The 144,179-nt window shown below is 39.3% G+C and overlaps 2 protein-coding genes and 1 pseudogene across 2 annotated transcripts in view; 1 reads left to right on the plus strand and 2 right to left on the minus strand.

Annotated features, from left to right (window-relative positions):
- Window positions 1–32,647: 32,647 nt before the first annotated feature.
- Window positions 32,648–94,402, minus strand: nxph1 (neurexophilin 1). Its single transcript, XM_077549417.1, has 2 exons — window positions 94,003–94,402; window positions 32,648–34,951 (listed from the first exon to the last, which is right to left on the minus strand). Exons 1-2 carry the CDS (start codon window positions 94,051–94,053, stop codon window positions 34,196–34,198), a joined length of 807 nt encoding a protein of 268 aa, XP_077405543.1. The 5' UTR covers window positions 94,054–94,402; the 3' UTR covers window positions 32,648–34,195.
- Window positions 94,403–101,970: 7,568 nt separating this feature from the next.
- LOC144037526 (semaphorin-4E-like) lies at window positions 101,971–131,198 on the plus strand (annotated as a pseudogene).
- Window positions 131,199–134,895: 3,697 nt separating this feature from the next.
- Window positions 134,896–144,179, minus strand: part of thsd7aa (thrombospondin, type I, domain containing 7Aa) — a 148,578-nt gene continuing 139,294 nt past the window's right edge. Inside the window, exons 27-28 of the mRNA XM_077548205.1 lie at window positions 143,453–143,540; window positions 134,896–135,871 (exon numbers count right to left, since the gene is read on the minus strand). Coding sequence (XP_077404331.1) covers window positions 135,784–135,871; window positions 143,453–143,540 — 176 coding nt within the window. The 3' untranslated portion in view covers window positions 134,896–135,783. The remainder of the gene's footprint in view (window positions 135,872–143,452; window positions 143,541–144,179) is intronic.

A 144,179-nucleotide genomic window follows, 5' to 3' on the forward strand; every position in this document is an offset into this window, starting at 1 on the left:
GCCTTGTGGGATTGCTAGGTGAAATGTTTCTAGGGAGTTGCCTGATTGAGGTCCCAAAAGGGCTCTTGAGCACAGTGAAAAGCTTCCAGTGAATTAATTATTCAAATTCTTTGTCATGTCTAATCATTAAATGCACATTTTATTTGGAAGTTTGTCACTTACTTTGTCCTGTTGTTAATTTGTTGTTCAGTAAGAAAGCCAGCAAAAGAATACCTGAAACCACAGCCCACTGCACGGCGTCCAAATGACCAATAATAAATACAAAATTACCTCTGAATGAATGGTTGTTGTTGCATTCAAGGATCACATTGGACACCATTAACTGATCACTGTTCGCTTCGCAAAATACTAAATGCCTGCATCTGAACTGCGCGGCTTGCAAATCCTGCTCATGCACAAGAATACACCAAAAAATAATAATAATAATTGTGCGTGCAAGTACCATGAAAATAACTATCCGTCCATTTTATTGTACGTTGCTTTCAATAAAACTGCACACTACGCAAAACTACTCTGTCATTAAGTAATGAACAAAACAGTTTATTACATTAAAATCTGTTAACAGTGTATTTTAAACTGATACAATTGAACTTCCAGTTTTGGTTCCTAAAGTAGTTCCAGTGGATAATATTAAGACTTTTGTTTTATTTATCGTCGCAGGAACCTCGTGGACTCAAAATTAATGACTAACAGATTTTTTTTCTAACCGGCATCTTCTCAGATTACGGACATCATGGAATACGATTAAATGGTACTGTGTTGTCATTTCCTTCAGCCAGTGTATTGGTAACAACTCTTTTTTAAAGCTGATACAAATTATTGGTGTAAAGGGTTGGTTGCTGGTTTATTTTATCTCTGCATTTTGCAATATTAAAAATCTGCTGATTGATTTTACAGAGAAAAAAAATATTGTCTCTACAACTCAGTCACCGACCACCTTTTCTGAGAACAACCTTAATTAGCACATTCAGGATGGATAAAGTGTATTCCTCCAGGACAGTATATACTGGTGTGCACTGAACTTGAAGCACAGAGGCAGCGTCACTGGTCCCCATCGTGATGCTCTTGACCAAAGCTGGCCTCTTCCATCAACCATCAATTCCCTTTAATGATAATGTCCACCTTTCTGCAAATGCACAATGACGCGAAGCCTCGAAAAAATATACCGACTGAGCACCGATTGAAGCATGAGTATTGACGGTCCTTCTCATTTTGTGTATTTTTGCCAGGCTTCGTGTGACAAAGCATTTGCCAAAAATGTGGAAGCACTTATGTTTGTGTAAACACAGTCCAGTTTGTTTTTCCCCTGCGTTGGTACGGTGACATCCTGCCGTCAACTATCCATCAGTTCTACGTGGTTAACTCATTCACTGCCCAAATTCATTTTAAGTATTTCTATTAGTTTAACATCCCCCCCCCCCACTTTTGTTAACAAGAGTAAGAAAAACTAGATTTTTTAAAAATTGTATTAGAACAGATATAAAATTTGAGATTAGTTAGTAGAACAGAGTTAACTGGTGAAGTCATTCGATTACAAATTTTAATTGCCTGATGCTCTTAATTTTTAATAATATTTTCTTTTTTTGGAAAAGATAAAAAAATTAGGGGCGTCAGGCGATTTTTTTTATTTATCGTAATTAATCGAATGACTTCACTAGTTAACTCTGTTCTACGTGTAATAATTTTTTTCTAGGTTTTCATACTCTTGTTAACAAAAGCGGAAAAATGTTAAACTAATAGAAATAGTTAAAATACATTTTTGATTTGACATACCTATTAGGTATAATGTGCCAATTTAGCTAATAATAATTAGGCTACTCGGCGCAGTAGCACGCATGCATTGAGGGATAGCAATGCAACATTACTGGCTTGTTTTTATTTGACTAACTGATGAATATCAGGTACTGGTGGGGTTGAGGACCCAATCACAGAAAAGCAAGGCGTCGGAGCAGGTGTGAACTCCAAAAGGCAATTTAATTAAACATAAACAAAAAGGCAAACAAGCCTAAGCCTAACCCAAAAGTCGAAATCAAGATCCAAAGTAACAAACACAAAAGGAACAAGACGTGGCAAGGACATGACATACACAATGAACTGACAAGGACTGAAAAACAAAATAAAAGTACCAAAAATTTACATTCAGTACCGTTATCGATTCTCAGGTACTGAGAATTAAAAGCAAACTGGTTCTAATGTGAAAGACTACCATCCCTAGTGTCCCAAATGACAGGTGAGGGCAGCCGCAGTAGAGCTTGCGTTGCCAAAGCAGGAGCAGGAAGCGGTCACAGTGCTTGTGCCACCGGAGAAGGATCAGAAATCAACCGCAAGGCTTGCGCCGCCGGAGGAAGAGCAGAAGGCAGCCGCAACTTGTGCACCGCCAGAATAGGATTAGAGGGAGGCCAAAACTCATGCGCCGCTAGAACAGGAACAGAGGGCGGCCACAGCACGTGTCGCCTGAACAGGTATAAAAGGCGGCTGCAGAATGCGTGCAGCCGTAAAAAGGTCAGTCAGGAGCTTAAAAGTACAGCTGCCGAGGCACAATGACAGGTGCCTGCAGCTGGTGAGGCACAGAGAAGGGAGCCTGCAGTTGCCAAGGCGCAGGAACGGGAGCCTGGACCTCATCAGCTTGCCACCTAAGGTTTTGGAGGTGGACGTATTCGAGTGATCAAAAGATGTGACAAAAACTGTATTGAGATTGGAAAATGACCAGTAAAAGTGACATCTGTATCCAAATCAGAATCTGAGTCAGTAAGAAGATTAAACCCGACTAAGAAGGAATTTACCTTCTTTTTCGCGGTGCACTGATCTTTTTCTAGAATTAAATTTTTGCCTTACAAATAATTCTATTGCTGATAAAATTGGTATAAAAATCTATCCTATTATTATTAGGGACCATGCACCATGTCTTCCTCACCCTAAAAGTTGATTATGCCTTTAAACCACCCCCGACATGGTGTTTTAACATCTCACTGCTAAATGATGCATAGTTTGACAACATTATAAGAGTGGGCAGACTTCCTGGAAATAAATGACTCTCTAAACGTATCTCCATTTCTTCTCTGGGAAGCTGGGAAAGCGGTAATTAGAGTTAAAATTATATCATATTCATCTTATAAAAAGAAACAGGATCAAAAATTAGAAAAAGACCTGGAAGATAAAATTAAACAACTGACGGATGAGTACGCAATAAACCCATATAACCAAATATGGACTGACTTACAAAATACAAAAATACAGTTAGACGATATGTTATCCAAAAAGACAGAGTTTATAATACAACAATTGAGATACAACTTTGAATATAATAACAAATCAGGTACATTTCTTTCAAACCAACTTCAATGTAATCGGGAAAAATCTCTTATAACGGCTATTAAAGGGACATTCAATATATATACAATCACCAGAAGAAATTAATAATATTTTTTATAACTATTATCGCAACCTATTCTCAGAAACTAACAAGCCTAACCTTGATCATTTTGGGGCATTCCTCAGTATCTTAAATATGCCTCAGTTATCTACTGAATATAAAGACATCATAGATGCGCCACTGACTATTAACAAGCTGTATAGTGGTCTAGATAGTATGCCTAATGGCAGAGCACCTGGCCCGGATGGTTATCCGGCCATATTTTTTTTTGCACTTTTGGTTAATGCTTGCTCCATTATTCTTAAGAGTAGTAACAGAAATTAAAACTAATGGTTACATACGTCCACACATGAATAGCAGCAAGTAAACTTTTTTTAAAGCCAGAAAAAGAGCCCACCTTTCCGTTACCGTCTGATATCACTAATTAATACTGATATTAAAATTATCACTAAGCCCTTCGCATCTAGACTAGAAACAGTAATCTCGACAATCATTCATAGCAAACAAACAGGCTTTATTAAAGGTTGTTATTCTACTAATAATATTATGAGACTATTTAACCTTATTAGTATGTCAAAGCGACATGATTAAAAAGGCAGTTATTATATCATTGGATGCAGAAAAAGCCTTCGACAAAATTAACTTTGCTGTTCTAAAAAAAATTGCTTTGGGAAGTCATTTATTCACTGGGTGTCAGTATTATATGATGATATTCATGCATGCCAGATCCACCAGACCAGCATCTACCGAAATTCAAACACAATTTGCTTCTTCCTTAAGGACAGCAACAGCATAAAATGTTTTCAGTAGGTATTTGTTATTCTTATTAAAATTTCAGTAACAATATGGAAAACAATTAATTTGAACTAATTATGTCTGAAAAAGCCCTTGCCCTAGGGCGTTCTGAAAAAGTCTATAGAATGATCTAGCATTTCAAAATTAGGAAAGTTAACTACTATCTGATGTACATAACCCTAATTTTAGCTTCTCCCAAGACATCATCTTTCTGACACTTTCCTGCTCCTCTGATTGACTGAAGGAAGAAGAAAAAAAACACTCTCTATAAACTTTGTGACTTAAATAGAAAAAGTTTGCAACTCTACTGACTTGAGGGCTAAATGGGAGTCAAATACAGGGCATGTCACTTTCTTCACACTTCCGTTTGTATTTAATATGTTTTGGTATTAAGGGGGATTATACACTAAACACTGCATGGGTTTAAAAATTGAAGGATATGTATTTCTTCATACAGAGTCAAATGTTATCAAAAGTTGAACAGCAAAAATCTGCTTTAAAACCCTAAAAGATCATTTACCCCACAAACCACGTGCAGAAATACAAAACAACCAATGGTAATTCTAAATTAGATACAAAACCGTTATAAGCCAGGTTTACATGGAGCCATGTATTCCGATTAAAATGAATCAGCACGGCCAAACGGAATGAAAATGCTTCAAATAATGAAAAGGTTGAATCCGAACGGAATTTCATTAGGAATCACATGGGTGGTGTATTCCTTTTTGTCAATCTGAACGAGCGTCATGTAAACACTTCAATCGGAATGGTGAGGCTACGTGCGGCATGGCATGCATATACTCTGTCTTGACGTAAATGCATCATGGTGTTGTTGTTTCCACCCACTAAAATGGCAATGTCTCCCTAAGAGCTCATCTGCGAGGAGAGAACTTGTTTTAAAGTACTTGAAACTTGTTTTTATCAAGACATTGCAAACATTGCAGTGTTATAACTATCACAACTACTGTGCTAAATGACAAATTACTTCATCAAATAACTCCATCTTAATGAATCACGCGATCGATGTCCGTGCGTCCCGCGGCTGTCTCAGGGATGATCTGATTAAAGAAGGGGAGCATATAAAGGGCAGATCAGAATGGGTCACGTCACATGTAAACAGGTGACCAGTGACCACAGATTTTCATTTGGAATGATTTAAATCAAAATGACTAAAAAGTCTCCAAGTAAACCTGGCTAATGATATTGCAGGTTCACTGACCTGACTTACATGGGGGCAGCATGGCATCAGTACACATTAATTGAGTGAGACATGATGGGTGTATCGATTCTCTGGTATTGATATATTGACACTCTTACAAGTATCGATTGGGTATCTACTACGCTATAATAAAGTATCAACACTAACACTGAACTAAAGTTGAGTATTTCTCGAAATGTGATATAAGTCAATACAATTTGGGCGCATAGGCGAGAATGCATTTGCATGCTGTACTGAGTAGTTGTTCAATTAGTATTAGTATTCGTTTGTCAATTTCCCCCCCCCCCCAATTTCCATACATTCGCTCAGTTTTTGTTAGTTTTTTAAATTACATATCTGTACTAAAGTCATCTTACTTACTCTCACTTAACATTTAATAGTCACGGCAGCCAGTCTCCACTCGCCCGGTCCAGTCATGGCAGCCAGTCTCCACTCGCCTGGTCCAGTCACGGCAGCCAGTCTCCACTCGCCAGGTCCAGTCACTGCAGCCAGTCTCCACTCGCCCGGGTCCAGTCACGGCAGCCAGTCTCCACTCGCCCGGGTCCAGTCACGGCAGCCAGTCTCCACTCGCCCGGTCCAGTCACGGCAGCCAGTCTCCACTCGCCAGGTCCAGTCACTGCAGCCAGTCTCCACTCACCAGGTCTAGTCACTGCAGCCAGTCTCCACTCACCCAGTACAGTTGTCATGTTTGGGTTCTGTTTTTCCTTGTGCGTCTCCCTTGGTCTTGTTAAGTGTAATCCTGCCCTTCCTCGTGTCAACCAATCAGTGCCTCAGCCACTTGTGTCTTGCCCCAGGTGTGCCTTGTTGTGTCGTTAGTGTGTGTATTTAGTCTTCTGTCTCCCCTCTGTCTGCGTCGATTCATTGTCATTTTCCTCCCGTCATGCTGCCAGTTTTTTTTGCCTTGTAGTCCTCCCCATGGTTTATTTTGCTTGCCATTTGTAGTTCGCTTTTGTTTTGAATAATTGAATTCCTTTTTTGTGCATCGCCTTTGCCCTGCTTCCCAGCGTTTGGGTCCTCCACCAAACTTTAACCCCTGACACCAGTCATGTCTTCTCCTGTCTTTGCACCCCTTATCATGACAGTTATATTGTGCTAATTGATTCATGATTACTGCATCATTAATAATAATAATAATTGTTATTATTATAATAATTAATTACTCAGCAGAAGAAGTACAAAAAACTAATCTTTGCAACTGAGTGGAGTCCCTTTTGTTCACTGTTACTGTTTTCATTGCATTGTTAATTAATTAGAGACAATAATTGGAAAAGCAGTGGGTGGGGTGGTTGGGTGACAAGGGTAAAAGAGGTTTTTGGATTTCTAGAGCCACACTTCAGGCTTTCAATAACAGGATTAATGTGGCCCCCGGTGCTACTGTTCCAGCTGGAATGGGATCAATCGAAAAAAAGGCAAAAGCGTTTTAAAAGGATTATAGATTAGCAATTAGATGTCTTTTTGACTGCGGGTTAAAAACAGCCCTCACACAGCATTGTTAGTAGTTTCAGGTGAGTTGAGTGAGTCGTTGGCACTGTGGTCCACAGTTTATCTTCTTAGTTTGACATCTAAAAGTTTATCTCAGCCGACAGACTCCTAGCAGTTCAGTAGCAAGTAGCGTCTGCTAATCTTTTTGCTACATACAGTACATACATGTTACTGTATACATACTGTACTAGCTTTTCTTTAAAATAATAAAAAATAGAAAACTTGAAAAGTTTGGTAATTGTCAGATTTTATTGTAGTCCACTGCTGCTGTAGCATGTGACTTGTTCATGTTTTCAAATTGAACATGCAATCATAATTTACAGTATTACAAAACATGCAGTATTTATTTAATTTATCAATATCCTTATCCACAGAATCCATCTAAAATGTCTTCCCATTAATATCAGTTAACAGTTCCACTCACCTTGTAATGATCCGAAGCATTTTTAACTCTATTTATTTTAATAAACAACAAGAGCTAATGTACAGTAGGTATTGTTTACCCTAGATCACATTCCTCGTGTAAATGTTTTGAATATATATCTTGATCTGTTTATATGACAAAAACTACATTATAAAATAACTAATATAAGAGATGAACTGGCGGAACAAGGGCTTGCTCTCACTCTCCAGGGAAAACAGTTATATTAGCATTTCTCCCTGTGTCACTCTTCTACCTTAGATGGTGTCTTCTTGCTAGAGTGCAACTATCAAGAGCAAACCCATATGGCCATAAAATTGGTAGTATTCGGGCAATCGTTCTAGATTTTCATACAGAGATGTCATCATAAATTTTGTTGATGATTGAGTACAGTTTTTTAAATTACATGTTTAGACTATCACTGGCACAATCCCAGTATGCAAGCGAGGAGGGACAACTAAAGAGCCATTTGGACCCATTTTGTGAAACAAAAGTTAAACAAGTTACACATTAATGAGTTTTAACAAAAATTTACAACTAAAATGAAGATTGATTTTCTTTGCGTTTCTTTCAAGAAGTGTGTGTGCGTTTTTTCACACACACACACTTCCCCAGCAATTAATCAGAAATGATAGATAAATATGCAGAATACTGACCTTCATCCAGTAATAGTAAAGCTTCCTGCCAGTTGATACTGGTTAATTCATTCAGTACGTGTACCAGATTCACATCAAAATTAAAAGTTCCAATGCTTTGTGGGTCTCTTGCAGCTCTTAAGAAATGTTCTCCTTCTTAAAGAAATGCAATAAGACAAAATGTGACAAATACGGAGACATGATAGTCGCTAATTGGCCGCCCCTGGTTACTCAAATAGTTTACTTATATACAATGCCATTTACAAGCTTAAATTATTGCGAGATACAAAGTAATTATCATACATTTCACAGTAACTGCTGATGATCACTCATGCTTGTAAGGCTTGAGTATTAAACCATGAATTTTCTGCTCCATTAGGTGTCTTCCATTGCGTTCCATCCATACAACAAAAAAAAGGCATATCTATCAAGAAGTGACCTGTAAAAGGCTTCACATGGCATAACCTGCATCTCTGCCATCATTTTAAGCTGACTGTATGTATGTATATATATTTGTTATGTCCAAGGTGACTCTGCAGGGTCATTTAAGGATTTGGGTGCAAGAGATGAGACATTTCGGAAGCTTCACTTGAATCAAAAATATGTTTTTTGTACATATATATGTCCAAAATTTGTCTAAAACCTTATTTGCTCAAAAGAAGAAACCCCAAACTTATGAAAATAGATACATCTCGGGTCCAAAAAGAATCTTGGATTACACATTCTTACTAGGCCTATTCAAACAATTTAAAATTTACTTAGGTGCATTGTTGTTAGTGACAGTGCAGAGATGTGTTTTTAAAACCATGCGCTCTATAGCCGTTATTTACTGAGACTTAGGTTTCGGTAAATATCAGCGGACTTTTGATAGCAGGCTGTTTTAAGTCCCAGCTTAGCCCATTACATTCACCAAAGCTTTGTTCGCCTAGACAAATATTATTGCTTGTTTTAAAACACTCCTTGATATAATTTACCCACAGAACTAAGGCTTGGGAGCATGGTCCCACACGAGTGTTGTTGTGGACAGGACCATATGCTCCTCTTTTCTCTGATGATCAGCAAAGTGTTTTAGAATGCTCCTCCCCTTGTGAACTATGAACTAAGTTCCATGGCCCTGAAATGGCAAGTAAATACTGGCTGCTACAGGACAAATTTGCACCCAAAAAACAACAACCATAAAACGCTTTGTGCCCACAACAGTGGTGCACGGAAAGTGGGCTTAAAAATAAATAAAAACAAAATCAATACGTCCTTGACTCTGTACAAGAGCAAAGGATCTGATATTTAGAACACAAGCTAATGAGCATCATTACAAAGTAAATTATGTAGAGTAAATTTGACTCTATTTAGAGTGGGACCAAATAGACTTTTAGTTTTAGAGTAATATTTACCTTTGGAAGAGAGTAAAATAAAGAATTGAAAGAAACGACCTTCAGCTTGGGAGACCACCAATTTACTTGCTGAGCCGCGCAGCTCCTGATTTGTTGTTAGTGTATTGCTTGTGTCAGCTGGAATCTTCCTAACTCCAAGACCAAAAATGATGTTTTCGGTCTCCTCTTGTAGATAAGCAAACAGGAGGAGCGGCATAGCTCAGGCGGTAGTGTGGCAGTCTCCCAAGCTGAAGGTCGGGACTTCATTCCTCAACCCTTGAGTGACTTTTATTTGTATTTTTTTTTTTTCAATTCTTTATTTTACTCTCTTCTAAGTGTAAATATTAGCCTACTCTTAACCCCTGGGCGTTATTTTGACCATTTTTTGGCTTTTTGTTGGTTCTGACCAAGCCATTTCAAAATAAAATAACGCCCAGGGGTTAAACTGAGTCTATTTGGTCCCACTATAAATAGTCAAATTTACTCTAAATAGAGTAAAATTTACTGTGTAGAACAAGTAACGACTTGATACAAACAACTTTAATAAATACAAATTTTATGAAAACAAATTCTGAACATATATGACATAAATCAACATTGGAAATTATGCATGTAGAACACCATCACGGAAATTTGGGGGTACAACCTCCTTTTTAGCTCATTTGCTTCCAAATGTATAAATATAAATATGTTCTAATTTAAATATTACCATGGTACCAAAAATTTATTTATACTTAAAAAAAAAAAAAAAATTTATGCTAGAACATACAGAACATCAGGCTTTGATGCAGCCTCTGGACTGAAGAAAAAGCTGAAAGCAATTAAAGCAAAAAAGGCCAGCAGGTGGCAGCAGAGTATAAGAGATCAACCAGGGCCATGTTGAAAAAAGCCAAACAACCCCCCACCCCCCCCCCCCACAGTGTTTTAAACAGATTTGTGAATAATGATGAAACTTAGCTATATTCTAATGCTAATTGCTGCAAAACGGAAACAAATAGAAATAGAAATATACTTTTTTCCTGATCTGAGTCTGCTTAGGTCTCTCCACTCACCTCAAATATATCCACTGTTTAATTCCTAATGTGGACAGGAACATGCATTGGTACACTGAAATTCTTCTGGAAACTTCCTTCCACCTGTTCACACTCCTCACTTTTACCAATGACTTGACAAACATTTCCCAATCTTTCCAATGAATTTTCTCCCAGAAATATTTGGAAATCTCCCCTCTCCTTTATTCATGAAGTTGACTACACTTGAGTTCTGAGTAGGGATGGGCGAGTACCGATACCAGGTATCGTATTGGGTCGATACCAGACATATTTCATGGTTTCGGTACTCGCTATGGATATCGATACTGGTATCGGTCCCGCTCTTGTGGCCGTTTTTCGGTTAAGAACTAACGGTTTAAATGGTTATTTTGCATTTATTGTCAATTATCTGAGGGATTTTGGATTCTGGGAGCGTAGCGGACTCACGGCTACTAGAAGCGGATGTTACTTATTTAATTTAAGCAGCGGGAACGAAGGAATTAAAGACAAATCGTAGGGGCGCACGGAATGCGGAAATAGCGGCGACGACGAACAAGGTTTCCGTAGGTGAACCTGCGGAAGGATCATTACCGGAGAGAGTGAGCGCCCGCGGCGAACAAGGCCCCTCGGCGGCCGACTTGCGGGAGCCCAGCCGGCCCGAAGCTGTGGGACGACAGACAGTGGCACTTGCGGCGAGCAGGTGGTGGCAACTCGGCCAAGAGGCCGACCATCCGCCCAGCGGGGCTGCCGCCGTGGTCCACTTCTGCCCCACATCCACTCAACCTGGTCCAGGCCGGGCCGCGGCTGGCGTGGGGTAAGTTGCCGCATTTGCGCCCAAGGCGCCATGAATGAAGCAAACTATACGATACATGAATATGTGTATATGGTAATCAAAGGAGAAGTGTTTATGCAAAGCCTCCCCCGCACACTGACAGAACTTCATTCAATGAGTTTATTTGAGAACATTTGAGGTGAACCTGATGACGCTCAACGCGATGTTTCCCTCAAATAAACTCATTGTGTGAAGTTTTGTCAGTGTGCAGGGGATTCTTATTTCTGGTTGTCATGAGTATATGTTATTTTAGCGTGATGTGAAGGCTGCCACGTTACGTTTAAACTTTCTCCCAATTTAAGATGTGGCCTGTAGGGCAGTACTCCAGTAGCTACTGTGTTTCATGTCTGCAGACATCACTAACTACATTCATCCCAATCTTCTTCTTCTTCTTTTTATTTTTTAAACTTGTAACTTAAAAATACCCTTTTTAATTTGCCTTATTAGGCCTACTGGTCAACTGCTCCAAATTCATAAATTCAGAATATTTATTGTCATTGTCACAAAAGAACAACAAAACTTCGTTTGGAGCATCCATACAGTGGACAGAGTTGGTAATGTGTAAAGTCCCACAAAATAAATAAATGCACAATCACTACCCTGGTGTATAATGTAAGTGTACAATTTGAAAAAATAAACTGTTGATTAATTTTTTTTAATTTTAAGTGTTTTAATTACTCTTTGTCCAAGCAAAAATATATTTAGTCCGAGTACTTGAGTGCTCAAAAAAATTTCCGGTCAAGTATTCAAATACTAAAATACTCTATAGTTGTAGTATACTGTATTCCTGAAAAGGAACCACATATTTTGATTGGGACTTTTTTCCTGGCCTGGGGGGGGCAGACTAATATGGCATACTAGGGATGCCCCAATCACACTTGGACTCGAGTCCGAGTCACCTTATTTTTAGATTGGCCGATTCTGAGTCCCAATCCGATACCTCGGCAATTTATTAAGGAGATTTTTGTTTTTGTTAAAACAAAACACCTCCAACATCTTTTATATGGTGAGTGGACAGTGGTTAAACTAAGTAAACCATTTAAATGAAAAAATGAGTGACATGGGACTGGCAGGATATGAATTGTTTGCAACAAATGGGGAAAATAGAAGGGGGGGGGGGGTCGCAATATATGTAGGCCAAGCTCTAAGAAGCAGTAAAATTAAACATTTGACTACCACCGTTGACAACATAATGGAATGGTCATCAAAGTACATATTTAAAATGCACCAAATGTCATTATAAGTTGTATGTATAGGACACCAGCGTCATGTCATGACATATTTAATGAAAAACTAACGGACATTCTCAGATAGACAAATGATAAAAAAAACGCAAATAATGTGTGGTGATTTTAACATTGATTTGTTAAATCCGAATGGGCATCAGAAAACTGATTTTATAAATACAATGTATAGTAATAATATTCCATGTAATTATGAAACCTAGCAGAATAGCAAGTGATGCAGCTACACTAATAGATAACATATTTATAAATAAAATTGACATTGAGAATTGAACAAAGATTGAACTCTCATCTTTCATCAGAAAAAGTTTGTTTCTACCTTATTCCGTTTTTCAGTAATCAACAATAGAAAATGGTTAGTTTCACCGAAATGCTCTGTTTTGAAACAAAAAACGGAGAAAACAAGCTTTTTGTGAAACGATGTTATTTCATGCACTCTAGTGAATTGTACACTTCTTTTTGTCCATGAATGATGCCACAAACACCTAAATAGTGCTTTACTTCTGTAAAACACTAACACCAACAATGAAAAAGTGTTTTTTCATAGCAAAATACGTTTATTTCCATTCAACAGTGTAACAATTTGACAAAACAATTTCGCAAACTATTTACAAATGTGTGCAACTGTGGTACTATTTACAATTATGTGGATGTTTCAAATACAGTTTTTCTTTTTGTAACACTCCCCTGCGTGCAAGGAGACGGAGCAGGATTTGCACTACAGATTCCTTTCACTGCGATTGCCCCTTTCATGTGCAGACGTTACACTTTCTTGACGCCTTTTTTTCCGGGGAATAGCAAGTAGCAGACTGTACCCACTCCTCTGATGAATATGCATTGGACTCGGGGCACTCTTCGTCGTCCGATTGAACGTCCGCCTGAGCGTGCTCGGTTGTGCTTCGCGTTTTCCGGTGTTAGCATCGCTAGCCCGTGAACCTTTATGACATCGTCATAGCGTCAGCGCTTCCAACTTCGGCGTCAACCTCGGAGTCACCATCATCATCATCGATGATGATCATCGTCGTCATCAATGTGCTCTTTAGCGTTGGTCGATGGCTTTCGTCTTTGAAAAAAATTCCCAAGTGTGAGCTGCTTGCAACCGGTCGCCATTGTTCGCTTCCTCAGCCATCCAGCTCCACCTCACGTCTTCTGCTGCCGCGTTAACGCTTCCAACCTCGGAGTCACCATCATCATCATCGATGATGATCATCGTCGTCATCAATGTGCTCTTTAGCACTGGTCGATGCTTTTCGTCTTTGAAAAAAATGCTCAAGGTGAGCTGCTTGCAACCGGTCGCCGTTTTCGCTTCCCATCCCCAGCCATTGTCCCCTCTAGCTCCGCCTCACGTCTTCTACTGACGCCTACCCAATCTTGTCAAAAGAGAGTCATCGCTGCCATCTAGGGGCCAAAAAATAGTCATTAGGCTAACTAGATCTGCTTGAAACTTCCACCACGGCTGGCCAAGGCTTTCCTCCACCCGTTTCCAAAAGAATAATTAAAAAAATTGGAGAACGTCTTTTAACGTCCTTGGCGGCCCTCCGTAGGTTTTTACTCAACTTCATTTAACGTTTTTGGCAGTAAAAGAGTTAATGAGTATTTTTTTATTAATGATGGCAGAAATTTGGCAAAAGAAATCCTTGAGCCAAGAAACAAACATGAAATAGATAAGCACACCCCCCCCCCGATAAAAAAAAAAATCCATCCACTATGTGGCTTAATGCTGTTAATGATACAGAAGTACTAAATGTTGTTAAAATATATTTTTTTAAAAGTCGACTAACTGCTTCAACATTGATATGACATTAATAAAAAGTATTATAGAATGTGTTGTGCAATCGTTATATATACAGTATATATATATATATATATGTATATATATATATATATGTATATATATGTATATGTAATTTGTCTTTTAAAGTCGGTATATTTCCATCAAAAATGAAAATAGCAAAAGTTATTTATATTCATAAAAATGAAGAAAGACATATATTCACTAATTGTATACCAATATCAATGCAGCCACAGTTCTCAAAAATTGTAGAATTTTTTTTTTTCATATAGACTGGACAATATGGGTTTAGAGAAAAACGGACCACCTCAATGGCAGTCATGGAACTCGTAGAAACAATATCTACTAACATAGATATATTATTTTTAAATCACTGTTGGAATTTTTGTAGATTTAAAAAAAGCATTTGATACTATAAATCATTTTACACTAATGAATAAATCAGAAAGATGTGGCATGAGAGGTTTGGCATACAAATGGATGAAAAGTTATTTGGATAATAGATATAAGTATTTCGAGTTTAACAATATACAATCAAAACACTTGAAGATTACTTATGGAGTCCCCCAAGGGTCTGTGCTAGGCCCCAAATTATTTATATTGTATATAAATGATATCTGTTGTGTCTCAAAAATATTCAAAAGTGTCTTATTCGCAGATGACACAACTCTCTACTGTTCATGAAAGAACCTGAAGCAGCTTCTGACTTGTGTGGAGAATGAACTAAACACATTAAAAAACTGGTTTGATATGAACAAATTATCACTAAACTTAAATAAAACAAAGTTGATCGTTTTTGGTACTGGACAAACCATACAACAGGTCAAAATTGTGGTAAATTCAATTGAAATAGAAAGAGTGTATGAAAATTAATTTCTTGGAGTAGTTATTGAGGAAAAATTATGTTGGAAGTCACACATAACGTCAAAAGGAAAACGTCAAAAATTATAGAGATAATTTCTAAAACTAAGGATGTCCTGAATAAGAAATCATTATACTGTCATGTTTGGGTTCTGTTTTTCCTTGTGTGTCTTCCTTGGTCTTGTTAAGTGTAATCCTGCCCTTCCTCGAGTCAACCAATCAGTGCCCTCAGCCACTTGTGTCTTGCCCCAGTTGTGTCTTGTTGCGTCATTAGTGTGTTTGTGTAATTAGTCTCCTGTCTCCCCTCTGTCTGCGTCGATTCATTGTCGTTTTCCTCCTGTCATGCTGCCAGTTTTTTGCTTTGTTGTCCCACCCACATTTTGTTTCACTTGCCATTTGGAGTTTGCTTTTTGTTTTGTATAATTCAATTCCTTCACCTCTGCCTCCTTGGCCTGCTTCCCTGCGTTTGGGTCCATAACCACCACTATCCCCTGACAAAATGAATCGACCACAGGACCCAGCGGGGTCATGCCACAAAGAAATACTTGCCTTCGGAGCTCTGACGATAACATTGTTGGTCGAAGCCCTGCAGCACATGGCTTTGGCTGGTGGCGCTCTGGGTGACAGGTCGGACAGTCCTCAAGTCCCCGAACCACGTCTGCTGCAGCCTCAAGTCCCCGAAACACATCTGCCGCAGCCTCAAGTCCCCGAACCACGTCTGCGGCAGCCTCAAGTCCCCGAACCACGTCTGCCGCAGTCTCAAGTCCCTGAACCACGTCTGCCGCTACAGCCCCGGGCCTCCTTGCCTCTTCCACGGCGGCTTCAAGCCCATGATTGTGGACAGGCGGTGCACGCCCTGCGGCCACTCTCTGCTCCTCGTCCGACAACGCACGCCCTGCGGCCGCCCTCTGCTCCTCATCCGGCGAGGACAGAGATTGCCGACCTCTGCTCAAAGGGCTCTTATTAACCAATATATTAACTTTTCACAAGAGCTTTTTTTGGGGCAAGCTACTTAACACAAATTGATGTACTAACCTAATGTTGTTTTACTTTAGGAAGAATAAAAACTGTATATATGTGTGTGTGAAACTTCACAACACACAAAAGGCTGCAAGCAAATGTATTGTAACGTCTTGCAAGAACGCCACCAGCAAATGTTGGTTGGGATGCCACCCTTTTATTTCTCTCAACAAATGCCACTGTTGACATACCCAACACCGGACAGAGTACAACTCACAAGGCTAACAGAAACCCCCCTAACAACACACGCAACCAAACCGCACGTCTTGTACCGCCTCACTCGCTAGACCTGTGTTGCGTTCACTTACAGTCGGATATAAGAGTGCTAAACAGAAATGGCAACCCTGGAAAACACAACACGATTAGTTCGTTACAGTATTTAATCTTACCATATCATAACTTTGGGTCATGGGATTTGGTGACCCCGCTAAGGACGCCTGACCATCCGGATTCGCGCTAGGCTAGGCGACGCGCCGCTCCCTTCGAAGGGCGTCCAGAGTTGCCGCGGGAAGGAAACGAAGGACTTCCAAGTCGCCAGCGCCTAATGGCGGCAGGGCTGCTTGGCTGCCTGTCAATGAAGTGCAGCGGGCAGGTGTACAACGCATCTACTGTACTTCCTTTCCACCACCCAAAATGCTCACTTTGCACTAGTGATGAGCATGACAGTTCTTTTAGGTGAACTGAATCATTAGAATCAGTTTATCAAAAGAAAAACATTCAAAATATTCGTTCACCGAATTGTTCAACCAACCACCTTCCCCCGCACAACCGTCGTAAGTAAAGCAATTTAAAAAAGGAATGTAATGCGGTCTCTTGATTATCCCAACCCAGGATTGGTGGCTTATTCGCCTCCTTTTCTGGATGTTGAGTTTCCAGGTCTCTGAGGCTTCCTGAGGAGACCAGTGAAACTGCTTCTCTTTATAATTCAAAGAAAAACTAAGAAATTACAGGTAAGTATAAGCTGTGTGTCTTTGTGCAAAGGTATGACATTACACACTTTCATGTGTGCAGTGTCTTTGCCATTTATAACCCCTTTATTATCATATCTTATTCTATAAACTCAAGAGGTTCCTTCTTCCATCTTTCATTTCTACTTTCCATTTTCCATCACTCTTGTACCATTGTACATAAAGGCAACCGAAAAGGTTATAGGTTGACAGCAGCAAAAAAAATTATATAAGACCATTTCATAAACATTTAGTACCTTGACAAACCTTAGTACCTTAGCTTTGAAAGACGTCGGCTCTGTTCCATTGAGGAAGATGTGTAGGTCCAGGGCCGGGCCAGGGCATAGGAAAACTAGGCGGTTGCCTAGGGTGCCATCTAGTGGATGGGTCACCTAATTGCAAGGCAAAAAAATAAAAGATAAAAACTATTTTTCCCCCTTAGGTTTTCTAAAATAAAATATGTAGATGACCCTGCTATTATTTTTGTTTTTGCATTTTTGTATTGCAGAATTTCGTTGTTTTATTGTGCTATTATAATATAGTTGATACTTTTATTTTGAAGGATACAGGAAAAGGTCTCATAAACCGGTAGGAACTGATGTAAGTAACCGACGTACTTAGCGCCGTCTTCCAAGTGCAGAAAAGATGTGTGCGTGCCACAGGAAATCAGAGAAAGCTGAAGTTTACAACTAATTAAGTGAACGATTCTTTAGCACCTGGCTGAGAAGGGGACAAGGTTCGTATTGGAGCAATGTTTCATTGTTTAACTAATGTTGCTATATTTCATGTTCATTCTGTAATTTACTGTATTGTAAAACGTTGCCGTTTTCGTCCACTGGAGTGTGCTAACGCTCCTTGGTAAATATTTAGCAATGCTATTGCTCAAAATTCTGTTTTATTGACTAAGAATCTGTATTTCTGTATGGTTTATTTTTGTTTTAAGGTATTTATAAAGGCAACAGGCAAAGTTAAAATGTTTATTTACAACATAAATTGTACTCAAAAGATTGTCATGTCTATAAAAGGTAATAATTTAAGGCAATTCATTTATAGAATATGGTAGGGTGACCAAATGTGTCCTCGTTTGGGTGGACAGACAATTTTTAAACATCCTGTTGGGGCATCCGGGGGTTTTATAAATTCATGAAAATGTCCGGTTGGCATTGCGTGACTAATAGAAGGTGAACTGTGTAAGGCCGGGGCAAGTGTCCCCATTTTTGGGAAATAGGAATATGGTCACCCTCTTATATGGCTTAAATATGGTAAAAGGATACACAAAACATATTGTTTGAGTTATTAATGGCAATTTTTGTTTATTTGTATTGTAGCTCTTACAATGTGTTCACACAAAGGAAGGTTTAATAAAAGTTGTGAACCATCAGTTGGAGAGACCACCTATATTTTAACCGAGGATGCTACAAATGTTATAGAGCATATATATTTTATTTATTTTACATTATTACATTACATTATTTATATATGTTATATTATACCGCATATATATTTTATATAAAAAATATTTTTTATGACTTCTAGTCCAAATAAATATGAGATCATGACCTGGCACCCTGAATCTGACCTGATGCTGCTGTTGAGAGTGAAAGGTAGGGGGAGGGGTAGCGCATCATATCAGAGTGTTAGCGCTATTGACAGATGGATGGCTCGCTTATGTTGTTGCCTATATATCAAAAACCTTTACAATGAAAAGGTCCAATCCCTCAGGTACTGCATTAAGAAAGCGGCGAAAAGAGGAGGAGGAAAAACCGGCCCAGGGTAGAGGCATGTATGTCAGTCAATCAGAATTGTCTATTTTTCAAAGTTTCCCGTCATTTGTTAACAAAATTGGCGTCCGTCATTGACCTCATTATTTTTTATCACTTTTTATATGTATCTTACACAGATATAGTGTACATAGTTTGAAAACAACAGTTAATAATGTCAGCACAAATTGCACTAAACAGTTGTATTGCACTGTACTTATGCTATTTATTTGTATTACTTGTCTGGGGGTGCTACAATCTACACTTTCGCCTAGGGCACCAAATCACCTAGGTAATAGGTGGAGTCGTGCGAGCCACATTTTGAATGACAAGTCCGACGTCCAAATTGAGATGTTTTAAATACATGACATCACAAAATGCTTTTTCATTGGTCATGTACAGTACTCAAATTTAGTGTTTGGTATAAGCAAAATGAATTGTTTTGGAAACAATTGTTTTATTATGTCGCAAGGTTTTGGTTGGTACTCACAAATAAGGATGGCGTGGCCGAAAAGTCCAATGCAATGTCACAATCTATTTGAAAACAAGTCACAAAATGTTTGCAAAGTGTTTCACAAAAATGGTTCTTTGCCAAAAACTGTGTTCCTCTCCCTACCAGATCCCAACTCACACTGCCCAAGACACCGATGCTGGCCCATTTTAACACCAAGGCTCCTCCCCGAAGCCAATTAATTCATAAAATAGTAGTTTTATCCATCAAGCCTACATTCCAATGATTAAAAGTAATATTGATAATTATAGAAAAATAAGATTAATGTAGCCGCAAGGGGGCACAAGCCAGTGTCTTCTTTGTGCCGGTCCCAAGACCGGATAAATACAGAGGGTTGTGTCAGGAAGGGCAGCCGAAGTAAAAACTTTGGCCAAATCAAACATGCGAATCAAATATATGACTTCCATACCAGATCGGTCCAGGCCCGGGTTAACAACGACCGCCATCGGTGCTGTTGACCTACAGGGTGCCGTTGGAAACTTGACTACCGTTGGTCAAAGGAGACGAGGAAGGTGTGTTCGTAGGAGGAAAGAGAAGAGGAACACCAATAGTCTAGAAATGAGAGTAGGGACTTTGAATGTTGAAACTATGACAGGAAAAGGTAGAGAGCTGGTTGACATGATGCAGAGGAGGAAGGTGGACATATTGTGTGTTCAGGAGACCAGGTGGAAAGGGGGCAGAGCTAGAAGTTTAGAAGCAGGGTTCAAGTTATTCTATCATGGAGTAGATAGGAAGAGAAATGCAGTAGGAGTTATCGGGAAGGAGGAGTTTGTTAGGAACATCCTGGAGGTAAAAAGAGTGTCAGATAGAGTGATGAGCCTGAAGCTAGGAATCGAAAGTGTGATAATCAATGTTGTTAGTAGGTATGCGCCACAGGCAGGATGTGAGCTGGAGGAGAAGGAGAACTTTTGGTTGGAACCTGATGAAATGTTCCAGAGCATCCCTAGAAGTGAGAAAATTGTCATTGGTGTAGACTTCAATGGACACGGTGCAGGAAACAGAGGTGATGAGTAGCTGATGGGCAAGTTTGGTATCAAGGAGAGGAACGCATAAGTACAGATGGTGGTTGACTTTGCAAAAAGAATGGAAATGGCTGTCGTGAATACTTTCTTCCAGAAGAGGACTGAAGAAATTAGGCAGGAGTACAGGGAAATGCAGCGTAGGGTGAAAGTAGAAGTGGCAAAGGCCAAACAAGGGGCTTACGATGACTTGTATGCTAGGTTGGATAGTAAGGAGGGAGAGACTTATCTATACAGGTTGGCAAGGCAAAGAGACACAGATGGGAAGGATGTGCAACAGAATTGTGTAATAAAGGATAGGGATGGAAGTGTGTTGACAGATGACAATAGTGTTATGAGAAGATGGAAAGAGTACTTTGAAGAGTTGATGAATGAGGAAAATAAGAGAGAACAAAGAGTAAAAGAGTGGACCAGGAAGTACCAAAGATTAGTATGGAATTGTCTAGGGGAAAGCAGTAGTATTTCTGACTGGGTTGTTCAACAGGATGTTAGATAGTGAGAAGATGCTTGAGGAATGGAGGAGAAGTGTGCTTGTACCCATTTTTACGAACAAGGGAGCCGTGCAGAGTTGTGGCAACTACTGAGGAAAAAAGCTAATGAGCCACACAATGAAGATATGGGAAAGAGTAGTTGAAGCTAGACTGAGGGTAGAGGTGAACATTTGTGAGCAGCAGTATGGTTTCATGCCCAATAAAGAGTACCAGAGATGCAGTATTTGCTTTGAGGATTTTGATAGAGAAGTACAGAGAAGGTCATAAGGAGCTGCATTGCGTCTTTGTAGATCTGGAGAAAACTTACGACAGGGTGCCCAGAGAGGAACTGTGGTCTTGTATGAGGAAGTCTGGAGTAGCAGAGAAGTATGTTCAAGTGGTGCAGGAAATGTATGAGGACTGTAAGACAGTGGTGAGGTGTGCTGTAGGTGTGACGAAGAAGTTCAAAGTGGAGGTGGGACTACATTAGGGATCAGCTCTGAGCCCCTTTTTGTTTGCTATGGCAATGGACATGATAACAGATGAGGTTAGACAGGAGTCTCCATGAATTATGATGTTTGCAGATGACATTGTGATCTGTAGTGAGAGCAGGGAACAGGTGGAGGAGAAGCTCGAGGCGTGGAGGTTTGCCCTGAAAAGGAGGGGAATGAAGGTTAGTCGTAGCAAGACGGAGTATCTGTGGGTGAATGGAAGGGGCCCAAGTGGAAGAGTGAGGTTACAGGGAGAAGAGACCAAGAAGGTGGAGGAGTTTAAGTATTTAGGGTCAACAGTCCAGAGCAATGGAGAGTGTGGAAAAGAAGTGGTGAAGTGTGTGTAGGCAGGCTGGAATGGGTGGAGAAAAGTGTCAGGTGTGATGTGTGATAGAAGAGTTTCAGCTAAAAAGAAAGGAAAGGTTTATAAAGCTGTGGTGAGACCAACAATGTTGTTGGGTCTGGAGACAGTGTCACTGAGGAAAAAACAGGAGGCAGAGCTGGAGGTGGCAGAGTTGAAGATGCTAAGGTTTTCTTTGGGAGTTAGCAGGATTGATAGAATCAGGGATGAGTACATCAGAGGGACAGCACATGTTAGAGGCTTTAGAGATGTCAGAGAGGCCAGACTGAGATGGTTTGGACATGTCCAGAGGAGAGGTAGTGAGTATATTGGCAGAAGGAAGCTGAGTTTCCAAATGCCAAAGGTCTAGAGGAAGACCAAAGAGGAGGTATATGGATGTAGTTAAAGAGGACATGAAGGTAGTTGACGGAAGCAGAGGACATTGTTAGATGGAGGCAACTGATTCGCTGTGGCGACCCCTGAAGGGAAAAGACAAAAGGAAAAGAAGAAGAGGATAGGAAAATAAGATTGTTTAACCTGACATCAAATTATAGTATTGTAAAACCTGGTATTTCGTATGTGTGTGTGGAGTTAATGTGGTTAACAACAGTGGTCTTTCTACAGCACCTGATGGAGCTACTCCGCCACATATTAACATAAACGGACTATGTGCAAACTAGCCCAAGATGAGAAGACAGGATTAATTTTGAAAATATATATATTTTTTCAAGGTTTTTCACAATATTTCGTGAAGTAACAGGGAAATTTATATTTACATTGTAAGCCCATTTTACACACTGAAGTACCAATGGTTGAGTGTATTGTATTTAGTGCAGCACCCTGGATTGAGACACACACTTAATTATTATTATTATTATTATTATTATTATTAGAGATTTGAGGCAGATCATGCATGAGTTGTTGTCCAAATCTATGTGGATTTTTGGTCTCCCTTGTGTATCAAATTATTGCTACTTTTGGTATTAAATTATTGTGAAAGAAAGTAAATGTTGAGCAGCATATAAAGCAAGATGTGAGAAGGTTTGTTTGATGCTACCGTACGTATCCAGGGCAGAGTAGTGGTATCAGCTCCTGCACGGAAGCTTATCTTAAATGCAATCTTTATCTGGCAGACTGAATTCTGCGGCGAGTCAATGATTCTCCATGAGAGCAAAGAGATATTATCAAAAGGAGAATTAATATCCACTCTGCTCTGTCCTCTGTGGCTGGCGTGTTGCACACCAGGTCTTTGCTTTATATGATTGTTCAAATGGCAGATCTTTGTCACGTCCTTATCCATTCAGAGATTTACACACATGTATTAGAAATTGAACCAAGTTTATTATTAAACTGTGCACTCTAAAAACAGTTGGGTCAAAAATGGACCGATCCTCTACTTCGGTCTAGTTGACCCAACTTTGAGTCAAGAAATGGGTCTTTTTTTCTGCTAGGCTAAGCTACATGTGTGCTAAGCACGCTTAAGCCCACATTTGGAGAGGCAACTCCCCACCGCCCCAGCCCCACACGGAATGACATGATCCCTGACGTGTTTAGGATTTTACTCTGATCAGAATTGGCGGAGTAATTGGCATAGAAGACTGTCTTTTTCATTCTCATTACATCAGCAAACTCCCATTGAAATGAACGAAGGCAGCTTTGTTTATGCACGGGATACATCACCACAATCACGTGCCCAAGATAATGGCATTCACCACATTATTTTTTTTTTTAAATACTTAATCGGTTTAAAAGAAATTTCAGGGAATAAAATGCCAGAGATATTTGCACTTTTATTCTTTATAAACAATACCTGATCCGATACTGGAAAATTAGTTATAAGTCTTGTATCGCTTTAACATTTCTTCCAACCCTTCCAGCAACTATTAAGCAAAAAGCAACCAGCGACAACATTTTGTGACTATGTGCTGAGCTTTTGGTTACTCTGAGACTTCATAGACAGCAGGAGTGTATTTCACAAAGCAGGTTTAGTCAGAACTCTGGGTCAAGAAACCCTGAAATGTTGGAAACTCTGCAACTTCCATTTCAGAAAGGGAGGTAACTGAAACCAGAGGAAAAGAGGTAACTCTAGCCTGTTTCATAAGAAGAGGTCATTTAAGCTCTCGGTCAGTTACCATAAACATTGTCCATGAATCAAACATGGTCGGTTGCAGGTTTTCCACAACGAACTTCGAGGTTTTCTCTGTCCCCACCCCCTTTTAGCCACACACGACATTTAATTTCCTCATTCATTAAGTCCGCTGCGGCAAGTTTTTCTGTAAATACGCCAATAGTCTATGGCGCAAATGCTACAAACATGGCATGTCCTCTTGACAATGACCCTATCGATGAAGGTGCCGCAGCAGTGCGCAGGGATTTAAATATTGTTATCAGACCGCGCAAAGATATGCTGGCATTTCCGGACAGTTAACTTTTTGAACGGTACCGTTTCACATCACAGTCCATCATCTACATACACAAGTTAAAGGTGTATTCAAGGATCTTTTGTCACTGTGTCTTCCAGGTAGATAATCTTGACGATTGGTTATCGATCCCATCAATCAATCTGCCATAACAACGTTGTGCATGCTCGTTCCTAGCTGCGCATGCACACTTAGAGTGCTTGTAGCATGTAGCCGCAGAAATTCGGATTCAGCCATTCATCATTATAGCTCTGCCGATCTCATCGCATACTTTGAAAAATGTCTGACAGCCGCAAGAGGACATCCGTCTATGAAATGAGACTGGCTGCAGAGACTGATGAAGATGATGATGAAGATGAGCTCGCATGTTCCCGACATTTGATAGGCGTTTCCCCTCAACGAGCAGGAGAGCTGGTAGGATGGTCTTCCGCATGTGCGTTTAAAAAAAAGTGACAAACGGACGTTTGGCTTCTTCTCTTTGAGAAGATTCTTGAATACACCTTTAATTCATCCTTACATTTGCAACAATCCCGGTGCCATAGTCATGCGCTCACATCACAGCATATATTGTGTGTTGCGCTCTGTTTGCGACTACATTTAAATTTACGCATTGACCCGAGCAGCAACGTTCTCCCACGCTGCCTTCCTATATGGGGAGCTGCTGCGGTGTTGCATTTTTTTTTTCTAAAGCCATGTTCAAATTCGCCATATGATCGCATTTAGATTTTCAGTTTGAGAGGTGTAATAAAACAACAACACGGAAGCAGAGAGCGGTTCCGCGCTCTGTGCTTCCCCATTACCTCAAATCAGCTGTCCTGCAACCATAAACCCAGAATTTCCTATCTCAGGGCATGTCAACTCACTGTTCACGGTTAGTCTCGGTGTTTGTTGAACATGCTTTGTGCAATGGACCCCGGGAGACGCTCACCCATTCTAATACAAACTATGAATGGCTATTGTGGACATTTGTACGACATGTCAAATAGATGTAAGACTACTCCCTCACATTAGTCAGATGTCTCATGTTGCAATGCAGCACCTCGTGTTAAATGGAGGCCCCCACAAAGGATGGGGACCTGTGCACATTTTGTGAGCTGCGTGTAAGGAGGGGCTGTTCTAAGGCCCTGTTTACACGTAGGCAGGGGTTTTGCAAACGGGAGACATTTTTCTGCATTTTGCCCTCTCATCCACACCACCCCGGGGAGTTTATTCATTAAAAACTAAGGTTTCTAAAATACTCTGGCCAAAGTAAAGATTTGTGGATTTCTCTGAATTCCTGTTTGCGTGTGACCGTCGTAACAGAGTTTTACGTCATCACTCTACATGACGTCATTCACACACATACCTTGTTGTTGTTAAAAAAAGACAAGTGAAGCTTTATTAAAAAAATTATTTATCCTCTTTGTTTTCTTCTTCTTTCCATTTATGATGCACTCACTCTGATTGACTTGATATATTTTTTTTATTTTAAAAAAAAAGTCTTGTATGCGCTGACAGTGCGTGCTTGTGTGATGTATAGTGGAAGTGACGTCAAGGGTCGATCAGTATTTGGCAAACTACTGCCACCTTAAGGCTTGGTATGAATCTAAATGATCTTAAAAACGCACTTCTCCGTTTTTGTGTGCGTTTATGTAGATGTGTGGGTTTTTCTTTTAAGCAAACGAGTCAGTGTGGATAGATCTTTTTCTACACAGCGAGGAGGGAAATATTCTGTTTTGAAAATACCCTGCTTCTCTCACTCACTCTCTCTCTCACACACACACATATGTACTGTGTGTAAATATATATAAATAAATATATATAAGTAAATATATATATATATATAATTCTTTTTTACAACTGCATCAAATACACAACTTTTAAGATAGCATTATGGAACGAGTTTAAAGATTGGCTTTGCCAGTCCAAAACATTCCGCTTCATACCCCTGATGACCTCACTTGTAGTTTTGTAGTTTTGCCAGTGTGTTCACATTCATTATATTGCTGCATGATAAAAGATCTCTCAATCAGTCTTGTTGGACCCATCTTTAAATTGGCAAACAAAATGTTGCCTTGGACAACTGAGTTTGTCTTGCTGCTGCCATCATGCTGTAAATCAGTGACTATTAATTAGCCCGCTCGAGATAAGGCCACGCAACCCAAGGCATGACCTTACCTCAGTGAATTTTTACAGATCAGGTTTTTTGTTGGGATTATGCTCTCAGCATTAGAATTGCTTGTTTTTCCACCCCTAGACAGCTCTTCAGTCTCAGAATTATGATTCAATATTATGATTCTTGTATATTTTATGTTTTCAGTGGTGTACTGAATCATAAAGAAAGCTGTATAAAATATTTTAGTTCACTGTTAGTTGCCACTCACAGCAGCCACTCAATCTCCCCGAGGGCAGCTGTGACTATGTCAGTAAGCTGGGGGCTTTAGGACCCAGATGAGGGAAGGCAGAGCAAGGAGGCAGAGGTGCAGTCCAAAAAGAGGTTTTAATTTCTAATCAAAAAGCTAACTTCAAAGAACAAAATAAACTGAACTAACAAAACATAAAGCTAAACATGACAAAACAACTTAGGCAAAACTAACAACATGACATGGATCCTGATAAGGCAAAAAGGTCAGCGTGATGTGGCGAAAGACTTACGACAGTGGCAACAATGAACCGACACAGACAGGGGGGAGACAACCGACTAAATACACCAAGACTAATGACATAAAAAGACACACCTGGCTGAGGGCACTGATTGGATGACACATGAGGGTAATGGGGAAAGGTGGACACAATCAGGGATCAGGGTTGACAAAGACACCAAACAAGGAAGGGCAAGTGACCTGAAACGAGAGGAGTCAGACTTTTCACAATAAAACAGGAAATGACAAGACAAGGGGAAAACACAAGGAAAACAGAAGCTAAACATGACAGGGAGTAAACAAGACTGAAAATAAACATGACAGACTACATATGTAGTTTGTTGCAACTAGTGTGAATGTTTGAGTGCATGAATAATATATTAATTGTGTCTTTGAGCATTCAGAAAAGCGCTATATAAATCTGATGCATTATTATTAGACTTATGCTACGCTCACTCTGCAGGGTGTGATGCCCAATTCTGATTTTTGTTAAAACCAATCTTTTTATGTACTCGTTCACATTACAAGAACAAATGCAACTTCAATTGTGTACGCAATGCGCCCGTGAGGCGACACTCATGCGTAAATAGTACACGTCAAGCCGCCTAGGCAAGCGGCTTTTATCAGTCCCATATGCTACGCAAACGCCCGTGCTCCTGGTTGGTGGACTGTTTTCACGCTCGTTCCTGGTTGGCTGCTGTCCTTGTTTTGAATGTGGTGTTTACAAACAGCAACAGAAATCCGTGTGATTCATTATTTCCATCTCATATCACCAGAGTAGCGAGGTTGGAAGAGGTAGAAATATTTAGGGGAAATCAAAATGAGGGGACACTCCTCGACCAGTCCCCCAACCAAAGCACCCACTCCTGCAAATGACAGCATTTACCAATGAAAGGGGGGCAATTGTATTCAGCAGAGTTGTTAGTTAAAACTTTGGACAATTTTGTGGGAATTGACCGAGGTGCAGAAATCCAGGGGGTGCTGGTGTTAACACCCGCCAACCTGCCAAATGAGAGAGAATCTGTGTTTTTGATCGAAGCTGCTGCAACACAAAAGAGCCCTCACCGGAGACTTGGTCAGTACATACTGGGATTATGACACACATACTAAAACACAAGCACACATCACACGTTGCCATCATCATCATTGAAAACAGACTATAATACTAAATAAGTTCCTCTATATCCTTACTATGAATTAGGCCAACAGAGTTAGCGGTTACTGTCGTACCTTATGACAGGTTGTAGGGGAGGGTGGGGTGAGCTCGTACGTGGCTTAATTTCAGAAAACCAATTGTAAACAAACCGATCATATTGCTATTTTAAGAGACTCATATAGGCCTAAGTTGTATGCCCATATCAACCTCTGAAAATAAAAAGAAACAATCGCCACATGTATTTTGTATTGGCATTCAGCCTTCCTACCCATAGACGCTCACTATGAAAATCTTAACTTGTTAACTACGACCAATCACCACCAGAATTGACATGCACATCTCTAACTTAGACCTACATCAATCTCTTAAAATAGAAATACTGCCATAGACATTCTGTTGTTACTTTATGTTAAGGGACTTCAAAAAGAAAAAAAATCTCGGAAGAGTTTCACTGCGGAAAAAAAAATTGGCTGGTGGAAATTGTGTTTGGCTAGTAACTTTAGAGAGACACCAGCCAATTAAAAAAAAGAAAGAAGTTAATTTAGAGCCCTGAAAACTGAATTTGATCTGGAATTTGCAGAACCGACTCCAGACACTACGACCATCCACAAATGAAGGATGTGTGTGTGTTTTTTTTTTATGTGTTTCCCAAAGCCAAAAACTCAGAGGAAAAAATGGGAATGGTGGTTCAACTTGTGCGGACGTGCAAAAGACCACTTTATCGCCAGCGAAGTGAAGCCTTCCACCTTCATATATATTAAACATTTTGTACAGATAACAATCCTGATCCCTTGCCGGCTACCGCCTGTCCCCAAGAGGTAAGTGGTTGGCTTTCTTTTTTTTTTTGGCATTTGGTACTACACCAACTGCCGGACAACAATAATGAATGACAAGGAAAATGCTCAAATGGCTTGCTTGGACCTGTCTAGCTTACTGCCTGATTAAAAAAAATATTTTTTTGCCTTTCATATAAATTGTGGCATGGTGGTGATGGATAGCGTTTTGAAACTGGAGTATGTCAGTTTGGTAGGACGTTTTTGAAAAAAATTTTTTTTACCTCAGGTCGGCTCTTTTTCCCGTCTTTTTTTTAGTCTTCTACACTCAAATCATCTCTTCAATTGAACATTAGTATGTTCTTTAATGTCTATACGAGCGAATTTGGCACCGGGGACATCATTCTCGGACAGAATTAGTAGGTTTAGCTCAGTAGACATCTTGCTTGTGGACTGTTTATATGCGTCTAGCGTGACTGACCCGCCGAGTTTGAACCCCCCCACAATGAATATTAATTAAGTGTGGTGCTGTGTATCGTGCGGCACGCTATTGAGCTGCAGTGTGAACGTAGCTTTTGTGTAGGAAATTAATTTTCCTAAGGGGCCACATGAGAAACTGGAACTGTTGTAGAGGACCACACCAACATGCTAACCTCAATTGATTTACATATTAATTATTTAATATTAATTATTCATGATGAATATATATATAAATGTATGTTTGTATGAATGTATATAATAAAATGGTATATAAGTGTCCAAACGTTTTTGTTCGAGGGTCGCATACAGAGAAATCAAATGATGCGATGACTGCTTTGATATTGTCTGACTTTATCAAATATGATAAAAGCAATCAAATCAAGCAATTATGCATTAGGCTTATTCTAGCTTTTTTTTGTTTGTATTTTTTCCCCAATACTGTTATAATACTGTTTAAGGTGATAAGGCCAAGAGTTTAGGATTTTTCATGATTTTAGGGTGGTGCACAGCCCTGTATCCCACTAGAATAGATTTGCCCCTGCCCTTAGTAGATATTCACATTCAGAATCAAGAGTAATCGGTAACAAGATGGCAACTTTTAAAGGAGTGTTTTATTGAGGATCTTAGTTAATCATTCATGTGATATGTTCACAAATCAGACGTTGACACAGACAGTAGAAAGTAGAGGAAAACAGTTTTGCTTCTGAATTTGATGGCCTCAAATGGCTCCTGGGACATAAATTGGACACCACTGGTACATAATTAACATAACAATGTTTGTCCAAATAAAACCCCTAACATACTCTTAATAAGCACTCACAGCCACTGTAAATAAGGAAAGGAACTGTATTTCTAGTCTTCTTGAGAAACAGTTCATGTTCTCTGAAGTCTTTTGATATTTTGCTAAAATGTCAAGCTTCCTTTTAGTTAGTTTTTTTGCTGACATCTCTTGGGGGGGTTTTCAGTATAGTATAGATTTCAAATAGGTGATGTGTTTGGCAGCATTATTTTGCTATTTTGTCATATGCACTCATGTGCAAGGAATCCCTACAGACTTGTTAAACATTTATGGTAAACTTTTAGAGGCGGCCCTTTAACGAGGACAGCTAAAAAAGCACCCTGTGGACCACGAATGAACACACAAACCTGGCATCCACTTTAATTACTGATAAGTTGAGCAAGCTAAATGCAGCGGATTTCCCAGCCCCAGTGGCTCTAATCTGTTTTAAGCCGACTGCTGATCCAAACTGCTGAGTCGGAGGATTCAATAGCAGGTGCCACTATGAAGTCCCTGAACAGACGCTATCAGTCTGTCATCCCCATCTCCACATCTCTCTGGGATTGAAAAACAAGTTTGCCTTGATGTTCAACTTTTTAGAATGCTTTGTTATTAGAAAATTTGGTTGTTTATGCTTGCTGTGAGATCTGAAAAACTGCCAAGAAGTAATTATTATCAGGCGGTGATCTTGTATTCTGGCTGCGGGGGTTTCTGTGTTGGCAGAATTACAGGTTACTTGGGCTGTTTGCAAACACTAGTTGCTCCCAAGTCAGGGTCTGCATCCTCCAAAGGACCCAGCCTATGGGTTGATAATGTCCACACCTTCAGAGGTCACTCCAAAGTCCATGCCAACACTTGTTAAATGGGATGGTCAAAACCTTCATGAAACTTCCTGGTGTTCACATGCATACATTTACACCACTGTGTAAGAATGGGTGTGGGGGGAAAAATACTTTTTTATTAACCAAAAAAGATATGTGATTCGCTGGCAACCATTTCAGGGTGTACCCCGCTCTGAAGCCAGCTGGGATAGAATCCAGCACCGCCACGGCCATTGTTAGGAGTAAGCGGTTCAGGAAATGGATGGAAATGGATTTGGCAATGTAGCAAATGAGCGATAGTTTTTATTTTTTTAAACTGTGTAATCAACTGTTTTTATTTAAAAAAATTACATTGTGTATAGGAGGTTCACCAAACAACCTCTTTTGCCTGGAAATGTCCAGTTTTTTTACATCCTGTCCGGCTATCCGGTGAGGTTTGATAAATTCATGAAAATGTCCGATTTTCATTGTTTTTCACTGAATCCATTAGCATGTGTTGAATTTGACAGACTCGTTGCGCGACAAATGGGAGGCGGAGTGCACCGTGTTGTTACCGCGACTGGTAAACTTCGGACTGCTCCCAAGTTGATTGCGAGGGGTTTGTTTTATGCGTGCGTGTTATTGTTGTTGTATGTTAAAAGAGTAATTATTTTTTGTTTTAAGTAGGTCAGCTTTTTATGTACAGTACCTCGGAGTGTTAAAATAAGGTGCTGAGCTGTATCGGCGGCACATAATTTTACCTCACTGGTGCTCCCAAACCGGAGACGTGGTTGTTTAATTTCTGGTTTCCGGTTATGTTTAGTGCAGGTGTGAGCAAACTAGAGAAGGGAAACATCCAAAACCTGGAGGACGCCGGCCCTCGAGAACTGAGTTTGCCCACCCCCTGGTTGAGTGAGTATGATTTAGGGCTGGGCAATATATCGAAAAAATATTGATATTGAAATATTGGCAATATTTTATTGTGTTATTGTGTATAATATTGTGCTTTTTAAATTTGGCAAGCACAAAATGTTGATAAGAAACCATTTTAATTAAATGATTAATAGATTAATCAAAATTCTAAAATAATTTCATACATTAATCATTTGACAGCTTTTATATATAACACACACACACACACACCCACACACCCACACACACAGTCAAGCCCAAAATTATTCATACCCCCGGCAAATTTTGATTTAGTTAATTGTATTCAACCAACAATTTTTCCCTGGATTGGAAATGACACATGTGCCTCCCAGAAGATAATAAGAGGTTGTACAAAAGGCATTACTGTGGAAAAAAAATATTTGTTAGCTCTTATTTGCTTTTGAACAAAAGGTAGCGCGTACAAAATTATTTCATACACTTTGCAAACTGTCGAAGTATGTGGGAAAATCTGTGATTGGCTGAATGTGCATGACCAGAAGTTAACGTTACTTATGCTGATTGATGAAAGATATTAAAGAGATGTTAAAATTAAATACTGTAGTTCTTTTACTTGGTGTAAATAAAATGTTTTTCAGACTTTTTACTAGTAAATAATAATAATAATAATAGTAATAATAATAAAAATACACAAAGGCTAATACTTTGTGATTGGATGGTTGAGGGCGCAAAGACGGAACTTCCGACTCCCAGCGCTAAGCCATTCCGCATTCGCAGCACGTAAGAAAACTAAAAATAGATTAGCTTTCGTACGCCCACATACACTAGCACAGAACAACTTTGGAGTGAAGGAGGTTGTTTTTGCTCTAATGTCCTATTTTGTGGATCCGATCAATAACGACATTAATCGATCAGGCAAATTATGACATTACAGGCGATCACCGTCATTGATCATGCATAAAATGCCTATGCCTATATATATATATATATATATATATATATTCCTTGTTAAATAATTGTTAATAATAATGAGAAATCATTAATGAACAAACAGAGTGCATGATTAGTGGACAATACAGAACAACACAATTCAAACAAAAATCAGTCAGACAATACAATTTACTATATTTTTATTCATATGTACATGTCCAACGTTTTCTGGCAATAAAGATAATTGTAATGAATAATTGTATTCTTCACAGTGTCCACAAAAAACACTCTCTGGTTTCAAACAGATGTAACATGTACATTTACTGTGATATTATTTATATTTAGTAGCTACAGTAGGTGTATGATTTCATACAATTTGATATGGTATATGGTAGCATTACAGAAACTAAATGTAAAGCCCTGAGGTTACAATTGACAATAGTCTAGCACGGGTCATCAGGCTTAAATTTTCAGCTTGCAGAATATTGCCTTATTTAAACTTATTTGTTGATGTACCCCCACTTCGGAAATCATGTTAAGTAGTAGAGAGATAGCAAGGAGCCAAACATATTTATAGGATTCTGTGGGGAAATCGTCTAGCCTGGGGATTTGTTGACAGACATTTGGAGTAAACCCTTAATGTACCCCATATAAATCAAAGCTATCATTATCATTACTATTATCATCATCATTATCATTATTATTATTATATTTAAAGTAGTTCACATGTCATAACTATAATCTGGGAGGGTTTATGTAGACACATTTTATGTAATCAGTCATGAGGTTCTGTACAGGATTGCTGTTTTCAAATCACATCTAGGGTAACAACATTATTCTTTGATAAAAGATCCAAGAACAAGCACCAAATGGGTGGGCTAGTAGACTAAGCAAGAAAGGAGTAACACGGACAGCTCACGGGGGTGCGTATACATAAGCAGAAGGAGAAATTATTTACAATACAAATCATTTACGTATACAAATTAGGCAATAAGATATAGAATTCAATACATTACATTTCTATAACATGTGTAATATTAAGTGATAATGCGTGAGTCCCATCTCCCCAAAACTACCTACTGACCAGGTTACAGTCAGGTAATCGTGGCCACTCAGCTGAGAATCTGTTTGCACTAGTAATAGCATTCTGAAGACATCTGAGGAGTGGTAGTGTTCCAGAGTAAAATCTTAATAATTAGTGTTAACACTGAAACTCTGCTGGGCAGCATATGCTCAAACCCATTTTAACCCTATACAGACTACCTCACATACTAAAACATTACACGCACGTTAGAATCTTCACAGTATATTCAACTGCACTGTGCGGACTAATAATATTAATATATATATATATATATATATATATATATATATATATATACATATATACATATATATATATATGTTTTTAAACATTTGTTTAAATGATGTCTTTATACCTGCTTTAGTTAGATAATAGATTTCTGATGTGTTAATAATAAAGTTGTGAGTATGACCAAAAAATTAAGAAAAAATATAATCTGACATTATATCGTATATTAGACCTCATTGGATTATGCACATATATCTACTTCTGTGGCTTATTGGTCTCCAATCAATCAAACCCTGATATCAACATATTCCAAAGACATAACATTCAGGGGAGGGATTTGATACACATTCCTCAGTGGTGGGTCGAAGCCCTGGTCTGTGTCTCACTCATCAACGATATTGCATTTGTTTGTATTAATATATCAGCCAGATGGGAAATAGGGCGTGTCACTATGGTAGTTGTAGTCCGGACACACTTTCTGCACCAATTTGTAGTCAGTGCTATAGAAGGAAATGAAGATGCAAATAACTTTAAAAGGTTTTGAGCACAGCCAGGAGACATGGCTCTGGGTTTGCTCCTGGTAGCATGTCTTGGAAGGGTCAAAGTTGCAGAGGGTGTTCTTGGCGCCCTTCTCCACCTTCTCGTACTCTATGCGGCAATTGAATGACTTTGAGTCCTTGGCATCAATGACGGACTGTTGAGCCGCTATGTCGAATTCCACTATCTTAGTTGGAGGGACCAAACTGACAGATACGTTGCCCTGACCTGTAGAGTTGTGGCGGAAGTAGACACTGAACGTGCCATTACCATGATCCACAATCTTGCCGGTGATCAGCAGGTTGAGTTTGACTGTCTTTATATTAGAGTGGAAGTCCCCCCAGCCAAACATCTTTTTAAACTTTCCAGTCTTGACCATAGGCCGCCTTTTAGCCCGGGGCCGTGAGTCTTGCAGATCTGTGGAGTTCCTCAACCATTCCCACAGATCCTGTTCCAAATAGGGCTCTGGGGTATCATAACGAAGGTCCAGTGCGGTATTGTTCTCTTTGCCATGCAGAGTCTGTAACAACAGCCTACTTATGGACATGTCTTTACTGCTTTCTGTCCATATATGCTTGAGAGTAGATTTGGGGCTCCCAGACTTTACAATCTCTGAATTTGAGGAGTGGATACTTGAAATCTGATTGAGAAAAAGAAAATGAGAGAAACAAGTAGAATCATCAATATTGTTATGAGTTTTACACTTTCATGCTGTATGTACTACATATATGGATTAAAAAAAACACCACCAACAACAAAAACACTTGGACCCTTTTTACCTTTTTTTTTTGGGGGGGGGGGGGGTATTTTGATCATTGTTTGTATTGTAAAACCAAAATGATCATTTTACTTATAAATCTAAAACAGAGAAATTGATAGCTTTGCAGTTGCCTCTATTTTTCTCCCCAGAATCAAGTATACAGTGTCGTAACAAAGTACCTGCTTTCCTCTCAAATTCTTACTTTTTTTGCGGTTTCCCTACGTTGAAGATCAACAAAAGTAAATATCGGCCAAAGATAACCCAAATAAACCAGAAATACAGTTTTAAAATATTAATTGTATCTATTAACGTGTGTGTGTGTGTGTGTGGGGGGGGGGGGGGGACTAGTTAAAGCTACCTGGTTACCAGCAGCAATATGGATTCAATCCCCTCATATGAGGAAGAACATAAAAATAGGACACAGAGAATCTTTACCAACAGGCAATTTTGAGTCTAAAGTTAACCATGCAAACTCCACATAGAATGGCCCTAAGCAAACCAAGACTTAAACCTGAAACCCTTTTGCATAACAGTCTGAACTAGTGCAAGCATCCATTTCAATGGTAAAGCAATCAAAAAAGCAGCTTGTTGTGTAAGAGACAAAGGAATAAAGTCTTAGTAAAACGTATTGCTTCTACAGAAACGAGTATTAACTTCCATCAGAAATAAAGGACTGTTCAGCAGGTAAAAACGACCCTATTAACTAAAGAGCGCTCATTGAATGAATTGATTTATGAACGCTAGAATTTTCATTTTTGTGTCGACTGAGTGCAGTTAGATTCATACAGTGGAGGTGGATGTGTATGTAGTATTGGCATTGATTGGCTGATTTATGCCGGTATGACAGACAATCAGTCATGATAGTTTTTTGCAATTTATGGGTTGGCCTTAGGATCAATACAGGGAAAATAAGAGTTCGTTAACAATCACATATACCTTCAAACTAACTTGCCTCAAAGCTACCATAGCGACATTATGAAAAATTTCACGTACTGATATATGTAGAGAAATTTGGTAGTAAGTTACCTGTACATATTGAAGTCTGGCATTAAAATTACATCTAGAATGGAAGCTCAATTTAACGGATCCTGATTTAACGGCCTTCAGATTTAATAGACAGAAAATAGTGTCTGTTCCACTCAAGAATCCCTTTTGTACAGTACCTGAGTAGCTGTCAAAGTCTTTTAATTCTATCATGGGTCGCTGTTGTCTACTGTACAGGTGCTATATATACATACAGACATATATACAGTATATATATATATATATATATATATATATATTAGGGGTGTGCAAAAAAATCCATTCTCATAAGAATTGCGATTCTCATTTAGTACGATTCAGAATCGATTTCAAATGTCCCAAAATCGATTTTATTTGAATTATTTTATACTGTCTTGCCTTTGTCTGTGTGTGCCATTATTTGGAGCGCTGTTCATGTTGTAGCCGGTTTGGCCACTGAGGGGCAGTGTGGTTCCACGTGGTCTAATAGCCACATTAGAAAGTAGAAGGAAAAAGTCACGATCAAGTTATGCCAATAAAAAAAATAATAATTCAGTGTGGAGCCGTTCTTTTGAGTGACAATATATATATATATATATATATATATATATATATGTATCTATATATTAGGGGTGGGAATCTTTGAATGTCTCACGATTCGATTTTTTAAATTTTTATTGTAATAACTTGATTGTGACTTTTTCCTTCTACTCTCTAATGTGGCTACAACTTAACAGTGTATTAGACCACGTGGAACCACACTGCCCCATAGTGGCCAAATTGGGTACAACATGAACAGCGCCCCAAATAAAGGCACACAGACAAAAGGAAGACAGTACAAAATAATATAAATAAAATCGATTTTGGGACATTTAAAATCGATTCTGAATCGCACCCAATGAGAATCGTGATTCTTCTGAGAATCGATTTTTGGGCAGACCCCTAATATACAGTATATACATAAATTTATTGATTGATTTAAGAAAAGTCAGATTGAATTGATTTAGAAGCTGAAGAGATATTGTACGTTTTGCTACTACGCCGATAAAGAAGATGACAGAGGGCTGCTTTTTATGAATATCCTCAAGGAGAGCCTCTAAAATGTACTCACAGTGTGGCGTCAATATAGAGTGCATGAATTGTGCGTGCGCTGTGGCCGGCGACTGGCCAAGGCTCCAGGCTGTGCCGTTCATCGGTGGACAGAGAGGTAGTTGAATTGCGCAAATGGCGCGCTGCTGCTCGGTGGGGTTTTGGCAGAGAGGGGCACTACAGTACAATACTGTACCATAATGTATGATGTGGCGCGCAATAAATGTTAACTTGCACGCAAAATACAGCTTTTTTAGATCATCGGTCAGCCTTTGTTTGTATCTGTGTAATGTAGTTAGTAACGCAAATGTTCCTAACTAGAGGACTACCTGTATGTATGTATGTATGTATGTATGTATGTATGTATGTATGTATATATATATATATATATATATATATATATATATATATATATATATATATATAAATATACACACACACACAATAATAATACATCAGAATAACACACTCCTGTATATAATTCATCCAACACACGCACACTATTTTTTCCAGATACTTGTGTATAATAGGATCCCTTGATTTGCTGGTATCCTTTATTATCAGAGTGAATGATATGAATTAATATCTATTTGAAACATACCAATTAAGTGTAAATGTTTTTAAACACAGGTTTAAAAATAATAATAAATAAATGTTATTCACGGGATTTGACAGGACACCTTTGAAAAATGAATGACAAATGAATGTGTTCTTATCTGTATTAATTGCCTGGTCCAGTGGGTTCGCTCTCTGCACTGCGCACGTTTATCTGTGCAGTTCACAGACACAGACAGCATCTAGCAAGTTTTAGGATGCAACCAGCTGCTTGGTAGCTTTCTTAATTTGCCAGCTGCAATGCACTCACCTGGGGGAATGGTACATCTGGTAAAGAAATGCTTGCACTGATAAAAGACAAGGCCTCACAGATACCTTAGTACATGCCAGACAGTCAGTTTTTGCCCATAGCAAATAGAGTCTGTGCTAACAGGTCCTATGCACATGTACTATGGGAGGACCAAAATTGCCAAAACTAAATATGGATAAATAAAAGTGGAAACACACACACATATGTACAAGCAGACAAGCAGACTTTCACTTGAATGTAGTGGCGCGGATGCATTAAGCATCATCATTACTCGGCAGCCAGTGTTTCGGGTAGGGATGTCTCCATTCCATACGTGATCAGAAATCGGAGCCGATGTTGTCTCCCGATCAGGACTCGGATAAATATATATATGAGGTGATTTTCATAGCTTTTTATCAGATCTGGAGTTACGCAGTGGCACAGAGTGAGACCTCTTTTTTCCACACAGCTAAGCGTGCAACATGACATCACTTTGCTACAGTGAGACTTTTGGCTGAATGCCGTACAGCCGATAAAACAAGAAAATAGACCTTTTTCACAAAACCAGGAAGTTAAGTGATTGTTGTGTGCATCAACTTCCGGTGCCGTTCACAGTGACTGGAACAATGCCACAGGCGAAAAATAAATGTATCATATTCATCATACTAGGATGCTCTTCCTCCTTACCTTTCATTTCATTCGTTTCCCTGCGACGCGGAACTAAAACAGAAGTGGATTTGAGCGATTCGGTGGAATTAAAGACCACATTATATTATCAGGAAAAGGCAGCACCCATGTCTACAGTAGCATTTCACTTCAGAGGATTTTGTGTTGGGGCTAAAGTGTCAATGTGTGATGTGTGTTTTTGTTTTTGTCCACATGTCATAATCCCAGTATGTACTGACCACGTTTCCGGTGAGGGCTCGTTTGCTTGCAGCAGCATTGATCAAAAACACAGATTCCCTAATAGGAGGCGGCATAAAGTAAATTCAAGGGAACAGCCTCCGGTTTCGGGCATCTGACACTTTAGCACCAACACGAAATCCTCGGAGGTAAAATGCTACTGTAGACTTGCGTGCTGCCCTTTCCAGATAATAAAATGTGGCCTTTAATCCCACCGAATCGTTCAAATCCACTTCTGTTTTAATTCCGTGTCGCAGGGAAAGGACTGAAATGAAAGATAAGGCTGCTTTAACAAAGTTTAAAACGCAGGAACAACATCCCAGTACGATACAGTGGCTTTTATTTTTCGCCTGCGGCATTGTCCCAGTCAGTAAGAACGGCACCGTAAGTTGATGCGCACAACGTTCACCTAACTTCTGGGTTTATAGCTATTCAGTATGTCAGCTGTGTGGAGGTATTTGGAAATAGATAAGTTATCATCTTTATTATGTAAAGCCGAGACAGTAGTTGGTGTCACGGTGTGGTCACGGAGCGGCGTGGTGTCTGTCGGCGTGTGGAGTAGAGGACCCAAAGTGCAGAGAGGCAGGAGAACCACGGCAGGAGTGTGGGTTAGACTGTTGTATTTTATTGTACAACTCAAAACCAAAATGACAGAACAAACTCCGGGGGTGACCGTGACAATCGGCAATGATCCCACAAGGGACTGATCACCACCCGGGAATTAAATGCACCCACACAAATTAGGGGATTAGTCATACCTGGGGCCAGGCACAAGTGGCTGAGGGCCCGGATTGGTCAGCCTGCGGAAGGGCAGGCATCCACTCAGGACCAATCGGGACCCTCAACCAAAGCCAGCTCTACCCAGACATTACAGTTGGGTTTCCATCCACCCATTTTTATTAGACCATTAACTCTTTCACTGCCACTGACGTTAAAAGATGCCAAGTAAAAACCTACGGAGGGCTGCCAATGACGTTAAAAGACGTCATCCAATTTTATTTTTTATTTTTTTGGAAACGGGTGCTGGCAAGCCTTCCGCATCTGTTGTGAAAGTTTCAAGGAGGTCTGTTGTGCCTAATGACTATTTTTGGCCCCTAGAGGGCAGCGATGACTCTCTTTTGACAAGATCGGGTGGGCGTCAGCAGAGGCGGAGCTAGAGCGTCGAGCAGGAGATCAGAATGGAAAGCAAAGGAAAAATGGCGACCGGCTGCGAGGAGCTCACGCCCGAGCTGTTTTTTTTCAAAGACCAAAAGCATCGACCAACGCTAAAAGAGCACATTGATGACGACGATGATCATCATCGATGATGATGATGACCCCGTGGATGGAAAGCATTGACGCGGCAGTAGGAGACGTGGGGGGAGCTAGATGAAGCAGGAGGAAGTGGTGACCGTTTACAAGCAGCTCTACACTTACAAGACGAAAGGCATCGACCAACGCTAAAAGAGCACATTGATGACGACGATGATCATCATCGATGATGATGATGGTGAATCCGAGCTTGACGGCGAAATTGGAAGCGCTGACGCGGCGGCTATGACGGCATCATAACGCGGATCACAACCGAGCACGCACAGGCGGACGTTCGATCGGACGACGGAGAGTGCCCCGAGTCCAATGCATATTCATCGGAGGAGTGTGTACAGTCTGCTACTTGCTATTTATTCCCCAGAAAAAAAGGCGGTCAAGAAAGTGTAACGTTTGCACGCGAAACGGACAAGCGAAAGTGAAACTATAATCTGTTGTGCGAGTCCTGCGGCGTCTCCTTGCACGCAGGAGAGCGTTATAAAAAGAAAAACTGTATTTGAAACATCCACATAATTGTAAGTAGTACCACAGTTGCACACATTTGTAAATAGTTTGCGAAATTGTTTTGTCAAATTGTTACACTGTTGATTGGAAATAAATGTATTTTGCAATCAAAAAACACTTTTTCATTGTTGGTGAAAGCGTTTTACAGAAGTAAAGCACTATTTAGGTGTTCGTGGCATCATTAATGGACAAAAAGAAGTGTACAATTCACTAGAGTGCATGAAATAACATTGTTTCACAAAAAGCTCTTTTTCTCCGTTTTTTGTTTCAAAACAGAGAATTTCGGTGAAAGTAACCATTTTCTATTGTTGATTACTGAAGAACGAAATAAGGTAGAAACAAACAAAGAGTTAACTCTTTGACTGCCAGACGTTTTCAGAAACGGGTTGTCCCCACTGCCAGCCGATTTAAGCATTTTGAGTGATCTTTCAAGGTCCACAGAAAATGTTGTGTTTGGACTATGGAAACACACATCCGACCAAATGAAAGATTGGACTCTCATCTTTCATCAGAAAAAAAAAGTTTGTTTCTACCTTATTCCGTTCTTCAGTAATCAACAATAGAAAATGGTTACTTTCACCGAAATTCTCTGTTTTGAAACAAAAAACGGAGAAAAAGAGCTTTTTGTGAAACAATGTTATTTCATGCACTCTAGTGAATTGTACACTTCTTTTTGTCCATGAATGATGCCACAAACACCTAAATAGTGCTTTACTTCTATAAAACGCTTTCACCAACAATGAAAAAGTGTTTTTTGATTGCAAAATGCGTTTATTTCCATTCAACAGTGTAACAATTTGACAAAACAATTTCGCAAACTATTTACAAATGTGTGCAACTGTGGTACTACTTACAATTATGTGGATGTTTCAAATACAGTTTTTCTTTTTGTAACGCTCTCCTGCGTGCAAGGAGACGCCAGGACTCGCACAACAGTTTACTTTCACTTTCACATTGGTCCGTTTTGCGTGCAAACGTTACACTTTCTTGACGGCCTTTTTTTCCGGGGAATAAAAAGCAAGTAGCAGACTGTACACACTTCCTCCGATGAATATGCATTGGACTCGGGGCACTCTCCGTCGTCCGATCGAACGTCCGCCTGTGCGTGCTCGGTTGCGCTCCGCGTTACGACACCGTCATAGCCGCCGCGTCAGCGGTTCCATTTTCGCCGTCAAGCTCTGATTCACCTTCATCATCATCGTCATCAATGTACTCTTTTAGCGTTGGTCGATGCCTTTTGTCTTGTAAGTGTAGAGCTGCTTGCAAACGCTCGCCATTGCCCGTTCCCTCCTCCATCTAGCTCCATCTAACGTCTTCTACTGCCGCGTCAATGCTTTCCAACCACGGAGTCACCATCATCTTCATCATCGATAATGATCATCGTCATCAACAATGTGCTCTTTTAGCGATGCTTTTGGTCTTTGAAAAAAACGGCTCTGGCGTTAGCTCCTCGCGACCGGCCGCCATTTTTCCTTTGTTTTTCATTCTGATCTCCTGCTCAACGCTCTAGCTCCGCCTCTACTGACGCCCACCCGATCTTGTCAAAAGAGAGTCATCGCTGCCCTCTAGGGGCCAAAAATAGTCATTAGGCTCACGAGACCTGCTTAAAACTTTCAGGAGAGCTCCGCAAGCCTTCCCAGCACCCGTTTCAAAAAAAAAATTTAAAAAAATGGGAGGACGTCTTTTAACGTCTTTGACGCTCCTCCGTAGGTTTTTGCAGAACGTCATTTAACGTCTTTGGCAGTAAAAGAGTTAATACAATGCCGAGATATCGGATCTTCAAAATGAGGTGACTCAGACTTGGGTCCAAATAAATGTTATCGGGACATCCCTAATTTCGGGCCAGCGTCGAGAGCATACTTTGAGGCATGCGTGGGCGCTGAACATGTGCATGCAGACGCTCAGCGGATGTTAAATAAAAACAATATGTGACGATGTCATCTGTGGGAATGTGATGCAGCGTACCAAGCAAACACATTACATTTCCACACTGTTTCCTTCATTTCTACCCCAGTTAAATCTACAAACAGGACACCACACATTTACCACGTCTTTTTCAATTTCAGTGCAGCGACTGAGGATGTTTTACTGTTGTTTGGACATGGGCGCAGATGGCACTGGGAATGGGGGGAGAGACACGTCCCCCTCGGTTTCATAAAGACCACGATACGTCCCCTCCTATTTCAAAATGTTTGCTTCACATGTGAACGCATTGTGCACATTTACAGGAGTCATACTTTTGTCCAAGAGGATTCATCTGATTGGCTTAAATTTTGGGCTGTACCATGTCAAGACGTGGAACAATAATTGGGGAAAAAAATATTGCGTTTTCAAAATACTATCTCAATAGATTGATCATTTGTATCTTATTTATTTATTTATTTAATTGTATTTCTAGGATTCATTTTTATTTTCTCTTTTATTTATTTGGACCTCATAATGTAGAACACAATGACTACAATAAATAAATAAAGGGGCCAAAATTAAAAAATAAAGCATTTGTTGATTTTATACTGAATAAATACGACACCGCCTCGACTGATCACAATTTGATCTAAATTCCTTCAAGACACAACAAGAAATAAACAATGTATTGCACAGTTTTAAATGCATGGTACTCATTTATAGTAAGAAAATGGTAATAAATATGTCATTGGTATCAAACTTTTTTATTTTAAATTAAATTTATTTTTTAGGAATGCTTTATTTCCAAACATATGTTAACATTTTTGCTTATTCGTGCACATGAACATTCCTGCGATCAAGGACGACCTTCTTAACAATTTCTGTTCTAATTCCTCCAAAGCGTGAGCTCTGTGCGCACCTCAAGCCCTCCCACACCAAACTCCAACCATGTCTTAATGGACCTTTCTTTGTGCACTGCAGTAAGGTCAAACTGAAATTTACACAGACCAGAAAGTCTACAAATTGTCTAAAATGCTGCAATAATGTAAATTATTCAGATTCCGCTACAATTTAAGAATGTATTCTAACTTATTATGTATACATCAACGAATTAAGAGACGAACCCAAGAGAAACATCACAGAGAAAGGCTACCTAAAAGAAGCGGATATGTCTTATTTCGCTCTATTTTCATCCTATAAATGGCAAGCATGCCCAGCACTGTTAAATTGATTGTTCACTAAATGCATCTTCAAGTAATTGAGGCCAAATTTGATACACTAAGAGGCGAGACTAGGCCGCCGCAAGAAGAGTCGCTGTAGATTCAGTCTCAACTACTTGGTAGAGTTTGTGTTTTGAGGAAAAACAACAGTCACTGATATTGTAAAGCAGGGTTGCTTAAGTTCGATCCTCGAGAGCCCCTATCCAGCCTGTTTTCCATTTTCCCTCCTGCAGCTCAGCTGAATCTAATGATCAGATAATCAGCAAGCTTTGCAGAAGCCTGATAACGATCCTGATCATGAATCAGGTGTGCTAGTGGAGAGAAACATGGAAAACAGGCTGGATAGGGGCTCTCGAGGACCGAACTTGAGCACCCCTGGTGTAAGGATTCACTTGGCTTCTTCTGTAGGCTGCTGCATGCACTCTAAAAACATTTATGTCGAAAATAACCCAGGCTGGGGTGTGATATTCCACTTGGGTCAATTTGACCAGACTTGGGTCATATTGTACAAAACAGCCCAGAAGATTATGTTCCTTTTTGACCCAAATTTAGTTATTTTTGACACAACTGTTTTTAAAGTGTGGGTTCAGTTTCCACTCAGTAACGGTGCAGTCTGCCTTTCAACTAAATTCAACTTGGCTATGTTTCAGTGATAATGGACAGAATAAACATAAGAAACAAATGTATGAATGGATTAAAAGCTAGAGTGCATCCACACATACTGTACCACAATTAATTGGTTAGGGCACTCTTGAGCAAGGCACCAAAGTCAGCCCCTGCTTCATTGTGTCACTCACCAATGGTGTGCGCTTGCCCTATTCACTACTGTAATGTTAAATTATAAAGGATTTTTACAGATACCAGCTATAGATATGTGTACAAGATAAATGATACCTATCTACAATAAACACATCTGTAAAGTCAGGTAGCAATTTATATTGCAGCATTAATGTAGACATTGAATTTAAGACTCAAGTGCATTATTGCACGGGGATTCTTATCGGCAAACAGCTATAAAAATCGCCTTGCTCATTAATATTCTCACGGTACGATAGTGGTTGGCACCCCTGCCCCACACTTAGAAGATGCAGGTTTAAATTTTCATTGGAACATCACTGTGTGAAGTCAGTATGTTCACCCCGAGATATAACAAGGGGTTTCTCTATGTTGACAAATTTCCTTTCACATTGCAACAACAACAACAACAAAGTTCCCAAAAGTTCAATTAAAGATTCACAATTAGCATTTTTTCAGGACGATAAGACGCACTTAAAAGTCTTAAATTTTCGTAATAATCGATGGTGCGCCTAGTAGTGAGGTACGAGTTTTGTGTGCACCGAGTTCCAAAACCTGTAAATGTTGTGCGACTTCGGGAAGCGCTCCGCTTGACTGTCTGTGTGGGAACATTTCTGCTGACATATTGCTTATATACAGGATATCCGACCATGGTTGAAGACTGGCAGGTATGAGAACCCAAAAAACTCCGCTGAAAGATGATGTGAATCTTTTGGTTTCTCATGCCTGCCAAGTCTTCAACCAGAGCTGGGTTTCCTATTTTAAGATACAGATGTACGTCTTGGTGCTTTCGCTAGAAAGAGTTACGCCACAATTTGTGAATGGAGTGTGGATGTTTGGTCTAACGTGTCTGCTTGCACTAATGTTTGATCTTTCCCAAAAGCGGGCATCGAGATTGACTCTGACAATACGACAATGACGAGAGGTAACCTGGCGTGTTTGATGAAGAACTAGCCCAGATGTTAGTTTCAAATACAGAAGATGAGGACGTTGAGGGATTTGTGGATGAGGATTGATCAAAAGTTACGTGAGTGCATTGTTAAATACTTCAAGTACAACTGACAGCAGTTTTGCTCCGCTGCCTTTTTAAAAACATACACTAGCATTTTTAGCATGAAAGCATGCTGCCATATGTTTTGAGCTATCGTATGTTTAACCGTGCCTGCAACTGTGATGTCATTTTCATTCTACAGCAAGTGGCAAAAATGCTGCTCCCTGAGATGGATAAAAACAGGTGGATTTTTCTACTTAATTCATATTCCACAAATGCAATATTCATCTGCATGATGTGTTTATACTACTGGGGGCACAGAAAACATATTGTAAGGAATTATTTTTGGGTTGACTTCCTTTTCTAAGCTCCAGTTACCCGCAACCCTAATAAGGTATAGAACAATGATAGGATGGGTGGATACTGTTAAGTGGATGGTTATACAGTAGACAGTAATTGCTATGGCCGTTACAAATATAAGTTAGCCAGTGTAACTATTAGTATAATTATCTACATGTTAGTAAGTATAAGCATTAATAGGTCAAAGGTAAATAAGATGTTCCACAAGTCTCCCTCAACTTTAGTGGTGATGGAAGGCTGAAGCAAGGCTCAACAAAAAGTCAGTCTTTACTGTTAAACAACTGGAACAAAAAATCAAACACTGATGTAACATATTAAAAAACAAAACTGAAAATCTAATGGCAGCAAGCCAGTTGGCAGACACCAAGCAACTATCATAAAAACAGCAAACCAAACTATCTGTGGGGATTAGAGACCACGTCCTGACACAAATATTAAATACTAGACTAAGTGCAATTTCTGCAGAAATTGCGTGGGAATGCTGAAAGCTGAATGCTAATAGGTAAATGTTAAATTGAATGCTTATGAAGTAAATTGAAAGATAAATTACGTAAAAATTACAAATACTAATTGGAGTTGAAAGATAAATGAATAAAAACACTTAAACCCGGGAGGCGTGAATTTTTTAAGCAAATTGAAAATTATATGGAAAAGTGTTATCTGAAAGTGGAACTAATGATATCCAATGGAAAAATGCAAACAAATAAAATAAAATCACTCAATAGCACCAGCTAGTCTTGCAGTACCATTCCATGCTTCCAGCATTCCCACAATTATCAACATCCCTGTTAAAAAATAAATGGCTTACAGATTATTTGATTTTTTGAGAGAAAATAATTAAACTCAATATGTACTGACTCTTACTATAGTATATACAGGTAATATTTATTGACTGAAAGACTGATTGAAATTGTATACTGTGTAATTGTGTTTGTGTTGTGAAATCCCTTGCAACTTAGCTCTAGCATGATTAATTGCGCTCGCATTGACAATGTGTGTTTTATCGGCATCACATTAATGTCCTAACAATGCAAACATGTCTGTAGCAATGCCAATTCAATTGGGTCATAATTCCATTGGTCAACGGAAATTAAACTTTGCCAATATAAATATACTCATGTACTCCGTTCATATTCAGCATACATGTTTACATTACATTATCCTGAGAAAATCCAAAATGATGTGTGTTTTTTTAATGTAGGCTATTCAGTTGTACAAGAGAGAGTTAATATGACATAATATGTCAGAGAAAGGCTATGAAGTTAGGACAGGACCCTCCGTGAAATTCCACAAAGGCATGATTGGGTGAGTGTGCTGTGGAAGACTTGTTATACAGTCCCTCTATCTTAAAATCAATGTGTGACCTTGGAACAGCTTGTCTGGTTTAATCGAGGTGGGAAAATCCCAGACAAACTAAAAAAAGAATTGCAGAAAAAATCCCAGTACCTTTCAATATTTTTGTCATTAAAGTGTATTCATGTTTATTTTGAAGTAATAACAGGTAACACACTAAGTGTATTTTACAAGTCATCAGCAAGCTCACCAAAATACACAATTCGTAACAAGAGAATAGCTAAACAGTGGATACAACTATTTCTCTATGGATAATTTATGGATGGACTGTATTTTCCGGCAATGCAAAGCAACGTGTATGTGAATAATGATCTCTTTTGTGTATGCGGTGGTCAGGGACATAATTGTGGCGTACCTTGCACCCACTACTGAAATTCTCACATGCTTGCATGCACAACTGTTTTTTCTTTTTCTTGCTCGTCAACACAACTGAAATGCTCTCACAGAAGCAACCAGCTTGAAAACACACCAAAACCAGTTTGCTATGCTGGTGAACTATGCTAGTCTGTGCTGTCCCCGCAACCCCCCAAACCTCCATGGCAGGGTATTCTTTGAAGTACCTCACCTCAGTAATGTCTACCCAACAGTGCAATGCACTGCACATAGTTTAAATGAAGCAGTAGCATTTCTTAACAATATAATGTCTACTGAGACCATCAAAACCTTGTCAAATGCAGCAACAATTGGATAGCAGCCGACTGTTTACTCCAAGTGCAGGCATGGTGGATATATTCACATTGCATCACTATTTCCTTCCTGTATTTAAGGCTGCAACTAATGATTATTTAAATAATTGATTAATCAATGTTTTGGACAAACAACAACATGTTTACATTTTTATCCCTTTTACTAACAAACAGAGCATTATCTCAAAGTGACAGTCCAGAAACTACACAATTATGATGCCATTAAGAAGAATAGTTTGGTCTGTAGGAAAAATTTAGTGGTGGGTGGATCCAAATATCTATATTATCGATACCAAGTCAGTATAGGTATCGGGTCAATACTGGCACAATAATATCGATCTAGTAGTTTTGTTTCAGTTTGGCTTGTATGCACTGCTGTGGTTTAGTCAAACAGATAACAGGCATGTCACAGTTGCCACAGGCAGACTTGCACTATTTCCTTCCTGTATTTAAGGCTGCAACTCATGATTATTTAAATAATTGATTAATCAATGTTTTGGACAAACAACAAAATGTTTACATTTTTATCCCTTTACTAACAAACAGCATTATAAGTCCAGAAACTACACAATTATGATGCCATTAAGAAGAATACAGTAGTTTGGTCTGTAGGAAAAATTTAGTGGTGGGTGGATCCAAATATCTATATTATCGATACCAAGTCAGTATAGATATTGGGTCAATACTGGCACAATAATATCAATCTAGTAGTTTTGTTTCAGTTTGGCTTGTATGCACTGCTGTGGTTTAGACAAACAGATAACAGGCATGTCACAGTCGCCACAGGCAGACTTGCTCCCGCTCTCCCTCCTCCCCTCCTGTGTTTCGACCGTGCCGTTACGTGACTTAGCATCTCATTTTTGTAGTAGATTGGATGAACACATACAGTATTGTACTTGAAAAATATTTTTTGGGTGTGTATGTTGCTTGTTTTATGTTTTATATTTGTTGTTGCATAATAATCTTTAACATCTTGTTTATTTAGGTTGAAAAATAATTGATGAAGGGAGAATTTTTTGTTACTTTTTTGTATTTGTAGTTTCTGAACAGTATATGATTAAGTATTTGTTTAAATGTCTGTGCACTTAAGGAAAGTAAAAAAATACAGATTTTGTTTTGGTTGTAATGTTTCTGTTTGCGCATGTGTGGTCAGTTTCCCAGTAGAAAAGTCCTTTACCCAAATCGGCAGATCGTTACACAGCCTTTTTACGTCGCTGTATTATTCCTATGCGAACGTATGTTCGCACGGTGCATTAGTGAATTCAAAACACACTTAGTGTACAGCAAAGCGGTAAGATGATGCCACTCTGGAGAATATAAAACTATTTTCACTGCTTTTTTTGAGGAAAAACGTCAGCTTTTAAACGCCTTAACTACCGGATCTTCAGCAAAGTAAGGGACAAAGAATTATTCATACTTTTCACAAAGAATGGTGCAAAAGGAAAGATTGGCTCTGTGGATGTTCTGTGATTAACTGGCTGTTTCACTTTACAATACATGGTGTTTGGTATAGCTATTGCTAGCCTTTTTTTCTTCTTCTTTTTTCTACCCATACAGAGGAGGCATATGTTAAAATAATTTGACTGTTTGGCATCTTGTATCTGAGTATCAAATATCTCGTGGTCGGGCTGAGTGTCCTCGTTTTTTGGAAATGAAAATATGGTCACCCTAGGAGACATTGTACACTTGACGCACACACCAATTTGTAATTGGTGTGTGCGTCTCAATTTGCGACTGCCTGCCTACCCAAACCTAGAACTGCACGTCACTGAACAAAAAAAAAATATATGTTATTTACCATAATTTCCAATAATTATCTTTTTTTTTTTTCTCTCTCTCTTTGAGGAGAGCTCAGTATTGATCATTTGACATGTCATCATCATTGTTCTCCCTTTTTTTTTTTTTTATATATATATATATATTTTTTTTATATATATATATTTTTTTTTTTGTATGTGTGTGTGTGTGTGTGTGCGTGTGTGCGTGCGTGCGTGCGTGTAAAAAAAAAAAAAAAGAATTCCCATACCGTTCACCTAAACCGAACACTTCAAAATCCAGCCAGAGTCGTGGGGCCGCCAGGAGACCCGAAGAGGGACCAAAAAAAAGAAAGAAAAGCGAAGCCCAGCACCGACCAGACACCACCCACCGGGCCACTAACCAGAGTCCTTCACCAACCCCAGAGACATCTAAATTCCAACAAATCAGGGAGACCTCAAGGGACCAAAGGAGAAACTGAGGAAAGGTAGAAAGGACAGACGAAGCAGAGTGAGATCCACAGACACCCGCCTCCACAGAATCAATGACCTGAGGGAGAAACAAATTGTGTCTGAGTTTCGATAGATGCTGGTGTGGTGGATCTGGCATGCATGAAAATCTCCACCAAAGAGGGGAGCCGTCGACCCCCACCAGGACAGAGCAAGCGCAACACCTCAGGGCCCCCCAGGCCGCGGCAGCACCAAAGGACGACCCCCGGGCCCCGCAGGGGCCACCGGCCGGAGAGCAAACCCAGGAGCAGGAGCGCCCCCCACCCCAACGCGGCCCGCGCCCCCCACCCCAACGCGGCCCGCGCCCCCAACCCAACGCAACAGGACGGGGCACTGCAGGCCCACCAGGCACCCCACCGGCCCACAACCCCCACGACCCCCCCGCCATCCACCCCAACCGCAGCACTGCTCCATACTGTGGCCTGCCCCAACCGATGACCCCGCCCCCCACCCCAGTTGTGTGGTGCATTAAAATTGGAGGGGAGCTGCAGGGCGGAGACGGTGTCTCCACCCTACCCCACTCCCCCCCAAAGTGTGTTATGTGCCCTAAAATGTATTGTGCAAAACTAGTGCAGTGAGTTATGAGGAGTGACCAGCTGCCCCCCCCCCCCCAACCGGGCATCCGCCCACCAATCCCCCACCCACCCCAGCGGGACCCCGGCGGGGCTCGACCCCGGATACCGGGGCCCGCCCGAAGTGCCCACCGGAGCGGGGCGGGCACAACACCGATCCCGCCCACTCTCCCGGCCCCCGGAGCGCCGAGACCCGGGCCACGGATGGAACCCCCGGCCTAGGGGAGGGCGGACAGGGGAGGGGGAGGGGACGGGGGAAGGAGACGACAGGAAGGGCAGGAGGCAGCGGCAGGGCCGCAGAGAGAGGGGGAGAGGAGGAGGAAGGGCGACGAGGGAGAAGGGACAGGGAGGCGGAGGACGGGCGGGGAGAGGCGAAGAGGGAGAGGAAGCAAGGGGGAGGAAGGGGGAGGGGAGAGGGAAGTTGTACTGTTTCTAGTCTAGATGTGAAAGCCTTAGTAATAATTTTAATATCAGTGTTAATTAGTGAAATCGGATGGTAACTTGGTGGAAGGGTGGGGTCTTTTTCTGGCTTTAATAAAATTTCCAATAATTATCTATCGGAATCGGTATCTGTGATACTGGCCCTGCATTTACTTGGTATCGGTTAGATATCAAAATTTGCAGTATCGCACTTTACTACAAAACATGGATCGTTGTTCTCCAAAGAAAGTGTTTTATTTTGATTCAACATAAACATAATCGGTTTACTGTTGAGAAACTGAAATTCCTAGTATGTGGACAGTTTTAGGTAGCTAAACGATTCGAGTATCAAACATAATTATCAATTAATTTCATAATCTGCTCATAAGCTGTCAACAATATTATTAATGCTTAATAATTATGTCCGTTATCTGTAAAAGGTATTTTTAGCTGAAATGTATACAGATACAGTATTTACAATGAAACAAACTAACTAAATAACATTAAATTAATAGGCCTCTGTATTTCAAAGCTCATTTTCTAGTGAAAATATATCAACCAAAAAAAAAATAAAAAATCTGTGTGGGAAACACTTTTGAGCTTGTGTGACACAGATTACAATTCTCAGATGTGTTTTCAGTGCAAGTACATTAAGCAGCACATTCAGATATGACTAAAGCATTCTGATCTAATTTTCTCCTCATTGTCCACGTCTCATAAATCCTGAAACACTGCTACTTCACAGCTTTCCCACGTGAATGCCAAACACAATTATGAACTAAACTATTGCCGCTTGCTGCCATACTTCTGGAAAGGACTTCGATAATAAAAAGTCTCTGTGGAGTGATTGACATTATCAACTGGAATTAATTCTTCATGTAAGACATTTTTTTTAAAAAAGACAAAAGAAAAGAAAAATGCACGCCCACGAACCACTTTACATTCCCAAACCTTTTTACAAAGTACAAGGTTGTGTTATTCCCAAATGTGCATACCAATTCATGTTCATGGCATCCATGTAAGGCTGCCAACCAACTCATTAGCAGCAATTAGCTGCTTCGTCTCCAATTCCTGGCATTGCACATACTGGATCATTGTCACATGGTCGTGGTTTACCAAGACACCTGCTTAAACAGAGCTATGATACCAGATGGGCTGGCAGTAAGATCTGATGGGAATGTACATTGAGTGTCAGATCTATGACTGAAAAATTGCCACATGTTTCTGACAAGCTTTCCTCAAAAAAATCACAAATGAGACAAGTGGCCAATACTTAAGACATGATTAATAAACACGAATTTTCATTGATTTCTAAACTTAGTATTTATTCAACTACCAAAACTCCAGAGTGGAAAGATTTCAAAAACGCACCCCGTATGTTCCAATGCAATCTATCTTAAGGGATATTCTCCTTCAGTGATGATGTAGTGGTCGCAGCTCAATGACGACGCATTGTTGTAGTTTGATGACGTATGCTCCAATTCTCGCGTGACTGCCAGTCTGTCAACAACAACGGCAGATAGCCATGTCATAGTCGTTTTGCGCAACCTCCTTAGCTTGCTTATGCCTTTACAGCAAAATATTTTGAATGATGTACTTGAATCACCCGCCATTGTCACTTCTCCTGTGTTCATCTCACTGATCTGTATATATTACTGGAATACCGATAGCCCATACACGCCCATGCAAGCCGTTGAAGCGATAGGGCGGCAATCTTACTCCTCCCATCTCGCGAGCAGACTACTGTATAAATTGAAGACACCATTTTTCTTTTATCGTTCAGATCCTTAGATCCCAATATTAGATTTGGCAGAGGCATCTTTTGTTGAATTAGTTATAATTCTTTAATTCAAAAAATATACAAGTTTCCTCCTGTAAACATCACTAAGCATATAATTTATACATGTATTTAAGGCAAGTTGTAAAATGTCTGAAGTCCTCTTGTTTATATTTAACAAATTTAAAACATCATAAATCATGCTGTTTCTACAAAGTACCGTCTCAAATGTTCTCCAATTTTGATACTGTAAATGTGTATGCCGAGAAACGTTTCTTGGGAGAAGTAATACAGCGGCCTCGCGTCTTCAAAAGTCTTGGCCAATTGGCTATTCAAATCAGTGGTTCGTCTTCTTCGCTGATTCTTCTTCTACGCTTTCCATTAACTCCATTAACTCCCTGTGGCTGCGCTACAACTCCGCTCCAGACTTGGCATATATATTATAAATCTTGCTGTAACCAAATCAGCAAAAACTGATCACAACAACCAGCAATACAATTAATTACCTTTTTATTATTATTGAATACCAAAGAAAAACAAATGGTTAGTGTTACCTCACTGTCAAACAGAATCATTCCCTTTTCACCTCAAATGAGCCTGGAACCTGAAATCCTTGTTGAAGAGTTGCCTGTGGGATCTGATGGGCCTGTCTATTACTTCCCCGGTCCCTAGCACCAATGAGCCAACTTGGCAACAGACTTCTCGGCATCTGTACGGGTGACCTGACTGCTTTATGTAGCAAGTTGCCCAATTTTTGGTTTACAATCGCCTTTTTATTTGTCCATTATGACTCAAACATCTTTTAATTAGCATATTAACACCTTTGCTTTTTACAATGGGTTCTCCGCAAGCCTGTGGGCACTAGTTTTTAGACTGGATTCGGGTTCGAATTTCTTGCTCTCTGTCTGCAGATGTGATGTTATGCGTGCAGCGTCTAAATGAAGAAGGTGAAGAGTGTGCAGTTTAATTTTTCAGTCACAAGTGGCAGTAGTGATTCAAAATTCAATTTCCTGTATTGTGCAGCTTTATTTTGACGTTTTAATACGTCGAAGAAGAAGAATGGGAGTCTTGACAACTTTCGGTTACACTAAGAACAAAAAATAGCTTGGCTGTTTGATCAATTTTATTGATTATTTATTCCAAAATGTTGTACTTTGAACATTTTTTTATTTGTCCCACTCTGTACTGTATGTCTGTAACTTTGTGTTGTTGTTTTTTTGCTGCCGAGTTTCTTGGAGTGAAAAAACAAGAAAACATGAGGAAGGAGGGAAGCACAAAAAAAGGACCAATCTGTGCTCCTTTAAAGGGGTGCACAGTATGGGTATTACAATGCATTTATTACATGACCCTTGCATGACAATTGCAGCCTGAATTTAAGTAAATGAGATTTTAACTTGCTAACATAGCGGTCTATGGATGGAATTGACCTTTATCGATTCTGTTTTCAACCAAAGTAAAGAAAGTCTATTCAATCAGATGAATCAGATCTTAAAAGTCAAATTTAAAACTCAATCAGGACTCTATGGGGTATATGCCAGGGAGGAGGTGGGACTTGAGACTTCCTGGTTTTCACGCATCAGCTTTGTTTCCGTTTCCTGTTTGCAAGGTGTGGGCCGCATCCCAGTTCTTGCGCTTCCGCCTTTTTGCCCCTCAGTTGCGTGTTCCCGTCGATGGGTGCGAGTGTGTAGTGTGTCTGTCTCAGTTGTCCCAAGCCTTTCAAAGAGTTGAGACGCCCTGTGCTCTACCGCCGATGGACGGGAGACCGTGGTTGGGGGGCGCAGGGGTGGGGGTGCGAGTGTTGGAACGCGGCCATCAGTGGCCGGAAACTACACTGATATGTGAAACCCAGAAGTCGGAAGTCCATGGCATCGACCCCATTTTGCAGGCAAACAGGATTGCACATTTTATGCATGGACAAAAGTTTCATTTTCAGTTTTTTTTTCCAATGAATTTATTCTACAAATGTCTTCTTGCATGCTATTTTCATACTTGCTGCAGAAATCCTACGAATTTACCCATTATGGGATTAATAACCAGGGATGCACATAACCAGTGTGCAGGTGCGCATTCGTACTGTGATATGCCATGTGTGCGCCAAGAATATCGCAGCTATAGATGTCTGTTATTGCAGCTCAGCTCAGTGACTGTGAGCAGGGCAGCTCGCAGTCGAAAGGTAAGTCAAGTTAACTAATTTGCTCCCAAAAACGTATAAATATGTTCTATTTTAAATGTTTAAAACTTTCAGGTTACACCGAATATATATATATATATATATATATATATATATATATATATATATATATATATATATTTGATCAAAGTTTAAATATTTACTGCGACGGATTGCTTGAATTGTTTTAACTTCATCTAGAGTTTTATTTTACTTAAATGTTTTTTTTGGGGGGGGCATCCCACCACAATGAACCCTCAGAGATTGAGATGGTTATTTCAAAAGGACAACAAGCCATAAGAGGTTGACTTGTGCATTGCACGATGTTTCTGATAGAATTTAGAACGATATATTCTTGAATTAAAAAGTCAATTACCTGTTTCAATCCTCCACCAGAACCATCAGACCAGGTCTCATTCTTTAGGGGCACAACAAATGCATGGGGTGGGGGGACATTTATTATTATTGGCATACAAATAACAGATTATTTGAGCAAAGCCATATTTTATCAATCATATCTGGACAAAAATGTGACAATGTGACAAAAAAAAAATACAAACTATAATATTTATTCTATATGTTCTTGTTCTCATATGCTTGCCAAATTTAAAGCAGCATTGCAAGATATTGTAAATGTAATCAGTTTATTTTGTCAGAAAACAAATGGTCCAAATATTTTTGCCAAACTCAGACCTTAGGAGGAAGTTATAACTCAAAAGTAGAGTAGAAAAGCAGCAACTCTTTGCCTCGTATCCACCGATATTCTGATCAGCTGCTCTAAGCTTCCCCCTGAGCTGTTTCAATACAAAATAAATAATTGCAAACAATGCTAAAGTCTCCTCTTAGCCCCTTTGTGAGTTCATTCACTCCCACTTTGGTCCCACTCAACTAATCTTCAGTCACACTTAATGAGATTTTTCAAAATTGAAAAAAATAAAAAATAAATGGGCCAACTCCCTCATCACACAAGCACTCAAATGCTTTTAAGCAACCACCTCTGCATCTTATTCTGCTTTTATGGATTCAAAATTGAGGATTATTACTTACACAAATCGCATTAAATTATACACTGTGAAAATATAAAGCTGTTGAGCATGTGTGTAATGGGTGCCATTATTTGCTTTCATAATGAATGAGCAATTTCTTCCTCTTCAAAATTTCCAGAGAATATGACTCATGACTCATTAAATATGACAGAAATCATCTTCACTATTAGATGAATGAAGAAGAAATCTCTTAATTATGTTGTGTCTATTTTAATTCTTCTAATTTGTGTTTTCATTCATGTGATGCTAAATCACATGAATAGTGAAACGCAGAGCTGCCAAATGTTACAGAATTTGATGAACACTAACTTGTTACATCCAAAACATGTTGTGATTATTCTGAATATAAAAATAAATAAATAATAATAATAATAAAAATAAATAAATAAATAAAATAATAATAATACTAATCAGTCGTTGCTACTATTGAGGGCTCCCTCATCACCGATTATGGAAGAAAGCACTATTCGAGTGCGAGCCGGTTTTTATATCTAGCCTGATAACGATCCTGATCATGAATCAGGTGTTAGTGGTGAGAAACATGGAAAACAGGCTGGATAGTGGCTCTCGAGAACCAAACTTTGCCACCCCTGACCTAAACACTAAGTGAAATTGATGAGAACATTGATTAACAATAATAAAGTTGCATACAGCTATTTTCTCTCAAGGTGTTCTCAATTCAGTTTCCAAAAATTATATTAGTAAAAAGAATACAGTATTTGTTTTATACCTAGTTAACTGGTAGCTCATAAACACATAGCCATGAACCTACTTTATTATGTTGCATGCCGTCACCCTTTTAAAATAATGGCCTATGTCATTTTTTTTGTTGCAAAATATATGTATTTTTTGCCTAAACCATCTCCTCATGGTTCAAATGGTTAGTTAGATGCTGCATTCAAGGATGGTCGAAAGTTGGAGTTGTTTTTTCCCAGCGTTCAAGGCGAAAGTAAACAACCAAAATGGCAGATAGTGATAAATAGTTTTTTTTATTTTGGTCCTCAAAAGTCATTTTGGCCTCCAGCAGACTTGCCTTCTCACAATTTTGCTTGATTTATTGTTTGTATCTTATTTCATAAGCATTCCATACAGTTCAGTAGTTCACCGTATAAATTCATGCTGGGAGATAGCGGCATACTGTCACGTACGTTGTGTTATGTGAGTTTGTGTAGAATATTTATGAATTAAGAAAGCTATCTAGTTTTATACTCAAGTAAATTGTGTTTTGCCATTCACGGTCTGTGTTTCCAAAGGGGTCGCCATTGTAGAGTGACGTCACTCGTAGTCCGTCCCTGAAGTCCGGGTCATTTTTTCCCGACTTCGTAAGTGGAATTTCCGCGTTCAAAGGGGCGTTCCCGTACGCACTTCCTGATTTGAACTCGGAAAAGTCAGATTTCCGATCATCCGCGAATGCAGCAATAGTATCTGCTTTCGTCAAACTTCTTACAGGTGTGAGGTCACTTCCTGTTCCGCCCCATACCCAAATATGGACTTCCTATGACATCATACTTCTGATGGCTGAGAACATGTCCCAACATGTCCGGGGTCAAAACAGGACATGTTGGGACATGTTCTCAGCCACCTGAATGAAGGATGACGTCGTAGAAAGTCCATATTTGGGTATGGGGACGGGACCAGAAGTGAAGGGGCAGGACAGGAAGTGATGTCACGCCTGTCAAAAGTTTGACGAAACGGGATACTATAACTCTCTATGGTTCAACAAATACATTTTTTTGGATTATGCGTAAAAAATGAATCCAATTGGTTTATAAACCAAAATGTATACAGTAAAATATTGTTTATCCAAATACATGAAAAAGGAATCCGGGATAGGGCTGAACACACACTGCTCATTTTTGAACATCATAAGTAAGTCAGGTAGGTTTAGGATCCTCTAGTCCGACTGCTAATGGGAAAATCAAAGCCCTGTGCAGTCTGTCTGATGCCTGAGGGCGGAAGCTGTTAAGTGATCGCCTCGCTTCAGATTATATACCGTGTCTGTCTTTCTCTCTCCGCCTCATCAAAGCAGAGCAGACGATAAATGTGAACTGTTACCCGTTACCTGAGGCCTAATTGGCCCTTTAATTTTATATCAGATCGTTGGGCACCTCAGTGCCTCTCAACCGGCTGAGTGGCCACACAACGTGTGTGATGTTGTCGAGATTTGATAGAAAACGGAGCTTTTGAAGTCAGACACCCTTTCAAGATAGTCCTCATGCTTTGCACAGTGGGACACATTGTTACATTTGAGTGTCAGAGAGACAAAACACTGAAGATGATTAAAAAATAATCCAAATCAATCACATACTCAACCCACAAACACTAGACTACAAATAATAAGTACACATTTAAATTATATTGACAGATGATTCATGAACATCACCACACGTAGCTGAATCCATAGTCGATACATTAGTCAAGATCAAGCTCTCTCAAAAGCATAAAACCTAATATAATTGCCAAGCCATGTTGCCAAGCCAACATGCTAACCTCAACTTTGTCTATATTATCTTTTAAGTATTTATATTAAAAATAAATAAATAAAAAGCCTATTGTCTTGTTTCAATAAAATGTGACGTGTGTAGATTTGGTATGCATAGTTATAATTTGTAAATACATTTAAAACAAATTATGAGCGGTCAGTAGAACACTTAAGAAATTGTAACAAGTTTGTGCCCCTGAATTTTTTTGTTAGAAACTAATACACCCAATTTGAATGTTGTAGAAACTAATACACCCAATTTGAATGTTGCTAAATGTGATCTAATTTTTTTAAAATAGTTGCTAGAGAGGTCAGAAAAGTTGCTAAATATACTGTAACGCTAAGTTAGCAACACAACACAAGTCATATGCTTCCTACCTCGCCTGTACTAGTGTCCACACATATGCACATAAAATAAAAGCAAAACTTTCTAAATAAAAGCACCACATATTCTACATTTTACTTTGAGATCATGTTCACTGTGAGGGCCAGTCAGAGACTGTATTTGGCCAGATCTGCCCTACTATATTTTTTTAGTTTAAGTGATTTTGTTTTATTATTATTTTTATTCTTTATTGCATAGGTACGTATGTACTGGCAGTGTAATACTGTAAGACATGTTTTGGAGATGTTAATGTTGATACAAGATTCCCAACCCTCAAAATGTTGCCTGAATGCAGTCATTTGCACCACTCGATAAGATCCTGGTAACTTAGCTCAGGATTTTAATCAACTTGAAATTTATCTTTGGCATTCTAAACAACCTGAGAAGATAGATCTCTTAACTCATTCATTGACAGACATTTTCACTGAAGTAACCCCCTTCGCTCACGGCTGTTTTACTGGATTTTGACTGATTTTGCAAGGCCCACAGAATAGTGTGTTCTATTTCTATAAAAACATGAAACATACTAAAAGAATGATTAGAGTATCTTCTTTCATCAGGAAAAAAGTTTATTTGTATCAGTTTCTGTTTTGCAGCCATTAGCATTAGAATATAGCTAAGTTTCATCATTATTCACAAATTTGTTGAAAACACTGGGAAAAAGAGCTTGTTGCAACATGGCCCTGGCTGATCTCTTATACTCTGCTGCCACCTGCTGGCTGTTTTTTTTTATATAACTACCATTGCTTTAACGACCTCTTCAGGTCAGAAGCTGTATCAAAGCCTTCTCTATGCTCTAGCATAAAAAAACTAAAAACATAAAGATCATATAAATACGTTTTAGGACAAAGTATTAAAAACCGTATTTATACGTTTTTGGGTTTGAATGAGTTAATTGCAAAAGAAAGTATTATATTATATTGACAAATTGAATTAAAGCGCTTAACTTTTTGCCATGACCTACAGAGTACAGAACAGTTTTTATTTAAACCTGTATCTCAAGCCTCTTCAAAAAGATGACTGCAACCAGTGCCCTTCATTTTATAGGTCATTTGCAACAACGCCTGTAAACTCTCAAATTTATGAGGCATTTGCTCCAAAGAAAAAGGTGCTGCTATTTAAACAAAAGGGTACAGGTTGACTTTGCCCGTGTCAAGACCTTGTCTTTTATCTAGCTGAATGACGGTGCTTTTGTAGGAATAATGTCCACTTACAAGCCTTCATTGTTCTCTCAGTGTGCCTTTCAGCTTTGTAGCTATGTAGCATTGATCACAGAGGACAGCAGCCAAGTGACATGGTCACACAAATGCCAATGATCAGGCCAAAGAGGAAGCAGGGTGAGAGGTGTCATGAGTGAGGGTAGTACATGCCATACACCAGTTACTCGTGGACAACTTTTTCCGCATCCACAGTGTTCGTAAAAGCATGTGTAAATGTTACAGTGGCTTTAAATAACTTTGCTTTATATATGGATGGGTACCACTTTTTGTGGTATGGACCGATTTGGGTCGGTACTTCTGAGCACCAATTCACGTAAATTCAAACGGTGCCATGTTTCGATTCTGAAGCACGTCTTTTAAAGTTGTGATTGTGCGGGAGTGGAAGAATTACAGATTTTCCATGGCGTACTTGAACGGAACATTATACGTGCACCAGCGTACTGACTTCACCCACTCGCACAGGATTTCACAATTCACATGCGAGGGCGCGGTCGGCCGGCGAGCTGAGTGACCAACCGCCACCTCGGTCTACCCTGCAACGTCCACACAACCAGGCCCTGGCCAGGCCGTGAACGGCGCAGGGACGCCTACATTTTCGGTTTTGGAAACGAGCGAGATTTTTGCGCTGCCAAGCCAAACAAATATACTTTAGTTTATGAAGTATGAAAGCCTCGGTTGGAAGCTAGCAATGTCCCCGCACAATCAACGCACGGGAGGGAGGTTTTGGCGGCGGTCTTCCCCCACTGAATGCAATCATGCTGGAATGCTGTTCATTGCACAGAACTTAAATTCACACTTAGTTTTTGTAATATTAACTTATGTTTTTAATTATACTTCAGCAATTGTAAAATGTTAAACCTTTATTTTTACTATTCTTCTCTGGCTAATTTGAATGAAATTTTATATTATTTTTTATTTGCCAAGTTTTACATATTGAAAGGTAATTGTTAAATAGATTTTTAAAAATATTTTGATAATGATGAACATTTACTACCACCCAAATAAATTCCACCCATCCATTTTCTTAACCGCTTGTCTGTTATGCCCCAATAACGAGCGGACAACGGCTGGTGCTTGCTTAACTTTTATAGTGTCTCATACACTCTCATCAACACTGTGTTGGGCCCGGTCGCTGTGACGTCACAACCCTGCGACCCTAAACTGTGGCTTAAAGCCATACACCACATTGTCCTCACAAGGGTCGCGGGGGTCGCTGGAGCCTATCCCAGCTGGCTTCGGGCAGCAGGCGGGGTACATCCTGAACTGGTTGCCAGCCAATCGCAGGGCACACAGAGATGAACAATCATCCACCCTCACAATCACACCTATGGACAATTTGGAGTGTTCAATTAACTGTCCTAAGTTATAGGCCTGCAATCTCTCTGACCACCGGTACAAAAGGAGCGGCTTGTGCCCTGAACCGGTTGTGGCCAGGAGAGCTGTGAGGGCCTGGTGATTGTTAGATATTATTAACATTTTAATTCTTTATTTCATATATTAACCATGTTGAAATGTCTTGTGGATGTGTAAAGTAGGTGAAATAGTGTTGAACTCAGTATAGTTTGACCTTAACCTAAGCTTGTAAATTGTTTGGTCTAAAATTCCTTCTCAGTGTGCAAAAACACATTCTGTTCGTGAGAACAGAGTCTCTTTCGAACACACACACCCACACACCCACACACACTGACTCTGTTGGCATCATCGCTCACGGCCACTCTAAATCTGATTCATCTTGTTTGTGAGATATTGTTTTGAGAAAAAGTACCCGGGGAATGTATTTTGTCTGGAGACCGGCACAACTGCAAATCTGTTGTATAACGTGTTTTAAAAAGGCGTTTCACTTCCCAAGCTCGATACTATAAGTAGCCCTCTCTCACAAGGGAGGGGGCACAATGGGCACTCTGAAAATTCCACCTCCTACGTGATGTTCAGGGTGTCCCGAAGTCCGGAGATCTCTGTTTTAATAAATCATCTTTGCAAAGGTGTTTTTTCTTACATTAAAAATCTGTCTTCATATTTTTGGAACACGCAAAAGAGGAATAAATGTAACCTCTTCATGATCCGTGCGGAGCGTGAAACGTCTAGATACATGTGCCACCGCTCGCATGCCCAGACGCAAGCCAGGGCCTCCATCTCCCCCACAGAGTACTTGTGCTCTGTCGACGCGAACACTAGAGGGCGTTCAGTCCCACCCTGAAGCTGGGACAGGACGGCACCGTTGGCGGCGTTAGAAGCATCGCAGGTCACAAACGTGGGGCTATGCAGGTCAAAATGGGCGAGCACCGGTGGGGAGGTGAGTTGTGCCTTCAACCGGCGGACAGCGGCAGAGCACTCAGGCATCCAGGACCAGGGTGTGTCCTGTTTGAGGAGAGCACGCAGCGGGGCAGTGGTCTCCGAATAACGAGGCAGAAACCGCAGGTAGAACGCTGTCATCCCTAGGAAGGACGATAACTGAGCGGGGCAGGAGGGCTCAGGCAGGCGCAGGACAGCGTCAACATTGGAGTGGAGCGGGCTCAAACCGTTAGCGGTCAGGCGTTAAGTGTGAGGTTGTGGTGAGCAAGCACGTCAAGTATCTTGGCGAGGCGTTCACTGTTTTTCCCGCAGCCGGGGGCTGGTCATGTGCTCGGCCAGTTGATCCGGAATCATCTCCTACTCCAATGATCCAAATTTGCACGGGATAGCCAGGCCCCGGAGGTCGGCAACGTAGTGGTGGACAGACTCACCCGGCCGCTGTATGCATTGGTGAAAGACAATGCGGCGTACTATAGCGCTCTGTGGAGCAGCAAAATGTCCGGACAGCAAGTCCACACAGTCATTAAACTTTGGTGCAGGTCCAAGACTTCGGAAAATCGGTTGTCCTTCGCTGCCCAGGCTGTGGATTAGCATAGCCCTTAGCCGAGCATTGCTAGCGCCGGCTAAGCCTATGGGCTTGATAAACGTCGTAAATGACTCGTACCGGCGGGGCCACGGAACCGGCGTTTCGCCAGGTGGGGAGGCAAAGGTTCAAGCGGAGGCTCCATCCTCGTCGCCAATGTTATGCCCCAATAACAAGAGGACAACGGCTGGTGCTTGCTTAACTTTTATTGTGTCTCATACACTCTCATCAACACTGTGTTGGGCCCGGTCGCTGTGAAGTCACAACCCTGCGACCCTAAACAGTGGCTTAAAGCCATACACCACATTGTCCTCACAAGGGTCGCGGGGGTCGCTGGAGCCTATCCCAGCTGGCTTCGGGCAGCAGGCTGGGTACATCCTGAACTGGTTGCCAGCCAATCGCAGGGCACACAGAGATGAACAATCATCCACCCTCACAATCACACCTATGGACAATTTGGAGTGTTCAATTAACCTGCCATGCATGTCTTTGGAAGGGATTAAACCGGAGTACCCGGAGAAAACCCACGCAAGCACGGGGAGAACATGCAAACTCCTCCCAGGAAGGTCGAAGCCAGGACTCAATCTCACGTCCTATCCACTGGGAGGCGGACGTGCTAACCACTCATTCACCGTGCCACCCCCCAAATAAATTAATAAATAAAATTTAACAAATACAAAAATTTCAAAAGAGTGGTCAAAAGTACCGAAAATTGGTACCGTTGAGTATCGGTATCAATTCGCAGGTACCGAGTATTGGAACAGTACCGGTTCAAATGTGAAGGGTACCCATTCCTATGTGTGGGTTGCGGGAGCTGCAACGGTTGGACACCTAATAAAACCGATGACAGTACAGACGCTCCCCTACTTACGAACATTCGAGTTACGAACAACGGTACATACGAACATTTCTGCGCGTACAGTATGTCGAAAAATGTTCGGAAAGAGATGCTGTAAGTTAGATTTTGTATTGCGCGTAGTGCTTCTTTCCGCCGCTAATACCGACGCTTGGCGCTGTGAGAGCTCATTGGAGGCTCAGCAACGTGTCGAGGAGGAGGAGGAAGAAACGCCGGTCCCCATGGAGGAGGAAATAACTTTTGAAGCCGATTCCAGCGACGACGAAGAATCTCTCATGATATAAAATCCTCCTCTTCCTCCTCCTCCATCATCTCCTTAAGCATCGAGTGCATCTTCCAAAAGTAAGTTAAACTTCATTTTATTTATCTTATTACGTACATGTACATACTGTGTGTGTCTCTCGCTCTCTCTCTCTAACATACGTAGTACAGTACAGTACTGTACGTATTCTCTCCATTTTATTAAAAGTTTTTTTCAGTACAAACCAATGCAGGTTACTTGTACAAGCCTTAAACATACTTATATAAACCTTCAATATACTTATATAGGCTTTAAACATAAATTATAATACAAAATATAGCACTGAAGCAACTTACAAACAAATTCACCTTATGAACGATCGTCCGGAACGTAACTCGTTCGTAAAGTGGGGAGCGTCTGTATACTGTTCCATCCATGAGACAGTAAGTGGGATTTCCATCTACCCATTTTTATTCGAATTTTCAAGAAATGAAAACTAAATGGAATTGCTACAAATTTGAAAAAAAATACGTACCTATGCAAAAAAACCGTTTTTACGCTTGGACGGAGGGGTGGATTTTGAAGTGTATTGAAAAAAGGAAAATGTGAATTTTGGCTATGAAAACAGGTTTTGCGAATAACCGCTGGCAAGACTGATACACGTCACATTTTGACTGGATATTACGTCACACGTACGTTTGTAGTTACAAAGAAATAGTAGACAATAAAGTAAGGTATGTTTGGGGGGACGATGAAACAGAAATCTTTTTTAAATTAATTAAAGAAGTGAATAGTAATGAAATTTTAGATGTAAAACAGCAAAGAAACGCTACGGTTTATCAAGAATTATAAAAGCAAACTCATATGACGTCATTGCACGGCGCAGTCGCTTCCTGGTCGTCTTTTAAATTACGGGTGGATCACATCTCTATGGTGTATACCGCCACCTACAGCGGTGGAGTCCCCTCTCAATATTTGCAAAAGAAGAGCAGATGGAAACGGGCATAAGTCGCATCGCATCATCATTGACTGGAATTGATGATTAATGGAAGGGCTTCAGCACGTTCAGCGAATGCTTGATAATGCGAAGCCTCACAAAAATATACGGATTGAGAAGGACCGTGTATACTCATCGCAATCGATAGAAGTAATCCTTTTTTTTTTTTCTAAGGAGAGCTCAGTATTATTCATTCGATTTGACATCATCATTGCTCTCCTTTTTTTAAAAAAAAATAAAATAAAAAAGTTTTTTTCCTTTTTTTATTTTTTTATTTTTTAAATATATATACATATATATATATATATATATATATATATATACACACACATATATATATATATATATATATTTTATTTTTATTTTTTTTGTATGTGGGTGAGTGTGTGTATGTGCGTGTCTGTGTGCGTGCGTGCGTGCGTGCGTGCGTGTATTCATCAGTTCACCTAAAGCCCATTAAAAAAAATCCCATACTAATAATATAATATAATAATAAATTGCCAAATGCAGAAACATCAATGTAAGTTATCACGATATAGTGGCTCTCGCTAACAGACAGAATTAAGTAACCAGAATTAGGTTAAAAAATTCTATATACGTAGACCATGTTTCTATGAATTTTGATATTTGGTTTTTATTTGAGGCAGATATTTTTTCCATTAAAATGTGATTTATGAGGTTAGACCATTGGTCGATATTCAGAGTTTGTTTATTTTTCCAGTTAACAAGAATTGTTTTTTTAGCGATAGTAAGGGCTACAAGTGTAGATTGAAATTGTTTATGTGGTAAGTCAGTTGTTGTTAGGTCACTATAAATGTTATCCAGAAGTGGAGAAAAGTTTAAATGAATTAAATCAGTTAATTTAGGTGAGATTTTTATGCCTAAGTATTTTAAATTACCTATAGGAAATGAGTAGTGTGGGTCCTGGCTTGCAGGGTTCCATGAATTTTCTGTAATAGGTAGAAGTGTTGATTTTGTCCAGTTAATAGAATAATCTGATAACTGTGAGAATTTAGTTATTAAGTTAAATACTTCCCTTAACGAAGTAGCCGGCTTTTCTAAATAAAGTAAGATGTCATCGGCATATAGATTAATTTTATGTTCTGTTACCCCAGAGTAAATTCCTTGAATCCTTCTTTCCTGGCGTATGGCTAATGCAAGTGGCTCAATAAATATTGCAAATAATAATACTGATACCCAGTGGATAAATGATTTCCCAAAGCCAAATTTATTTAAAACAGCAATGAGGAAGGACCAGTTAACTTTGTCGAAAGCTTTTTCTGCATCCAATGATATAATAACTGCCTTTTTATCATGCCGCTGTGACATGCTAATAAGGTTAAAGAGTCTCCTAATATTATTAGTAGAGTGACGATCTTTAATAAAGCCTGTTTGGTCGCTATGAATGATTGTCGAGATTACTGTTTCTAGTCTAGATGTGAAAGCCTTAGTGATAATTTTAATATCAGTGTTAATTAGTGAAATCGGACGGTAACTTGATGGAAGGGTGGGGTCTTTTTCTGGCTTTAATAAAAGTTTAATTGCTGCTGTATTCATGTGTGGGAGTATGTAACCCTTAGTTTTAATTTCTGTTACTACTCTTAAGAATAGTGGAGCAAGCATTAACCAGAAGTGCTTAAAAAATATAGCCGGATAACCATCCGGGCCAGGTGCTTTGCCATTAGGAATACTATCTAGAGCACTGTACAACTCGTTTATAGTAAGTGAAGTAAAAAAAAAAAAAAAAAAAGATAGAAGTAATCATGATTCATTGCTCACGCTGTGTATTTTTTTAAAACTTCGCATTATCAAGCATTTGCTAAAAGGTGGGCACTTCCATCAATCATCAATTTGGGTCAATGACGATGCCCACCTCTGGTTTTGCACATTTTCAATAAATTCGGTTAAAAAAAATTAAACAATTGGATGGAAACCTGACTACTCAGCTGCAATACATCTTTCCAACAGTGTGTGGTGGTAATGTGTAAATCAGTTGTTTTACAGCAAAAAAATTAAAAATAAAAAGATCGGAGCCAACCAATAAAATAAAAAAATATATTAAAAAAAGACGCCAAAAAAAGACTAAGACTTAGTGAGGGGTGGGGGAAGACTCTGACTTCCTGTTGAGTTATACTTTGAATGAACCATTCTGTGGTTCCCGCCCCTAGCCACATACACAATTAATGGATTTGACGGAAAGTGCATTTTTGCACACAAAGAAATAAAATCTAAATTTGTACTTTTGGGGTGGTAGAATGTAATCTGTAAGGATTTAAGATTTACATCGGAAGATGGTAGCAAGTTGTTGGAGGGATGCTAGGCTGCTTCCTGTTTGCTGCTGAGGTGCCCTTGGGCAAGACACCTTCCCTATCTCCCCAGATGAAGAAATGCAGCACTGTTTGCATGCTGCTTTCACGCTGACATTTGTCATTGCTTCCCTGAAGAAGTGTCATTTGTTTGTATGAATATGACATGCAACACTAAATATGAGGTAGAGTATAGAATCAATTTCCCCTTGAGGGATTGTACTTATACCGTAGTAGTTAAAAAAAAGTGAGCTAAAACTAAACTAATAGGTAACTAAAGACAAGGCCAATTTTGTAAAGCCACAATATAATTCAATCAGTGAATTGTACACTACAGTTTCCGTTTGCTAATCCATCATAAAATAAAGTAAGTAGAGGGCAGCTGTGTCTACTATTGACACTCAGTGCAAGCTCCCTTCAAGAAAGCTAATCCCCACATATTGCAGGATTCTATCAGATAATCAAGTCAGAAACAGCTGTCCTGATTTAGCAACATCTGTGATTTTTGCTTTTAGTTGAATTAAACCGTGTCACATCCACAACTCATCCTTCTTAACCGCACACACACCCTGTGCAGTGCGAATCACTTCACCTAGCTTTGAATATGGCAGGAAGAATGCTGCAGCAGTTAAATGACAGGATTTGCCACATCTGTGAGAGCAGCTGCAGCATTAGCCGCACAGGGTAATTCTCACACCAACTGAGAGCTGCTTAAACCTATTGAGGGTTTACTCCAACTATTTAAGAAGATGGATTAGAAAAATAATTCCATTCTTAGATTTTCCACTACCGGCCAGTGTTTTGCTGAATTTGGAGGAATTGCATGCTTTGAAAATGTACATTTCTGTCAGTGTATTAACAATAATATGCAGTATTTTACTGCAATTATAACTTAAAAAACAAGTTGGTTAAGAATTGAGAAAATTATACATCAATATCATCACATCTTTCAGTGATTTTATATTGCAGGATATATACAATGTTTGTGGACGAGCCTAGCTAGCAGGTTTCACCTGGTGTTATCCACTCACCACACATTTTGGTGTCAGCCAATCAGTTTCCAGCCTACCCTTGCCTTTTATCTGTGTACTTTGCCTGTACTTATTCATTTAATGTACCAATTTCAGTATACTATTAATTTTGTTTCATTTATTTAATAGCAGTACCGGGCAATTTTGCTTCCCGTCATTGACGATGCCCACCTTTCGGCAAGTGCACAATAACCCGAAGCCTCAAATAATACACAGACTGACCACATTTACGTCCGTCAATTGGGGTGAGCACAGACGAAAGCAAATGTATACCTGCTTAGAATCAGGAATGAGTACATCAGAGGGACAGCACGTTAGAGGTTTTGGAGATTAAGTTAGAAAGGCCAGACTGAGATGGTTTGGACATGCCCAGAGGAGACATAGTGAGTATATTGGCAGAAGGATGCAGAGTTTCCAAATGCCAGGCAGGAGGTCTAAAGGAAGACCAAAGATGTATATGGATGTAGTTACAAAGGACATGAAGGTAGTTGGTATGAGAGCAGAGGATGCAGAGGACAGGGTTAAATGGAGGCAACTGATTTGCTGTGGCGACCCCTGAAGGGAAAAGTCGAAAGGAGAAGAAGAAGAAAATAGGACGCAATATTTTCCGATTTGATAAAAAACACTTGCATTCTGTCGCAGCCCTTGTGGGTGAGTCGTGGGTTGGGTAGTTTCCCATGGTCTGTACAGGCTGTGAAGGTAACGCAGCCTTTTGTTTTGGTAATCTAAGCGCGTTAGGAGCTGTTGTGTTTTGGCGTGGTTATTGCAAATTGTCATTAAAGTTATTGTTAGTTCGCCGCTTGACCTGATTAGTCACCAACGCTACAATACATATACATTAAAAGAGGCATTAGTAGTTTCAAGATTTAAAACAACTTCCTATACCCCCCCCCCCCCCACACACACACACACACACACACGCACACACACGCCCCCGCTACATTTCACGGCAGATGTTTTAAGTCAAAGTAGCATAGGGTTGTGTGCAATCAATCTAGTTGGTAAATGGTAAACTGTGCTATCTACTCTAAATGTGGGTTTGGTAGTAAAAAATATTCCAACTTTCACCATCACAGAAGACTAGAAAGAGGTTAAAAGCTTTCAACTGAAATATGTAAATAAACTTTTCAAATGTGACTAGTTATTTGACTGTCCACTTTCAGTGCATAGAAACCACTTCTCATTGTCAAAGTGGCTTACTGCACTCCAAGTAGCTAATCTTTTAAATAATGACTGTAAGGTCTGACAGATCAGCCTGAGCCTTCCCCTGAGCTGTAGGCCTAACACATGAAGGGGGAAAAAAAGACAGAGCAAATCCATCAAAGTGACAGGATAAATTAAGGTAGAGACACTTCACTACCTGTAAGGAGGTACTCCTTTCAGCAGTAATTGTTTTGATAAATGTATGAGCAGAGTGAAAGATGAGGGGGACAGACAGCTGAACGACACTTGGTGTCGGACTTCTTCGGCGGGTGCCTGTATGTTAAAACAGTTACAGTAATAACAGCATGTACAATTCTTTTACTATGCTATTCCGAACTATGTCATTTTGTAAAGTGCATGTTACATTGTAAAAAGGTAATGAAATGTTCTACTTTTAGAAACATCTCATATTTGCTCTCCTGTTGGGAAAAGAACCCAGTATCAGTCCTTAACTTAAAATTGCATGTTCAGTTAATTCCTCAAGCACCATTTAGGAATTATGATTGAATTCTGTACTTCTTTCTTTTTGAGTAATCATGAGACATTTTAGGATTTTGTTTTTTATGGTTCTAAATGTTTTGATTATACATATGAGGCCATACACGGAACACTGAAATCACGTATTGTTAGTAAAATACTACTAATAATAATTAATAAAAATAAAATTAAAAATATATATATATATTTAAAAGATGCCCAATAATCTAAAATTACCAGTAAGTAAACCTGAAGTAGACATTGCAAACATGAAGTAGACATTGCTGCATATTAAACAACCTTTGTGTTTCACAAACTCAAACTAGCTACTGGAGTGTATATAATGCTTGTGGGCAGAACTAATCCTGTAAGCGAGAAGTTTTGAGAATTGATTCTATGAGAAGAATATAAGATGCTTGTAAAGCAGAGTCTGTTTTGAACGTTTTGTTCAATAGTTGTAATTTACAGGAAACGCGTTGTATTAAGGGTCAAAAAAGCTATTAAAACAAACATATGCTAGTCATATGCTATTTGTTATGTATATATATGTGTGCATATGTGTTGTATTAAGGGTCAAAAAAGCTATTAAAACAAACATATGCTAGTCATATGCTATTTGTTATGTATATATATATATATATATATATATATATATATATATGTGTGCATATTTATATATATATATATATATGAATAAATGGAGTCAATTACTTTATGATGCATATTTTTGGTAGTCACGGGCCAGTGAATATGGCAGGGTTCCACTGAATTGAATTGTAACATCTGTTCAATTAAGACAACTTGCGGTTAACGTCAATGTAATTATGCCAAAATAGTGCACACTTGTTGAGTGTAGTGATTTAGCAGAAATTAGAATATAAACTGTAACATTTTTCCTAGTTTCATAGGAAAAATCATTTTCTGGCAGTTTTGAGAGTATAATTAAACCCATAAATGCTGATGCTCCAGATACTCAACTAGCTTAAATAAAGGTCACTTTTATAGCTTCTATTATCGGCACAACCGTTTAAAACTCTACCAACATAATTGCACAAGGCTTTTTACTAATCATGAATTAACATTTTGACATGCTTAGCTAACACTGCATGCTATTAGAATTATTTTTAGCAATGGGCCTCTGTGCACCTTTTTATGTAGTCCATTTAAAATCACGAGTCCATTAACCGTTACATAAAACCGTTTGCAGCTAGAATAATCATTTACCACATTACAAAATCTAGACTGTAGCTAAATTCATCGAAAAAAGGAAAACGAAAAAAAAAAAAACAGCAAGAGTCATCTGATCTCTATTTAAGCGATACTGTAGTCCCATCCATTTTCTGAACCGCTTATCCTCATGAGGGTCGCGGGCATGCTGGAGCCTATCCCAGCTATCAATTCCATGCTGGATTCTATCTCAGCTATCAATGGACAGGAGGCAGAGTACACCCTGAACTAAAGCTGGAATCAAACCCTGCACCTCAGAACTGTAAGACGTGCTAATCAGTGCCCCACCGTGCTGCCCTGATACTGTATACTTAAAAAGAACCCCGAATGTAATGACAAGTTTGTGCCATGATTTATTTGGTTGTTATGAACATAACTATGAGATTCATTAAAAAAAAAAAAATTCCAGTTGATTACATTTTGTAGAAATTTTATTTGTACATATGCCACCATTATTATTTACGTCGCAACGCTTTCATTGCATAGTGACATAGAATGGCGGCTGCCTCTCTGCCGAGCAATGCAAAGTGGGTACAAAGAAATCGAGGTAAGCCTTCGTAGCGTTCCTAAAGGGATCAAAACTCTTGAATGCGTCTGGTAAATGACGAGCGCACGGCGTGGGAGAGGGTGACTCTCCCGATCGCATGTTGTTTCTTTAGGAACGCTACCTTGCTTTCTTTATATGCCTTTTACATTGCTCGACAGGGAGCCGGCCTCCATTCTACGTCACTACGCACTGAATTGTTGCGATGTAAATAACAATGGCGTGCGTCCAAATAAAGTTTCTACAAAATGTATTAAACTGGAAATATTTTTGAAAAAATAATCTCATAGTTATGTTAGTAACAACCACATAAATCATATAGAGCAAACTTGTCATTACAGTCGGGTTTCTTTTTAAACAAAATCCACCATGGAATTTATTTCCTGTGGTCTATTGTCATTTTAATAGAAAGAAAAGTGGTAACAATGATATACACGTTTCATTACCAGGTTAGAAAGGATGCATAAAGTCAAAGATTAAGATGATAACAAGAGTTTTTCATAATCATCTGACTAAGAGTGTGCGGAATAGAAAGTGGTCATGAGAAAACAGTAAAGGCTCAATGAAAATGAAAGATAAGGAAGATGTGATGCCCTCTCTCACTGAAGGGTTAGTCTCGTCCCGCATGATTGACAGCTGTCACACACCAACATGCTTCTTATGGCTATTTTTCAGGCCCTCCCCTGAGACAAGAAACTGTCCTTAAACCTCAAATTGAATTGTAATTCTGGAAATCAATACAGCTGCAGTCTGCAGGGCTGCTGTAAGCCCTGTGATGTCCCCACAATGGCAAACTGATAAGAAGTCAGATTGGTCAAGTCAATCATCAATATAGGCCTCATCTAGTTAAAAATAATAATAATAATAAGGGGGACAAAGACATGCACACACAAGGAATCGCTACCTTCTTGCAGAGATATTGTATTTCTTATCAAGGAGCTGGCATGCTTCATCCCTGGGGAGTTACTCCTCATAAAATATAATTGGATTCTGTTTTTTATTCCAATTGAGGCACTCTTGGGGTTCTAAATTATTGACAGGTGGCAAATTATTAGATGATCAGTTACTAATTATGTGAAAAATACTCACGAATAACCAACATAAAGTCAATGGCCACAATATTAGGTACATTGTTTAATAAAACATTGTAGAGTTTTGTTATCAATTAAATGCTGTCTCATATTTCCATACAGCACCTCAACAAGCTGCTTGAATCCAGGGCAATCTCCCAACACACCCATCCTCTTATCAGGATTTTCAGGATATCAGGATATTTTTCCATGTTGCTTGAAGAGTGAAAGTTCCCTAAGTGGAATTACTCTATAATAATACCCACATACACTGAACTAGTAACGCAAGTCTAATTTCACTGCAACGTGATGTGCAAAAATGACATAGACAATATTTTTTTTACAGTAATATGAAAAAAAAAGAAAAGTATGCAGTGATTACAATATCCATCCATCCATCCATCTATTTTCTGCAGCTTTCTGGGTCAAAGGGGCAGAAGCTTTAGCAAGGTAGCCCAGACTTCCCTCTCCCCAGCCACTTCGTCTAGCTCCACCGAAGGGATACCAAAGTATTCCCAGGCCAGACGAGAGAGAGTGTCTCCAGTGTGTTCTGGGTCATCCCTGGAGCCTCCTACCGGCGGGACTTGCCCAGAACAACTCTTAAGGGACGCGTCTAGGAAGCATCGGAACCAGATTCCCAAGCCGCCTCAGCTGGCTCCTTACAACGTGGAGGAGCAGCGGCTCGACTGAGTACATCACCGATGACGGAGCTTCTCACCCTATCTCTAAGGGAGAGCCCAGACACCATGCAGAGGCATGTCAACCAGGATAGGCCCACAACATCCAGAGCTTTTAGAAACTGCAGGCGGATCTCACCCACCCCTGTGGCCTTGCCACCCAGGAGCTTTTTAACCACCTCAGTGACTTCCACCCCATAGGTAGCAGAGCCCACCTCAGAGTCCCCAGACTCTGCTTCCTCAAAGGAAGGCGTGTCAGTAGAATTAAAGAGGTCTTCGAAGTATTCTCCCCACTGACTCACGACATCCCGAGTCGAGGTCAAAAGTACCCGATCTCTACTATACACAGTGTTAATAGTGCACTGCGTTCCCCTCCTGAGACGCCGGACGGTGGACCAGAATGTTCTCGGAAGTCATTTTCCATCACCGTCTCCTTTGTCTCATTGACTGCAGAACCTGCATTCCGCTTGGCCAGCCGGTACCCATCACTGCCACCAGAATCCTACAGGCCAAAATGGCCCGATTGGACTCCTTCAGCTTAACGACATCCCTTACTGCTGGTGTCCACTATCAGGTTAGGGGATTGTTGGCAAGACAGGCACCGACCACGTTATGGCAACAGCTTCAATTGGCCGCCTCAACAAGGCACAGAACATGGTCCACTCGGACACCCACCTCTCCCGGGACATGGGAGAAGTTCTGCTCGAGGTGTGAGTTGAAACTCTTTCTGAAAAGGGATCCTCCCAGACTTTCAGAGCAAACCCTCACAATACCATTGGGTCTGCCAGGTCGGACCGGTATCTGGTACCAGAGCGTGTGTGGAGGAGAGTCCGACTATGTCTTGTCGGAACTACTCTGCCACAGAGTTGACATTCCATGTCCCAAAAGCTAGCTTCTGCAGCCGGGGATCAATCTGCCAATGTCCCCGCCTTTGGTCGCCACCCAGCTCTCTATGCACCCTAGCCCTTTGGCCCCTCTCGCAGGTGGTGAGCCCATGGGAAGGAGGACCCAAGTTGCCTATTCGGGCTCTGCCTGGCCACATGTGTGCTGGACCGGCCACCAGATGCTCACCTTCGAGCCCACCTCCAGAGGGGCGCCCTGGGGACCCGCATCCAGGCAAGGGAAAATATGTCCATTTATTGTAATCATTATAAGGGGTCCTTTGAACCGTGCTTTATCTGGTCCCTCATCTAGGACCTGTTTGCCATGGGTGACCCTGCCAGGAGCATAATACAACATACAGTAGCTCCTAGGATCATTGAGACACACAAATCCCTCCACCATGGTAAGGTGACGGCTCAAGGAAGGGGTGATTATAATATCATATTCCTAAATTTGCCAGTGAATTATCTAAGGCAAAAAAGTGCTCTTTGTGGCTGGTTAGGTTGTTCTTGTATGACTGATTTGTTTAAAGCATTTTCCTATGCTATTGTTTTAAGCAGGGAAAAAACGACTGCACCAAACTAAGTCAATAATTTTCAAAATAAGTTAATATTGTGAAGTCATTTTAAAGTAAAGTACATTCTACTTTGTAGTCGACATTTTTTCAATCAATTGAATGGATCTAGGAAATATTTGGAGAAAGAGAGTTAAAAATGGGAACTTATTTTAAGGTAGACTTGGTTATGAACAACTCTTGGTTTAAATGCATGCTTTATGTATCCATGGTGTGATGTAATCATGATTGATGAATGATTTATGCACAATAATCATTAGCAGCAATTAGGTGCTCAATGTCTGTTCAAGGATACTTCAGCACCATCGCTCAAAGAGCTGGGAAGTGTAGTGGGGGAAGAAGAGAGACTAAATTAACAAAGCTAGAATCTCTTTTGGACATCTATATGCCAGAATGTTGTGTTCTTATGTGTACATATTAGTGGCTAATCGTGAATTGCATGGCGACACCTTCTTAAAATAATTGCCTAAGTCATTTTTTCAGATTTTTCAGAAAACACAAAAAATTGCACCATTTGCATCATGAGATGATTAAAGCAAACTAAATTAAATTATTATACAATTATTTTAAGAGGGTGATGATGTAATACTATTTATTTATTAATTTGCCTGTCCTATTAAACAGCTTCATCTTAATCTAAACCTTCATCCTGTGCCATGGATCCTCTTCCCTCACGCTTTTTCAAAGAGGTTTGGACAACAATTGGCCCTTGTATTCAGAAAATTATCAATACCAGCCTCATGTTAGGGATTATGCCTAGTTTCTGTAAAGAAGATGTGGTTGAATCCTTCCTTTAAAAACCCCAGCCTTGACTCCTCTGTTTTGTCTAATTATCGGCCCATTTCGAAGCTTCCATTTTTATCTAAGGCTTTAGAGAAAATAGTTTTTGTTCCATTGCAAGCATTTTTAGATGCACATAATATTTTGAATATTTTACAATCAGGCTAAAAAGCACTGCACAGCACATAATCTGCACTTTTAAAGGTTTTTAACAATCTGTTTTTAATGACTGATTCTGGGGACTTTGCCATTTTGGTGCTTTTAGACCTGACTGCTGCTCTCGACACAGTCAACCACACAATTCTTTTAGGTCGATTGGAACACTGTGAGGGTGTCAAGAAGTTCAGGTCTTACCTAACAGGGAGGTCTTTTTCAGTCAGGTTAGGAGACTCTACTTTGTCTTCTGCTCCCCTTCACTGTGGAGTACCCCAAGGTTCTATCCTGGTGCCTATACTGTTTGCACTTTATATTTTACCCCTTAGACAAATCTTTCAAAAGTATGATGTCTCCTACCATTTTTATGCAGATGACTGCCAACTCTACACGCTACTCCGGAAAAGTGCTAACAGCCCCCTGACACCCCTCCTCCATCGTTTGGATGATGTCAAGGCTTGGTTGGCTTTAAGTTTTTTAAATCTTAATGAGAGGAAAACTGAAACAACATGTCCGTCCCTCTGCCATAAACCTTGGCGTGTTGACTGTGATTTTAATTTTAATAAACAGGTCGGTGCAGTGGGCAGCACGGTGGCTGACTGGTTAGCACGTCCGCCTCCCAGTGCAGAGGATGTGAGATCGAGTCCGGGCTTCGGCCTTCCTGGGTGGAGTTTGCATGTTCTCCCCGTGCTTGCGTGGGTTTTCACCGGGTACTCCGGTTTCCTCCCACATTCCAAAAACATGCATGGCAGGTTAATTGAACACTCCAAATTGTCCCTAGGTGTGAATGTGAGTGTGGTTGTTCGTCTCTGTGTGCCCTGCGATTGGCTGGCAACCAGTTCAGGGTGTACCCCGCCTACTGCCCGAAGCCAGCTGGGATAGGCTCCAGCAACCCCGCGACCCTAGTGAGGAAAAGCGGCCAAGAAAATGGATGGATGGATGGATGGAGGTCGGTGCAGTTGTTAAATCTAGTTTTTATTACCTCCGTCTTTTAGCTAAAGTGAAATGTTTTTTACCTTTTTATCAAAATTTTGAACAAGTTATGCATGCTTTTATTTCCTCGCCTGGATTACTGCAATGCACTTTATACAGGAATTAGCCACAATGCACTCTATTGCTTGCAGTTAGTTCAAAACTCTGCAGCACAACTTTTAACAGGAACAAAAAAATATGAACATATATCGCCAATCCTTGCGTCTTTGCACTGGCTTTCTGATAATTTTAGAATTGATTTTAAGAACGTATTGTTTGTTTTTAAAGCTTTGAACAGACTGGCCCCTCCATACATTTCAGACCTCTTCCAAAATATACTCCAACGCGCGCACTTAGGTCTGAGGGCCAGTTCCAGCTCGTGTTGCCCAAGACGAGACTAGGGGGGAAAGGGCCCTCTCTGTGGTTGGCCCCAAGTTGTGAAACTATATATATATATATATATATATATATATATATATATATATATATATATATATATATATATATCAGTATATAGGTCAATCCATTTTGGACGTGGTTTATTTTTTACTCCAAACTGTTTTTAGAGTGTGTACTTATGCTATTAAATGACATGCACAAGTCATATATATGGGCCATTTCAGAATTGGAGTACAGTTTACATCCCACCCATCAAACTTTAAATAATCTACATACAAAATACTAATACATGCAGTTTTTGAGGAAATGTACCTGTCCTGAGACCAAATCTAAAAAATAAAAATAAAACTAAGAGAACAGAAAACTTTTAAAATGCTAAGTCTGGAGTAGCCCCTAAAATGCCTTTTTTTTCCTCTTGTCCCACCACGCCCTTCTTCTTTGCTGTCTCTTCTAACTGTGGGAACATGCGTTTTAATAAACATAATATTTCAAATAATTATTTTTCCTGGAACGTGTGTCCCACAACATGCACACAACCCTGTTACCATAACCTGTTTAGCATGGCAGAAAAGGAAGAAAGCTATAAATTAGATGATAACTGGACTTGACCTTATCAAACAGTTTTCCAAAAGAATGGGTTGAGCAAAGGTATGTCCTCTCTTCTATTTTTCATATTTTTTTGCAACAGTTAGACTTGATTGAATGTCTCACTTTACCTCTTGCAACCCTGTTATGCATGTGATCAGAATAAATCTTTTTTTTATTTTTTACCCTTTAATTATTTACATAAGTTAGTCAGCAGAAACATCTGTGAACAGATTTGTTAACTGTAACCCTGTTGCTGTGATTAGAGTGCACTACATTAACAGGGTTGTGATAAAGATTGTGCCATTGATCTGTAAGCTGAGCTAATCAAGCCTTTGATAGTTTATTACCAATAAATAAATATTGATGAGTATGTAGCAGAAAATCAGAAAAGTGAAGGTTTATTTTTCAAGAATTCTGAAGCCCAGTGTCCTCCAATTCAGACACTAAAACGTGTATTTCCAATTCTTAACCATATATTCAGTCAAGAAATTGTCAGGGAAACATTTTGGTATGCTTAAATCTGGAGCTTATTACATGAAACAAATGTTTAATGGTATCCGCGAAATTTATGAGGATGAGGGAAATTATTGAAATGAACAGCAATTTAACTTATGGTGTCATAAATTTATGCACAGATAAGTACACACACACAATTAGAATTACACAACAGGAGACCTACAATTATTGATAAAACATACAATGAGCTGCAACCAAAGCCGTCGAAGTCTGCAACTATTTACAAATGGTAAAAGTCCTTATTCTTTTCTTCAATTGCAATGACAAACCAGTTGTGCTACCTACTCAAAATGTGGAGCATAGTTTACTGAAATATTAATGTTACCCTAATGGAAAGCTATTACATAAATTTTAACTAAATAAATCATGATTAATCTCTAAGCTAAATTATATTCATGTTTCAACAGATTCAGTTTGGATGGTTTTGTAATTCATATATTTATGCTGATTTGAAAAAAAAAAGTAAATACAGTGATACCTCGGCTGACGAACGCTTCAGCTCACGAACTTTTCGCCTCACGAACATTAAATTCGCGAGCATATAGTCTCAGCTGACGAACTAGTTTTCGGCGGACGAACCAAATCACGCGACACGAGAAATCACGAGAAGCTGACGCACGCTCACGGCGTCCCAGTTCATCACCCCCTTTCTTTGAGTGCGGACATGGTTTGTGTTTGGTAGACATTTTGGACCATTTTGGAGTGTACTTTTGCTATCATGGGACTGAAAAAGACCCAACCACAGGCTAGTGTTAAGCCTAAGAAGACCTTAAAGAAAATTACGGTCGAGCAGAAGAAGGAGATCATCGAAAAACACGAACGAGGTGTGCGTTTGTGTGACTTAGCGTACCAGTACCAGTACGCTAAGTCTACCATTGCTACCATCCTAAAGAACAAGGAAGCTATTAAGGGTGCGTGTGTGGCTAAGGGTGTTTCTGTGTTGTCTAAGCAACGGTCTCAGGCAATAGAAGAGGTTGAAAAACTTCTGTTGATTTGGATTAATGAAAAGCAGCTAGCAGGGGACAGTGTGGGTGAGGGTATTATCGCCGAGAAAGTACGGCAACTTCACTCGGATATCATCAAGAGGCAACCTGGAAGTTCGTCATCCATTGATGATTTCAAGGCTAGCCACGGATGGATCGAGAACTTTAACTTCCAAACAGTAACTCCCTCCCTCCCTCCTCCTCCCACTCCATTCCATCAAGCCATCAACTACCATCACAAAGGCAAATAAAACGACTTTATTATACAGTACAGTGTATTTCTTTAATTACAATACAATAGCACATTTATCATACATAAAATAAGGTATATTTTGTGTAGTTTTAAGGCTTATTTAGTAGAAAATTATGTTTTATGGGGACCTGGGAACGGATTATTCTCATTTTAATGGTTTCCTATGGGAAATAAATGTTTGGAAGACGAACTTTTCGCCTCACACACACTTTCTGGGAACCAATTAAGTTCGTGAGCTGAGGTATCACTGTACAGTATATGATAATACTTAAATAATAAACTGTCAAATCATGTCATGAATAATTTTTCTCAGTGACACGTTATCTAAAGGAGGTTTTTTTTTTGGGGGGGGGGGGGGTCAACCAATAGATCACACACATTGAACTGAACTACACTAAACTTAGTTTTAGATTGCCCTTTAAATGGCTCGTCAATCATTAAGATTTTTTTTTTACAGTTTTCTTAAAGTCATCCATATATGTCTTCAGCGTTGTGGCAGACCTTGCATGGCCAGTCACTGTAACATAACAGTCAGGGAAGATCAAAAGGGGACATAGCTGGAATTCCCACCAGTGGGTGCTCTGACTGTCGGGCTGAGCAATCTGATAGTAGAGGCATCGCTGCCAAGGCAGTGGAGAGAAACGTTTCCTCCTTCTATTCCGATGCCTTCCGCATAGCAATATCGCAGCCTGCTCTGTTTCACTGGTCAGCCAAGCCAGTCATCAGGTTAGAACACAGGGTGATCCATCACTGTGCTATTGCAAATCCACTTCCTGAATTGCCCAACTCAGTCAGTGCCAGTACTCATGCTGCGTTTCGGGTGTCTCTCTACAGCTAATGACTAAATACGGCCAGAGCAATGAAACAGAAGCGCTCTTCCTTGTCATGTATGGTCCTAGGTCATGAAAAGCATCAAAATCATTAAGTGAATGAATAGTATTAGTTTCTGGCTTAAAAAACTGATTGTTTAAAATTTTTATTCACTAATATAATGCTCATTTCTTGTGTGATATACTTATACTTCTTCTTTTTTTTGCAGCAGCAGCAGCAGCATTTTCCCCGAATTTAGCTATATGTGGAATTACCTTTAAACAAGTTGAGGTAGATGATAATATGTAATGATGAAGGCATACAGATGAGTATTCCTGCAATCTCTTTATCTAGGCATGGACACTTAACGAATATCGTTGCTGTTGTACATTATAAATATGATCAGATTCTAATCATAACATGCATCTTAATTCATTCACTTCCAGCCATTAACACTGAAGCAACCCTTCGCTCCAGTCTGTTTAACTGGATTTTGACAGATTTTGCAAGGCCCACAGAATATTGTGTTCTATTGCTATAAAAACATGGAACCAACCAAAAGAAAGATAAGAGTATCTTCTTTCATCAGAAAAAAATGTATATTTCTATCTGTTTCCATTTTGCAGTTATTAGCATTAGAATATAGCTAAGTTTTATCATTATTCACAAATCTGTTGGGAACACTGGGGAAAAGAGCTTGTTGCAACATGGCCCTTGTTGATCTCTTATACTCTGCTGCCACCTGCTGGCCATTTTTGTAATAACTACCATTGCTTTAGGCATTCTCTTCAGTTCAGAGGCTGCGTGAAAGCCTTCTGTATGCTCTAGCACAAAAAAACCGTAAAAAACGTATTAAACCATGGCAATATTTACAAATAGCAAATGAGTTAACATACTATTAAGGGTAAAATTATTATCTTCATTTATAACGTTCTTAACTAAAGTGGGCGACTGAGCCATGAAACTCCAGGGCTGAAAATGAGTCCCAAGTATGCTGGCTGTTGACATCAATAGCAAGCCATAAAATATCAAATATATATTTTTTAAAGGCCATAAAATATAGCAAGTTTATTTTTATTTGAATGCAGACATTAATATAAGTACTGGAAAAGAGTGTTTCGTGACTTCACCTTTCAAAGAAGCCAGAATAAGGCAGGCTCCAGAGTCACTTGAATACCTGCGTATGTAAAGATGGTGGGATAAGGTTATCTAATGGTTTTCCACCTTCAGAGAAACTTCTCTCGCTGGACTGCTTCAAAATGCTGTTATCAAGATGCCATACGCTTTTGCCATAAAAGGATTGCAGCGAGAGAAGTGAGGGAGTGGGCTTACATTTCTGGATTCTGGAGCCTCGCTACCTGGGTCATAGGGCATCTGAGATTTTTTTTTTTTAAAACAGGGCCCTTCAACAGCCAACTCCATCTCTGACCTCTGAACTGTTAACAGAATTGAAAATCTGGGCCAGCACACGGATGAGAGAATAGAGGCTAGTGTCATTAATCATCTATGCCGGCCGCTTCCACACACACAAAACACCCATCCAGACAGTTATGTTCATTTATTATGGGACTGTTGAGGCATTCCCACACATGTTATTGTGATTTTTAATCTCCACATCTTTCTGCCATGACACAACTCCCACATAATACTTCCGATTTACACCATTCAAATTTCAACTTGTTTAAAAAATTCACGCCTCCCGGGGTATATATCGTCTGATTCCACATTACTTACAGTATTGGCACAATTTAACATTAAATATCAACTTTTCCCCATTCATTTTTAATGGGACTGACATTGAACAAGTGACACTTTCCACGCCCACTTCCATACATACAACTGATCATCATTGCCAGGTGTCTGATACTGCTTGGTGGCGCAGTTGGTAAAGTCCAGTAACCAGGAGGTTGTCGGTCCAAATCCCAGCTCTGACTGTGCATTGCAAATATATCCCTGGCTGTTATGCTAAGTGATAAATACAGTTGAAGCCAGAAGTTTACATACACTGTGCAAAAACACACATTTCATTTTTTGTCTCACTGTCTGAAGTCAAATCAGACTAAACCTCACATTTTTCAGGTCAGTCAGGATTACCAAAATTATTTAATTTGGTCAAATGCCACAATAATGAGAGAAATAAGTTCTTAGAGAATTTTATATGATTTTCTTTTAGGTCAAAGGTTTAGATACATTTCCTTAGTATTGATTACCATTTCATTTGAACTGCATGAGTTGGGTCAAACGTTTTGGGTAACCTTCCACAAACTTCTGAGAGTACTCCTGGCCCATTCCTCCTGACAGAACTGGTGTAACTGAGTCAGGTTTGTTGGTTGCCTTGCTCGCACACGCCTTTTCAGATCTGCTCACAGATTTTCGCTGAGATTCAGAGCAGGGCTTTGTGATAGCCATTCCAAGACATTGACTTTGTTATCATCAAGCCGTTTTTTAAAATTTTGGCAGTATGCTTAGGTTCATTGTCCATTTAGAAGACCCATTTGTGTCCAAGTCTTAGCTTCCTGGCTGATGTTTTGAGATGTTGCCTTAATATCTCCTTGTAATGTTCTTTCTTCATGATGCCGTCTATTTTATGCAGACCTTCAGTTCTTGCTGCAGCAAAACAGCCCCACAACATGATGCTGCTACCTCCATACTTCACAGTTGGTATGGTGTTCTCAAGTCCACAAGCTTCCCCCTTTTTCCTCCAGATGTAACGTCGGTCATAATGGCCAAACAGATCACAGGACATGTGTCCAGAAGTTAAGATCATTGTCTTGGTGTCTTTTTGCAAACTGTAATGTGGCTTTTTTATGTTTCTTTAGGAGTAATGACTTTATTCTCTGTGAGTGGCCTTTCAGCCCATGTCGGTGCAGGACTTGTTTCACTGTGGATAATGGCATTTTTTTACCAGCTTCATCCAGCATCTTCACAAGGTCTTTGGCTTTTCTTCTGGGGTTGATTTGCACATTTTGGACCAAAACACATTCATCTCTGGGACACAGAGCCCGTCTCCTTCCTGAGCGGTGTGAGGTTTATACTTGCATACAATTGCTTGAATAGATGAACGTGGCATTTATAAGCATTTGGAAATGGCACCCACGGATGAGACAGACTTGTAGAGCTCCACAACTCTTTCTCTGATTTCCTGGCCAATTTCTTTGATTTTCCCATGATTTTAAGCAAGGTCAGCAGAGTGTTGCAGTTGTGACTTTAAATACATCCACAGTTGTGTCATCTAATAACTCACATGTTGTCATTTAGCCTATCAGAAGATTTTAAAGCCATGACCTCATCATTTGGGCTTCCCCTTGTTCTTTGAAGACATAGTACTATTTGTGTATGTAAACTTTTGACCTTAAAGAAAATCATATAAAATTCACTAAAAAATGATCTTTCTCATTATTGTGGTATTTAACCAAATTAAATAATTTTGGTAATCCTGACTGGCCTGAAAAAGGCAAGGTTTAGTCTGATTTGACTTCAGACAGGGAGACAAAAAATGAAATGTGTATTTTTGCACAGTGTATGTAAACTTCTGGCTTCGACTGTACATGTATACCGACTGACTATCATATCAGGAAATGGATTATAATTTTACTGAAATTATTTTAGCACATGCATTCAAATCTTAGCATTCAGCTAATAGCATTCAGCTTTTCAGCATTCCCACACAATTTCTGCAGAAATTGCACTTTTTCTAGTATTTGCAAGGAGATTCCCCTCCATTTCAACCCTCAGAGATCCAAATATCAGCCAGATTTTTTTCATTTGTACCCCATCTGGATGTGAAATATCGTCCTCGTAATGATGCATGCAGTAAGAAAAAAAATGTCAGGAAATTACAGTGCTGATTCCTTTCTGCACAGTATGTAGGCTACTATTATCATTGACTTAATAGCCAGCCACCAAGGTCAAATGTTGTTTTTGGCTGTTTGCGGGTGGATGTGAATGCCCCTGGGGAGGGAGCTCTCAGATCACACAGCCCTGGACTTACACACCAGATCACATAGGTTACGGTTCACATGGTGTAAAGCGCTACAACAAGCCTGAGTCACCTTGATGTGTCAAATCGAAAAAGATTCAAAGAGATTAGCCATAGATAAAGCAAAAGTATTTGGAGTGAAAGTTAGAGATGAATCTTCTGTGTTGATAATACAACCGTGCTAACAATTAATATAAGGACTTAAAAAAATGTCTGGTGGCACAGCAGTTGAGTTAGCTAAGGGGAACACAATCAAGCATTTGTCAGATAATGTGATTTATTTGTGAAATTGGAACACGCTCGCTGATTATTTTGTCAATTTGATTCATGCATTATTACTCCCGTCGAGGTTTTTTTTTGTTTTTCATTACCGCTTAATGTTATTTTATCTTTATTTAATTTCTAATGTTGTTCATACATAAAAATGTGTATTGTTCAGATTTTGTGGATAGTAAGAACCAAGGTTATTTTATTTAACGAAAACTAACGAAATGACCAAAACTAAAAATCAAAAAACATTTTCGTTAATGAAATAAAATAAAAACTAGGGCTGGAATGTTTTTTCTAAACTGTTTAAGTCGATCGGTGTAATAGTTTTGGTTCAGTCAATCCATGCTCCGTTCGGTCCCTTCACGCAACTTTTTTTTTTATTCCACCTCATGAGCGCAAACCCATCGTGGCATTCACGAAGGGCAGTGAGGCTAAGTTCACACTTCACTTTCTGTAAGTAGAAGCCCTCACTTACCTTCACTTCAACGCCACACAATGTAGGCAAGTCATTATTTCACGTCATGCACAATCACTGTCTCACATCAAAACTAAAATCACCACATAAAGGCGAACTTGATAACATCACAAATAACTAATAAAACAACTAGACCACTATCTAAATAAATAATTAACACAGAACATGCACTTTAAACACTACTTTAATCCTTGGCGCCGCAAAGCATGCTGGTAGCGCCTTGGCGTCCATGGTTACGACGTGTGTTATAACCTTCTAGCGATGGGACAAAGTCTTCTCGGGTTTCATGATGACTGCTGGCGTTCCTAAGGCATCGCTACCAAGTCTTTATTGATCCAAAGCAAACCTTTCTGGTACATAAAACGGACCTCGCAATTAAAAATGTCTGGAAATCGCTATGTTCAAGACTGTGGTGTTTTGTTGCAAACGGGAGCTTAGTTTAACCAAAGGATATTCGAGGCTAGCATATAGCAAGCAGCTAGCCGACGCCCGCCCAGTCCTCGATGCACATTCCGACGGACTTTCCGATTTACGACATCGGATTGGGGTATCGAGACTTGGGAGGCAAATGTTGACCGTACTGCAAATCCCCTCAAAATAAAGTTGTAAATCTACAATTAAAGCATATCTTGTTTCATTTGAAATCCAGTGTGGTGGTGTTAAGAACGTGAATGAAGAGATGACTAAAAGGTTCTTAGAGCATGAGTTCAACTCATTCACAAATCATGTAGTGAGAATAATAATGCATGATCATATTAGATATGAATTATTATGACACATCGTTGTCTTACGTCCATCAAATAAGACTTACTTAGTAATTTCATTTTAAAATACTATAATTGTAATTTGATCTGAGAGTTTTCCAACCTGTGGATCCAAGGCACTTATTTTGCATAAGAAAAACCTCACGCTAAACCAGAAAAAAATAAAAAGCTTGCATACTGAAATAATGATCTTAACTCATTTTAGTCACAAATGTACTTTGTGTGAAATCTGGGCTTGTGTCGTTGTTTGCAGATAACCAAGGCTTAGTCTCTTGTATGAATGGTAACAGACGGACACAATTAATTGTACTTTTTGCCATCCAACTGAGCAGTTATTTGGTATGCCTGCCACTATAGGCTACTAGCATAAATATAATAATAACAATAATGTAAATGATAATAATAATAGTAATTAGCTGTGAATAATATACACTGTCACTTTTAACTCAAAGACATAATTGATTTTTCTAAAACTGCTAATCGAAATCAACCGAAAACCGTGAGCACATAACCAAAAACCGAACCGCGGAATTTGTGAACCGTTCCAGCCCTAATAAAAATGAAAATGGTTTTTCAACAGTGAAACTACATTTTATGTTTACAAAACTAACTAAAACTAACCATAATTATACCGAAAACTATTATAATCCCGGTAAGAATTTTTATAGATGGATGGACTGATATCGACTAAATTTTGTTTACTTATGTGCGTGCGAATGGACCGAGATTTGTGACTGTTATGCCAGCTTGTACAGCAAGACAAATTAAAGCTTTTTTTATTGTTTTTATTTTTTCAATATGTGCTATGATACACAACTCTATTATCCTACTTTCTAAACTTCTGGATCAAAAATCAAGAAAGCAATGCTGTACTTTGTACTCTAATACTCAAACTCAGCATGCACATTGAGTGTTTTCGTTTTTTATGTTTTATTGTAATTAACTTATTTTTTTTTAGCTTTTTGCAGTTCATCCAGGATCACAAATGAATGATGATTTATACATTTATTATGCATCACTAACAATAAGCATTTTATTGTCTTAATATTAAAGAGTCCATTATTGGAAACTGGAGGAATTGTTTCACATTATGATCCAGCATCTCTGAAAGGTGCATGATTGATTATTGTGCTTGACTGTTTTAAATGAAACAAGAAGCTAATGCAAGGGTGTCACAGAAACACTCGTCATCATTTCATTGTGTCTGCATCAATGGTGTATAACTGTCACTTAGGGATATTTGGAATAACATTAGGAAACTTGAATTCTATGAAGTCCAATAACGGCCTTTCTGAAGAGCATATTTGATCTTCGTTGATATAGTCCAAACGCTAACATCACTGGAGTATTGTCACGCACAATCTCCTTGAACTTGCATGCACCCGAGGATCTCTCTTAAGAGCACCTGGTCACTGAGTCATGGAGAGTGGGAGGGAGGGAGAGAGAGTGAGAGAGAGAGAGAGAGAGACAGAGAGAGAGAGAGAGAGACAGACAGAGAGAGAGACACAGAGACAGGGACAGAGACAGAGAGAGAGAGTAGAAGAACTTGCCTGAGCCAAGGACAATGAAACTGCAGGGGCTGCAAGAGAAATTAATTGGGGGGAGGGGTGGACGGGCGTTCTGAGTCTGAATTTTCAGTTCATTTGCATTTGAGCACTCTAGAAGTCAGGCTTGACTGAGGCCTATGCACTCATTAAAAAATCATTGGCTGCTTGTTTTGTTTACTTCAGTCTAACATGTAATCGGTGATCTGATGAGTGATTTACTCAATTTCAACTCAAATTTATTTCACTCTTTAAAATAAAAGAAATGAAAGAGGACAGAAAGAAGTAAAAACTTGTTATATCTGCCCCTGATCAACACAAAAAAATATTAATCAACACGACAAATGAATGACATCGAGCTGTCAAGACGCTTTCAATGTAACAATTCTATAAATTTATTCAACAGCATGTCCTATAAATTTTTTCTAGTAATTGTGCTTTTATGCATTTTTTAAAAATACAGATACTGAGAAAAAATTGTTTTACAAACTGACACATATTTTTGTTTTGTTGGAAATAAATCCTCTTAATTTGTCCTCACGTTCCCTTTTTTTTTGTGATTTGTATATTGGCTGGTAAAATTTCATGATGGGCTTTATACATTATTCTAAGGCGGTTAAACTCCATCAATTCATTAAATTTTAAAGTTTTTAGTTGTATAAATAATGGATTAGTGTGGTCTCCATTTTCGTGACTGCTTATTCCTCACAAGGGTCGCGGGGGTGCTGGAGCCAATCCCAGCTGCCTCCGGGCAGTAGGCGGGGTACAACCTGAACTGGTTGCCAGCCAATTGCAGGGCTTTAATAGATTCAGTGACGTCGAAATAACTGGAGGCAATCAAGTTTCTATACTGAGACATTAACACCTGGTGGAAAACTTAACAAATGTGCTTTTTACTAGGGCTGCACAATATATCGAAAAAATATTGATATCGCGATATTGGCTAATGCAATACGCATATCGAAAAGACATGCAATAAATTACATATGGAATTTTATGCTTTTATCTGAATTTGACCAGTCACAGATGACAACTTAAATATGCATCACCATCCAATAGTTGAACACTATCGAGAGGTAATTACAATAAATTAACAAAGAATATATTGAGTTTGCTTATTTTGCTGCATGAAAAAAAAAGATTCTCTCATTTGATAATAAAAGTGTCATTTCTTTAGGTACATGTTAAATATCGCACTAATATCGATATCGCTATATTCAGCATCTATATTGCATGGTTTTCCAATATCATGCAGCCCTACAAATTTTGCAGTGATGTTGCAGGCACAGTGGTAAACTGGTTAGCACACCTGCCTCACAGTTTGGAGACCGTGGCTTCAAATTTGAGGTATGGACTTCCTATATGTCAACTCACTGTGTCTGTCTGCGTTTTCTCTGAGTACTCTGTTTTCCCCCTACATTTCAAAAATTTACATGATGAGTTACATGAAGCAGGGGCGTACAAATTTTTTGTTCCGATGGCCACATACATACAAATGGAAAGATGTAAGGTCACTTTGCTAAAACCTTTCAACCAAGCAATTATATATATTATTTATTTTAGCATTTTTCTGTAATAATTATTTGTAACTTTCTGTTAAAGGTGATAATAAATTATTAATGAGATGTTGTTTGTTAACACTTAAAGAATTTATAATGCTGCTTTAAGATGGTTAATATATCAATAATAAACTGTTAGGTAATGGGTTATAGTTAATGATTTATAACTACCTACTAAATGAGTAATAGATCATAAAAAAGCTATTAGTAAATTACTAGTGAATTGTTGAGTATCAGTTAATAGTTTATATATGTTATTGGAACATTATTCTTAAGTTGCAACTTTTCCTCATTAACTGTTAGTAAATAATTAATTAACAGTTTACTAATGATCTATTAACTAGTTATAATGGATAGTTATTATAAAGTGTTACCGCAAATGATAAATATTTATGGCATTTTCATGGTTTTGTGGTAATCCACAACCCGGTATTACTCTAGAACAGATCTGCCCCTGCCCGGAGCAGACCTTCACAATCTGTGAGAAGATGACAATTTTTCAAGCAGTGTTAACTTGAGGATCTCAATTATTCATTACCATAATCAGACCTTGACACAGCGGAATGAAACATTTTCCTTCTTAAACTGAAAAGTATAAAAATAAATGTTGTTACTACTTTAGCTGTAAATAATTTATTTACAAAAATAGTAAAGCTCTATAAGTTAAATGTATTATTAGTAATAATCATAGTAGTTCTCAGGTGTGTCGTACCACCACACCCAGGTTAGAGACCAAAATGTGTGAATCAGCTGCACTACCCTGAAAAAATGTTTATACTGAAATAAATTAATTTGGATCCAATCCTCGTAATTCAGTTAAAGTAACCATAAATAATTAAGTTGACCTAACCCAAATAAATAAGATAAACAAATACAATTGCTTAATGTTTCAAGAAAATCATTTAATTATGTGGACATTCTTTCTATGACTGTTGAAAGAGCGTGTGTGTGTGTGTGTGTGTGTGCGTGTGTGTGTGTGTGTGTGTGTGTGTGTGTGTGTGTGCGTGCGTGCGTGCGTGCGTGCGTGCGTGCGTGGTGTGTGCGTGCGTGCGTGTTGCGTGGTGTGTGCGTGCGTGTGTGCGTGTGTGCGGCAACACATTCAGGCCACCTGAACAGGTAATTAGCACCTTGATGCATGTGGAAAATGGTTCAATTAACATCAGGATTGGGGTCACAAAATTGACGGCTACACACTCAACTAATTTGAGAGCTTGTGGATGAGTAATTGATGGATAAGTTTGTCCGATGATGCAAAGTTTCTGAATTATCATGTGGTGCAACCAAAAATAAATAACCAATTTGGGGCTTTTGTTTAGAAATTAATTTAAAGACAGGAGGAGTTTGTATCATCCACAAGACAGTAAAGAACTCATGGTAGCAGCTATCAGGTGTGTACGTAAGAGGATTAGGGCAAGTGAAGAGAAGGAAAAAAATTCTGACTATAATAATGCTGACTTTAAACACAGAATTCTGACTTTATAGTCAGAATTCTGACTATCATCACAGAAATCTGACTTTAAAGTTAGAAATGTAACTTTAAAGTGAGAATTCTGACTTTAAAGTGAGAATTCTGACTTTAATCACAGAATTCAGACTTTAAAGTGAGAATTCTGGCTTTCATCACAGAATTCTTACTTTATTCTCAGAACTCTGACATTCTGACTTCCCCCCACAATTCATAGCTCTACGTCACAAAGTCAAAATTCACATTTACAAGTCAGAATTCTCAGTTTAATGTCAGAATTCTGAGAATAAAGTGAGAATTCTGCCAATCCTTTTTTTCCCTCTTCACTGGCCCTAATCCACTTCCGTAGGTTTGTGCTTTCACAACTATGTCAAAAAGTTAGTTTTAGCAATTGGTGGTCATATTTGGACATCATGTTGTATGACCTGATAAAAATAATTAATATGAATTTATTTTCCAACAAATATAATTTTCATTATAATTGTACTTGTGTGGCTAGCTAGCCTCAAAACTTTTAATTTGAAAATATAATGTGGCGCGACCATTATACAAAGCTTTCCATGAGAGATGCATGTGTCCTAAATTATAGATAATAGTAAAATTGTACATAATAGTAAATTAGAATAAAGAATAAATATTTTATGTGTTTTTAGAATAAATTAACTGTGCTGGTCTGGTGAAATCCTTTCCCGTCAATGGCTCATATCCATGTGTGTATGCATTACATGTGAAAACGTGCGTGTGAGCAAATGAATATTGTTAAAGTGGCATGTTTGAAAAATGAATAAATAAAGCACACTACCTTTGTGTTGTTTGATGTGAAAAGGAGTCAAAAAGAAAGAGGCGCAGGTTCACGCCATATGAAATGTACTTCAGAAGTATGTGTGAGAACCCCCCAACCCTCCAACCTCACTCAACACATGTAGTGCTGGCTGCTTGCTTCTGCAGGCCACATTTGCACTGTTTGATAATAACAATTTAATGTAGCTTCTATCGCTGGTGCCCCCGGGCTCAATGATAGTGGGTGACGGCAAACAAAGACCCCTTTTGCTTGTGTTGATTATTTTCCTCATCTGGGTAACAGACGGAAAGTGAGCATGACACCAAATCTTGACTGGATGGAGAAATATTATTTTGCCGTTTGTAGGTTGTGAAAAATAATTAAAAGATTTGTCAAAAATAAATAGTGATTACCTAATTTAATGCATTAACATACTTCCACTCTCTAATGGCATCGCTTTCCTCAACTATGCAATAAATCGGATTAACACTGAAATTTGGATGGCTGCAGATACAATTAATGCTGTATTGGCAATTATAATGAAGACAATAAAAAAAATTGAAATGATGATATATGAAAGCAGATCTGTTCTTGGTTTGTGTGGCAATTGTTTAAAAAAATCATATGGACCAAATCATGATAAGAACAGATGTGATTCTTCTATAATGAGTCTTCTTCATTTAATAGGTGATGATGACCCACTGTGCTTTATAGACTGCTTGGCTGTCTACCTGCGCTTAAGCTGTTATCGAGGTCAAGGCAAGGATCTCAGACAAGAGGCTTAAGGAGAGACAAGTGTCTTTAACACCAAGTAAAACCATCAAAGTTCAGGATTAATCCTCTCTGCTGCGGATAAGGTGCTTGTTACCGTGCTGACAATAGGCTCCCTTTACCCCAGACGGGGTGCCGTGTGCGCACAAGCACATTTCTTTACTCTTAGGCTATTTCAGGGTGAATAGGATTGTTGGGGATTTTTTTTTATTATTATTTTTAAAATGTTCTCAGTCTGATTTGGAATGCAAGCAAATCTAATTGCTTAAACTCTTGTTTTTCAAAAATAATAATTTTGAAGAAGACGAGTGTGCGAAAAGTAAGATGCTGTCGAACCGTGGAGAGTGCCTTCAGAAACCACATTAACATTACATTAATAAATTTGTGATAATTCATATAAATGTGCAGTATAATGTAAAACGGTGCACGTATAACAAGGAGATATCCTTTAAGTCGTAGATATGCAACTTATTTACATTTATTTAAAAGTTTTTTTGTGAGGGGGCAGTTTAAAATTAGGCGTATTAAAAAAAATAAGAACATGTGAGTCCAGATAATAAGAGCACAATAATAATAATAGCTGTATTTTGGGAATCCTCAAGACAATCACATGTGGAACACTTCAAATGAAGTAAAATAAACAAACTATTAAATAGATTGAGTTCTTATAAATTGGGAAAAACCTGGTCAATTAAGCCTGCCATGAGTTTCGTCTATAATTCTTGAAGTCAAAGTGCAGTTGTAAACACGAGCAGGTTTATACATTTTTTCCTTTTTCATTGAAATATATTAACCTATTATTGTATCAATAATGAAATAAGTCAAAATATACAAAGAATAAGGGGTAGGACTCGATAAGTTTTCAACGTTTTCCTACTCCCCTTTGAACATGTAAACTGTGACTAATAATGATTGTATAAGTTTTTTTCTTTCTTCTTTTAAATTTTTATTTTCTTTTTCTGCTACTTGGTTATATGTTCAATAAACAAACATGTTGTACTCCAGAAAATAGTTGGGGTTTCTGTCACAATTGATGAAAAAAGAAAGAAGAAAAAAGAATATAAATAGAAAAAAAAAACATGAGCAATGGGATAATACTATCGTCGAGTTTCCTCTGTTCATGAATGCAAAAGGGACGCAACATCGGCATTTGGTTTGTTATGGCGCCCCCGTGAGGCAGTCTGACATCAGTTCATCCAGGAGGTCATTACTGGGAGTGTATATTGTTTCCCCCGAAAAAAAAGTTTTGAGATATTTTATAACACTTTCATTCTTGCATTATATGTAAACAATACAATTATGGCGCTGCATTTTACGCACACTCACACGCACACCCACAAACAAACAAAAACAAACAAAACTCAATAACATCGATTTAAAATATAGAACAATAGCAACAATAACAAAGGGTGTAATAAATAGAAAGAGTTCGTTTAGATAATATACAGAAATATATAAATGTACTAATTTGGAGAACGTGTTGGACTTTCTGCAAGTGCGCACTAAAAGTGACGTTCCCATTTCCCGCATTGAAAGCAGCAAATATATTTAAATGTACTTTAACAATAATGTGTAGTGGAAAAGTTTTGTAAAAATGCAAGAGTCTAACTCACCAGGTAAAGTAGAGGCGTCAGGACAAACACCGCGCACCACGTCCCCTGCATCGTCCGGCTGCTCAAACCTCCACTAATTTCCTTCGGATGCTACGCCCGGTTTTACGGACCATAAATCCACCCGGTACCTCACTGCACGGTCAAGTCCTTAAGTAGCCGGGTTAAAAAGAACACGGCGCAACCCATGACCGCAGGCTGGAAGAAGAGGTGAGGACGGAAAGAAGCAGCAAAAAGGAGCCGCTGGCGCTGTGTTTCAAGATTGAGGGTGGCGTTTAAACAGTTAATTGATCGTTAATCCAAGTGCGAAGGAGAGTGCGGTCAAAGTTGGGCGCAGGTTCAGTTTGTGATTGTCTGGCTGCCGGTGATGTGAAAAGCTCGGACACAAGGGAGCTTTGCGCTTTATATCGCGCGCCTTCAACACAATCAGAGAGGTTCTCACTCAAGAGGGTGGGGGTCGAGTGGGGATGGGGAGGAGGAAAAACGCAGACAAATGCAGATTGGTCAAAGGCAGAAGACGTTTATAAGGTGTTTGCGTGGTCAAATTAAACACGATTTAAAAGTGGTTTCTTTCAGCGTTTTTTATTTGTTTTGTTTTTTTAAACTCTAAGAGTTCACTTCTATAGCCTGTGCGTATCCTTGAAGCATTTTGTTGTTATTTGAAGATTTAGAATCATTATGTAATCTGATACGTAATTTTTCTGATTTTTGAGAAGTTCTTCATGGTGCTAATGAAAGCCAATCACTACAATCTACATCAGTGAATGTTATGAACTCAGACCACAAAACTGCGAATTAATTAATAGTTTATACATTTAAATCTTGAAACAATTCATAAGTAATTGAGAACAGCAGCAAGGCATCTTTGACAAAGAGGAACACATTTACAGACTGGGGGTGGGATCACCGTATTACTCTGATTATTGTGTCCCGTCAAATACCTTTTCTGTATTAATAAACAGTTTCCCCAACCTGGTCATAATGTTATAGTATCTTCAATAAATGTTAATAAACCAGAGATACCATGTTCAGTAATTTGATTGTCAATAAGCTAACTTTATGAAGTTTGTCTGTTCAATACCACAGCACCATTTTTTTTAATTGAAGGAACAATCTTGTAGTATTTTCTGTATTTACTACGTATGTACTCGTAAAAGTGTACTACCTAAATAACTCAGCACACACTGTGTATTTGAATATAAATGCATCTTGAATTAGTGCATACATACACATTTATTCATTGGCATTAATTGTGAAGTTTGTTTTATTTCTGTGTAAGTCTTCATCACACTGAACTTCAGCTAAAGTGACATACAGGCACCAAATAAACAAAATATCCTGCTGTGTCAGAAAAGCGTTAATTAAAAAGTTGTCTATTATTATTATTAGGGATAGGCGAGTACTGATGCAGGGTATCACTTTTTTTTCTTTTTTTTACTTTATATATCTATCAAAAGTACTAGTGGCATCAGTACTTGGTATCGGTGACTAGTCAAGAGTTGTCGATTTATACTGGTGACGGTCCCTAATTATCATTGTCGAAGAAAGAAATCTAAAAATAAATGCAATACTCATGAAAATATTACTCAATGGGGAATTATTGATATAATCACACATGCTTTTGAAATGCAAGAACAATACCAATAATAATAATAATAAATTATTTATACATTCATTTGCATTTGTAAGAAGTGTGCATTTATAGTGCAGTGATCCAACAGCATTGTAGGGGAGTAAGTTTCCTTTTCCTATGAAAAAGCAACCAGTACATCTTTACTTGATTAGCCTTGATTATTTTTTTAACTGTCACTCGAGGTGCATTGTGTAAGAACAGCATCTCTACAGAGGGCGCGTGTGTGTCGGCCCTGTGTGTGTTAATGCTGGTGTTTTTGTCTCCCATTCATCTGCCCACCTTGAGAGCAGAGGTAAGACAAGGTGAGTGAAGTTTGCTCTAATGCTGTGCGTGTGTTCCAAGGTTGGGGTTAGATAGCATCCTTTTTGTCACAGAACAGAGAGGGTGGCAAGAGGAGCAGAGAAGAAAAGACATGATGGGACTTTAATAAATCCCCACGCAGCCTTATTGCTACAACACTGGAGTGCTCTTGTATTTTGGCCATAACTCAGCCGGCCTGGCTGATGGGATCCTGCGCTGAATGGGCCAGATAGCCTTCACAGGCCCAGCATGACATGTAGAGCCTGAACAAGGGGGATAAATCACAAGGGGTTGGCTTGCTTCCATTGTTGCTGCAATGAAGGACAATATAGGCTACATTTCAGGGGCTGATGCTCCAGCATTCATTTACAATATACAATTAAATTCATACCAAGTTGAAAGTTTGAGCATAGGCATAGAAATTAATTATGGCTCCCCATACCGTTTCTTCTGACACCACTGTGGTGTATGGTGTGTGGTGTGTGTATGATATGCATTGTAAAAAAAATAATTTATTCTGTGTGAGTTGGTGTCATATAAACATTAGTCAGGTTTCCATCCAAATGTTTCAAAATTTTGAAGGAAATTTTGTGAAAATGTGCAAAACGGACATGCGACTTCTGCCCGTTTCCATCTGTTCTTCTTTTTTTTTTTTTTTCTGGAGAGCTCAGTATTGTTCATTCGGTAATTTTACCGATTTGACATGTCATCATCATTGCTCTCTCTTTTTTTTATTTTATTATTATTTTTATTTATTTTATTTTTTTGTGGGTGAGAATGTGTATGTGCGTGTGTGCGTGCGTGCGTGCGAGTGTGTGTGTGTATTCATTAGTTCACCTAAAACTTATTAAAAAATCCCATACCGTTCACCTAAACCGAACACTTCCAGTCAGAGTCGTGAGGCCGTCAGGAGACCCGAGGAAGGACCAAAGAAAACAAAGGAAAGTGAAATCCAGCACCGACCAGACACCACCCACCAGGCCACCAACCAGAGTCTTTCACCAACCCCAGAGACATCTAAATTCCAACAAATCAGGGAGACCTCAAGAGACCAAAGGAGAGACTGAGGAAAGGAAGGAAGGACAGACGAAGCAGAGTGAGATCCACAGACACCAGGATCCACCGATTCAATGACCTGAGGAAGAAGCAGATTGTGTCTGAGTTTCGATAGATGCTGGTGTGGTGGATCTGGTATGCATGAAAATCTCCACCAAAGAGGGGAGCCATCGACCCCTGCCAGGACAGAGCAAGGGCAACACCTCAGGGCCCCCCAGGCCGCGGCAGCGCCAGAGGACGACCCCCGGGCCCCGTAGGGGGCCACCGATCGGAGAGCAAACACAGGAGCGCCCCCTACCCCAACATGGCCCGCGCCCCCAAACCAACGCAGCAGGACGGGGCAGTGCAGGCACGCCAGGCACCCCACAGGTCCACAGCCCCCCGCTCCCCCCACGACCACCCGTCCATAAAAATAGCATTAATATTTGCTTCTTTAATTAATTCCAAAAAGATTTATGTTTTGTTGTCCCCGCCAAACCTACCTTACTTTAGGCTATCATCCGCCATTGCTTTGTGACTACAAACGTACGTGTGACGTCATATCCAGTCAAAATGTGCAACGTATACCTGGTCTTGTAAGCGTAAAACCTGTTTCCATAGCCAAAATTTGCATTTTCCTTTTTCGATACGCTTCAAAATCCACCCACTCCAAGAGTAAAAACTTTTTGGGCGAATTTTGGGCCCTTTTTTTTTAATTTCTAGCGTTTCCATTAAATTTGAATAAAAATGGGTAGATATAAACTCGTGTTGTTTGGACGTTTTGACTGTTTTTTGGCCCCCGATACCGATTCTGATACCCAGCTTTTCAGTATCGGCCGATGCCGATACCATACCGATACCTAAGTTGTTTTTTTTTTTTAACATGAAAAAGCTGTCATTGGTTCAGAATATTCAAGGGCCAATAGAATATCTTAGCTCGGCATGCAGTGAACATGTCACACATCAGTGAATGTCGTGCATGAGCAAGACACAAGATGCTGCATCCAAAATTCTATATTAGTGTCAGAATTAATGGTATCGGCATGTTACTTGTTAGTACTGTTGGAGGATGCTTTTTCCTCCGCGTGTTCGTTTAATTTCGGGTAGTGAGAATGTTGGTTATCTGAATACAGGCTGGAGACGATGAACAGTTCCTTCAAAGCTTTTATTTTTACAGAATATTCTGGGCACAAATTAGTTACAGACCATGGCTGTAGCAGCTCACATTGCGAAGTTACAGAGGACTTACAACATTCTTATATCTTGAAGGGCGGTACCACAAAGTTTCCAGTAAACAGTTCAGCAAAGTTAACTGATAAGCCGGACGTGCAGAGATACGCGATTACACTCAAGGACGCATCCGGCCACAGAACAGAGCTCAACTGAGGAAATGAGGAAGTTATACAGTCATGACTAAATCTGGGCAGAAGACACACTTCAATCCCCCTTTCGGACTCAAAAGAGTCCGACACATGAAATGAACAAAATTAAAGAAAGGTACCAGCGGTGTCATCGTCACAGACGGCTGGCGCAACATTAAGCAAGGGTTGTGTGGAAAAATTTGACATCATCATCTTATCAGTAGAACAAGAAGCAAAATCACGCAACAATGAAGCTCGCATAAGAGGAATAACGCATCCGAGGCAACACAAGATAAAAAGTAACACCATAGATTTAAGGCGCCCAAAGTAATATTACCAATGTCTTGGGTATAACATTGTTCGTGAACATAATGAGTGTGGCTAAAAAACACTTTCAATGCCAATGATGGACCTGTCATGTTGAAATGAAACACAGGAGAACAACGTACTACATCTTCCATTCTTAATAGCAGGCCCAGGATGCTAACATCCTGCGGACCAGCAAAAGTTTGTAAAATTCACCTAAAAAAATACCTGTTATTTTATATTAGTGGTGTCAGGTGATTATAATTTATAATCGTAATTAATTGCATGGCTTCAATACTTAACTCACGATTAATGACAAATTTTATATATGTTCTAAATGTACAATAGAATTTACAATAAAATATTAGTAGTTTTCATACCCTTGCTAACATAAAAGTGGAAACAATGTTAAACTAATATAAACATGGCTGCATCTTTTAATCATTGATACAGTAATTTGATAAAATTCTGAGTTAAAATTAAAACGATGTACTGTACTGTAAAAACACATGTGATATTGATTTGTGTTGAGGTAATTTTTCTGCCACTAGATGGCATAATTGCATTTGTAAAACATTGGTGACAGCTCAGTGCATTTTTCTTTTCATATTAAGAGCTATCTAATCTTCAACATGAATAACTTGTAAAATTCTACACATTTTTAAAATTGTAAAATACAACTTGACCCCACAAATATATGCATTATTATTTCATTTTTTACTGCTTAATTTTGATGTGGACGTGTCTGCTGCTTTCCGACTGGAATTCCCCTTGTACAGGCTTTCCAAGTAAGGGGCAGTCAGTAATCACGCTTTTAAAAAATAGTAGTGTTAAAGGAACAATAAATTAACGCACTAATTTTGGCACGCCAATTTTATATTTTTATCACACACCTTGCCTCCAGGGTCACTCACACTGGTGTTTGTCTGATGTGAATGTTTGGTGGTGGTTGAAGGGGCCACTCTACCATCAGTCTGCCCAGGGCAACTGCGTCTATGATTCAGAATCGATATAAAATGTCCCAAAATCTATTTTTTATTTTTATTTTATACAGTGTTGCTTACTTCATTAGGTATATTCACACAAGCTAATGAGCCAATAAGAGTCAAGTTCACAACAGAAGTTATCTCAAGCCACTTTACACATTGAGCAGGTAAAGAACCACTCTTGAGGGGATGGACGAGAGAACAATAGGCACAACAACAGCCATAATGGTCCGTTCCCAAACCACCATCCCTGCAGATAAACAAACGGTCATAAATTTTGCTTTTACAAGATGATAATGCTCAGTTTTGAGAGGTATTCATTCATTACATGACATGGCTCAGTGATGGAGTGGTCGTGTCCCATTCGTGAGGTTGTGGGTTCAATCCTCACCCCTGGTGACCATGTCGAAGTGTGTTTAAGCAAAACACTGAACCTCTATTTGCTCCCAATGGACCTGGCAGCACCCTGTGTGGCAACAGTTGGCCATGTGTCTGTGAATGGGTAAATGTGAAGCATTGTAACTCGCTTTGGGCACCATATAGTGTAGTTAAAGCGCTATGCAAAAACAGTCCATTTACCATCCGTTTGTGTGTGCCTTTATTGGGAGCGTTGTTCATGTTGTACACAATTTGGCCACTTAGGGGCAGTATTCTGGTTCAGAGCCAGACATAACTTGATCGTAACTTTAATGTGGCTAACATTAAAGATACGATCAAGTTATGTCAATACATATTGGAGGTTTTTGCAGCGTAGGAAGAACATATGCCTGTGAGTAATGTTAAAATGCTTCTCTATATACATTCCTGCAGCGTTTTGTATGAATAGCAGTTCTTTTGAGTGATAAAAGTGCAGCGAGTAGCGCACTAGTTAGCGTTAGCAAGTCAATGGCACTTTCTATTATGCATTAGCCTTGAGCTAGCTATGTTCAAGAAACAAGCTAAACAAAGTGTATTTGCGTTTAAGTGTGTAAGGTGTATAATTCTCTTTGTTTTGTGTGTTTAGTTTTACAGTACACCTCAACTGGAGTGTAATAAAGGGCTTGAAACAGCAACATTGGACTCTTTTTGAGGGACTCTTTGCCAAACTCAGTCTGCTCAGGTAGGGCAGAACGTAACTAACTATAAAAGATATAAAATTTATAGTTGGCTACATAAAGTAGCAGTTGTGGTCCATGCGCTGTTTTTGTGGAAAAAGGCACTTTCCTTACAATTCAAAACTTTAATGTAAAAAAAGAAGAAAAAGAACTACACTTATACACACACACACACACACACACTACAAAGAAAGAGCCCAACCAAGATTTGAACCCAGAACCCCTTCCTAACCCAATCCTTTACGTGGACTTCCGATTAAAAATAATTTAATTAACAAAAAGAAGAAAAGAAAGTGCTTATTTAATGAAAGTCAAGTGTCCTTATATGATATATGATGTATAATTTATTTAATCTCACAATTCTCTCTCAATTTGGCGCCATGCTACACTGTTGAATCCTGCATACTGTCTTTATAAAACCCAACATTTTGAAACCCCTCCTGTATTGGATCTCATTAAAAAAAATAGTGCATGTGCACCTTTAAGACTAATGATAGGTCGACACTGTAGTTTGTGAAATGCACTTCTTTTCATGATGTCAGTATTAACATGTACTTTATAGTAAAAGAGTGAATAAAAATGTAGTGCCTTGCTTCGGAATGTATTCCCCATGACCAGTGCTGAGAGTCTGAGGGGCTTGAGTTTCATTGAATTTCAAGGCTACTATAGAGGATCAGTGAAGCGCAGATACTAAGAACTGAGCCAGTGAGTTGTATCAGTGTCATATAGTAAAGGTCCATTCATTCACAAGAGCAATAGGGCTACAGCTGGGGCTTGACAATCAATATACAAAAAAAGAACGACCGTGTGTTAATTCTCAATCAAACATCTGCTTCTCTTCCTCTTTTCGGCACTACATTGTCAATACTAGAGCGTAATCAGAAGGCCAATTTTCCCAGCATACCTTTTTGGTGCCCATTCTTTACTGGGGTAGAAAATTACAGTGTAGCCTCTGCCTAATGGCTTGCTTTTGGGCTCCAAGAGGAGGGGCTTTAAGACAAGATAAAGCTGAAAGAAAGAGGATGATTGCAGAGCTGTGCAGAGTTAGTGTCCGGTGGCTGGGAAATGTTCGGCTGGCTTCGCTCCATTTCCAATTGTGAGGGCAGATGTTGCTACGAGCCCTTGGGCAAAGCAGTGACGCAGAGTGGCTGCGCCCCAACCAGCTGCCATGTCAAGTGTCACTTCGCATCCGCAGCACGGAATAGGAGTCAAACTAGGCTTGACCAGAAGTGGCCGATGGGGTGCACTTCAATACCATGTGTGTACAACAAAAAGCCCAGCAGCCTGCAGTCACGGTCAAGGCAACCAGCACTTTTCAGGAGGATGCGGAAGGTGGGAGGGCTGACAGAGATGAATGGCTGAGTAACGCGCCGGCCAAAGGATGCAGCTGCTGGGTATCAATTGCTTCCTCGTCACAATTAGTATGAGTGCCGGCGTCAGCATCAAAAAGCATTTACACAAATTCAAGTTTCCGTTTGGCCTGTTGAGGATGTGAACATGTAAAAGAGGTTTATTATTTGTCTAAACTGTGTGTTTGCTACATTGATGTGATTATCAAAGTTTTTTTAATCATTTTATTCTTGATGTAATGTTTGGTACGTATATCTGTATCCGTACATATATGTATATTTAATATCCGTCAAGAGATTTCCCTGTGCAAGGTAAAGTCGGAAGATTTTTTAAATGTTTTTTTTTATTCATTTTCATTTCATTTTATTGTTTATTTGAAAGGAACAATGCACAGTGATTAACAATGGTGACATGCCTGCGTAAATGTGGCAAAGTTATACAGCTAATTAATTTTAGTAGCCCCTTGGCAGGAAACATAAAACATGGACATGACATATCAGCAAGTAATAAAAAAAAAACATAGAATAATTTGCAACCCTTCATTTATTCACCAGCCCTGAAGCCCTTAAGTGCCAGTGGTAAAGTGTATTCCATATTTTTAAAATCCTGTAATTTCTACCATTTGCAAATTAATCTGCACAAATTAAAATTTAAAAAAAAGTCCAGATGTGTTGATCCGTAGACGAAAGATTCGTTGAACTAATCTTTTGAACGGTTGTTTTTCATGAACTGATTCTAAAGATTCAGTTCACTTAAAAGAACTGTCATGCCCATCACTAGCATGGATACATTCACATATGTATCATGTGACATGATGTCCAAACAATTGGATTCAAACCAGTTTTTTAGTTGATTTTAAAAAGTTTGATAAGTGTGTGATTCTCTTATTGCATGAGGCATTTTATTCCAGATGTCCCGAACTGAGAGGATTAACTGTGCAAAAGTGTTCCATCTGAAGGAGACATCACAGTCAATGCTAGCCGTGGCTCTGGCAGTTCTGTTTGATTCAGCCAATATTGTTAATGTTGGTGAAGAGTTTTGAATATAGTACAGGCATATTTAAAATCCTTAAAATGTGCTTAACTTAGTTAGTTTTTATAATGATTGGCTCTGTATTGTGACGTCATGTGGTATATTTGTCTGGAAGATTCCTGTTCCAGAGTCCAGTGGCCTTCCGGAATGGGTCACTGGTAGTGGTGGGCAGGTCGATGCAAAATATCGATATTATTGATATCAACTCAGCATCGCTTTCGGATCGATACTGGCACTATAATATCAATTTAGTAGTTTAGTTTCAGTTTGGTTCTTTAATTTACTGCTGCGGTTTGGTCAAACAGATAACAGGCTAGCCTGGCAAGCCACACACTTTCTATTTGAAGAAAGTGGGTCTGGACAGGTATCCATATACAGCAATTCGGCACCGGCCGAAAACAGGCTAGGTCAATCAAATTAATCTATTTGCATGACGTAGTCTTCGTGAGCAACGTCACTCTTCAACTTTTTCCCGCAACAACGACATTCAACAACAACGTCATTCACTACTGTCTCTCTTTGGCTAATAGCCATGTTAGAAATTTACGCAACACTCTAGAGAAGTTCACAGTTGGCTTGCTCAGCAGCATCAGGGAACGTAATGTATCAATTTCTCAGTTCACAAATTGTACTGCAGACTCTGTGAACTATTCTACAAACAGTTGCTTCATTGACACCAGACAAATCACCAGTTTCATGATAAAACATTTCAGAAGCCAATAATCACAAAGTGATCAGAACATGTAGAAAACTGGGTACAGGCCTTCTCCTTTGAGACACGAGGAAAGTCTAGGCTCAAGCAATGCAATCATCTCCAGTACATCTTCTTTGTACATCCTAAAGCGATCTGTGAAATTTATTCCATCTAATCGATTCAGTGGATTACTCCTATCAACAATTATTTGCCTGTCTGGCCACTGTATTGAATGTTGTTCATTTAGATGTTCCAATGCTCCCAAACTATATGTGCTCCCTTTCACAAACAATATTAAGATAAGGTAAACCTGCCTCTTTGCAGGATTTATTTAAACTTTTATTTAGTCCTAGAGTAGCTTTAAATGTAATTGGCTTTGTTTAAACCAGATCAGACTAAATCTATGGCTATTTTAAGATACATCTTTGTAAGTGATTTAAACAGCTCAAACAACACATTATTGTGGGACTAGGCTTAAAGGTGTATTCAAGGATCTTTTGTCGTTGTGTCTTTCGGGTGGAACATCTTAACGATTGGATCTTGATCCCGTCAATCAATGTGCATGCTCGTTACTAGCTGCACATGCGCACTTTGAGCGTTTGTAGCATGTAGCCGCTGAGCTTCGAATTCAGCCATTCATCATTGAAGCTCCACCGACATCACCGATTTTTTTTCTGCAAAACTGAGCCTTTGTCTTCTCAATTACATAAGGCAATGAAATTATTGTTGCAGTGCATTGGAATAAATTCTGTCATATTGCATTGAATTGTATTGTATTGTACTTTGTTTTGACAAAACAGATATTATTCAGCACAGAGACATAGATTCATTTTTGTGTCCGGAATTTGTGGATATTAGTGCAGTAGCTCAGTATGTAAGGACTTTGTTTATGGAGTTGGAGGGCAAATATATGTTAAAAGAGCAACTAGTATTTGGAGAGAGGCTAGTTTGTTTGCTGGCTACTATCAAAGTCCTCATGACCTCAGCCCAGTGGTGCAGCACTCTATTATTCTGAGGGTTTTATTTTTCGTGACCATTAAAAGGCTTGCGCAAAGACGGTCAAAATCTGCCCAGCGGTGGGCTCATCATAGTTTTGAAAATTTTGAGACGCATGCACCCGTGCTATCAGTGGGATAATTTTTTAAATATATAATAAAGATGATAATAATAAAGTGTTTAATGACTTGATTTTGGCAATGATTCAGAGAGTTTGATGCACAATGTAATATCTATGAATGACATTTGATGACTTCCACAAAATATTCCATCAGATCGCAGAATCTGTGTGTCTGCAGATTGATCAATTTCACCCAAATCACATTACACTATCTGCATCAATATTTAGACGTGGAAACAGCAGGTGTAAATTCAGCATGCAAATCAGGATATGGCATTTATTACACTTGAGTGTGGCTGCGCTGTCTACGAATATAGAGCCCACAGTATTTCCTTGCATGTCTGCATGTGTCAGATGTGTTTCTGCAGTGTGTGCATGGTTTGCAACACAAAGTAAAAATCAAGGTTGTGAGCTGAATATCCCCCTTGATGTTTATGTGTATAATAAATTAAAATTACATTTAAAGCTGCACTTTGTAACAATTTGCTGCAAAATATCTTTACAAAAGCCTTTTTTGACCATTTATGACTGAAACATTTTTTAATCATTAGATTAAGTCATCTGCTCTCAAAAACTTATAAATACGTTCTATATTAAATGTTGAGTGTTCCAAAGACGTATTTATATGTTTTTTATACTAGAGCATACAGAAGGTTTTGATGCAGCCTGTGAAATGCAGAGAACGGGTGAAGCAATGGTAGTTATTACAAAACACGGCCAGCAGGTGGCAGCAGAATATAAGAGATCAACCATGGCCATGTTGCAAACAAGCTCATTTACCCACAGTTTTTTTTAACAGATTTGTGAATAATGATGAAACTTAGCTGTATTCTAATGCGAATTGCTGCCAAACGGAAACAGATAGAAATATACTTTTTTTTTCCTGATGAAAGAAGACTCTAATCTTTCTTTTGGTAAGGTTTTTATATGTTTTTGTTGCAATAGAACACAATATTCTGTGGGCCTTGCAAAATCAGTCAAAATCCAGTAAAACAGCCGGGAGCAAAGGGGGTTTCTTCAGTGAAAATGGCTAGAAGTCAACGAGTTAATACCTTAGCTGGCTGCGGCGTGGCTCAATGGTCGTGTCACAACCCAGAAGTTATGGGTTTGATCCCATGCCATTATGACCACGTCGAAGTATCCTTGAGCAAGATACTGAACCCCCAGTTGCTCCTGATGCAACAGTACATCATCAGTATGTGAATGAGTAGTCGAATGTAAAGCGCTTTGAGGGCCTTGTAAGGTGGAAAAGTGCTTTATAAATAAAATACCATTAACCATTTAGCTGTTCATAATGGGAACTCCTGCAAACCTCTGGCTAATAGTTTTCAGACTGGATTTGGGTTGAAAATTCCCACCCTCTGCAGATGTGACGTCATGGGCGCATTGTGTATGTGAGGAAGGGAAAAATACAGTTTCATTTTTCGGCCACAGGAGGCAGTAGCAATTTGAAATTAAATTTTCTGCATTCAGTAGCTTTAAACATTAAACATTGCAACTTGGGTCAATTTAATCTAATATCAAATCAATATATGTTTTTTAAACCAAACGAAGACTCTCAATTGAAGTAGAGAACATCTATACTCGGTGTCTTTCAAGGAGTTACATTCTGAATGCAACAATTTTGGCAGAGCTCTTGTAAACACATTTTTCCTCTTTCTCCGAGGTCGCAACATAGTTACTCAATTGAAGTGGGTTTTACAGCATGCCTTAATTGATTAGAACAGCCTGTAGGACTTCCTTTTGTTGGCAGTGGGGAGTTAACAGGGAGACTTAGACATGATTAGGTGAAGTGCTGATTAAATGAGAGGACCAAAAAAACGCAATCTCTGGTTCCATCTGATTCTTATTAGGAACACTGGTGATTAAGGTAATTACGTTACTTCAAAAAGCAGATGACAACAATTTAACAAACGGACAAAAACAAAATGTAAACATAATTATGAGGCCACATGCCTGCATGAGTATTGCAAGTTATTAGATGATTTCATTCATGTATAGTACAACACGAACATTAATGTTATTATTAATAAACGACGGAAGTGGGTTTTCGTCCGTCAGTGTAATCGTCTCTCACCGGGTCAAGTACCGACGTACCTCTCACAGATGAACACCTGTTTTGCTGATGACTAAAGTAAGCACACGCTTAAGTCTCTGGTGTGTTTGTAAAGATGATGTCGCTTCATTTGCTATTGACAACAACACGAATCTACAATATTTGAGTCTAATAGATTATTTCTGCACATTTATTTGCATCTAAACATTTATGGTTGCGGGATTCTGTTAAATCTGGGTGAAATTATTTATTATATATTATAATATTATTGCAAACAATTACTTCACACAAATACTTTCTGTTTGAGATCATACTATGCTAGTTAAGAACCACGGACTTATGCTGCATTTGAGGAAGGTGGGAAGTCGGACATATCCCAGTTCCGAATTTAAAGCGTTCAAAGCTAATGTAAACAGCAAAGATGGCTGATTCCGGTAAATTGTTTGCTTTTCTGGTTAACACAGTCAGACGAAATCACGTTGGGTTATGTAAAATTACATATATATATATATATATATATATATATATATATATATATATATATATATATATATATATATATATATATATATATATATATAGCTTGGTTTTCATGGAGCCATGTATGCCGATTAGAATGAATCCGAACGGCCAAACGGAATGAAAATGCTCCATATAAACACCTCAATCGGAATGAATAAGCTGAATCCGAATCATTCGGAATCACAGGGATGGTATATCGCTTTCGTCAATACGAACAAGCGTCATCTATACACTTCATTCGGAATGGCGACGCTGTGTTCAGCATGCGCATGCTCTGTCTTGATGTAAATGCGCCATGACGTCATCGTTTCCACCCACTAAAATTGCAGCGTCTCCCCAGAGCTTGTCTGCGAAGGGGAAACTTGTTTTTAAGTACTTGAAACTTGTTTTTATCAAGATGTTGCTTCAATAAAAGTGTTAACACTATCACAACTGCTGTGCTAAATGACAAACTCCATCTTGATAAATCACGTGATCGATGCCCATGCATCCCGCGGCTGCCGCAGGGCTGATCCAATTAAACAGAGGAGCATACAAACGGCAGATTGGAATGGATCACGTCACATGTAAACAGGTAACCAGAGATCTTCATTTTGAATGATTTCAATCGAAATGACCAAAAAGCCTCCATGTAAACCTGGCCAGTGAAGCCAAGGTCCTTTTTTTGTTCGACTTCACAACTCGCAGTTCTGCGTTCGAAGGGGCGTTCCCGTGCATACGTCCTGGTATGAAGTCAGAAAAGTCAGACTTCCAACTTTCCTCGAATGCAGCATTACCTATAAATGGACCATCAATAGCTCCTCGCGGGTGAAGCCAGCGGGCAGCCATCTTACGATGCCATTCTTACTGACAATTTCAATGCTGTTTTCATTGAAAACGCTGTTTTCAATGCGTGTTTTACGCCAGGATCTCTGTAAGGAGTAAGGGGCTCCCCTTTTCAAAAGATGCAACGATTCTCAATGCATCTGGGATGTGTTTTGGCAGTCGTACAAGATTTCTGGTCGTCCCCCGCCTCCTGCTGTGTGCAGTCACTCAACTAAAAGTGTCTCTACATCCTGGACTATTCTGAAGGGCGTGCCCTTGGAAGACATCTGTGCTGCTGCTTCCTGGTCATTTCCTTGCACCTCCAGATTCTACAGTTTGGATGTCACCTCTCCCCATCCGCTGGATGAGGTCCTCGATCCTTCGGAGACCCCTCTGTTAGGATTGTTTCCGGGAACCTTGTGACATTGCTGGTATTCCGCGTTCCGTGCTGTTCAGCAACGCCACCTGGATGAGGGATGAAATAGAACAACTATTACAAATGTAACTGTGGTTCTATAAATCCCGAACGACCGCCAGGATAGCTTCTCCCCCAAAGCCTTCGTGTTTGAGAGACTGTTAGGGTTGCCAACTCCCTGAAAAAGAAATAAATGACACCTCATCGACAAGGACGGTTGACCTTTTTCAAGGTCTTCAACCTTGCTGCTGTGATTAAATTAAAAAAAAAAAAATAATTGATTTTTTTTGGGTGAAACAATTTTTTCAGCCTTCTACAGGCCGGTTTCAAGCAAGTTAGCATCTGCTGATTCAGCCTCCATGTACAAATAGCCCGGTCACGTCTTTTGCCTTCATTTAATAACTATACAATCGAGCTACATCTACCCGACTAACCGATTCAGTCATTGACTTACCTGAGATGAAGTAATCTCTACACAAGCAGTGAGGAGGATCCAAAATCCTCCGTCTTGTTGTTTATCCTTTTTATGGCTGCTGTGATTCATTGGCTACGCAGCTGGTTCACAACAGCTGTCAATCATTGTTAAAGTGTGGAATATGCCGTTTACTCAAAGTGGCAGGCGCATTTTCTATGCTGCCAAAATGGCTGCGCTAACACCCATTTTGGGACGTGTTAAGTCAACGTCCGGATCTCTATAGAGGTGGGCAATTTCTCCACCAAATGTATGCAAATGACCTCATTTACATACACACAAAAACCACATTGGCACCAGGGCATGATCTGGTTGGCAGCACAGTTCCCCATCTGCGCGTGCTTAGTGGATTACACATTCGCAGATTGCTCCATTTATACCAGTTAGCAGCGTGCAAAAGCTACACAAACCTTTAGTGGATCTCGTCCTTAGTTGCCTTTTCTACACCGCAGCCGGTACCCCACTAGGTAATATTTGTGCTGCGGTGATCGCAAGAGTGATTCAGAAGTGTGTAATTTTTCATTAACAAATATTTACACTCCAGTTCAAAAATATATTTTTTTACTTAATAGTGAACTGTGGCTCCAGTGAGATGGCAAGGAGTGGGACGCCTAAAAGTAGGTTTTATTTTTGTATCAATGATGTAATTGAAATGTGCAATTTACTTTGTTTTGCGCTTCACAAGTTAAAACTGTGTTATGTAATGTGTTTAACAGTAGTAACAGGTGGGTTGTCAAGTAATGTAAATACTGTATGTTCTTTTCCCCCTTGCCCAAAAGATTCAAAACCCTCAGAGTAAAAGAAGAGCATGTATCAAAAACAGACTCCAGAAGGTACAGATTGTCTATAGAATTAATCTGGATTATATAATATTTTATTGGTTGTTTGAGTATACTTATGTTAAGACCCTGTCAATTAAAAGCATAGTGTGAAATGCATATATTGTAATTTTAATCTTCAATATAGTGATGTTACATTTATGACATGTAATTACCTTGTCTTTCACTCTTAGGAAACCTGGGTGGAAGTCAAAGGCATATAACCATAAAGGCCAAAAAACCCAAATAGTCCCTGTACATGTTGATCGTTTTGAGAATGAGTTGTAGGACAAACACTTTTATTTATAGACAGAACTATTTTATACAACAACAAAAAGTTACTTGATATATACAACCAAATCAAACTACAACGTATCCAAAAGCACAGACAGAAGGCCACATACTTTTTCTAATAAGGCAAAGCTTCTTTTTTTTGTGTCATTGGGAAATTTCAGCTAACTTTCAGCTAACATTTATTGTTTCATTCTTCAACAGCTAGGAAGCAGGTGTACAACTACACTCAAAAACTGAACTCAGCCTGTTGCTGCTTTTTTTTTTTAAAGTGCATTTTGTTGTATGTCCTCAACAAACAAGATTTTGCAAAGATTGCTAATGTATTTGTGCAGTTATAATGAAATGCCATTGATTAGTAGTGTTACACATAACCATTGAACTAATCTAGTTAAGGCTGTTGCATAAATTCATAGAAGTTTGTCCCTCTGCAGATGCCATATAGCTTTCCACGCTAGCTACATGAGCTGCCTGACAAAACATAGCTCAATGCGCATGTGCAGCATCTTGGTTCCAAACATTCTGTGAGGCTCCTGCAAGTTCCTACTTCAGCCGTGTTTGTTCTCCACTAAAGACCATCAGACATAAAGGAGATGATGACTTTGACACAGCAGGACATTGGATCTTCCTGATGCAGTCACTGGGATCTGGGTGTGTACATTCACTTGCCTTGGATGCAGGTGTAATGGGTGTTTGCGTAGGTTTCAGCAAATATGCTTTAGATGCTTTGTTTTCCAGAATTTATTCACTCTATGGTATGGGATTTTTAATAGCATACTCACGCACAAAAAAAAAAGAAAAAGAGAAAAAAAAGAGAGAGCAATGATGATGACATGTGGAATCGATAAGATTACCGAATGAACAATACTGAGCTCTCTCTCAAAAAAAAAGAAAAAAAATTGGAGAGGAGTTGTAGGGCGAAGACGGTGTCTCCACACTACCCCACCTCCCAATGTCTGTGTTATGTGCCCTATGTGTCTATTAACAAAGTGTATTGTGCAAAACTAGTGCAGTGAGTTAAGAGGAGCGACCAGCGGGGCCTCTCCCAACCTGGCGGGGGCAGGAGGCGCACCCGCCATCAGCACCACCGTCTCCCCACCCACCCCACACAATCCCCTAACGGGACCCCAGCGGGCAGATGGAGACAGCACGGTGGGGCGATAAGGCTCGCCCCCCAGATACTGAGGCCTATCCGAGGTGTCAGGAGGCATGCAGTGATTCCGAATATTAACCCTTCGTGCCCATTGGAAGTGAATCTTGAGGGGTTGGTGACTGCAAGGTGTCATTTGATGTGGTCTACTTAATCCTGCTGGCAGCAACTGGGTTACAGAACCATTAGTTACAAATTGCCAAATTCAGAAACAGCAAAATAAGTTATCGCGATCTGGTGGCTTTCGCAAACAGGCAGAATTAAGTGACCATATTTAGATTAAAAGATTCTATATACATAGACCATGTTTGTATAAATTTTGATATTTGTTTTTTATTCGAGGCAGATATTTTTTCCATTAAAATGTGATTTATGAGGAGGTTAGACCATTGTTTGATATTCAGAGTTTGTTTATTTTTCCAGTTAACAAGAAATGTTTTTTTAGCGATAGTTAGGGCTACAAGTGTAGATTGAAATTGTTTACGTGGTAAGTCAGTTGTTGTTAGGTCACCTAGTAAACACAAGTTTGGAGATGAAGGTATCCTACAGTCCAAGACAGCGGAAAGTTTTTCTAAGACTTTAGTCCAGAAATACATAACTGGAGTGCATAACCATAGAGCATAAAAAAAAAGTGTCTGTCAGCAGTGTTTTGTAAACACTGGAGACAAATGTCGGAGTCTGAGAGTCCCATTTTCTTCACCCTATATTGAGTAATATATGTTCTATGAATAATTTTATATTGGATAAGTTGTAAATTTGTGTGTTTTGTCATTTTAAATATGTTTTCACAAACTTGAATCCAAAAGTCAGATTCCGGAGCTATAGACAAGTCTGTCTCCCATTTTGAGATGGGTAAATACATTTTATCTGTATATGAAAGTAACATATATTTTTGAGAGTTTTTTTGTTGTTGTCGGAGAAAGCTTAGTAATATCTTTAGCTAAAACAGGTGGTTGGAGCGTACCCCGAAGTGTTGGAATTTGTTTCTTTATCATATTTTTAACTTGCAGATAATGTAAAAAAAATAATCTGTTTTCTATTTTGTATTTTTGGAGCAATTTTGTATATGATATAAACATATCTGAGAAAAGATGGTGAAGATGTGTAATTTCTTTCTGCCCCCACACACCTAGATAAAACGATTGGTTGTTAAGTTGAAAGTCGGGGTTATGCCATATGGGAGAAAGCCCGCAGGGCTCCAATTGGGCTTTTGTAATTTCTAGTGCCTTCCACCAGGCGGTCAGGGTGGCGGTAATCATTGGGTTTTTAAAACAATTGTGTCGCTTAATCGATGTTTTAATAAAGAGTAAATCCAAAAGTCTGAGGTTGTTACAATCCTTCTGTTCTAGTTCCAGTCAGTTAGTATCTCTGTTGGGTTGTGCCCATAGAATAATATATTGTAGCTGGTTAGCCATATAGTAGTGCATAAAATTTGGTGCCTCTACACCTCCTTTGGATTTACTTTTCTGAAGAGTAGATAGACTAATCTTTGCTCTTTTTTTTTATTCCAGTAGAATTTTGTAGCGGCCGAGTCCAACGACTGGATCCAGTTAGACGTAGGTTTGAATGGAATTATTGAGAAAAAAATATTTATTTTGGGTAAAACTTTAATTTTAATGGTGGCTATTCGTCCTATTAGAGAAATTGGGAGATTATTCCAGCGCTCCAAGACACTGTAAATGCTATCCAGAAGTGGAGTGAAGTTTAAATGAATTAAATCAGTTAATTTAGGTGAGATTTTTTTTGCCTAAGTATTTTAAATTACCTATAGGAAATGAGTAGTGTGGGGTCTGGCTTGCAGGGTTCCATGAATTTTCTGTAATAGGTAGTAGTGTTGATTTTGTCCAGTTAATAGAATAATCAGATAAATGTGAGAATTTAGTTATAACATCACAGTGTCCAGATATACACACACATATTTATTTTCCAAGATGAATAACATTCATTGTTACAAAAACAAAAGTTATATTATACACGTTATATTCATTTTTACAGAGTTAAACAAGAAAACTGTATTTTTATATTTTGTTTCAACCTCCTAAGCTTCGGGAACAAAAACCCATCAATGGGAAAACAGTGCCACCTATTGGCTAAAGTTAGACAGTGCACTGGATCTGAACAAAGGCCAGTGTGAGAGGTGGGGGTCTGCTGAGGGGAGCGGGAAGCGTAAATGGCCACGGAAGCAGAGTGCGCAGATTACACAATAAGTCACAATCAGACTGATTTGGTGCCTCAAGCGAAAGTGTAGATTGTAGCCCCCCCCCCCCCCCAGACGACTACAAGTAATACAAATGAATAGCATAAGTACAGTGCAATACAAGTGTTTACTGCAATTTGTGCTGACATTATTAACTACAAAATGTTTTCAAACTATGTACAATATATTTGTGTAAGATACATATAAAAAGTAATAAAAATAATTAGGTCAATGAGGGACACCCATTTTGTTAACAATTGACGGGAAACTTCGAAGAAAAATTGAAGAAAATTAACACTATTTTGATATTTATTTTTATAGACAATTCTGATTGACTGACATACATGCCTCTACCCCTAGGCCCGTTTTCCTCCTCCTCCTTTTGCCACTTTCTTAATACAGTACCTGAGGGACATAAGCGAGCCATCCATCTATCAATAGCGCTAACACTATGAGATGATGCGCGACCCATCCCCCTATCTTTCACTGTAAACAGCAGCAGCAGGTCAGATTCAGGGTGCCAGGTCATGATCTCATATTTATTTGGACTAGAAGTCATAAAAAATTAATTATTATATAAAATATATATGCGGTGTAATAAAACACAGGGGTGGCCAATTTCGGTCCTCGAGAGCCCCTATCCAGCCTGTTTTTCATGTCTCCCTCCTTCAGTGCAGCTGAATCTAATGATCAGCTGATAACGATCCTGATCATGAATTAGGTGTTAGTGGTGAGAAACATGGAAAACAAGCTGGATAGGGGCTCTCGAGGACTGAACTTGGCCACACCTGATATAACATATATAAATAATGTAATGTAATAATGTAAAATAAATCAAATATTTATGCTCTATAACATTTTTTAGCATCCTCGGTTGAAATAAAGGGGTTCTCTCCAACTGATGGCTCACAACTTTTATTAAACCTTCCTTTGTGTAGACACACTGTAAGAGCTACAATACAAATAAACAAAAATTGCCATTAATAACTCAAACCGTATGTTTTTTGTATCCTTGTACCGTATTTAAGCCATATACTAGGGTGACCATATTCCCATTTCCCAAAAAAGAGGACACTTGCCCTAGCCTTGAAATAGTGGTACCAGTCACAGTTACACAGTGTACTTCACCTCCTATTAGTCACGCAATGCCAACTGGACATTTTCATGAATTTATAAAAACCCCGGACGCACCAACAGGACATAAAAAATAGTTATTGGTTATAAATTATTACGTTTTATAGCCTTGACAATCTCTTGAGTACAATTTTTATTGTAAATAAACATTTTAACCTTGCATGTTGCCTGTATTAATACCTTTTTTAAAAGAAATAAACCGTACAGAAATATAGATTCTGAGTCAATAAAACAGAATCTTAAGCAATAGCATTGCTAAATATTTACCAAGGAGCTCTAGCACACCCCAGTGGACAAAAACGGTAACGCTTTACTATACAGTAAATTACACAATGAACATGAAATATAGCAACATTAGTTAAACAATGAAACATTGCTCCAATATGAACCTCAGCTCAGCCAGGTGCTAAAAAAAGTCGTTCACTGAATTAGTTGTAAACTTCAGTTTTCTCTGATTTCCTGTGGCGCGCACACGTCTTCTCTGCACTTGGAAGACGGTGCTACTGAGTACGTCGGTTACTTACGTCAGTTCCTACCGATTTATGAGACCTTTTGCTGTATCCTTCAAAATAAAAGTATCAACTATATTATAATAGCACAATAAAAAGACGCAATTCTGCAATACAAAAATGCAAAAACAAAAATTATAGCAGGGTCATTTACATATTTTATTTTAGAAAACCTGAAGGGGGAAAATTATTTTTGTCTTTTTTTTTGCCCTGCAATTTGGCACCCCCTCCATTAGATGGCACCTTAGGCAATCGCCTAGTTTGCCTATGCCCTGGGCCAGCCCTCACAATAAAATGGTCTCATTAAGATTAGACTAAAAAATATATACAAAATAACCACCAAAATGACAATTCAAATTCAAAAATATATGCGGAATCAAAAATAAGAAATTAAATACATTTTTAACTCTGTTACACAGGCTGCGTGGGTTTGCTTCCCCGTCTGGGAGACCATGTTCGTGTGTGCGTGTGTTTGTGTGAGTGTTAAAAAAAGAAAAATGGAAAGAAAAGAAAAAAGCTGCCAATGTGTTTGCTTTGCTGTTTGGCCTGTTGTACACCTTCCTTAAAGGGACTACACTATGGTATTTTAAGCCTTCCACAGTTAACTATAGGCATATAATGATGAAATCTTACCTTTGACACAATCGTGATGTAATTTCTTATTAACTCTTTGACTGCCAAAAACGTTAAATAACATTTAGTAAAATCCTACGGAGGAATGCCAAAGACGTTCACTATGTTCTTTTTTTGTTTTTTTTTGGAAACGGGTGGAGGAAAACCTTGGCCAGCTGTGCTGAAAGTATCAAGCAGATCTAGTTAGTATAATGACTATTTATGGGCACTATAGGGCAGCGATGACTCTCTTTGGACAAGTTTGGGTAGGCGTCAGTAGAAGACGTGAGGCGGAGCTAGAGTGTTGAGGGGAAAATGGCTGAGGAAGCCATAATGGCGACCGGTTGCAAGCAGCTCACGCTGGAGCATTTTTTTCAAAGACCTAAAGCATCAATGCTAAAGAGCACATTGATGACGACGATGATGATGATGGTGACTCCGAGGTTGACGCCGAAGTTGGAAGCGTTGATGCGGCGGCTATGATCACGTGAAAAAGCCTCACCGGCTAGCGATGCTAATGCCGGAAAACGCGGAGCACAACCGAGCACTTCTGCTAAGGCGGATGTTCAATCGGACGAGGAGTCCAATGCATATTCATCGGAGGAGTGGGTACAGTCTGGTCACGGAGAAGACACTGGTTCTGGACTACGATGCCACCATGAATCGAGTGGATACGATGGATCAGAACATCTCTTACCACCCGGTATAGGAACAGAAGGACATGAGGAAGCCAGACGTAACACCACCGTAATGTCACCGTATCATCATCCTGAGAGTAGACTTGATGGTGTTAACATTTTACTATTTGATTTTATATTTTAACTGTTTTGAATTTAGTTATAGCTGTGTAGATGAAGATATAACTATGTTAACTTAATATAGCTTGATGAGTAATGCTTTTGTCCTCTTTGTTATCTGTTCTCTTTTCCCAGAAATGAGAAAGTTAATAAGTTTATTTTATTTATCTAAGAAGTCTAGTTTCTGTTCGTTAGAAATACGGTTTTTGAAAGTTCAAGGACGAGCTAGCATACTGGGAGAAAGTAATCGGATTTTTGCGCTTGAAGGGAGGGGAGAGGCGTTTTCCTGGGAATCACTGTTTTTTCTAATAAAAGTCCCGTGTCTGAAAGAGACGACACACATTTGGACAGAAACACTCCTTGGTGAAATTCCTTTGTGTCATCAGAAACGTTCTGATTAAAAAACCTTGCAAAGACCCTCTTCACGAGATCTCAACTCTAATTTATTTGAACACGCAAAAGATTACAAAAACAGGTAATCTAACAACAACAGCAACATGGCCAAACACACACTGCAGTATATACTTGCTATTCCCCGGAAAAAAAAGCCAGCAAGAAAGTGTAGCGTCTGCACGCGAAGGGGTCATCGCAGTGAAACTAATCTGTTGTGCAAATCCTGCTGCGTCCCCTTGCACGCAGGGGAGTGTAACAAAAAGAAAAACTGTATTTGAAACATCCACACAATTGTAAATAGTACCACGGTTGCACACATTTGTAAATAGTTTGCCAAATTTTTTTGGGTCAAATTGTTACACTGTTGAATGTAAATAAACGTATTTTGCTATCAAAAAACACTTTTTCATTGTTGGTGGTAGTGTTTTACAGAAGTAACGCACTGTTTAGGTGTTTGTGGCATCATTCATGGAAAAAAAAGTTGTCAAATTCACTAGAGTGCATGAAATAATATCGTTTGACAAAAAGCTTGATTTCTCCGTATTTTTTTTCAAAACAGAGCATTTGGGTGAAACTAACCATTTTCTATTGTTCATTACTGAAAAACGGAATAAGGTAGGAACAAACTTTTTTTTCTGATGAAAGATGAGAGTCCAAACTTTCATTTGGTAGTATGTGTGTTTCCATAGTCCAAACACAAAATTTTCTGGGGACCTTGAAAGATCAGTCAAAATGCTTAAATCGGCTGGCACCCACGGCATCCCTTTTCTGAAAACGTCTGGCAGTCAAAGAATTAAATATGAGTTTTTTCGGCTGCTAGATCTCTGCGTTTGGTCACGCAAGCCATCAATTTTTGAATAAACATTTGAAACAAAACGGGTCCTTGCCGGAAGAAATCGTGGAAGAGGAGGGGAGCAGAGAGGTTAGAGGAAAGAAGGAGGAGAAGAAAAAAAAGCACCACAGATGGTCGCAAACCCGCGCCCAATTGTTTATGGGGTGTGCGCACTATCCATTGGACTATCCATTCATTTAAATACAATAGCGCAAATGTTTTACTTGTCGTTTACACCAGTGTTGGTCAAAGGATTTTAAGCCAATATTGTCATTTCATTGTACTTTGGCATTGCAAATGTGAAGAATAATTGCTTTGAATTCATTTGGACAGAATGTTTATTGATAAAGGCTACTTTTGTCATTATTCCATGAATGGAGGTCTCAGAGAAAGTGGGTGTGCATTTAGTCCACAGAGGAGCTGCGGGGGTGGGGCCGCACGCAATGACGTCAAACCGTGCCAACAGCTCGTTTTCTGAGGTTGGGAGGGGCTGGTGCTTGGAGAGCAAAATAACCTATAATTTCTCATACAAGGGCGAATGGAAAAAAACACAACTTTGGTCATGTTTTTGGTGAGGAATTAGCATTTTACCATGACTAAAAGCTCCAAAAAGTTGATTTTTCATGTTGCAATCCCTTTAAACCTCAGGGTCCGTGTCTCTTTTGGTCATTGGATATTACATTTGGAAACAGACAAACAACTCAATATTTGATTTTTGTTTTAAAATAGATTGAAATACAGCTTGATTTTCTCGTTTGGATGTCTGGAACTGCTAGGAAAAGTCTATGTCACCGCGAGTATTTCTCATAATGGCCAGGAGATGGCGAGAGTGTGGCAGCTGAAAACAATGTAGTATGATACGATACGATACGATACGATACGATACAATATACTTTTATTTTCCCCGTGGGGAACTTTTTCCTGGACTCCGTCCAGCTGCAGTTTACAGTAAAGAGAAAACAACAGAATAGAAAGAGATACAATTAAAATTAAATAAGAAGTGCAGCAATAAGTAGAAGATTTCCCAGAAGTCTTCACAGAAGTATACATGTGTAGAGAAGTACATACATGAGGACTGCACACACCCATATACACACACACACTATATATATATACACATGAGTATGTACAGCACGGCTGCATATATTCCACACACACAACATTGCACCATATATCTTATTGTACTGAGTTAATGTCGGTTGTTAAGCAGTTTGATGGATGTCGGCAGGAATGAGTTCTTGTAGCGGTTCAGCCTGGTTCTGGGGGCCCTGAATAGCTGGAACTCATGATGCAGAATGTGAGTCGGGTCAGTAACAATTTTCTGCGCCAGTCCGGTGACGGACCGCTCATAAAGCATCTGTAGGGAAGGATGATTCCTGACCCCCATGATCTTCATGGCAGTCCGCACCAGACCGACTGTGACCTTGACTGCACAGTCAGGTTGCCGTTCTGCACACTTGGAAAAAAAGCGTTGGTCAACCTTTTTTGTTTGTTTGAAAGAAAGAAAAAAAGAAAAAAAACAAAGAACAAAGAAAGAATAGACAATAGAAACAACATTAAATACAATTAAAAAATAACATAGTAATAAATAAAACGTTACAGAAAATGAAAAAAATGAAAATGAGACATTGCTCTTGAATTGTAGTTCAGTTGCTATATTAAAAAAACAAGCACAAAAAAGAAGAAGAAGCAAAAAATCATGAAAGAGGCCTGACAAAAAATGGTGCCCCTTGATTGAAAATAATTTGGCTATAGGGACATGTTCAAAGTGTGTTGATTAGCATCACATATATCTTCAAATTTTTAAGCGGTGATTTGGGAAACATTTCTGATATATTCTCGACTATCACTAGGTAATGACTGCATTCTCAGGATTTTACTCGCAGGTTTGCATGTCAGAAAATGGACCAAAAAAAAAGCTCTCCCTTTTTCCCAACTCCAATCTCCATGTTTTCTTGTTTTGCTTAAAACACAAAGAAAACTTGTTTGCTAAACTACAATTTTAAAATGCAAAGTCTGATTTCCGCTGTTTTATAATAATAATAATAATAATAAATTATTATTATTATTATTATTATTATTATTATTATTATTATTATTATTATTATTATTATTATTATTATACTCGCATTAAAAGACGGGTACCAGAAATTATCTCCACTAGTGGTTATCATTTCTGGAATTGTGGCTGGAGATGGTCATAAGCCAGTGTCGCCATCTCCTGGCCAGTATGAGAAATGCTCGCGGTGACAACTTCCGGCAATCCAAAACAAAAATACGGGCCGTTTTTTATGCTTGTCTCCTGCTATATCCTATTTTCGTTTCTGAAATAAAAATTTAAAATCAAACTGTTATTGGACATTTCCTTATCCGTCAGTCTCAGAGATCCAAATGGGAAAATCAAGTATTATTTCATTATTTTTTTTTTTTTTAAAGAAAATTAAATAACTAGTCGTTTTTCTATTTCTAATACTGTATCTGTTTCCAAAGTAATAGCCAATGACCAAAAGAGACACCGACACCTCAGCTACCCATCCTACCTCAAGTACACTTTTGAATTTATTCAAAAAGTACTGATGGAACTTGATGCAAAAAGACTATCAAACTAAATCCAAGCGCTTAGAAATAAACGCTTCGAGTAAACAGGGCGTACAGGTGGAGGCAGTGCAGAAGCAAATTTTTGCATAACTTATGTTTGAATGCTTAATTCTGGTAGTTATGTTCATTAGTATTTTGTACTACTGTTTGTAATACAATACTAACTAGCTTTTTTTCTTTCACAAAGTTAAGAGAATAAGAATGTTTATGTTCATTAGCACTTTGTTTTTATATGTTTAACCTCTTTAAAAAAAAATGCTGCACTTTGTATTTGACAATACGGCACAGGAAATGAAGGACCTTCTAAAAATATACCTAGCTGCTGTGATTTTATTTTATAAAAATGGTTTATGTTTGGCAGCTGTTAATACAACACCGTTTTAAAACTTGCGATACATCATAAGTTTGAGTTATACTTGATGTTCTGCTAGAAGGAGACATATGTTGTGGTGTTTGTGTGCTTGCTTGCTTTTGTTTAATATTGGCGGGCCTAGTTCCTGTGCTGCTTCCTCGTTTCAGGCTGGGCTGGGCAGGTTCTGGACAACACACAACTGCATGTGATCAGTCATCTCATCAACTGTGTTTAAGAGCCAGTCTGATGTTCAAGCAGGAGCCAGATGATTCCATCTTCCACGAGTGGTACTTGGTGTTATGTCTCGTCGCTTATGTTAAGTTCTTAGTTTTTAGTCCTGTCTTCCTTGTAGTTGTGCCTGCTTTTATTTTGTAGTTATAATTTGTCCTCATGTGTCAGTAGCTTTACTTCATGCCCTTGTTCCCATGGAAAACGACTTCCGGACACGGTCAAACGCCTTCTCCAAGTCCACAAAGCACATGTGGACTGGCTGGGCGAACTCCCATGCACCCTCGAGGACCCTGCCGAGGGTGTAGAGCTGGTCCACTGTTCCACGGCTGGGACTAAAACAACACTGCTCCTCCTGAATCCGAGATTCAACTTCCCGACGGACCCTCTTCTCCAGCACCCTTGAATAGACGGGAGGCTGAGGAGTGTGATCCCTTTATAGTTGGAACACACCCTCTGGTCCCCCTTCTTAAAAAGCGGAACCACCACCCTGGTGTGCCAATCCAGAGGCATCGGTTGGGGCAGACCGCAGTATAGAGCAGTGCTGCAATCCCCTGTCCGTGTCCCCGCCACGACCCGTGACCACGACCCGGGTCACATTCAAGGTGTAGGGGTAGAGTTCGGCAGTCGGTGGTCGGTGCTGGATTTCACTTTTCTTTCTTTTCTTTGATCCTTCCTCGGGTCTCCTCACAACTTCACAACTCGGGATACTGAAGTATTCGGTTTAGGTGAACGGTATGGGATTTGTAATAGGTTTTGGTGAATTAATGAGCACACACTCACATGCATGCACATATGCACACACACACCTGCACGCGCACATACTCACGCACAAAAAAAAAGCAAAAGCAAAAAAAGAGAGCAAGCAATGATGATGGCATGTCGAATCAGTAAGCTTACCTACCGAATGAACAATACTGAGCTCTCCCCCAAAAAAAAAAGCATCACAAAGTCATGTCAACGAGGTAGCGAGTTGCCAGTTACGGCAAATTAACCACCGCGGATTGTATCTTGACAAAACAATATGCAACCGCTTCATATTACCGTCTGCTTTATCATATCTGACCAGTTGTGGGAACGTTACTTAGTAAATTTTCAAAAGTAATTAGTTATAGTTACTCATTACTTGCTTAAAAAATAACTGTGTTATTAATTGAATTACTTCATAATGAAAGTAACTTGTTACCAGGCAGGATAACTATTTTCACAACTTAAAGTTTTATATCAAACTATTTTTAATGTTTTATTATTATTATTATTATTATTATTATTATTATTATTATTATTTTTATTTTTTTATTTTTTTTTATGTTTGATACACCGTCATTCACAATGCTGTGTTTGCAGAAGTAAATACGTATGGTCCAGCAAGTCAGGGCCACGGACTTTTAGAAGTCCGAGGTTGGGGCTCATATTTTATATTTTATATCTCATATATACAGAGAAGTGATGCAGGAGGAGGTAAAAATAATATTTTGTGAAAATGAGTCGAGCCTGTTTGAGCGCCTCATCTCACAGAGACCTCTCCTTTTTTCCCCCTCCCTAACGATGACGTCACGTCATTGCCGTGCGTAATAAATGACCTGTCTGCGTGACTAAATTACTAATATCACCACCACAAATATCATCTTTCTACTTCATGTTTCAAGTGGGATTAAATTAAAGTCAAATATGAAGCCACAACTGTTACTCGAAACAACTTTGCGGATTCACAAACGTCTACCGAGCCGTGCGGACCTCACTATATATCATGCTTAATGACCCCACCCGCGTGGAGCGCATATTGGACTTTTGATGACGTTGAGGTCCGATATATGCGACCTGGCCGTTCAGACTGCGATCACATTGCAAAAATTCGGATACGCATCCGATCTAGGACCACATATGAAAGTAACGCAGGTCGGATATGAAAAAATTGCAATTTAGCCGTTCAGACTGACATAAAAAAAGTCAGATACAGGTCACATTTGGGCAAAAAAATATCAGATCTGGGTCGCTCTTGCCTGCAGTGTGAACGTAGCCCTAGTCACGGAGGTTTAATCTGCCCGTTTAAAAAACATTTTAGAAAGGAGGAAAGAGCTAAAGAAGTCCCGGATGGACTTTTTTCATACCTGGTTGGATTGTAGACAGGGCGGGGATGCATATTATTGATAGAAAACCCCACTAAAGTGCATTTTCATACTATGGGACCTTTAAGTGAAAATGCTCAAAGGAGAAATGTTAATGATTAAAGTGCATGAGTGTGTGTACATTTATTTGATAACTCAATTTGGGTGGTATCATAACTTTCTCCAAATATGGTATTTCCTTCATTCATTACTTATACCTATTTTAGCGACCTACTTGCATTACTTATGTTATGAATGTTATTATTCAGTGCATTGTTAAATGGTAAATGGACTGAGCTTATATAGCGTACATAGTGCTTTCTACACCATATGGTGCTCATTAAGATCTATTTTTCTGCCTACAGGCAACATTGAGCTTTCACATGTATGTGTGTATTAATTTAAATAAATTAAATTAAATTAATTAAAAATAATCTATATTCATCAATATTGGCCAATATGTAACACTGTACTTGTGATAACACTTTCAGCCGTATTTCCAGCCCTATTTTCCAAATCCATAGAATCATGCTTAACACTTAGCAGTTGAACTAGTATTATTTTGCACTTCAGTTTATTTTGAACAAAAACTAAAACTCAGGAAGCTGTCAGTTTTATTCTCTATTGCAGAATGACTGTTCTGTCTTTTGACAGAATAAACAAAAGGTCTTTATTTAAAATTGTCAATGGGTTAATAGAAGTTCTATGTATCTTGGTGTCAATAGTAGTGAGTACCTACAAATTGAATACTTGTATTGTTCTTGTGTGAAAAGTGGTATCAAACATCCACAGTTTTGTGTACTGAAACTGAGCATAATCGTAGCAAATATATGAATCATAGACATTACATTTATTCTCGAAAAATGTTAACATTAAGCACAATACATAACGCCGTATAAGACGCTTTATAAAAATGTTTTGTGTAATTATGTTTACATTTTATTTCCTGGGGATGCAAATAGCACCAATTTAGCGGAGTGGCTCTTCGGCTTTAACACACAATGTGGTATCCTCTGAGTGCAATTGATTTATCTACAACTATGACTGTTCCAAGAAAAACAATCTTATTGCCCTGATCCATGATCAATTGAAAAAAATCACGTGATCGGCCACGATTTCCGGATCGGGAGATCCGTACTAGAATAATTGTCTTTCCTGTGATTTTAGATCCAATCTTTGTCCACATGGACCTTGTGGATGAGTGTTTTCTTGACAGTACCTATTACTGATGATGATGAAGCTAAGATCTACACATTTTTCTCTGAGATGGATAGTAATGAGATGGTTCGAGTATCGCGAGTCTCTCGTGTCTGCAAGGTATGTTTGAAAAAAAAAGAAGCTAAATCAAAAAGGTTCTACATACAATATAGTCAACAGTACTTTTTGGTTTAGGTGGATAGGGGAAAGCAGCTTTATTGCGACACTAGTAAAACTTTTTACAAGGCCTGGACTTCTTTCCATAAAGCAACAGTGGAATGCTCTCTGCCTGATGAGGACTTGCCCTTCATTGTACAGAGTGCCTTCCTGGTGAAGCACGAGAACTGGAGGGAGAGTCTATTCTATGCTGTCTTCACTTCACAACTGTAAATAAAAGCAGTCTAATCGTGTGGTTCTCCGTGTCTACGTGGAGTGGCCAGTGTGAGGATGTTTGAAAAGTGTTTTCATTTGGTTTGTCTAGGAAACAGAAATCTACCACATGTCTTCCATCAGTGTAACATTCAACCATCACCACAAAATCCATGAGTACAAATGCTTTGTAAAGTATTACATTGGCTTTCAAAAATGAAACAGTGCTTTGTGTACCTGATATTGTGAAACTATGTACATGTATATATTATGTATTATTATGTACAAATGTATGGTGGAAGATATTTGATAACTGAGAGGCTGGGTTTAGTGGGGCAGAGAGTGGGAGTGATTGGGTGTGAATGTGTTAGGTAAACAGTAAGTGTAAGGTTGTTGTCTTATGTTATGGACCAATATTTACCATCCATCCATTTTCTTAACTGCTTGTCCTCACAAGGGTCATGGGGGGAGCTGGAGCCTATCCTAGCTGGCTTCGGGCAGAAGGCGGGGTACGTCCTGAACTGGTGTCCAGCCAATCGCAGGGCCCACAGAGGCAAACAACCATCCACAGACACAATCACACATATGGACAATTTTGAGTGTTTAATTAACCAGACATGCGTGTCTATAGAATGTGGGAGATAACCGGAGTACCCGGAAAAAACCCAAGCAAGCACGGGGAGAACATGCAAACTCCACCCAGGAAGGCAGAAGCCTGGACCCAATTTCACGTCCTCTGCACTGGGAGGCGGACGTGCTAACCAGTCAACCACCGTGCCGCCCTTTTTTTTTTTTTTAAACAATCGTACCTTCCATACACCAGTGTGGGTAGCACTGGAGGCAATGTGAGTGAAGTGCCTTGCCCAAGGACACAACAACACATGACTTGGGGAGAGCAGGGATCGAACAGCCGACCTTCTGATTACTGAACTGACCTACACCCTGAGCCACGGTCGCCACCAATATTTGCCTTATTTTGTATATTACTGCTATGAGTATGTGTTGGAAGGAACACCCTTGAAAATGAGATGATGCATCTCAAGGGATTATCCTTTAAAGGAATTCCAAACAATTAAATATATCAAGCCCTTCTTTTCGGTCGGGTAATATTGTAGGATGACTCACTTGAAAAAAGTTTGTTGATCAAAGAAAACTTTAACATTTACAGATAGCAAGTATCATATCAAGCTCAAGATCTCGAGAGCGGTCCAGTCAAGAAAAAGCTATGTTTTGGAACTAGTTAGATACCCGTTTGTGAAACCTGTATGAGGTCATCTCCTTTAGGTGAACTAACTTCATTCACCAAATTTGGTCATTTGATTCTTAAGCCCATATCTCACTGAGCGCCGAGGGCTAACGAGGTTAGTGATTTTCAAGTTTCGAAACTTTCACTTTCGCCGCGACTAACATAGCAGCAGCAGCGCCCGTGGTGCTCACCATTCATCATGCCAGGCAAGAAGAATAAAGCCACAAAAACGAAGGTGCGCACCCCTCGGACTTTTGAGGGCGTTCATGCCGAAGTCCCAGCCAAGGAAGAACTTTCACAAGATGCTGCTGAGTCCAGTGTTGTTGTAGAACCTGCTACTCAACTTGAAAATGACTCTGATTCTTCAGCTCATGATGACGGTGACAAAAAGAAGAGGTCAAGCAATCCTTGGACATTGGCTGACAAAGTAATGTTAATTATTCCGTTATGTTGTACTTTTGGAGAACCATACAGGAATATAAGACTTATGAAAAAATAATCAGATATTCTGTGAAATAGTTGATTTCAACTCTTCCTTTAAATGTCAATTTATGTTAAGCAATTATGATTTTATAGTACTTTTTATGAACATTTAAGTTAAAGTACAGTATTGGCCATTTTGGACTGTCACGTGATCATCGTGATGTAACGGGTGCGTTAAACAAGCAAAGAATAACATGGCTACCAATGACTACAAAGAGACCACTGATCTGTATGTATTACTGAATAGCCCACACACGCTCGTGCAAGCCGTTGAAGCCACAGGGCGGTCATCTTACCACTCCTACGGCTACTGTATAAACTGTACGTACTGATTAGACAGATACAGCTTGTAGGCTCTTAGTATAGGGCTGGGGGGCATTTTTTTTTGGGGGGGGGGGGCTCTCTATTTTTTCTAAGTGCGCGATCTGTGCTACTTTGAATACCCTTTTTCTTTTATCGCTTAGTTCCTTAGACCCCAATATTAGGTTTGGCAAAGGCATCTTGTGTTGAATTACAGGTGTAATTCTTTAATAAAAATATACAAGTTTCCTCCTGTAAAAATCATTAAACAGGAGCATTACCCATTGCTCACAGTAGAGTAAGTTGTGTCCCATATGCCAAATGCAAAATACTTCTCTGTGCTGGACGCCAATCAATGTTTTTGGCAAATTGAGCTTGATGAGGAGCTCTGAAAGCTCGGTACATTTAATACCCCCATTGGGAAATTTAGGTTCCTGTGTTTACCGTTTGAAATTATTATTATTTTTATTTTATTTTTTTTATCCCCCCCCTAAAACCTATTTAAAATCCCATACCGTTCACCTAAACCGAATACTTCAGAATACAGCTAAAGTCGTGAGGTTGTCAGGGGACCCGAGGAAGGATCAAAGAAAAGAAAGGAAAGTGAAATCCAGCACCGACCAGACATCACCTACTACCCCCTGAGTTACCAATCAGAGTATTTCACCAACCCCAGAAACATCTAAATTCCAACAAATTAGGGAGACATCAAGAGACCAAAGGAGAGACTGAGGAAAGGAAGGAAGGATAGATGAAGCAAACACAAGTTTGGAGATAAAGGTATCCTACAGTCCAAGATAGCGGAAAGTTTTTTTAAGACTTTAGTCCAGAAATACATAACCGGAGTGCATAACCATAAAGCATGAAAATAAGTGTCTGTAGTGTTTTGTAAACACTGGAGACAAATGTCGGAGTCTGAGAGTCACATTTTCTTCATCATATATTGAGTAATGTATGTTCTATGAATAGTTTTATATTGGATAAGTTGTAAATGTGTGTGTTTTGTCATTTTAAACACATTTTCACAAACTTGAATCCAAAAGTCAGATTCCGGAGCTACAGACAAGTCTGTCTCCCATTTTGAGATAGGTAAATACATTTTATCAGTATACGAAAGTAACATATATTTTTGAGAGTTTTTTTGTTGTTGTCGGAGAAAGCTTAGTAATATCTTTAGCTAAAACAGGCGGTTGGAGCGTATCCCGAAGTGTTGGAATTTGTTTCTTTACCATACTTTTAACTTGCAGAGAATGTAAAAAATGTCCATTTTTTATTTTGTATTTCTGGAGCAAGGATGTATATGATACAGTATAACCGTTTGGAATTTTATCAGCACTTGAGGTGTTCCAGAGAGCAATTGCACAGATGATCGAAGGTCTCAAGGGTGTGGTAAATATCACTGATGTGCTTGTGTGGAAGATCATGATCACAGACTGAAGCCGTTGCTGGAGAGAGTAAGAAATAATGTGAAACTGAACAAAGACAAATGTGTGATCACACACTAATGGACTGAGACCTGATGAGGAGAAAGTGACTATCTTTACATGCAGTCAATATTCGGGTTAAAGTCAGAATTCTGGTTTCTGAAACAATCGAGGTAACATGTTTACATGCGTGGCGGACAGAGTTACTCCCATTTACATGCTCATTTTTGCTCGATTAGGATACCCCATTCGGACCGCGACTCGCCGACAACGTAATTACGTAAATAATGTCATTTCCGCTTTTAACTGACTATAAGTTCAATATATTCATGTCACTCACCATGCTAAATAATTTCCTCCTTGCCCCCAGAAGTGTGGTTCTTTGCTGCAACGGCTTGAGTATTTCCGGTGGCTTACACGGCTATACTTGTATTTACTGTATGTGTACATAGGCCCACACTATGGCGTTTTCACCGTAAAGACAGAAAATAACGTGAAAACGTCTCCCGGTGCTCCCATCTCCCCTTCCGCCCCCAGTGTTCCGCCCCACCACGCGGCTGGAGGCATGGGGTGGTTCGGGTGACTGGATGGGGGGGGGTGGCGTTTGGGGGCCGGTGGGGTGCCTGGTGGGCATGCCGTGCCCCGTTCTGCTGCATTGGGCTTGGTGCGCGGGCCGTGTTAGGTTGGGAGGCGCTCCGGGCTCCTGGGTTCGCTCTCTGGCCGGAGGTCCCGGGTTGAACCTTGGCGCTGCCGCGGCCTGGGGGGTCCCTAGGGGGTTGTGCTCTGTCCTGGCCAGGGTCGATGGCTCCCCTCTTTGGTGGAGGTTTATATGCATGCCAGATCCACCACACCAGCATTTACCGAAATTCAAACCCAATCTGCTTCTTCCTCTGGTCGTTGAATCAGTGGAGGCTGATGTCTGTGGATCTCACTCTGCTTCATCTATCCTTCCTTCCTTTCCTCAGTCTTTCCTTTGGTCTCTTGAGGTCTCCCTAATTGGTTGGAATTTAGACGTTTCTGGGGTTGGTGAAAGATTCTGGTTGGTAACCCGGTGGGTAGTAGGTGATGCCTGGTCGGTGCTGGATTTCACTTTTCTTTCTTTTCTTTGATCCTTCCTCGGGTCTCCTCACAACTTGGTAAGTAAGTAAGTGAGTAAAGCAACTACACCCACGAAGCCTCAAACTTCGGTAAGCTCGAAAACACTCGGAATAAGCCATTAAAACATAGTTTTTAGTCAAACCATGATTCACAACTTGCTGTAAATGATGTATATGTATTACAAAACAAATTAACTATGGAGACCTTTAAATTTATAGTGGAGCCATGATAGTGGAGTGGCTTTCCAGCTTAATTTCTAAACTAAAGGACGTGTGTTCGCTTGGCTTGGGCCACTTCTGATCTTTCCATGATTCGCAAAGTTGGTAAACTAATCTTTGTGTCTCTTCCTGCATTTTTCTGCCAAAAGTTAGTCTACAGAGAGATAGGACTACAGCCTGTATCCCACTGAGGGGGTGAATGTTGGCAAAGGTAGCGAATGTTGATTTCTCATCAAGGTTCGTTCAAAGTTGCAAACGTTCACCATACGTTCGCCAGCAGTTTTAATCATTTTTCTCAGACAACCCCTGCCCCCTTCCTTCGTCTTTGTTCTTTATAGTGCTGCAATTTCATCTCATAGAAGTGCATTGAGATTCTAATGAAACCTAAAAGAATTCTGTTTCAGGGCAAGGAATACTGTGATGGTTGGAACGAGGAGAAAGTAGTGCTGCTAAATGGACCTATTAGGCCTCAAACAGGTAGGCCTCTGCTGGTCAAGTAGGGAACCTTTCTGAGCCAGATACTAGTGGACCGTGCTGCGCTGAATGGACAAAGATATGATGTCATGTTCATTGGCACTGGTAAGTCTTTGAGTTGCTATCATTTTATTGCCATTAAAAAAAAAATTCAGTTGCAGTAAAAAAAATAAAAGGCGTGAAAATAGTTTTAGATATTCCAGAGTGGCGTCATCTTACCGCTGTGCACTAAGAGTGTTTTGAATTAACAAATGCACTTTACAAATGTACATCCGCATAGGACTATGCATGTGCGAACACACATCGCTACGCGGACAGGAATGGGAAAAGCACAGTAGCGGTGTGCTTTCAGGAGGATAATTTTTGCAGCATTTTGGCCTGCAGGCAAGACAAAGTAATGAGTCATTTTTAATTGCGGTATGAAAATCACCAAATGTTGTCACTTTTAAACCTATAGGTAGTGTAGGCTTTCTGAAATGAAATAAATAATTAAAATAAATAGAAAAGGCCAAACGGTTTCAACTTTCATTTCAGCCTGGGGCAGGCAGTGCCTAACTTGCCTATCCTGACCGCACGTCACTGTACAAGACAGACATGTACTGTTAATTGCAACTGTAAATCTCAACTCCTCTCAGCTCATCAGTACGATATTCATATTTGTCATTCTTCACAGGGAAAAATTTATATATAACTTGAGTACTGATACTGTATATTGCCTGGCTACATTCAAATCATTTCAGAAGTCGCTGGGTATTTCTTGATGCAGTACCAGTGATGAACTACAATATGGTTCCAGGGATGAACATGCATCTGACTTGCCAGGCTGCGTCCAACCTTGAGCAGGTCCTGTGGCATTTTGCCAATGAAACACTTTCCTCCTCCACCAAGTACAACATCAACAGCCAGCGTCTCGTTATCATGAACACCTCTGAATCGGATGCTGGCCTGTACACATGTGACACCTCGGAACTCATCAGTGGCACCACATACAGCCGGGGTGTGAATGCTTATTGCTTACAGGTTGTTGACTGTAGCAATTGTTTGAATGGGCCAACTTTTCTGGTGCCTGTGGCTCTGCTGTCGCTGCTTTGCCTCTCCCTGACGTGCTTCACAATATGCAAATGGTGAAGAGATGTATACATTATTTCACAGACCCACAAACCAGAGTTAGCCACCAGTGTCAATATACTGTAGTAAGGTAGGGTAGTAGTGTCTAAGTCAGAAGCTGAGCACAAACCAAGCATGAAGTCAGCAGCAGGTTTTGTGAAAAAAGCAGGTCAGCTTTTTACATACCTCACTTACTGAACTTTCAAATAAGGTTCTGAGCTGTGCCCGTGGCCCAGGATTTTAGCTCACTGGTAGTGCTCTGTGCTTCCTAACCGGAAATGTTCGTCATTGCGGGGGCATAAGATTTCTGGCTTAGGACATTATGACATTATTTATTCATTTGTCAAGTAAAACTTCAAAAGAGAGTTAAGTTTTATGTTTTAGTCTCTACCCATACTTTCTTGTAAATCAACATATGGTCACTAAGTTTTTCATATATTGGACTAGTGTTTTATGTAGCTCATTATATTTCATTACATTATTTAATTTTTGTTCCTTTTAGTTTGATTCGGCTGGACGGAAGGTGTGCCCTGGCGCTCTTTTTGATGAGCCACTACTCTTGCTGCTGTTAGCAATGATTCCGTTCTTATGTTCTCTTCAGCAACATCTCCTGTTGTGGCTCATTTTAAGTCTCATTTCACCATTTTGTTTACCGGTTAGCATCATGTGAATGAAATAAAGTAATCAAGATAATAATCATATTTCTCTTTTTTTATTATCAGGTATTAGTCAAATACATACAAACAGTAGGAAAAGGACAGAGTTCATCTGCAACTTAGTTTTTCATGTTATCAATAGTATGCCCACATTCACTCAGCTTTTCTTTCTTTTTTCAACTTTTCAGTACAAAAGTAAAAGAAAAATAAAGTACATGAATAATTTAAAAAGTATTCTTCACATTATTTACAACTCATATTAAATGCAATATAAATTAAACATTCCATTAACTTACTGGCAAAATGCTTCACATAATATTGGACAGTCAGGCAATTAAATGTCTCGGCATTGATAATTACAAATGCATACATCTCATATACTCTCATAAATGAATGTCAATGATTGAGAATGAACTATATGCCACGGAGGAGGCGGGACTTCAGACTTCCGGGTTTGCGACGTGTGGGCCGCGTCCCAGTACTTGCGCTTCCGCCTTTGTGCCCCTCGGTTGCGCGTTCCCGTCGACAGGTGCGAGGCTGCAAATGTGTAGTGTCTATCTCAGTGTCTGAAGCATTTCAGATAGCCGAGAGCGTGGTTTGGGGGCGCAGGGGTAGGGGTGCGAGTGTTGGAACGCGGCAATCAGTGGCCGGAAACGACGCTGTGTGGAACCCGAAAGTCAGAAGTCCGTGGCATCTACTACATTGACTGATGTCCTATGAACTGCAGTACCAGTGCAACTGCATCTTGGCGCTCACCTATTATGGTACAGTATCAAACAATAAAACGGTTTAAAACAAGGATACATACTGTAGATACATTTATTTATGAATTCATCTTCTCAGATGTGTACTGTAACATGAAGGTGTGAAGAGTGGAACCTCCAGAACTCATTTATATGTTCCTAACATTACTGAAGACTTATTCTCATAAAATAAAAAGCCTTGTGGGAATATTTACTCATATTTATGCTCAAGCGTCGAAAATAGTAGTACAATGATGCTGATACTAAAACAAGGCATTGTAGGACTGTTATATTGGAGAACAAGTCAAATGTTTCACAAAACCTTGTTAAATTCATGAGGGAAAATATTGAAATCGGTAGACAGACCAAACCTGAATAAACTGACGCATCCGACGAAAAGATGCATGGTAAATGGTGCTTCATTTATATAGTGCTCCACCACCTTACAAGGCCCTCAAATAGCTTCACATTTTGACTAATGATGATGCAGCATCAGTAGCAACTGGATGTTCAGTACCTTGCTCAAGGATACTTCAACATGGTCACAATAGCCTAGGATTGAACCCACAACCACAGGGTTGTGAGACAACCGCTCTACCAGTCAGCCATGCCACATGGGGACATGACAAAAAATACTAGAGTAAGTGCAATTACTGGAGAAATTGTGTGGGAATGCTGAAAGCTAAATGCTAATAGCTGAATGCTAATGAAAGAAAATAAAAGATAAATTATGTGAAAATTACAAAGTATTCATTGTAGTGTGGCGAATAAAATTCAGCATTCCCACAAATAACTGTCTATTGTGCAATTAAGATTCATATTAAGTAGGGGTGTGCCAAAAATCTCGATTCTCATACGATTCAGAATTCATTTTAAATGTCCCAAAATCGATTTTATTTAAATTATATTATACAGGCTTGCCATTGTTTGTGTATGCTTATATTGGGAGCGCTGTTTGTGTTGTACACGATTTGGCCACTTAGGGGCAGTGTGGTTCAGAGCGTTTTGATACACTATTAAGCTGTAGCCACATTAGAGAGTCGAAGGGAAAAGTCACAATCAGGTTATTCTAATAAAAGTAGTTTTTTTGCAGCGTAGGAAGAGCATATGCCGGTGAATAATGTTAAGATGCTTCTCTGTATACATTTCTGAAGCGTTTTGTATGAATAGCCGTTGTTTTGAGTGATAAAAGTGTCAGGAGTAGCGTGCTAATTAGCATTAGCAAGTCGGACTGGAGAGATCATGAGGATTCTTTGCACATCTATAAATTGAAGCAGAAATCATTGTCAATCAAATCATTCTGAATTGAAAAACTATTCTAAATCTAATCGCAGACCCAAAAATTGGAATTGAATCGGAAGACAGTCAAAGGTTCCCACCCCTATTACTAAGGCCCTAGTCTTTTTATTTTCTTCAGTTTCTTCCCTCCATTGTGGATATATCTTGCATAATAACTTTTCGGTCCCTCTTTTAACATTCCATTTCATAGCAGAAATTATGTGTTAATACCCTGTGGCTTGAATGAGACACTTAAGTGTATCAGTATTCTATAACATAAACCACAAGTCCAAACCATTTGAGATCAACTTAACACACAGAGGGATGAGTAGCTGTACATGTTAGAAATGTATATTCAGAGAGAAAACAATATTTACAGTATCCCATCATATGTAGTCAAAAAACATCGTGAGGACTTCGCCCAAAATTTAGTACAACACGTACCAGCTTGTCGTGAGAGAGGCCATTTCCTATGTGTAAGCTAGACATGAGTAGAACTTGCTGCACTAATATAGTGCAAAAATTCTGCCTGAAAAACAAAAACAAAAGGAGAGGCAGGTAGGCAGAAGAGATAGTTGCTGTAAAGTTCATAATACGAAATTTCTCTTCTTGGCCCATTACACTCAGCTGTAACCAAATGAACACAAGTATAACTGAAGATTTGTGCTTACCAGGAAAAATCTGTCTGTGGGCAAAGGTGGCAAATCCAGGTTCAGAAAGTAAAAACCCTGCCACAGTTTGGCTTTAGCCTCTTGTGCTAGCTAACTAGCTCCCTAGCAGGTAAATGAGCACCCAGGGAGCTAGCTAGGGAGCTCGCTAGCTGGCACCTGGGGCTTAAGCCAAACTGTGGCAGGGTTTTTACTTTCTAGAAAGTGTTTTTACTTTATTTTGGCTTTAGCCCCTTGTGCTAGCTAGTCAGCTTCCTAGCAGGTAAATGAGCACCCAGGGAGCTAATTTACCTGCTATGGAGCTCGCTAGCTAGCACCTGGGGGTAAAGCCAAACTGTGGCAGGGTTTTTACTTTCTAGAAAGTGTTTTTACTTTCTGGACCTGGATTCAAATCCAGGTCCAGAAAGCAAGAACCTGCCACAGTTTGGCTTTAGCCCCTTGTGCTAGCTAACTAGCTCCTGAAACAGAATATTTCTTTCAATATAATTATAACTGTTTTGATTTAGTTATGACTATTTAGAATTGGACAAAATTGCTTAAATTTACTCAGTATAGTTTTGATGTGATAATTCAAATGTTTAGAGGGTGAGTCTCCTACAGGACAGATGAGATGGGGGGAGGTGAATGTGTGTTAATTAGACCTTTTGTTCTGAAAGGCTGAAAACTCCATCGTGGGTCAGAGAGGGGGGAGCGTGGTTGACCAAATGTATTGAGACAGTGTGACAAATGGGGGTGTAGTCATGTGACTTTGGGAGGTGACGTTTTGGAGGACAAAGGGATATTAGCCACAGGTGGGAGATGGAAACTTTACAGTGAGAGGGACAAGATGACGCAAGGGGACTCATCTGATCTCCTGTCCGGCTATGTCGTGAATAAATGTGAAGAAAATGACTGAATTCACTGATCTCATGTATGTTTATTAATCAACAGCATGAACACACAAATGGTAAGAATCCTGCTATTTACAACACTCCCTAGCAGGTAAATGAACACCCGGGGAGCTAGCTAGGGAGCTAGCTAACTAGTATCTAGGGCTAAAGCCAAAGGGTTTTTACTTTCTAATAAGTGTTTTTACTTTCTGGACCTGGATTTGCCGCCTCTGTCTGAGGGAAACTTTCATTAAAATACACCACAGGAAGGCAAACTTCCAGACATAGGAAGTTAAATAAAGTCATAAAGGCTTTTGTGAAATAAAACCAGAAGAACACCAAGGAAGAGAGAGAGAGCTGCTAAGGAGCTCGGTTTTAAATTTGTGATATTTTTTTCTTTCAAAGCTTTCCATGCAGGGGCAAGTGTCTATAGATCAGCATGGTCAACAGAAAGACTCCTACATGTCGGCATCTCCATCATAGGCCAGCGTCAGCGGCTTCAGTCTGTTGTTAATCTGTCGTCGCTGTGGTTTCTTTGGCTTCTTGCTGCAAGACAAGAAAGAAAAAGCAAACATTGTTGGTCATTATGCTCTAAAATCATGCCCGTTATCCCACTGATCGATAAAGGTTTGTGAGTGTTTGCGTTGGTATCAAATGTTGATTTTTCATCAGGGTTCATTGAAGGTCGCAAACGGTCACAAAGAAAGTCAGAAAGTGTTTTTCTTGCTACAAGGAAGTTTTGAACGAGGTCAAAATTTCTTGAAAAAGTAGACTGGATGTTAGACTAGCTAATAGTTGGTCTAAGTTGTGGCGCAGGTGGTGTGATGCGATTTTGGTGGATTTGATCGAGGCACAGGCAGACAGATTCTGAGCTCTGTGGACGCGAGTGGTGGTTGTCATCATATTTAATTCATAACTATGACAATAGCTTGGGATAATCCCTCTGAATTCTTGTAGAAATCAAATTGAGCAAATTAGTATCATTAATGTGGGAATGCTGGAAGCCATTTGTTATTGGGATTCTATATTCTTACTTATAATTATAGCATTTTATTCTCTTCACTATTTTTGCTTGCTTCAAAAATTTACGCTTCTCAGGTTCAAGTGTTCTTTTTATTAATTTATCTTTGAACTACAGTTAATACTTTGTAATTTTCACATAATTTATCTTTCAATTTACTTCATAAGCATTCAGCTTAGCATTCAACTAATAGCATTCAGCTTTCAGCATTTCCACGCAATTACTACATACATTGCACTTAGTCTAGTTATCTTATAAATATTATAATAGCACCACTGTGCCAGTTCGGCACAACTATAACTGTGTTTTTCTTGTTGCAAGGAAGTTTTGAACATGTTCAAACTGTTTTGGCGACAAGAAAAATTGTTAGCGACTATTAAAACTGTTGGCAAATGTCTTTGCAACCTTGGATAGACCAATGCTGAAAAGACGTTTTTCACAAATTTTCTGATTTTGTCTGTCCAGTACATTTACAGAAACATTTCAGTCACCTTCTGTGAGAATGTCTGTTTCATTCTAGTGTATTTAGTTTTGAAATATAGTAATTTGATAAGTACAAAAAATGCAATTACCATTATCAGTTATTACACAATACCTAGATGTTAGCTTTGTAAAATAATAGAGGCAATATTTTACTTTTTTATTTTATTTTAGAAATTGTAGCGTATGCAGTCATCTCACATGTGACGTGATCTTCATTTAGTATTAATATTAGTTTTAATAGTGTTTTGTTGATTTGATCTTAGTTAGCTTTTTGTTGTCATGTTTCCTTGTGTTCCTTTTGTCAATGCCTGTCTCATCAAGTCTTACTGTGTCTACCTGTGCTCATCAACCTGCTCGCTCATGTCATCCAATCAGCTCCCTCGGGTGTCTCTTGTCTCATTAGTTTGTTTGTATTTAATTGCCTGCTTTGGTGCAGGTCTTATCGGTTCATTGTCTTTGCCACGTTGCCATAAGTCTAGTTAGGGATAGAGAATCCAAGGTTTTCCAAAACAATGAAGCACTTTTGAGATAATTGCCCTACAATGATGCGGTAACAGGTCCCATTTTTAACTGTCTTTAACATAACCCAGCCAGGGGTTGAACCCATAACCTCCCAGTCTGAGAGCTGACACTACCACTAACTAGAACAGGGGTGCTTAAGTTCGGTCCTCGAGAGCCCCTTTCCAGCCTGTTTTCCATGTTTCTCTCCACTAACACAGTCGTTATCAGGCTTCTGCAAAGCTTGCTGATTAGCTGATCATTAGATTCAGCTGTCAGCTGTGCTGCAAGAGGGAAACATGGAAAACAGGCTGGATAGGGGCTCTCGAGGACCGACATTGTTTTTCCAGAAGTGGCAAATCCAGGTCCAGAAAGTAAAAACCCTGCCGCAGTTTAGCTTTAGCCCCAGGTGATAGGGAGCTAGCTAGCTAAACTGCGGCAGGGTTTTTACTTTCTGGACCTGGGTTTGCCACCTATGGAAAAACAATGACATTGACAATGTCGGTCCTCGAGAGCCCCTATCCAGCCTGTATTTTCAACACATGACAATAATACAGTATTGTAAGTGGATCCCTGCGACCCTTTTGAGGATAAGCGATAAGGAAAATGGAGGATGGATTGTCCTATATGTTGGTGTCTACTAAAGCTGTATTATAGGTACTCATTTCGTGAGAATAGTGCTTGTGTGAACAGGGATATTGTTTATTGTATAGGTATGGATTTCCATAATCATGAGATGAAAAAAATATTTAAGCCATAATATTTCCTATAACTTTTCCTATTTTGTATACAGAAATTGGGGACTTGGTTTGTCAAACACTTTTGAGTTTGAATTTGCCGTGAAACAGCGTGAGACGCTGACGCGTCTGTGACGTTTGAGGCTGACGCGTCTGTAATGTTTGAGGCTGACACGTCTGTGACGTTCGAGGCCTCGTTTGCAGTGGTCAGGTGATTTTCGGCATGTCCGAAGCAGTTGTTGTAACACTGACATGGCTCTGATTAATTTGGTCGATTTGGATTCGAGCAGGAAGGCTCGACTGCAACATCCCTAAGTCTAGTCGAGTGATGTCCTTTTCCTAGGGTAGTTTGTTTGGGGGTTCTTGTTCATTTTGTGATTTCGATCATTTGAGTACCTTGTTTTGCTTCTTTTAGAAAATAAATACATTTTGTTTTTATTTTTATTAAATTATTATTATTAAATTTTTAAAACATGATTAATCGCATTACTTCAATAATTAACTCACGATTAATCGCAAATTAACCGCACATTTTGTATCTCAATTTATATTTAAATTTACAATAAAATGTACAATAATTTTTTTAAATATTTTTTCATACTCAACATAAAGGGCCAGACTGAGATGGTTTGTACATGTCCAGAGGAGAGATAGTATGTTGGCAGAAAGATGCTGAGTTTCCAAATGCCAGGAAGGAGGTTTAGAGGAAGACCAAAGAGGAGGTTTATGGATGTAGTTAAAGAGGACATGAAGGTAGTTGGTGTGAGAGCAGAGGATGCAGATGGAGGCAACTGATTCGCTGTGGGGACCCTTGAAGGGAAAAGCCGAAAGGAAAAGAAGAAGAAGATACTCAACATAAAAATGAGAAGAGATATTTACCTAATCGTAATTAATCACATGACTTCAATAGTTAACTCGCGATTAATTGCAATTTAATCACACATTTTATATCTCAATTTGTACCTACATTTACAATAAGATGTACAATAATTTTTTTCTAATTTTTCGTATTCTTTAACATAAAAGTGGGAAGAAATGTTAACCCAATAGAAATATGTACAATAATTTCCCCCCCAAATGTTTCATACTCCTGTTAACATAAAAGTGGGAAGAAATGTTAACCTAATAGAAATACGGTTGCATTTTTTAGCCATTGATACAGTAATTTCATAATCATTCATAAAATTTAGTTAAAATTAAAAAGATGTACAATAAAGATGTACAATAAACGAGTGTGATACTGATTTGTGTTGAGGTCATTTTTCTGCCACTAGATGTCATAATTGCATTTCTAGGACGTGGGATGATATCTCAGTGCATTTTTCTTTTCATATTAATACAAATTTTTAACTTGTCAAATTTTGCACATTTTCAAAACTGTAAAATACAATTACTTAATATACTTGACCCCAGTCCCCACAAATATATGCATTGTTAATTATTATTTATAAAAATATTTTAAAATTTTATATTTTTGAACATGTTCTACTTCCCTACATTAGAGTCCACCTCCAGACCTAAAATTACAGTAACATTTTATTAGAAATAAATCCAATATAAGGGCATGCTCTTTCCATTCTGGATTGAATACGCTGGTTATTATGTTAAGTCTGCGACTCGTGACTTCTACAAATAGTCAAAATGTTGTTGATGCTGGAAGCTCACCTCCAGGAAGTGATGAAAGTGAAATGAATAAAGATGCATCACAGGGACTGAGGGCACGATTGAGAGTCAGCCAGTAACAAGAGTTGGCCCTCATTAATTGATTAGGGTTTCAAAGTGAGGTGTGGAGCGTTGTAGTGAATGCAGCTGTGGTTGTTGTGATGGTTGAGGAGGATGTTGAATTGCATATTGCTGCTGTTGCTTCTGGAGTTGGCAAAGCTCTTGCTGTTCTAGGTTCTGGCAGGCAGGGCAGATGTAAGGCACTGTGTAGCTGTTTGGGTCCATCCAGTACACCCCATCTGCAGGGGACTTGAAGTTTGGCTCATGGCAAAGGCAAAAACCATAACGACTAAACAGAATGTGAAAGGTGAAGGTGGAGAAAGGAAAAAAAACATACAATGAAAGATGAAATGATCATGGAAACAAGAATAACATAAAAATGAAACAACTGAGTAAATTAAATATGGACAGTGATGTAATGGAGATCAACCTGTCTACAATACTGCTTACAATTTACTCCACCTGTCAAAAAATGGCAATTCTGATAATATTGTGTTTCTGGAATATGAATTAATCAGAAAAATCCACCCTATTTCTTAATCAGTCACAGGGTTAGCTATTTTACCACTTGCTACTGACTGAAAATAATATCATAGTACCAGGTAACAACCAATCATGGCTCAGCTGTTTTCTGGGTTTCGTTATTATGGAAGCCCATTCCCGCCAGTAAAAAAAAAACTGAAAAAAAAAAAGAGTTGGTTTCGCCAGTGGTACTTTTTTCCCCCAACATCAGAAGACCATTTCCGCCAGTGGAAAAAGATCCCTCCCCAGCCCCACTTTCAGAAGCCTATTTATGCCAGTGAAAAAAACATGTCAGACTGTTTTTTCCACTGGTGTAAATAGGTTTCTCATAAAAAAAAGTGTGGGAAAAAAAAATCCGGAAACGTACGGCGGCAAATTAGGGCCACGTATAAATAGATTTTTTTAGAGGGCGGGGGCAATATTCAGAGAAAAAAACTTAAGAGTTTATCTTCTTTTCCTTTCGGCGTTTCCCTTTAGGGGTCGCCACAGCGAATCAGTTGCCTCCATCTAACTCTATCCTCTGCATCCTCTGCTCTCACACCAACTACCTTCATGTCCTCTAACTACATTCATAAACCTCTTCTTTGATCTTCCTCTACACCTCCTGCCTGGCATTTGGAAACTCAGCATCCTTCTGCCAATATACTCACTATCTCTCCTCTGGACATGTCCAAATCATTTCAGTCTGGCCTCTCTGACGTTATCTCCAAAGCCTCTAACATGTGCTGTCCCCTCTGATGTACTCATTCCTGATTCTATCCATCCTGGATCTTCATCTCTGCCACCTCCAGCTATGCCTCCTGTCTTTTCCTCAGTGGCACTGTTTCCAGACCAAACAACATTGCTGGTCTCACCACAGTTTTCTTCTATCACACCTGACACTTTTCTCCAACCGTTCCAGCCTGCCTGCACACGCTTCTTCACTTCTTTTCCACACTCTCCATTGCTCTGGTCTCTTGACCCTAAATACTTAAACTCCTCCACCTTCTTGGTCTTCCACTTGAGTCCCTCCCATTCACACACAGATACTCCATCTTGCTACGGCTAACCTTCATTCCCCTCCTTTCCAGGGCAAACCTCCATGCCTCTAGCTTCTCCTCCACCTGTTCCATGCTCTCACTACAGATCACAATGTCATCTGCAAATATCATAGTCCATGGAGATTCCTGTCTAACCTCGTCTGTCATCCTGTCCATTACCATAGCGAACAAGAAAGGGCTCAAAGCTGATTCCTGATGTAGTCCCACCTCCACTTTAAACTCCTCCATCACACCTACAGCACACCTCACCACTGTCTTACAGTCCTCATACATGTCCTGCACCACTTGAACATACTTCTCTGCCACTCCAGACTTCCTCATACAAAACCACAGTTCCTCTCTGAGCACCCTGTCATAAGCTTTCTCCAGATCTACAAAGACACTATGCAGCTCCTTCTGACCTTCTCTGTATTTCTCTATCAACATATTCAAAGCAAATACTGCATCTGTGGTACTCTTTTTTTGGCATGAAACCATACTGCTGCTCACAAATGTTCACCTCTGCCCTCAGTCTAGCTTGAACTACTCTTTCCCATAGTTTCATTGTGTGGATCATCAGCTATTTTACAAATTTGCGAGTTTATTAAGTGGCAAATTTGCCGCTTTATATAGTGGCAGATTTGCGACAAAAAAACTCAGAAACTTACGAGAAATACTTGTAGCGTAGCTATAGTCTAATCATGTGAGGATTCGTTGGTGGTTAATGGGACACTGTTTATAAAATGAAAAGGCAGGATGGAGACTGATTCATTCTTAAATTAGAACTTTACTCGTTATTCACCGCAGCCAGAGCGACAACACTTCCTGATCCACTACCAGCTGACTGACACCAATCAGATGCTAGCATACCATAGGTAAATGCAAGTGAATGACGGAGAGCAGCAGATTCGACACATCAATTTAGATACTTGTACAAAAAAATACTAAAATGTATGAATGTGTAAATAATAATTCTGGAAACATAAACGTACAAGTAAATATACATTTTAACAAATTAACTTAAATGCTTGATCGTCCGGGTGTGGACCTTCACAAAGCGAGGCGTTTTTGTTGCTGGCCAGTGGACGTACACAACGGTTCAAAGAGCGAATGCTTAACATGATACGGTTAATCTATGCTAAAGCAATTACTCTCAATTACTATCTCCTTATTTGGAAACCCGACCGAAAAGGATTGGCACAAACAGTCGAGTAGTATGCTACGTATGCTAAGTATTTCACGTAAGGTTTTTAAATTCTTTTTCTTACAAATCTATCACCATATAAAGTGGCAAATCTGCCACTTTATAAACTCGTAAATTTGCAACTTTTTAAAGTGGCAAATTTGCGAGTTTTTTTCCCTCTGAATATTGCCCCCGCCCTCTAAAAAAATATATTTATACGTGGCCCTTAAACGCTGTCGTAGAAACGGGCCTCTGACAAGTGGAAAAAAAAAACCCGTCAGGAATGCTTGAATTTGCAAGCGCGGGATTTTCAAATGGAAAGATGCTGTGTCTGTTAATGCCACCGATCTACAAAGTTGTTCAGACAAACCAACGTGAAGCGTATACGACACGATGTATTGCAATTATGTTACATTCGCCATTCGGTGGCGCTGCGCTACAACTTTGGTGTTCAAATGGGGGTCACGTGTTTCCCGTGGTGACAAAAGCGCCAACAGTCGTCTTAGTTAAAATAGCAAAATATACTCAAAAATACAAATAATACTACTTAACATTAGTTTGAGTTAAGATTATGGTTCTGTTTAGTGTTATGGTTACGTTTAGGCTTAGTAAAAAAAGTAAGACGGAATTGGAGGTCATGTGTTTCTGGTAGAGCTCCACTCGCCCGTGGTCTGCAGCTAAACCCTTCTCGGTAAACTAGCACCACGGGAACTAGCTAACTAGCACCTGAGGCTAAAGCCAAACTGTGGCAGGATTTTTACTTTCTGGACCTGGATTTGGCACCTCTGCCTCTTTTTCAGCCCTAATGGAAGCGTTCTCAGAAAAATATGCAATGAACAGCATATTTTTCTGATCTCCATTAAATCACTGGTGATGATATTAATGTAAATGAAAATGTAACTGGAGGTGCACAACATTATCATACAAGTGTTGGTACATTACCATGCTAAGTAAGTCATTGACATTATAAAGACGAGAAGAACAAACACTCCTGCTGCTACTCCATACACCCAGGTCTTGAGCTTTCCATCTGAAAACAAACATTGTGAGTGAGAATATGCTGCCTGATACAGTACACTATGTCTTTGATCACATGGGGGCAGTAGAGCTCTCTACAATGGTTCATGAGATCATGTCTGCTGTGTGGTGATGGTAGTTTGCACCAAATCCAATTCCAAAGAAGTTGGAACGTTGTGTTAAACATAAATGAAAAGAGAATACAATGATTTGCAAATCATGTTCAACCTATATTTAATTGAATACTGTACAAAGAAAAGATATTTAATGTTCAAACTAATAAACTGATTGTTTTTAGCAAACAATTATTAATTCATTCACTCAGAGCCATTTTCACGGAAGCAGCCCCCTTCGCTCCAGGCTGTTTTACTGGATTTTGACTGATTTTGCAAGGTCCACAGAATATTCTATTCTATTGCTATAAAAACATGGAACATAGCAAAATAAAGATTAGTCTCTTCTTTCACCAGGAAAAAAAGGTACATTTGTATCTGTTTCTGTTTTGCGGCAATTAGCATTAGAATATAGCTAAGTTTCCTCAATATTCACAAACCTGTTCAAAACACTGGAAAAAAGAGCTTGTTGCAACATGACCCTGGCTGATATCTTATACTGTGCTGCCACCTGCTGGCCGTTTTGTGTAATAACTACC

Source organism: Vanacampus margaritifer, chromosome 17 (genome assembly GCF_051991255.1).
Source record: "Vanacampus margaritifer isolate UIUO_Vmar chromosome 17, RoL_Vmar_1.0, whole genome shotgun sequence".
NCBI classification, from domain to species: domain Eukaryota; kingdom Metazoa; phylum Chordata; class Actinopteri; order Syngnathiformes; family Syngnathidae; genus Vanacampus; species Vanacampus margaritifer.

Excerpts from the sequence above, each read along its gene's own strand:
- nxph1 (XM_077549417.1), bottom strand. The coding sequence starts at position 94,053 with ATGCAGGGGACGTGGTGCGCGGTGTTTGTCCTGACGCCTCTACTTTAC. Across the intron at positions 34,952-94,002 it reads TGACGCCTCTACTTTACCTG|ATTTCAAGTATCCACTCCTC; the intron begins GTGAGTTAGACT and ends TTTCTCAATCAG.